At 36.4% G+C, this 144,179-nt stretch overlaps 1 protein-coding gene, 1 long non-coding RNA gene and 1 pseudogene across 4 annotated transcripts; 2 read left to right on the forward strand and 1 right to left on the reverse strand.

Moving 5' to 3' along the window:
* Positions 1–24,940: 24,940 nt before the first annotated feature.
* Positions 24,941–73,921, reverse strand: LOC125778940 (uncharacterized). 3 transcript variants are annotated; one of them, XR_007423040.1, is made up of 5 exons: positions 70,797–73,921; positions 69,847–70,505; positions 39,823–39,945; positions 30,544–39,704; positions 24,941–30,488 (listed from the first exon to the last, which is right to left on the reverse strand). It is a non-coding gene; the product is annotated as an uncharacterized LOC125778940 (long non-coding RNA). The 3 variants fall into 3 exon arrangements; XR_007423041.1 differs by having other exon boundaries at positions 24,941–39,704; positions 70,797–72,531; positions 73,179–73,836; XR_007423039.1 differs by having other exon boundaries at positions 24,941–39,704; positions 70,797–73,817.
* A 21,993-nt stretch (positions 73,922–95,914) lies between these two features.
* Positions 95,915–96,918, forward strand: LOC115066278 (uncharacterized). Its single transcript, XM_049458738.1, has 2 exons — positions 95,915–96,720; positions 96,780–96,918. Exons 1-2 carry the CDS (start codon positions 96,394–96,396, stop codon positions 96,825–96,827), a joined length of 375 nt encoding a protein of 124 aa, XP_049314695.1. The 5' UTR covers positions 95,915–96,393; the 3' UTR covers positions 96,828–96,918.
* Positions 96,919–138,936: 42,018 nt separating this feature from the next.
* On the forward strand, positions 138,937–139,893 carry LOC125778881 (uncharacterized; annotated as a pseudogene).
* The last annotated feature ends 4,286 nt before the right edge of the window (positions 139,894–144,179 follow it).

The raw sequence follows: 144,179 nt of genomic DNA on the forward strand, positions 1-144,179 counted from the left end.
CTAAAGTGCCGTCGGCTATTCCAGCAATTCACTGTCGACATGTATGTCAAAGTCGAGAATTTAGAAAATCATTGTTTTTCACATGGGCAGTTATACGATGCGTGTTCACGAGTTGGGAAACCATCCGCTTTGTTGTGTTAACGTCAGACCAAAACACAAAAAATATGGTTTACCAAAGAGCATTTCAAGGAAACGGATAATTTGGGGACACGTATAACGCTTCAATTCAGTATTTACTTTGGATTCCCTTTCATTTACTTAGAGAAGTTCAACTAAATAACACTTCATTTTTGTAATCGAAATGAATTCATTACTGTTGAGAAATGAAATATAATTTTTCCTTTTCAAATATAAAACAAAAAATGTTTCTTCATCTTTTAATCACCAAACGAAATGTTACATAAAACGAAGCCATTTGATGGCGAAACGGAGTTTGCCGGGTTTGCTAGTAAAATTATATGTATAGAAATCAATATGTAGCTTAAGTATTCTTAAGTTTTGAATTGAATAAACAGTTGCTAAACAGAAATCATTGAGTGAAGTAATTCTTTTGAGAGCATATAGCTTTAATAACATAACCCTTAATATTAGAATTAAGCGCACTAACAAATAATGCTAGTACAGCTAGCCATATGTTAGAAGTAAGAAAACTAACAAGCAATGTCAATTAGGTCAATCTTAAAATACAGTTTAAAAAGGCGGTTGTGAAAAAAGGCCGAAGCTCTTTTTTTATTCCTAAACCATAACTCAAGCGGTAAAAACAGGAAACTGCAGTGCAGCTGGCAGCGGATGGCTTCAGGGAATGTATTTTGCTGATTTTGAGGCTAGAATATAGTTAGTATTAAGCTGGTACTCATGAAAACAAGTCCATATCCATTTGAGATAAACTATTTGTAATAAACCCAAAAAAGAATTTACTTTTTTATAATTTATATTCGATTAAAACATTCGACGTGGTCACCACCCGGTCCGCCTCGCTACAACATACTTACATATATGTATGTACTATTTTATATAAGTTAAGGTAACTGGCGTTGCCAACATACGTATTAGATGAGACACGCGTTTTGATAGCGCTTGGCTTGGACGGCTGCATGCAGAGCAACAACAGTAGCGCCAAAGCACCAGGCACGCGAAAGCAACCACAAATCTCGCCTACCTTATATATACATATATACATATGCTTAGCAACAATTAGTAGAGGACCCCTCTGCTCAACGCACTAACTAACGCTGACAGAGGTTTAGTAAAGCGACATCGATGGACAATAGATTATTAAGTAATTAGCAAACAAGCGAGTAACATCGCCATAAAGTGTGAAAAATTGCATACATTTAAATAAATTAACAAAGGAAAGCACATTGTCCTTTAATTTATATATTATAGTATATTTGAATTGGACGACGATCCGCGTCAACTCGATCACCAGCACCGGCAATCGTCTTCGGCATTGAAGTCTCGCCAATATTTATAGTTAATAACTTAATAAAATATTTAATAACTTTATAAGATATCAATTTATTGTTTAAAATAAAATTCTAAAGTCTATGCAGACATTTTCAATTTAAGTAAAGCAGTGGTGTGTGCTCACCAATAAATTGGGTCTATAATTGAATAGCCATTATAAATACATTATATAATCAGGTGGCTAGTTTACTAGCCACTGTGTCTATAGTAGGTTTTGTTTTATTCATTTCGTCTATTACTTTTTCAGAATGCCGCGTGTGTGGCAACTCTTCTTCAACGATTTCCAGCACGCCGCCACCGCAGAGGGATTTCAATAAGCGTTAACGGCAGTGCATTTGGAAAATTCCACAATCTTATATTTAGGTTCAAAGTCGATTTTCTTGTAACTTGTATAAGTTAACACAATATAAATTCAAATAAATTCGCTGACAACAATGTCTGCACAATTAGGAGTCAACTTACAGTTGAGACTCCTATTGCAATCTTAACTCAATGGAATGCGCTACACGCGCATCCGTTCTCCCAATTATTAGGTAGGTGGAGCGAAACACGCGCAAACCTAATTTTGATGACTAGGCACTTATAGGGCTCGAGCTAAGCTTGATGGTGGCTTGCAATAGAATTAAGTTTTCAGTTTTGAAATAAAGGCTCAAAGTAAGCACATAGTGCTGCCAAGAAAAACTCATCGTTTTATTTTATGTGGCGCCTGAGCAGGGACCGCGAAAGTTCAAAATCGTTCACTGATTAATATTCGCGGCTTCTAAAAAAAAAAAAATCTGGTAGTTGGCCCCGTAGTAAGAGCACAACACGTGTTCACGAAAAGGATGGTCCGTACGGACCCGCCAGCCAGAAGATTAACATAATCAACAAGAATAGAAAAAAACCCTTTTTTACATTTTAAAAGAAAAAATAAAATAAAATTTTTAAAATTTTTTAAAGAATACTAAAATTAAACGAACTTAAAAGGCTAAAATCATCAAATAACGAAATCAACAAATAAAGCTAAGTGCAAAAGAGACAAAAAAAAGGTGCAACAACATTCATCAACTTACTATTAACCAGCAATCAACCATCTAAGGACATAATGCAGTGCCTAGGATTAATGTAAGTTAGTCTAAATAAAATATTTGTTACTAAATAGATAATATAAGGAAAAAATTATTAAAAATAAATTTTTTATATACTAGAAATATGTAATATTAATAAATTATAAAGAAAAGGTTCATATTTTTCATCTTTCAAACGTAAAAGAAAGGTAGTGAATCAAAATGAGTCAGAAAGAACAAATAACAATGTCGATTGTCGAGATTAAATCTCCACTTATCCAGCACTAACGTTTCCCCTCCTAACATCCCTTCCACTTCCACTCCTAATCAAAAAAGAGAACTCGTTTCGTTAATATCGGAAACAGTTTCGATCATACTACAAACCGTAGAAGAAGTTGAACATCCTGTAGATTTTAGTATTAACGTGGACGCATTCGAAAGAGTTCCGGATGTGGTAAAATGTTTAAGAGAATTTTCGGGTAAAAACGAAGAATTCAGTTCATGGCGGAAATCGGTAGATAGAATATTATTAATGTACGAACAGAATAAGAACACCCCAAAATATTTTGCTATCCTGCATGCAATAAGACACAAGATAGTTGGCGAAGCTGACACGGCCCTTGAGTCTTACCGCACCCCATTAAATTGGGGTAAGATAAAAAAATGTCTGATGCTACATTACTCAGACAAGAGAGACGTTAGTTGGAATATCAAATGAAAACACTTGCACAACGGGGTAGCACTGTTGAAGAATTTGATCAACAAGTTTATCAATATCTCTCGCTTATCCTAGACAAAGTCGATTGCATGGAGTTAGGTGAAGAAGCTTTGTATGCCATGACAACGACATATAGAGAAAAGGCACTTGACACATTTATAAGAGGTCTGAACGGTGCCTTATGCAGTCTGTTAAGTGTAGAAGAACCAACCAGTTTACTACTATTACTCTCAACATGTCAATATAAAAATATTCACTGCACCACCCTATAAAAGCGAGGTGAATGGACAAATAGAACGGTTTCATTCAACAATATCACGAATTATGAGATGCTTAAAACAGGAATACTCTGATAAAAATTTCGACGAATTAATGGAATGGTCTGTAAACGAATACAACCATTCTGTTCATTCTGTTGCAGAAAAAAAAACCGTTGACATATTCTTCGGTAGACCTACCTCAAATGCCACTAATAGAGAAGAAACTATGAAGAAGGTTCTAGAAAAATTAAAAGAGAAACAGGAAAAGGACCTGCAATATCATAACAAATATAGAAAGGAAACTATTGACTATAGAACAGGAGACAAAATTTTTGTTAAACAGAATAAAAGATTAGGAACAAAACTTTCAAAAAGGTACAAAGAGGAAATAGTTAAGGAAAACAGACATTTCACTGTAAAAACAGAATCAGGCAAAATAGAAACTAATATAATCATATCTCCTTTTACATCACTAACTTCCATAACCCTTCAAATCCTTTGCTACGCTTCGGTTGAAGTACTCGTTACTCTCGATCCAAAATTGTTACCATCGAAAATGGCATCGGGAAAGTGCAGTCTGGAACTTACAGGATACTTCACTTCACTTGTGGGAAGCGCAGCGTCAGCAAACTCCGTACCCGTTGCAGCGGCAAACATAGGTCTAGAGTTAAGTATAATTAATTGTAAATGTTAGTTCTTAAGTGGAATTCAATAAAGGAGCATAGCTCCCAAAACATATTTTTTTATTAAACATATCAAAACGTTTTTTAACTGGCGCCTGAGCAGGGACCAGCGCGCGTAAGTAGTAATTGCCTGAAAACCAAAAAGTAAGGCTCCGCGAGTGGCGAACGGTAGTGATTGTGAAAAAAAAGAAAAAAGCCTGAAAATAAAAAAGTAAGGCTCCGTGAGTTAAAAACAAAAAACAAGTGTGTGAAAAACAAAAAATACAATAAATACTTTGCAAACGAGCGGCTACAACGCACAACGTGGGATTTCTAAACGCCGAGGGACCTCAGTACTGTTAAAGAAAAGGGACAACCCCGGAGCGCAGCACAACATCCTATGGAAAGCTGGAAACACCTAATGTAAGATTTATAAAATATTATATTTTAAGACTATTATAAAGAATACGGAATTTGAATTGAAAGAAAATAATTATTCGACACAGAAAAGAAAAAAAAGAAATTATAAAGAATATTATTATTATTAATAAGGAACTTGAATTGAAAGAAATTAATTATCCGACACAAAAAAAAAGCCTTAAATTAACGTAAACTTTACGAAAAGATTCAAATATTGTCAAAGAAAGTACTATTGCAAAGGAAATTTAAAAAAAAAAAAACTAATTAACTTAAAAGAAAAGATTATTATAATGCCGGATACAGCCGAAGAGCTAATTGAGCAGCTAAATCAAATGAGGCTAGATTATGGGCAAACCACCCATCCTCCAAATCCTTCCACCTAAAGATTCAAACGAGGACGTTTGAATTTCAAGGGGGGACTAGTTAGCACCCCATACATTCAAAAGTATCATATGATGCAGTAATATCATATGATACAAAGTAAAATAATATGATACCACTAAATCGCTGAGACTGCGACACGTGTAGTGGCAACCTATGGGAAGCGCAACGTCAGCGAAGTGCCAACCTGTGGGAAGCGCAGCGTCAGCAAACTCCGTACCCGTTGCAGCGGCAAACATAGGTCTAGAGTTAAGTAAAATTAATTGTAAATGTTAGTTCTTAAGTGGAATTCAATAAAGGGGCATAGCTCCCAAAATATATTTTTTTATTAAACATATCAAAACGTTTTTTAACTTATATATATATATATATCGAATATCGATATTTATTTGTCATTTCTGGATTATACGGCCTTACTTTTTCCTTTCTACTTTTCGTTCTCTTTCTACTTGGTTCCTTGAACAATAAATACGTGTGTCTGCTATAAATTAAAATATCCTCAACAAAGTGTTTTCTTTATTTGTTCCTACTGGAAATATACAAAACGAGAAATCAAGACAAACCAAGAAGATATTAAGGATTAATATCGGTGTTCCACTACCTAAAGGCTCTGAGGATTGATCTGTTTTCTACAGATTTTCTACAGAAGCAGGATTAATTTTACTAAATAACTTTCAAGGAAATTTAACTATAAGTAATAATGTAACGAGACATTTAAATGGATCATTTATTGTAAAATTTTTTAATGAAACGATAAAAATTAACAATTTAAATTTTACTGCCATCGAAGCTCACAGCCTGAGGCCATTGCAGCCATTAATCCATAATTCAAATTCTCGATCTGAGTACGAAGAAGTACTATCTCTAAAGTTTATGAGAGAGCTTAATATTAAAAATATAAAAAAAAATTAGCTCTCTAAATTTACTAGTCAAGTCTAGTATGCTAACTCATTTCGGTATTTTGGTCGTTGTTATAATCATAATTATAACTCTTAAAATTCGGACACGGAAAATTGCCGAAAACACTATTCAAAACGCGGAAGCGATTCATATGCCGACAAGAAAAGTAGCAAAACATAAAAGTCTTAACAACATACCATACTTTTAAAGACCAATCGGGGACGATTGGAATTTCGGAGGGAGGAGTTAACACAATATAAATTCATATAAATTCGCTGACAACAATTGAATTCTTTTAAGATTTTTTCCAAATGTTCTTTTTGCACTTCTTCTTTTAAATTTTCATCTAATCTCTCTAAATCAATAATTATGTTGTGTAGAAGGCATATACATGTAGGAGACGTACACGGACGGACAACTCGAAGCGGACAGACATATTAATATTAAATAACTTTTACTTACATTCTTACTAAATAACTAACTAGCAATACATACTTACATTTTTTACTGAAGTACGAAAGAATACAACCATGCTAGAGTAGCAATAGTCAATACCAACTTGACGAATATACGAGACGCGTACCCGACAACGGACAAACGGGACAGTTGCTTTTTGAATGTTACATAATAAAGACGCATCTATTATATAATAAATCACGGATACTTTTCATTTCCTACAAATTTTGGGGACTCAACCGCGAATGAACATTTGAGCCAAGAAAGAGTGATGATTAAATTGAGACATTTGGGAGGTTTTAAAATGCGAAAGCTGCACATTGTGTAAGCTAATAAATTTTATGAAGTACATTAATAGTGTATGTGAATTTATTCCACATATTGTAGAGATACAGTGAAAATCGTGAGAAAATTGCGATATTTGAGTGCAAATTGATACCAATTATATGACATACATTTTGCAAATGGCCGACATAGTTCGAAAAATTTTCTTGAACTCCAATATTTGAAGTGACGGTTGAAATTTAAATTTCAAGAAGCCGAAGTGCATTTTCGACCAGAGAAAAAAAAAACACGAAGTTAAATCCTAAAAACGATGCAGTGTAAGCCGCACAGTATTATACTGCAAACGAAATAGAAATAGTGACAGAGTACTAAAAGCAGTGTGACAGTGGAAAGTACTAAAAGTTTAAAAGCGTGCTGCAAGATAGATTCGAAAGCTATCGAAGGTTGAATCAGTACATATATGCCGCACAGCAACGTATTGAGACAGCAGTAGTGATCGTAAGGCGTATAGGCTTTACTACCATAAGTGTTGAAAGGGATAAGCAGAAGTGAATTTTATTGAGACGAAGCAAAAGAAAGACAGCAGCAGTATTAGCAACACAGCAACTTACTGATAGCAGCAAAGTTCAGATAGAAAGAACAAAGAAAGACGAGCAATAACTATACCGAAAGTCAAATCGGTATAAGTCCAACAGCTTCACCAAGAAGAGCAGTAACATCGACAGCAGGAAAGTAGAAGAGCAAAGCTGTAAAAGTGTAAAAGGCAGCTAGAAAGGAGAGCTTTACAATTAATGCAAAACACAGAATACGAAGAGTATCGAAAGTCAAATCGGTATAAGTCGTACAACTTCACCGAGAAGAACAGCAACGGCGATAGCAGAGATCAGCAGAAAACGTAGATAAGTAATGCGTATAAGTATAAGAAGCAGGGAAGAGGCGAGTATTATAACATTTGAAGATAAAACATATCAATAGAGTATCGAATTAATAAAAATTATTAGAATTAAAGGAACAGAAAACTAGAGCGAAATAAATAGCTTGTTGCAATAACGAAAATAGATATAAGTTAATACAACAAATATTTATTTCAACAATATTCATTGCTACAATGTAATTGTTAAAGTTCAATAACTTGAAAGTTGACACAACAAATATTTATTTCAACATAACAACAATCATTGCAACAATGTTGTTGTTAAAGTTGAATAACATAAACAAACATCCGCTGCAACTCCCAAAATTGATCGACATTATTGCTGATCAATACAACAATAATCAACTTCAATTCTGCTGACTATTCAACATCCAAACTCTGCCGACGCCGCTGCCGTTGAACCACAGCTAGCTTAGGGTATTTTTAAGATTCTATGTATCAGTTTTCTTTCCAAAACTCAATAAAGTAAAACATTAACTGGCGCCCGAGCAGGGACCAACGAGGATAAAAACTTAAAAGTAGACCTTGTTGGACAACATCGGTGGATTGCAAGTCTTGTCAGGTCAGCCCGCAGGACACCCTCTACACTTGTGTAAGCTGCAGGATCCCTAGTAGGAAGCAAACGGGACAAAATCCGAGTTACCAGGAGGAGCGACCACATCAAATTCCCTAATGTATGTAAGTTAGAATTTAAGTAATTTTGAAACATAAGTGAATTAAAAAATTAAAGTTTGATATTTGAAAGTGAAAAGAAAAGAAATAAATAAAGTATGCCAGAAATTATACCTGAGATGTTGAAAATTTATGAAAAAAATATACAGATATTAAGTTTAATTGAAAATAAAAATTATATTAGAGAATTTTAAATTTTATACAAACAAATTGATATTAAATCTCAAAACATAATTATTAACTAGAAAACTCAAATTTTATATAAATATTTCATAAAATATTAAACCTAAGTGAAAGTGAAATTAACTAAATGAAATTGTGAAATTTAAGTGCATATAAAATTACAAATAATCAAAAGGGCGTAAAGCGATAAAAAAATAATAACTCCTACTTTTGCAAACAATTAACTTAACGAAGTTTTGTAAGCAAAAGTAGTATAATTAAACCCAATTCTGCGATTCCTACCCAAAGGACCCTCCAGGATAAAAGGGTAAAACCAGCTACTGGTTTTTAAAAACAATAATAATAAATTAAAATAATGTTATTGATTGATTAAGGCGAATCAAGAAAAACTTATGGTAGTAAAAATACTCCAATCAAGTTAATAATACAAAATTAAATTTTGATAAAACGGATGGCTAATCCAAATAATTTAGTTAGACTCCCATTAATTGATATTGAAGAAAATCCCCATCAACGACAAAGACAGTTACAAAGACAAGCGACATTTCAAAACAACAGAAATATGACCCAACCTAGCGACTTAACAAATGCCATTCGGCAAGTGTTATATGAACAATTACCGATTTTATTACAACAAACTCAAAATCAAACATTTGATTTTATCAATGTAGAGAGTCAAGGAATTGACCAAGAGCACCTAGGTAATTTAGGAGAACTAGACAAAGTGCCAGACATAGTAAAAAGTTTAAGAGAATTTTCCGGTGACCCAGCCGAGTTTGGTTCATGGAAAAAAAGTGTAGACAGAATTTTAAGAACTTACGAACACACAGTTGGTACGCCAAAATACTTTGGTATTTTGCACACCATTCGCAATAAAATAACTGGTAACGCAGACACTGCGTTAGAATCGTACAACGTACCTTTAAATTGGAGTGCCATCTCCAAATGCCTTACGCTACATTATGCAGATAAAAGGGACTTGGGTACATTAGAGTACCAAATGACCACCATAGCACAAGGTGCTAACCAGTCTGTTGAAGAATTCCATCAGGCCGTCTATAAACATTTATCGTTGATCCTTAATAAGATAGGGTGTATGGAATTAGGCAGAGAATCGGAACAATTAATGACCAAGCTGTACAGGGATAAGGCTCTTGATACCTTTATTCGCGGATTACGTGGAGACCTTTCACGTCTTCTCGGCATGAAGGAGCCTGCTGATTTACCAACTGCATTGCTTTTATGTTTGAAACTGGAAAATCAAGCATACCGTACCAATCATGCGTCAAATCGAGGACAACAAAACATATTTAGAAATCAACCCAATAGACCAACGTCAGTACCACGCCAAGTTCCGACACCTCATTTTTCATATTTTCAAGCTAGACCATTTATTCCATCTAGAATTAACACACCGCAAAACCCAACCATGAATCCCAGACAATTAAATAATTTTTTCGAACAACCACAACAAAGGCCATATTTTACTAATATAGATAACCAATTCGCACAGAACCATAACATACAACGACCATTATACCAACCACCTCGTCCTATGGTTGCCAAACCTCAACCACGACCAGAACCGATGGACATTGACAGAAGTATCCAAACTAAGCAGATTAACTACATGAACCGACCACAATTTGATTTAGGTGAAAGACCACCCATGCCCACTGCCGAGATAGCCAAACGACAAAGAAATTTTAATATTCAGACAGATACTTACCAACAAACAGGCACAGAAGAACCAGTACCAACTATGGCTGATTATCAGCAAACTATTTCACAACAAGAAGAACAGACAGATTACGATGAAACACTTAGCGACTATACCGAAGTTATTGAAAATAGTGACCAAGAACAGCAAACCGATTCTATTTACATTAATTTTTTAGAAATAACTGACTCCTCACTTCCATATTTCGAATATAAGGTGAGTAGCGGACAAATGCTTAAAATACTGATTGATACCGGATCCAATAGAAATTATATTCAGCCAAAATTTGTACAGAATCCACTACAGAATGAAACCCCATTTAATGTAGTATCCGTAGGAGGTAAAATAAAAATAACCCATTACAAAATGGCTAATTTGTTTAATGATCCAAAATCAATAGTTAAATTCTTTTTATTACCCACGCTCAGAACATTTGACGGAATATTAGGAAATGACAGTTTGAAGGAACTAGGTGCAAATATTGACACCAAAAGAGGTAAATTGTTCCTAAGAAACAGCATGAGTATTCCCATAAAAGAGAAAAATTTTGAATCAGTAAATGCAATTATACCCAAATTAGATCATCTCGCAAATTATCAACGAAAAGAAGTAAACCATTTGCTAAAAAAATGCCCAAATTTGTTTGCAAAACCCGATGACAAACTGACCTATACCACTAACGTTGAAGCCGAAATACGCACAAGTACAGATCACGAACCACTTACACATAATTGTAATTGGGAAAAAGGTGGAATAGCGATTAAAAGACTGAAGTCATACCTGGATGAGTACAATAAGGAATTACTCTATAAACCAGGAAAAGAAAATATTGTAGCCGATGCATTGTCTCGAGTACCAAAACAATATGAAATTAATTCAATAACAGAAATCCAACACACTGCTCAAAGCTCTTCTCATAATCTTATTCCCAGCATTGAGGTACCGATAAACGCTTTTGAAAACCAAATCTTTATTTACAAAGAACATCCTCCTGACTACAAGTTTACCGTTCCATTTCCTACATTCCATAGACACACTGTTTTTGAACTAACATATTCTGATGATGATCTAATGAAAATATTGAGAAAGTACTTAAACCCTTCAGTAATAAATGGAATCTACACGACAGAAGATATAATGGGACAGATTCAAAGACTGTATCCGGAAAATTTAAGATCCTTTAAAATCAGATTTACTCAAATGAAGGTAGAAATCCATAACAAGGACCGCAAAAAAATTAAAACTTAGACACTAGGGCAGACAATATTTGTTAAGCAAAATAGCAGATTAGGATCTAAACTTTTACCACGATATAAAAAGGAAATTGTAAAAGAAGACAAACACACAACAATTATTACAGCAAATGGGAGAGTTGTTCATAAAAGTAACATCAAAAATGTTTAGTTAGTCAAATGTCTAACTTACAGAAAAAAAAAAAAAAATTAATTATTTCTAACCTTTTATAATTCAGGATAGTTTCAGGATAATTTAACTCTTATTGTGGTTGCCAATGGCAAAGGCAAATCTCGACATTACGAACTATACAGACGCACATACCATTACCATCTATAAAGGAATAGGAAAGCTACAAACGTCATCCATAAAATTAATCCACTTAATAGATCTTCAGCAAATAGAAATTGAACTTCTAAAAATTCGTGAACATACCATTAAAGATCTTAAAACAAGTTATCTCTTTCATGCTCTAACTCACGAAATAGTACAATCACTCACTGCATTAAATACACTCACTTTGCAAGACCACCAAACTAGATCAATAAATTGGATTGGATCAGCCTGGAAATATGTTGCAGGAAATCCAGATCATGATGATCTATTAATAATACAAAATAATCTAAATAGCCTTAATACAAACAATAACAACCAGATCATTATAAATAAACAACTACAGAATAGAATTAATGACTTAACTACAATTTCAAATATGTTAAAAAATGCAATAAAGAAAGATAATTTGTTTAATAATGAAATAGCAATAAGTTTCCGAAATCAAGTAAGACTAATCAAAGAAGAAATAATAAATGTCAAATATGCAACTCAATGGGCAAAACAAAATATAATAAATACCTTACTTTTAAACGAAATAAAATTACAAGAAGTCCACAAAATATTTCAAATAAATAATACAACAACTTTATCAGTCGAAGAAATGTTAGAGTTCGCTGAAGTATCAGTCTTACATAATAAAACAGCTATTGTTTACATTGTAAAAATTCCAGAATTAGAAGCAACCAATTATCAAAATTTATTAATAAAACCAGTTGTAAAAAATAAACTAATAGTTCACTTAGAAACAGATGAAATATTTTTGTCCGAAAAATCTATGTTAAAAGTACCAAAAAATTGTAAAATATCCAACAATATAAAAATTTGTAAAAAATATACAACCATTAACTTAAGAGAATCCAAATGTATTTCTAAATTAGTTGAGGGCAAAGAATCGCTGTGTGATTTCAGTAATGCAGACCATATCCCAGAAATCGAAGAGATTGACAACAGCTTAATCCTACTTAACAACTTTAACGGCAGTCTAATACAGAGTAATATAACCCATCATCTGAAAGGAACATATCTCGTACACTATTGGAATGAGAACATAACCATAAATAATAAAGAATTCAGCAAAGGGGAGAAAACTATTTTGAAACCCGGAGCACCACTCATCCAAATGACCCCAATAGAATTGGAGCGTCTTCAAATATTATCATTGGAATCCCTACACGCACTCAACATAAAAAATAGGAAACAATTAGACCAAATAAATACAGATTCCTCCTCGAACCGAATAGCTATAATTTTTCTATCGGCCATTATTATAGCAATAGTTGTAATACAAAAATTTTGTATAAAACCAAAGGAAAACCTAATCCTACAAATTGGAAAAGTTCCGACAGAAATCATGAGTGAAGCGAACAATTTTCCTAGATCAGTCCAACCACAATTTAATAACATACCATACTTTTAAAGCTATGTACTTGAGGACAAGTAGGAATTTGAGGAGGGAGAGTTAATACAACAAATATTTATTTCAACAATATTCATTGCTACAATGTAATTGTTAAAGTTCAATAACTTAAAAGTTGACACAACAAATATTTATTTCAACATAAATATTTATTTCAACAGTATTCATTGCTACAATGTAATTGTTAAAGTTCAATAACTTAAAAGTTGACAAAACAAATATTTATTTCAACATAACAACAATCATTGCAACAATGTTGTTGTTAAAGTTGAATAACATAAACAAACATCCGCTGCAACTCCCAAAAGTGATCGACATTATTGCTGATCAATAAATAATAATATCAACAACAATAATCAACTTCAATTCTGCTGACCATTCAACATCCGTTAAACTCTGCCGACGCAACTCCCAAAAGTGATCGACATTATTGCTGATGAATACAACAATAATCAACTTCAATTCTGCTGACTATTCAACATCCAAACTCTGCCGACGCCGCAGCTAGCTTAGGGTATTTTTAAGATTCTATGTATCAGTTTCTTTCCAAAACTCAATAAAGTAAAACATTAACTTACATACTTACGTATAACACAATTCGACACCAAATTTATAAACAAATGCAAATAGCATTATAATGCGATACTAAATTGATAGGAGACGTATATACGTACATACATAACGTATTAGAAACAAAACATTGAATTTCAACATCTAATGTGGTAATGACATACGTATTCAAAACAATAGAACTTGATGTAAACAAACATCAAAGAAACTTGAATCCCATTTTGACACAATAATAAATAAGAACTCATGCCATCGTTATGATATTTGATGTTTTGCTTAGAGACTTAGAAATAATCTAATCTAGAAAGTATAAAAGGCAGAGTTCAATTGCAGTTCAGTTCAGTTCAAGTGAAGTTCAGTGCAGTTAAATTCAGTTTGTCTCGCAAATAGTAAATGTGTGTGACATCCAAGGACTAGATGACAGGAAGGAACTCAAGGACACAAGACATCGTGTAAACCAAGGATGATAAGTATCTTCTAAACTAAAACAACTTTATTCTTAGTTCCCTTGCAGCACTTCAATAAACCACGATTTGTTAACATAAAAGAATACAAAGTCTTTTATTCAAATTGGAAGATAGACTTACACGCTAAGTCTATAATTATATGTTAGCAGGACATTTCAAGGAAGACCAATGAAATTTTTAGTTGATACTGGTGCATCGAAAAATTATTTAAAAAATTAAAATTACAGAAAAATGCACTGTACACATTTTTAATTCGAATTTCAATTTTTTTGATGTGAAACACCTATAGGCGCGGGTAAACATGATTGTCGCCGTGGCTCTTCGACAAAACGTGAGCTTCAGCCATTGGTTGTCCGTAACAACGGTGATTTCGCAAGAAGCAAAAAGTGTACACATTTACACACAAAGTTGTGTGTAGACAAATTTACAAACATTATTCGTGTGGTTCTTTTTGTTTATATACGCATATAATTACATACATATGTACGTGAATATACGCGACCGCTTGGTCTTTTAATATGTCATCAAACATACATATGTATAATGCCCAGCAAATAAATATGTAAATATATAACTTATTACACCTACATTAATTAAATATTTAGGTAATAATGCATACATGACTTTATTACATACATATTTCCAAAGATTGAAGGAATTCATCATGAAATAGATCGATTTGTACGTACATGCTTGTGTGCTTTGATATAAAATATACAAGTTAACACATGACTCCCACGCCATGACTTCCACAATAAAAAAATCACATCACTACGCTAAATCCATTCGCAGGGCACATGCGACATCAGCAGTTTTGGATGATTCCCATCAACCTTGAAGTCATTATGCTCCCACGCCAGTTGGCAGCGCTCGCAATCAGATGCTAGCTGCCAATAGACTAAACAAACAAAGTCGGCAATAAAAGGAACCACAACGTATGAACAGCTGCGGTTCCAGTTTCCTACATGTTTTGTAATTCATAGAATTAAGTACATAAAATAAGGTATATGAACTAACACATACATAGGTAGCTGTTAGTTCAATTTTAAGTTAAGCCACAAAATTATATTCTCAATATAGCTAGTAAGTCTTTAGCAGCCAAGCAATCAAGTTTGATTTTATTCAAAGTATACTTTAATAAGTTTTCAACCAACAACAACCCACTTGGAACTGTTTGAGCTTGTTCACCAAGTCGAGCGAATAGCAAGTCCAAACGTAACTGGCACCAAAGGACTTATTCAACTTACATACATACATATAGTTACACCATCCACCTCACCACCCACCTCACCTCAGCACATTATCATACCCAGCCCTGCCAATTCCGGTACTATAAAATAATAATTACACAAATAAATGAAGACACCAAGCAATACGAGCACCTCAACTTAGGAACAGCGAACACACAACTAAATACAAAGAACACCCAAGCACACATGCGGGAGCAACGATCACGTAAGCATAAGAACATATCAAGCATACGAGTACTAATTGAAGTAATATTTATTCAACATGATACGGACAATAAATAATTAACTTGAGCAATAATTCGCACTGTTAATATTTTCGGTTCGTATCAATTATCAAAATCGTAAAATGATCAGTTTTACAGTTAAAAGAAATTAAAATGATCACATTTACGACCTGAAGAGATACGGCGCCAGACGAAATAAGATCGTCGACTTTGGATCACGCCACTGTTCAAATGCAGTATAAAAGAATCAGCACCACCAACGCATGAGTTCAGTCAGTTCGGTAAGTTCAGTTTGCAGTTCAATTCAGTTGGAGTATTAATCAATTAAAGAAAGAAAGGCGACATCACCGCTAATAAGAAATCATCAAGGAGACCTGAAGAACCAGCGTTACATATAGGCACACCCTATTGTTCACAAGCATGCATACGCAGCGGTAAAACCACGCCACCGCCAGCAACATACGCAGTCCCAGCAACACACGCCATCCCAACGCACCATGTTGCGAATGTGCTAGCACGCAGCACAGGCTTGGTGGGGAGTTAGATGGCGGATGATCAGAGAGTCAGCACGGGACTGTGACAGCGTACGCACGTTTGGCATCAGTATACTTATTTAATTTTATTTACTAATATTTTATTTCTTTATTTCGGTACAATAAACAATTATTGTAGAACACGAAACTGCATTGTTTTAATGAAAAATATATATTAAAGAGAGGAAGTTAACAACAAGCTCCCTTAATATATAATTGGTGCAGTCATAAACAAGCACATTTTTATAAAAGAGAGAAGTATAGGACGACAACTCGACCGAAGGAAGTCATACACAGAAAAAAGTGTAAGAAGACTCTTCGACTGAAAGAAGTCATACGGAAAACTCTTAGAAGGAAGACATATTAGGATACGTACTACATCCGATAAAAGCTACAATGGCAACAATCAACACCGAGTGGAATTCCGACACCAACACCAACACCAACGTTGAGTTTCGAAATCAAATTCGACCCGCTGAAGTACATCAATAAAATGGGTGAGTACACTGGTGATAGTAGCGCAGAATTAGTCCAATTTATAAGTAAGGTAGAAATTGTGGCAGTACTGCGCCGTGTTATGCGCCATTTACCGCTTAATGTCATGTAACCATATAATTGAATTGTCACTTCGTAACACTTACTTCTTTTCTGGTCTTCTGATGTCAGAGCTGGAAGGACTAAAAGTAGAGCTTCGTGAACTCCGGCGCGTACAAGAGGAACTTATGGCCCAACAGGTTTTATCCGTGCCAAACAGCAGTGTTCAACGCGTCCACATCTCTGCATTCAACAGGAGTCATCTAATTTGTGGTTTGCGCAAATTGAGCGTACATTTAGACTAAACAACATAGTAACGGATGCAGATCAATTAGATGTGGTGGCTACACACTTTACTCGCCGTAGAGAATCTCCTGCTTCATCCCCCAAACGACAATAAATACAAAGCTCTGAAATGCCGTATACTGGAAAAATTTGGCGATTCGAATCAAAGTAAATTACAACGATTGTTGAAAGGCGACGAATTTGTGGGTATGAAGCCATCTGATATATTAGCCAAATGCGTCGACTGGCACCAGATCAAGATGACTTCATCCGTCTGCTATTCCTTCAACGGCTGCCGCCAACAATACGGCCATGGTTGAGTGTAGCAACGGACAACCTAAGCAGCATCGCCTCAATGGCCGACAAAATGCTCGAGTCAATTGCAACGCCAGAAGTTCACTCTATTGGTAATGCTCAACAAGACGAAGTCCAAGCCATACAAGTTAACACAATATTTTATGAACTTCTACATAAATTCCATTCCCACATTATATGCTAGAAACATACAAACCGTTTGCATACTTTGGAGTCCTATTACAACCAAAGTGCAACAGCGCTAAACGCGCATCCGCTAAATTCTTAAGTGAGCGAAACACGCGCAACCATGTCTTCTCCCCCAAAACCAAATAGCTGCAGGTGAGCGCTACACGCGCAAACCCTTTTAGCTGACCAAGCATCTTTGGTCACGTAGGCCGGCTCAAGCATAGGTTAGATTATAAACTTTAAAGTTAAGTGTAGTCAGTTTTATAATAAAGCTCAAGAGAAGCACATAGTGCTGATTAATAAACGCATTGTTTTATTTTTTATGTTACATAAAGCCGATTGGCTTTATTGGATTGGATTCACTATCTGAACTGAGCGCAGCAATTGAGTCAATGAAAAACAAAATCGCATCCCTTGAAAAGAAGTCACAGTCCTGCAAATGCAGTGGACCTGTACACCCCCATAATGGTCAACTTTGTTATTTTCATAAACGCTTTGGCGATGCTGCCCGTAAGTGCCGTCCAGGCTGTTTACGCTCATCTTCGGAAAACTAAGTCGGCTGCCGTCAGCTTTGCTTGTTGACGGCAGCTCAGACGTAAAAAACTCAACTATGACTTCACAGCGGGCCCCATATTGTTTAAATCAAATTCCCGAAAGCAGGTTATTTGTCAACGATCTCCAATCTGGCCACCGTTTCCTCATCGACTCTGGCTCCTGTGTTTCGGTAATTCCTAGTTCTCTCGTGGACAAGAGACTCACTGTGGATGCATTACAACTAACAGCAGCTAACCATACGCAGATTATGACGGGTTGCAACGTAAATTTGAATGGACGTTTGTTATTGCCAACATACAGACACCATTAATTGGCGCAGATTTCCTTTCAGGTTTCAAACTGATGGTGGACCTTAATCGCAAGCAGCTAATAGACTTCACAACTGGGCTAACGATAACAGGCGTAAGCGTCAATACAATACAGCACAATATAACAGTTATCAGCTCAAAAATAGTAACAGAGCCAGCACCACTACCACGAAAGGCAACCTCGCTTCTTATGCAGTTGAACGACACCGAAAACACTTGCGCTTCACCAACGTCCATTGGGGACACAACTAAGTTGCAACCAGTACATCAGGTATGTCACCATATCGAAACTACAGGACCCCCAACCGCTGAACGGCCGCGTCGCTTATCAGGTGAGAAACTCAATGCGGCGCGTGCCGAATTCGACATGTTACTCAAAAACGGCATTTGTCGTCCATCGAAAAGTGCTTGGGCAAGCCCCTTACATATGGTGGCAAAAAAAAATGGTGGTTGGTGAGCATGTGGTGATTATAGGAAACTAAACGCGCAAACAATTCCGGATCGCTATCCTATAGGTCATATCCACGATTTTGCTGAGAGATTGTCTGGAAATTCGATATTTTCTACACTTGACTTAACTCGCGCTTATTACCAAATACCAATGGTTGCGAAGGATATTCAGAAGACCGCTGTATGTACGCCGTTTGGCTTATTTGAATACCTTAAAATGCCTTTTGGACTGCGGAACGCAACACAGACCTTTCAACGAGTTATGGATAACATATTTAGAGGCCTTGATTTCGTATACGTGTACATTGACGATGTACTTATTATGTCTAAGGATAGTGCAGAACATCGCGTTCACCTACGCACTGTACTCGACCTCTTAAGAGAGAACGGTTTCGAAATAAATACTAAAAAGTGTGCGTTTGAACAAAGTCAAGTGTAATTTTTGGGATACACAATAAACAGCTCCGGCTGCCAACCGCCACCAGAGCGAGTACAGACAATTTTGAATACCCCGCGACCAAAGACGGTCCTTGAATTGCGCAGGTTTCTGGGAATAATTAATTACTACAGGCGCTGCATACCACATGCAGCCGAGTTACAGGCACCGCTAAATAGCTACCTGCACGAGTCAAAGAAACACGATAAACGAATAATTGAGTGGACCGTCGCAAGTAATCAAGCTTTTGAAGACTGTAAAATTTCAATAAGCAAAGCAATATCACTGGCGCACCCTACTGTCGGCGCACCCCTAGCGCTTAGTTGTGACGTTTCAGATTTAGCTATTGGTGCGACTCTTGAACAACAAACAAACAGTATTTGGAGACCTCTCGGTTTCTTCTCGCGGAAGCTTGCCGCAACTGAAAAAAACTACAGTGCTTACGATCGTGAGTTGCTAGCAATTTATGAAGCAGTGAAACATTTTCAGTAGAGAAGATTCATTCAAGCTGCTGCAATTAATAAAAATAAAGAAAAAAATTGTTCTAAATGGGAGTCTGGATCTAATATTCACCAAAAGCGAAGTTTCCTTAAAGAAGGCGGCTCGGAAATAGACAGGATGTGTTTTCATCGGTTCGCTAAGGCTAGAAGTCAAAAAATTCCGATTTCTGGTCCCATTTTGAAAGCAAAGGCAATGGAAATTGCAGAAAAACTGGGTGTACCTAATTTTAAAGCTTCGGATAGATGGCTAAATAAATGGCGATTAAGGAATAATGTTTCCTTCAAATGCATATCTGGTGAAGCTGCAGATGTGAATCAGGATGATGTCGAACAGTTTCAGACAAAGCTGCAAACTCTGTTGAATGGGTACAAGCCTGAAGACATTTACAACGCCGATGAGAGTGGGCTTTTCTTTCGTGCTTTACCGGACAAAACCCTCGCTTTTAATGTATGGGAGGTAAGCTATCAAAGGAAAGACTCACAATTTTGTTCTGTGCTAATATGGCTGGAGATAAGGAGCCGCTTTTGGTTATAGGGAAAGCAGCCCGTCCTCGATCCTTTAAACATGTTCCAATTGCAAAACTTCTAGTGGATTGGAAGTCTAATAAAAAAGCATGGATGACTCGAAAAGTGATGAGCGAATGGCTGTAGCAGTTCAATCGAAGAATGAAAGCCCAGAATCGAAAAACTATCTTGTTTCTAGATAACGCGGCTTCTCATCCAAAGGAATTAGACTTGACCAACATAAAAATTTGTTTCTTGCCACCAAATACAACGACAGTTAGCCAACCCCTTGATCAAGGTATAATCCAAAATTTTAAAACTTTGTATAGAAGCTTAGTTTTAAAACACTTGATAACTAAAATTGGCGATACAAGTTCTGCCTCAGAGCTCTCAAAATCGGTTAATGTACTGGAAGCTGTGTATTTTATCAAAGCATCTTGGGATAAAGTGGAAGCCACAACAATCCGAAACTGTTTCCGTAAAGCAGGATTTTTAGAAACCTTAGAGCATCCTTCATATTTTGATCCCGAAGATGACATTCCACTGGCAGTCTATGCTAGGCTTCAGGAAGGACTAGATTTGGCAAATGATTTCGAAGGTTTTCTCCAAATAGATCAAAATGTTTTCACTGAGGACAACAATATAGAAATTCAATTTGACCAACCAGATGATACTATGGACTTAAGTGATTCAGAAGATGAACCTTCAGAAGAAATAAGTGACCCCATAACATCATATGATGAGGCTTTAAAACTTGTTGCGCGCTTGAAACAATTTGCAAAAAATGACTATGTAGTTTTTCAGCAGGTTAAAAATATCGAGAGTCACTTTGAAAATGAAAATTTCAAATCAAAGGAATCAATGTTAAAACAAACAAGCATCACACAATATTTTTTATCAAACTAGTCGATATTGAAATGTAAAGACTTGTACAATATATTTAATTGATATATTTATGTATGTATGTATATGTAATACTAAAGTATTTAAATATTCTTTACTTCGAAAAATTTCTTAAATAAACTACAATGAATTTTATATGTATAGCAGAGTGTGCCATTCTGAGGCAACCTTTTTTTTCAACTGAAAAACAGGCTCAAAACTTTCGAAAATGTGTAAAAAAAGTCACTCAAAAGATGAGCTCTTAATATTAATATTAAGAGGTGCCTCATTCAAATTTTCTGTTTTCCACATAAATTAAATGGAAAAAAAATCTTTTTTTTTGTGGTGGTTATTGTGCGGAGGTTTTATATGTGCCCCGATGGCTGCCAGTAGGGATGGTAAACTCGATTCCGATTCTACTCGATTATAATTTATTGTAATTAGTAGTAAGTTATGTTTAAGACAACCTAGATTAAGCTTGTAATATTTGTGCAATAAATAATAGTTGTAGTCTTTGGACTGACACCGAAGAAACGTGTTTCATTCAAGAATGTCATTATATGACATTTGGATTGAAAAATACTCCAGCAACTTTTCAAAGAATGATGAATCATGTCCTACAATCATTTGTAAATAAAATATGTGTTGCTTACTTAGACAACAGTTTCAGTACAAGTTTACAACAAAATGTGGAATCAATAAAAAAATTAAAGAAAAGTTAAAAGAGTTTGATCTAAAAATAAAAATCGACAAATGAAGGACAGTAGCCATATAACAATTTGTGAACAACTAGAAGATTACTTTCCTAAACTAAGAAAACCCAGAAAAATTACAGCAGACAATGTATTTAAAATCCTAAGAATAAAAGAATACTTAGATAACGCACACAGGTAATTCGGATATGGAAAGGTTTCATAATGCCACAGCAGAACAATTTCTGAATTTTTTATAAATTGAGCTGGTAGTTGCAGTAAAACAATTTGTATAAAAATGTATTTTAGAAATTATACATACTCCACTCATGTTACAATGCCTTTGCAAAATAATTGTCATAACATCTTGCTCAGCAAAAGAAGCCGCGCGAGTTACATACGTATGTAAATAACCCAACAACAAATAGTAAAACTGATAAATTTGCTGAATTACTTAATGAAATTAATAGAAAAACTGGAAGTCAATAAATTTGTAATATGAGACCACTTCTTTGCTGTTGCAAAAATCAACTTATATGATACAAAACAAAAACACTTTGTTTGCAATATTCCCGAGAATTTTAATAATCTATTAAGTCATGAGGTTACTACCTTAGTCAGCATTCAAGTAAATATTATTTATAAGCAAATGAATACTTTTTTGCAAAACATATGTAATAAGTATAATAAGTATTTATGATTTGTAAGCAATAACTCATTGCAATATTAAATTATTATAATTAATATAGTAAAAATTTAGCCTGATTCCAATATCCAAACCACCTGGTTTCGTTCTTTAGGGTTAATTCGGTATTATCTTTTTTAAAAACGTTTGAACGCGATCGTAAAACAAAATTGGCGTAGTCGGTAGGAACCTTAAAAAATGTTAAATTAAGGATTCAGTGAAACGAAACGTGTTCGAAAAAAAAAATCATCCGGAAATCATTATATCCTATATTTTATATAAATCTCAAAACTAATTCTGCGATTCTGTAGCCAATTCAGGAGTTGACCAGACCCTCCAGGATATAAATAATTATAAAACAACCCGGATAAACACAAAAATCGGCACCACCGAAGGTGCAGTGAACATTAATTGTGAAACGAAATATAAAGGAAAAGTTTAGAAGCGAAAACGGCCTAAAAAAATTAAAAGGCGTTAATTCACCAGAACAAATTTTAAAAACAAAAATTTTTGTGAAGTTTTTGCAATGAACACGGCTTAAAACAAAAAGATCGTGAATTCATCAAGACCGTTTATGCTCGAGTAGGCAAGACCAGGGGGATCCTCACGAATTGATATTACCAGAGAAAAAGTTAATAATAGATTTTTTTTATGAACCAGCCTCGGAGTCCTTACCTAAAATAAAATTTAAAATAAATAAAAAGAGTTAATTGATACAGGAGCTAGTTTAAGCCGAATTAATAGCGAGATTGATGATTTCCCAAAAACTAAATTGAAAAATTCATTAACGTTTAGCACAATAACAAGTGGATAGAATAAATTATGAGGTGCATACACTAACACCAGAAGAGTTCAATTTACCTAGTAATGCGAGAACAAGGTGGAAACTCACACGAGTTAAAGAAAACGAAATATTGTCCATTAATGAAATAACTTATAAGAAAACGAAATTTAACGAAGATTTACAACAATATGAAGACAATTGTATTGCAAATATTTTTAATGGAAAAATGCACTGTAACTATGTAAAAAACAATAAATCTAATATTATTGAATTAAATGCAAATCATATAGACATATAAGTATAATCAATGCCATAAATGAAACAGTTAATCAAAATTGTGATTCAAATAACTGCACCATGGTAATGGTAATTATTTTATTCGATTTGAAAATTTCGATGCAAGACAGAAGAGAACTATGCAGCGAATGAAGGGGAAATTCTAGCTATTATATGGGCATTAAATTCCCTTAGAAATAATTTACATATATGGCATGGCCAAGGCTAATGTATGTGGTGTCGAGTGTAGAGTACTGAACACGACTAGAGTACTGAACACGACTAAGGTACTTAACACGACTAGAGTACCGAACACGACTAGGGTACCGAACACGACTAGGGTACTGAACACGACTAAGTTACTGAACACGACTAGGTTACTGAACACGACTATGTTACTGAACACGACGAAGACAAAATGCAACTATGGACTAGAACAAGAACTCAGCGAAGCGTTAGGACGCTTGCGTTGAGTTCTTAGAAGCGTTGGGACGCTTGCGTTGAATTCTTGGAAGCGTTATAAAAGCTAGAAGACGAGAAAACGAAGCATTCTACACGGGACAGCCAAACGAACAACAAGTGTATTTTTCAAACAATTTTTTAAATTATAAATTTTAATTGTAAAGTTAATAAAAATAAAATAAGTCACATCCTACATGTATACACAGATCATCAACCCCTAACTTATGCTTTAAGTAATAAAACTTTTAATAGCAAAATGAAATGTTGGAAGGCTTTCTTAGAGGAATACAATTATGAATTGTACTACAAACCCGGAAAATCGAACGTCGTCGCAGATGCTTTATCGCGACCTTCTCAAATTAACTCCCTTAGTGTAACCCAGCACAACGGTTAAAGCTCCTCACATAATTTAATATATAGCGTTGATTGTCCAATCAATACATTTAGAAATCAAATTTTCTTCAGTGTAGGTGAAATATCTACCTACCAATTTAAAATTGTATTTTCAACCACTGACATTTGATTACTGAACCAAACTATGATCACGACAATTTACTTCAACTTCTCAAGCGTTATTTAAATCCGACAGTCATAAACTGTATAAAGGCTAATCAAAATACATAAGGTTCGATACAAGACCTGTGTCATCTTCATTTTAGTAATTATAAAATAAGTTTTTCTCAAATTCAAGTAGATGACATGACTAACGAAGAAAAACAGGAAGATATAATTATTAGAACGCACAATGGAGCTCATATGAATAGCATTGAAAATGAAAATAAACTTGAACGTTACTATATTCCGTCAATGACAAAGAATATTAAAGAAATACATAGTTGGAAAATGAGAAATTTGTAAAATAAACAAATACGACAGACATCCAGCAAGGCCACTAGTACAACCTACTTCAATTCAAATAATAGGACGAAATAGGACAGATATGGAAACATATTTCGATGGAGACATAATATACGTAAAATTGAATAGGAGAATTGGAAAAAAGTTGTCCCCAAGGTATAAAAAGGAAATAGCAGCAACTAACTTTAACACGACAGTTAAAACAAAAACAGGACGCATAGGGCATAAGAAAAACATTCCACAGTATTTTTTTTTTTTGTTTGGGATTTTCTTTGGGTAATCCCCTGCAAATCAGAAATTACAAAATTTCCGGAGTAAAAGGGCTATTAACTTGATCGAAACGGCATGGAATATATTGCCGGTAATCCGGATCATGAAGATTTTGAAATTATAAGTAAAAATATAAACGAATTAAACAGTAATAACAATAAACAAATGTTCTAAAACGAAGCATTTAATAAGCAACTTAATAGTTTAATAAATATTACAAACGAAATATCTTATTATATTAAAAAGTGTGGTCATATTGAAAACGAATTAGCATGAAGTATCGGAAATAGAATAAGAACTGTAAAAGAAAAATTAATCAACATTAAATATGCCATTCAAAGGGCATGAAATGGAATGGAATAAAAATCGCTATGGAAAGCTTCAAGAAGAAGATTGTAGCAATGTAAATGTGATTACTGTATTATGTTGTATCGTTACCTTATTTTGATGTTACTTGAATAAGCAATCCTGTTGTACTTTTAATTTGTATTATGCTTTATTTTAATATTACTTGTATAAGCAAGACGGTACTACTTTTGAATTTGTATCATACCTTATTTTAATGTTACTCGAATAAGCAACCCTGATGTAATTTTTAAACTTGTAACTGGCGACATGAAAGTGAGAAAAAATAAAGAAGAGTTAGTTCGGACGCAACCACGAAACGAATCGGTCTTCCTACAAAATCTCAGAAGTGGGATTCGGGCACAGTAGCAAAGTACAGTTTTAACAAAATTTTTGGAATTTTTTTTTATAAAATTGGAGTGCGTCTATACAAACATATATACGGCGGCCCAGTTGCGTGAGTGGTTGAAGCGGTTGGGGCTCCCGACTCATGGCAACAAAAGTGCCCTGGCAATAAGGTTGGGCGATGTGCCTGCAATTGAGCGTGGCGATTGTCGGTGGGCATTGATGAATCACCTTTGGAGGAGGCAGCGGAACGTGATTTAAAGACGCAGAATGAGCTCCTGACCAAAAAAGTCGAGCAGTTAAAGCTAATGATCGTGCAACTTAAATCAAGCAATGTGTAGGCGGGGCCACTGATGTGACAGAAAAAGACGATTCATCGAATAGCAGAGCTTCGAGTACTTTAAATAACGACGCAACGAATGTCAGCGCGACATACAACAAACAATCATACAACATGCAACAAATAATAGCGGCGGCGCATTGAATAACGGCAGTGGCGCTTTGAATAATGGCAGCGCTATGAACGACGGCGGCGCATTGAACAACGGCAGCGCTTTCAACGACAACAGCACTTTAAACGATAATGACGCTTTGAACAGCAACGGCGCAGTAGGTACAGTAACAAACGAACGTAATAAAGAGAGCGCTACGGTAAGGAATGTCGGTGCTATACTCGTACCTTTGGAGATGTTAAAAGATCTGTTACCAGAATACGAAGGTCGGCCGAATTTTAACGTTTGGATTCAACAATTAAGAAGTGCTGGGAAAGCTTTTAATCTCGATCATGGCGCGCTGTATTGCTAAGCAAACTAAAAGGTAGTGCAAGAGTGTGGTCGACTTCCTAAACGCAGGTTGCAATGCATATTTACAATGCATATAGTTCCTAAAGTCATACTTGAATTTTCTGGCAACGCCTAATGTTCCTAATTAGTTGGCAACTCAGTTTTAAACGCATCAGATGTTTAAGGCGTGCATCAATTTTATTTGGCATGCAGAACAGACAATGGCAGAGTAAATAATTTCTATTTATTGTAACTAATTTAAATTGTGTTATCATTTCGTTTTATCTTATATTATAGAGAAAAAAAGTGGACACACGAGCGGAAGAAATTATTAATAACAACAAGGCTTCGTCATGAAGCAGAATTTTTCGGCAAAAAAGAAAGAGAAATATAATTTGGGAGTCGATTTTAAGGGAAATGAGGGACGTTGAGAGCTCGTTTCCATTTTCAAGAGATGAAATAACGAGGTGTTTTCTCAACATAATGGGGACTTATAAGCGTATAAAGAAAAGAAACAGTACTTCTGGCGAAGCAGCATCAAATTGGGAATATTTTAGTGAAATCGATGAAGTGTTTGGGAGTCGTTCTAGTATTGAAGTGCCACTAGAAATGACCGAGTATTCTATAATTTCATTGGAAAGTCCTTCCATCACAGCAACAATTGACGGAATGGATGTAACACCTACAACATCAGTTAAAAGAAAGAGAAATGACGTAATCGAATTCTTAGAGAAAGAATCCGAAAAGGAAAACGAAGCTATAAATAAGCTTATAAAAATAGAAAGTGAAAGACTTGAAGTTGAAAAAGAAAAACTTAAAGAATTAAAGCAACTACGGGCTTTATTTGAAAACCCACTATTATATAATTATAAGAAATATCTTTATATATATAAATCTTCTGACCGTGTGTTTGCCTTGAGATTCCTCCTAAACGGATGGGCCGATTTTGATGAAATTTTGTCTGTACGTTCAAGGAGATTCGGGAAAGGTTTATGTTTACAATTTGGTCCACTGGAAAATGTTTTTTAAATTATTTTTTCATTTTTAATCAATTTTTAATTTTGTAATGTTTGATCGATAGATGGCGCTACCATCGCAGTATCCAATATTCAAACCTTAAATTGGCGTAAACGTGTATGAAACAAAACGATGCCAAAGTAAAAGGCGATATCGTTGGATATATATCATTATGAGGAAAAGTCGGAAAATTGGACATTTCTAAAAAGTAAATTTTTTCCATACACATTTTTTTTCAATTTTTGTTTATTTTGTTTTTCAATATTTTGATTTGTAAATTATTTGATTCGTTCAATTTCGGTCGCTTGCTTTTTTTTTCGTCTATTCAAAAGAAAAATTATTGAAAATTATTCAGTGAAAACTTTACGTGTGTTTCACACAAAGAGGTCAATTGCAGATTGAAATTTGTTACGAAGCCACCAAGAGGTCGACCTAATATCGGTCGGTGTTCTTTTTGCCAACAAAGTATGGCAGGCCAAGGCAAGGCAAGGCAAGAAGTACTCCCAGGATGCGGAGACATACGTTCGGAATTATAATTCGCGGTCAATCAGCAAGTGATCGTCACGATGTTACAGCACGACTTTTCCTACAACAGTTACGATGTTTGATTGTCTTTATCTTGAAGCAACGTATATGTGGTGCTGTTGGATGAGATGTACTTTGTTGAGTGGCAAAAACCTCTATTTTGCATGCACACATTCTTCTTTGGATGATGGTTACACCATAATATGATTCATGGACCTTGCGGACATTACAATCCCACTTCGGTTTGTATGTCTGACAATAAATGCACGAAACACTATTCACTCTGCTTTTCTTTCGGAAGCACAAACTAGAAATGGTAGATATCAACTCTATCGGCGTCGCTCACCAGATAACAGAACGTTCAGCATTCAACTTAGAAGAGTGAATATCGAAGTTGACAACACATGGATCGTACTGTATTCACCATTATTGTCTAATTCACATTCAAAACTCATATCAGTGTTTAGTATTGCAGTTTGGTGAAATCGATAAAATACGTTTGGAAATACGTGACCAAAGGAAGCACAACTTTCGTCAGTGATCCATTTGCAAGGACATTCGGAAATACTTTGATATTATAATTGGGATGCATCGTCGAAGAAATAGTTACGCAGAAAGCAAGGCCAACCAGTAGATTGACATCCAGGTGTCTTATTAACTAATGCATTAGGACGAATTTACACAATCCACCCGAAAAACAACGATGGTTTCTACCTTCGGTTGCTATTGATTAAGGTACGCGGTTCAACTTTATTTGAGTCATTGTTTACTGTGAATGGTATATGGGAATATGTGAAAGTTTTGGAGAAGTAAGCCAGCAATATTACAAATGCTGGAACACGTTAATCACTGGAATGAAAATGAAGTTCGCATACTTTTCGATATAAAGATTGTCAAAGACATTTTACATCGTCTTCGCTAAAAATTGGAAATGGTACAATAACGGTTGATACTTCCGGTGGTTCGATATCAATTCCATCTTCCCTTTATCAATTCACGAAAGATGAACTCATCACGAATGTTCGGACATTGGCCAAATTATCGTAACTACGATTCCTTAAGTGCACGCGCAATGTTAGCTGCCAAAAATACCGATGTTGATGACTTAAACTGGAAGATTCAAAGTCAAATTCCGGGAGACTTGCGTTCATACAAATCAATCGATCATCTTGACAATGACGACGACGCCGTCAATTATCCAGTGAAATTTATAAATTCTTTGGAGAGGCTTGGTATGCCACCGCATCCTGTGCGTCTCAAAGTTGGACCTGTCATTATTATGTTTCGCAATCTTCATGCACCGAAACTGTGTAATGAAACCCGACTGATTGTGAAGCACCCATCGAAAACAAGGGCGCAGAATGCTTGATTGTACGAATTCCTTTGAGTTCTAACGATTTGCCATTTCAGCTCAAATGTATTCCGTTTCCAGTGAAAATTGAATTTGAGATGACGATCAACAGGATAGTCGCATAGTGGGTGACATAAATTTGAAAATGCTATGTTTTTCACACGGCCAGATATAAGTGGCGTGCACACGAGTTGGAAAACCATCTTCTCTGTACATTAACGCACCGGGACAGAAACCAAAAAATGTTGTTTATCAAGCTGCGTTACATTGAAAAAAATGTAGAAAAATCTCAATTAAATGATATCAACACAATATGAATTTTCATTTCAAATTTCTTTTCATTTCAAAGCATATAATTTCACGTAGGACAACGGCTGCGGGGTCAGCTAGTATAGATATATATATGTTATAGTTTTGAAAGTTCCTATCTTATGAAATAAAATACATTTATGTTCATGTTATTCAAATTGTGTTTTTTTATTCTAGAATTGTCGTTTAATTCAACTTGAAAACAACACTGCCAGGGCATTTCGTTTTTATTGGGCTTCATCTCTTTGCAATGATGGAACACTAACTTCAGATGTTTGGGCCTCCTCTTCGTCCAATTCTATGCAATCAATGTTTTGCTGACCTTCATTGATTATAATCACGTTATGTATTATCATGCACGTTAATACAATAATTTTTGGAATATGAGCGAGCTGTACACCAATGAATTTTAAAATTCTGAACTTTTGTTTTAATATCCCGAACGCCTGTTCAACAAAAACTCGGTTAGTGCTTAAAATAGTGTTAAATTTGCTCTGCTGCGATGTTAAAAAACCATTATCCCGATATGGCACCATGAGAAACGTTTCTAGCGGATAAGCTGCGTCGCCTAAGAAGTGGTGATTTGGTGGAATTTTTAATTCACCGCTTACTAGTGCTCTACGAAATGGGCTCCTTTGCCACACTGATGCGTCATGACATCGTCCGGGACAGCCGACAAAGACGTCCAGAAATTTCATATCGCTGTCAACAATGGCCTATACAAACTGCTTATTATAATTTGACAAGAGATGAGTATACATGCGTAATTACCTGTGCAATGATGGAAAACGTCCTTTTTCTGTTATAGAAACTTATTGCATCATTTTTTGGTTGTGATATGGGAATGTGCGTTCCATCAATGCATCCTAATACAAAAGGAAATATATTGTGGCGACGTTGAGAAAACCCATCAGCGATCTTTTTTTGAGCTGCAGTAGTAAAGCTAATTCTTCAGCATTTGCTAATAAAAATAATGAATAATTTCTTCTCTCGTCCATATTAACTCAAAATTTCGTTATTTCTAATAACAGTCATTATTTGACATATGTTTTACTTATGTATGAGTTTCACGATGACGTTCCTAAACGTCATTTATATGCAAAGCATTTATTTGCAACGCAGAGTTGCGTTGAAAATCAGCTTTGCATTTCATACGCATTTTTTCGAGTTATGCATCGCAACTTGCGTTTAGGAAGTCGGCCTGTGGCTGCACGCGAGGCCTCTGTTTATAACAGAAAATATAGACAGCCTTGTTGCAGAAATGCAAGCGGTGTTTGCACCAACACACAACAAGTTGTTGCTGCGAAAACAGTTTGAAGCGCGCAAGTGGTCGATTGGTGAAGGCTTCCAAAAGTACTACAATGAAAAGGTTTCACTGTCAGGTCCGTTGAATATGGATGAATGCGAGTTGATTGACCATATTGTCGAGGGTATGCCGGACGAGCAGTTACGGACTCAGGTATATATCCAATACTACACTGCAAGAGTGCAGCTTCTGCAGGCGTTCTGGAGAGTTGAATTGCAACATGACTCAATGCAGATGCCTCGCACTAGTGTCAGATGTTTCAACTGCAACTCATTTCGGAAGCCGAAGCGAGAGGTTGGCGAGAACTAAGTGGCGAAGACGATGCTAACGAAGATGACGGTGGAATTATTGACAATGTGTGTCGAAATCAATTGAACGAAGGGTGTGAACTTGTGCTTAAAAATGGTGCGCATGTAGATTCTGCCTCAATGGTGGACTCATGTGACGTAGAGGGAAATATTGAAGCAGCTCTAGCGGATCTATTAGGTGATGGATCTTATAATGTAGAACAGCAGTTTTACGAGTATGTGAAATCAACCTGCCCACAGTCCATAAGCGCACAGACCACCAAGGAAAGTACAGAAGGAAGAAACAACGACAGCTATCAGATGAAAATATTCACATAGCGCCTGTATCCAGCAGGTTAAGAAGAGTAAAAGGTACCCCGTCTGAAAAACCTCTTCCGTTAGCAAATAAGGACACTGTGTTTAATTGGTCGAAGGATTGTAGAAATGATCCAATGCTTTTATTTCCGGAAGCAAACTACAATGATTGTCGTGGCTTGCAGCCTCACGAGTTGTTTGAATTTTTTTTTGATGACGCTTTATTAGAGCATATCGTGCAATGTTCATTATTGTATGCCACAAAGAAATTTGAAAAACCTGTGTTGAATATCAATATTCGTGGTGAGTTAGTAACTTTATACACTTTTTCCTCTTGACTTTTAATACGTATTTACATTTTTACAGAATTGCGTACATTCATTGGTATACTTTTAATATCCGGCTACAACACCGCTGCTAATGTGAAGATGTATTGGAACAGCTCAGAGAACTTACGCAACGAACTAATTGTACAAGCCATGCGTCGAGACCGTTTTAAAGAAATTAGTAGGTGCTTACATTTTGAACCTAACCTGGTTGCGCCTAATGATAATGAAGACAAATTTTGGAAGTTGAGACCTATGACAGACCATTTAAAGGCCAATATGTTGAAGCACTTCCATCCATGCCAACAACTGTCTTTCGATGAGAGTATGATTGCGTACCACGGTCGCCACGGATGCAAGCAGTTTCTAAAAGGCAAACCTATCCGTTTCGGCTACAAAGTTTGGTCTTTATGCACTCCGTCCGGATACCTATTCAATTTCGACAAATAGCAAGGAAGAAATCCACGTTCAAACACGGAATACGAACAGTGCTTTGGAAAGTGTGCAGCACCTCTCATAAACATGATAAATGAATTTGACGAAAACACAAGGAGTTTACCATTTTCTTTCTATTTCGACAACCTTTTTACAAGTTTTCCATTACTGACTTATCTGAAGACGATGGGGTACAATGGAACAGGAACGGTAAGAGAAAATCGTATTCCTTCCAGCTGCCCTTTGAAAACAAAAGTGGCAATGAAAAAGTTTAATAGAGGTTCATTCGAAACTGCTACAATAGAAAATATTGGAATAAAGCTGCCTAAGTGGGTTGATAACTCTGTTGTGTGTGCCGCTTCAACTTGTTACGGTAGCTCGCCAATTTCATCAGCTTCGCGATACTGCAAAAAAGCTGAGAAAAATATCGCCATTCCACGTCCATGCGTGATAACGGAGTATAATAAATACATGTGCGGTGTTGATAGGCTCGATCAAAACGTAAATATGTACCGAATAGCATAGCGGGGAAAAATGTGGTGGTCTTTAATATTTACTTGGCTTATTGACGTTGCAGTATCCAATGCTTGGCACCTTCTACAGAGTTCGAAGAAGCTTTCGCAATTAGAATTTAAACGTGAAATTGCAGTATTTTATTGCAAACATTACGGCGAACCGCCGGTTCAACCTGGCCCGAAACGACCCCGGCTGCACGATGGCGTATATGGAAACATCCGCTTTGATCACACTGATCATTTTATTGAACCAATCATAAATAGACGTCGCTGCTTAGATGAAACTTGTAAAAGTGTTGTGAGAACTCGATGCATTAAATGCAATGTAGGTTTATGCGTCAAGTGCTTCGCTCAGTACCATATTGACAACGAAAACCAAAAATAAATATGTTTTTTTAACTATTTAAATAAAGTTCATTATTTTATTCACATTACTTAATTAACTTATTTTCTTATAGCACATTACATTTTTAAGGTAAATGTAAACGTGTACCCTGTAGGTCCTAGCGCTACCATATGGTCACAGGTCATTGTACAGTTATCTGATAAAGTATGACCACAAAAATTAATTTTTTTAATACATTCTAACAACATTAACAAGCCCTCAAAATTTCATCTTCCTACTAAAAAAAATAGTTATCGTCCCTGCTGGGATAAATTAATAATGCGTAATAAGCAATGGTCATATTCCGATGATTGAAGAGTTGCAACCAAGCTTATTACTTTTAAACGATTTTAGTGGTATAATAAATACCGATAAGGAAACCACAGAATAGTTGGTACTTTCCTTATTAAGTTCCACAACACATCACTTAAAATAGGTAACAAATATTTTCCGAATATTGAAGCGCCTACATTAGAAGTAGTTCCATGGCAGCCAGCGCCATCAGAGAGTGAACGTTTAAATATACTCTCTGTGGAATCTTTAAACTAACTGCATATCAACAACACCAAAACTATCAATTACTTAAAAATGGATGCAATAATAAATAAATTCTCCTAACTTGGGATCGGCATAGCCTTGATACCAATCATGATCTTTTTCTTATTTTGGAAGAAAAGCACAGAAAATGTTGTTGTACACGAAATATCGCATAAAACAGAAACGCCCGTTAATATAAAATATTTGACGACAAATATATTGGAAACAGAAAATCCACTTCAAAAAGCCATCAGTTTCAACAACTTACCTTACTGTTAATCGACCGAGGACGATCGAACTTAAAAGGGGAGGACTTAACACCCTAAACTCAAAAATTTCATAAAATCAATTCCGTTTCCAAACTGACTTAAGCAAAAACATATAAATTAATAAGAATTGACTCTGCATGCGCGAGCATAACTTTTATTAAGAAATCGCCAATTTTACTTAAATTAGTACATTTGCGGAAATACACTTCCATTGACAGACTTTCGCTTATCAGCAAATTGACTCAGGTGACAAAATTGCAACAACAAGTAATATAGAATTAAGTTATAAATTTTGTATAAATAGAAGTAATGTTTAATTGTAAAAAGCTGTTTGTATTCGAGTTGCCTTCAATAGAGAAAGAAGCTTGAATCAAAGGAAAAAAAAAATTATTTGTTTTAATCTTCCCATTGCTTAGAGAGAAAACTTGCAAACGTTTCATGGAATAGCTGTAACAAGAGGCGCTAGCTTTAAGCTTAGAATTAAGTCATGTTATAATTAAGATTAGTAATAAAGACGACAAACCGCTCGGTACTGGAAATCGGGGTATTTTTGTATTCAACTAAAATACATTTTCTGTAAAATAACAGAAATCGTAACTGGCGCAATCGGCTTTCGCAAAAGAACCCAATTTTTGTTTCGGTTTTAAAATAGAACAATTTTTTATTTTTGTCAAAACATGTGTAAATATAACACTAAAACAGCGAATATCACACGAAGTTAATATGTGGCAGTCGATATTCTACAAGTTTATGAAAGATTATGCCTCCATAGTAAAGCCTCTCACAACATACTTAAGGGAAGAAAATGATCATGTGGGAACGAATCGATCAAAAAATGTTAGAATTGAGTTCGACAACGATGCGTTGATGGATTTCGAAAAAGTTGAAAGAATTTTATCTTCTGAGGACGTACTTCTGCTATATCCTGATCACAATAAACCCTTTGACTTAACAACTGACGCTTCAGCACACGCTATTGGGGTGGTATTATCTCAAGGCAATAGGCCGATAACCATGATTTCCAGAAAGTTATCGGCAGCAGAAGAGAATTATACTACCAATAAAAGAGAGCTTTTAGCAATAGTGTTGGCACTTCAGAAGCTGCGAAGCTATTTGCACGGAGTAAAACAGCTGAATATTTTTACCGATCATCAGCCTTTGACCTTCGCTGTCTTGGATAAGAAACGAAAATAGAACACTGCCGAGCATTTGTGGAAGAGTTTTCACCTCAATTTCATTATAAATCCGGTGAAGATAATCTTGTTGCCCATGCATTGTCACGACAGCACATTAATGCAATAGAGCGGGAATCCTCACCAGTTACTATGCATAGTGCAGAATTTCTAACATAAGTTATTCCAAAAGTAGAGAACCCTTTTAATTAATTTCGAATTTTAATTCTTGAAGAAGGAAATGTCACAACTAAGAAGACAAGAATTATTTACAAGTTAAGGATAAGGCATCAAATTACTATACATTTAAAAATTTGGAACATAGTAGAGCACATCGCTCTATCCGAGATAACATTAAACAGGTATTGAACGACTACTATTTTCCAATTATGCAGAAGAAATTAAAGGAAATTACTGCCAACTGCATAATTTGTAAAGAAGCCAAGTATGAACGGCATCCGACTAACCAGATTAGTGATACTGGCCGTTGCTATCATTATAGGTGCAGCATTAGTATTTTGGATACATAGAACGAAAAAACGCATAAAGGACACAAATTACAAGAAGGAAGCGGTAGCTAAGATCTTGAAAGCGGCCGCGGACGGCCGCGATTTAGAAGGGGGCAGTTAACACATTAGTCTGCTAGTCTGCCCACAGTAGCGTTCTTAGAACTACTCCACGCCAGTCAGTAAGCGTGGGAATAGTCCGCGTCACCATTTTCTCATCAACTGGCAAATTCTTCGCTACTAAAATATCAGCGCAGTAGCAGCGATTCACCTGTTGTCTAAACGACAGCAAGTGCAGGTAAACAACAACAACAGTATCAGGTACAGTAGCAGCAGAAATGCCGAAATTGTGCCAAGTGTAGGGAATCAGGCAGGGCTCATATTTTTAGGTTTTAGTCTTAAGCCAGATTTGAACAAAAGCATATAGTGCTTAATAAAAATTATTTGATTGGAAAAGTTAGCTGTGATTGTATTTCCTGGACAACAGCACATAGAGCTGAGGAATAATTTATATTTCAGCTAGCAATGAACAATATTCTACACGAATGTATCGGAATTTTTTCTTACGTCTATATTGACGATATTATAGTATACTCGGAAGCATAAAACTAACATATATGTCGGAGCGCTTATGCTTGTATTTTGTATGTCACTGTAGATGCGTATTTTGTAGTGCTAATATTTTGTAAGTAAGCGTATGTGCCAGAGCGTCAGGCTCGGCGCAGGCGACGCATAGGCGGCATATATTGCGGTACTTTGTCTTGCAAATGCGCAAATAAGCATAGTAACAGGATAGAGATACTGTTACTGAGTGAGGTCCGATCGTATTCCGCGAACTAAGAAAGAACACAACTGTTATGGAACCGTTATGTGTTTTAAGTATGAAAGGAATGCGTGGTCATTGAGCGCTGTGCTCGCTCAAGTAGAGTTCAGTTGAGAAAGCGGCATTGAGACGATCGGAACTCACTGTGCTTCTTTAAAATAAAAATAAACTACTAGTAGTAAAGTGAAGTGAAGTGAAGTGAATTAAAATAAAGGAGATGAATTCAAATGAGTCTCCTACATATATTTCATTTTAAATATTTAGTACGAACACTTTAAAAAGCTCATATGAAAATTTCCATGGAAAATTCAATGTTTATAGCAGCCGAAATTGAATTTTTTGGATATGCTGTACCCCATAAAGTAATAAAAAGGGGTCTTAAAAAAATAGAAAGGATAAAGAATTCTTCAAATTCCAAGACGCAACGGCAACTTAGAGGATTTTTTGGAACAATTGGGTACTACAGGAAGTTATTGAAAACTACGCCATAATTATTTATGCAAGTTAGCACATCACGCATTTAAAAAGTATCATATGATGCATTAATATCTTATGATACAAAGTAATAGAATACGACACTAACTAAATAGCTGAGAGTGCGACACGTGTAGTGGCAACCTATGGGAAGAGCAGCGTCAGCAAACTCCATACCCGTTTCAACGGCACCTACCTACGTTTAGAATTAAGTGTAATTAATAGCAAATTTTATTTCTAAGACAGAATTCAATAAAGAAGAATAGCTCCCAAAAATATTTCTTTATAAGAAATTAAATAAAAGTTTTTTAACAGGCGCCCGAGCCGGGACCAGCGCGCAAAAGTAATTAACAGCCTGAAAATCAAACAGTAAGACTACGGAAACACACAAACGCGAAAAAAGTCCTAAAAGAAAAAAATAAGGCTACGCGTGTGAGAAAGAAATAATAAATACTATGCTGACGAGCGGCTACAACGCAATACCACGTGGGATTTACCAGCGTCGGGGGACCCCAGTATCATCAGAGAAAAGGACAACCCCGGAACGTCATGAAATATCTTACGTAAAGCTGGAAACCACTACTGTAGATATTTTAATATTATTAAAGAAAATATTGTTATTACAAAGAAAAAGAAATTTAATTATTGAAAGATACTGTTGAAAAATTGATCGAACAATTAATCCAGATGAGGTTAGATTATGGGCAAACCACCCATCTTTCAAAACGTTCCACCCTTCCATAAACCCTCCCACCCCTAACCACACTCTAATAACGACAATTTCTCGAGAAGTGCTTGATTGAAAGGATAAGCAGACTATAACTGACTTTACTGAACCCGACCACAGCATTACACTGAACGCAAATAATATAAATGAATTAGACAGGATTCCGGACATGGTTAAATGGCTTAGAAAGTTTTTGGCACGACCAGAAGAATTTTAATCCTGGAGGAAAAGCGTTGACATAATTTTCAAAGCGTAATAGGGGGTCAAGAATACTCATAAGTACTTCGTGACATTCCATACGACCATGCATAAAATAATTGTCGTTGCCGACAACGCATTGGAGTCGTACAAAACTCCACTTGAATGGAGTCAAATCCGCAAATGCCTCATGATGCATTATTCGGATTAAAGGGACATAGGTACCCTCGAATTCTAGATGACAGCTCTGGTAGTTTCAGGGCAATATCGTCAACAACAAAATCAAAGTTTTACAGGACGATATCGTCCACAAGACGAAAATTCCTCTGGTCAAAAGTATCGTTCACAATCTGTATAACGTCAAATGAGCTCCCATGGACAATAATATAACCAAACAAGACAGCCAATGGGGCAAAGTCATCCAATTTATTCAAGACAAATTGAAGTAAGTCAAAACTTTTTTAATTGCTCGAGACAGCAAAGAAGCTCGGAAAATAGTAGTAAGACAACAAATGTGTGAATTAGAATAGCAAGAAATAATTAGAAAAGTCACAGTAGATAAAGCTTATAAATCTTAATAATACCATAAAAGATAGATAATTCAGGAATTGAGAAATTCAGGCTGGTAGTTGATTATAGGAAATTAAATAATATAACTGTAGACGATAAGTATCCTTTACCAAATATCGAAGGAATCTTGGATAAATTGGGCAAAGCACAGTACTTTATCACAAAAGATTTAGCAAAAGGTTACCACCAGATTTTAATGGCAGAAAGGGTTATCGAGAAAACAGCGTTTGTTACACCGGAAGGACTATATGAATACTTCCGAATGCCTTGGGGTTGAAAAATTTCAAAGACTTATAAACGACACATTGAAAGAATACATAAATAAATCTTGTATGTAGAATTAGGAAGCACTCATACCTAAATTTTGCGCTTCCTAGAATGCAAGCTGATTTTTTTTTATTTAGGCCTAAGCAAAATATTGTATAAAGGAATAAGAAATAAAAGAAAATTATACGTAGTAACTCACTAGAATTAAATAGCGTCCGTAGCAATTCTTAAAAAATAACCTTCTGCAAACCACGCAAAGTACGAGTATACTCGCTTTCATAAAAATTCTCCCAATGATATTCATACCAATTGGTATGATTGAATATAAACGTACAAAAATGTAAGCCAAAGGACACGGCTGTAATATCAAAGTAAGTTTCTGTGCACTATGCTCATTCATCAATGCTCATTTATGTTCGCGAGGCTGAAATATGCTCATCACATTTTCTTAACTTTTGAAAATTTATACGCTGGTCCGCAATAGAATCTTCTCTAATATAAATGTTCTCTGTTATATCTAATTTGCTACTGTTACATCATCTCTAATTTATACATTCTTTCTTATATCTACAACTGACCAGTTTAGCGCTCTTTTACAATTAATTTATGAAGAGTTGATTTCCTTTGATCTCCTGTCCAACGACTGTATATCGTTCAATGGATTCTTCAAGCAATTCATGTAATCCGTAATCTTCCTTGCTGATGTGCAGCGACTGGAAATCAAGTGATAGGCGAACGGAGAGATTCACAAGAAATTTTTGAATGGCATCTTCCGGAATGGCCACAGTTGATGCTGTTGCCGTGTCCATTTTCAAAATGCCTGTAAAGAGGCAACAAGAGAAGGTGGTTTATTATAGTGGGATTAAAAAAAGTGAGGATATGGGCGAATGAGAAAGGGAGCTAGATATAATTTGAATTTAAATACTAGTCTGACTTACATCATGTTTTCTGAATCGGCGGATCAATTCGCTCGGTTGTGATACCATGCCTCGATGCACTTATGTATGAAAAGACCGTCAGGGTATTATTTTCTGATTATTCCTTTAGCACTAGGAAATGTTCTGGAAAGAAAACAAAAAATAAGTCAACTAAATGTACATTTTCAGTATAATAAAATTTTTTATAAAACCTTAAATATAGATTATGCTTAATAAATGATTTTAATTTGTCTTGGATGCTAATCACATGTATGACACTTAGTTCATCTAAAATTATAGAAGAATTCGTAAAGTTTTCTGTCTATGTTTCTGAATTTTTACATTTTTTCTTCGATAAAGTCGAAAACCACAGCCAAGCGGCTGAACATGTGAATAGTGTTCATGGTACTGAAATTGTAGTGATCAATCAAACACAATTTTCTTGTCTTGCCTAGCACACACATCGGCAGTAACTTGTAATAAGCCTTAATTGTGTTGAAAAAAATTGTCATATATACTATATGACTATATGAAAAAGAAGGCTACTTTTTGGTATAAATTGTCAGCAAAAATTCAAAATTGATCAAAATGAATATATAACTTTATATACCTTATTTACTTTCAGCTTTTTCACAAATACAAAAGATTACTTACAGGAACTGATATAGTGATTCGATCTAACAAATTCTTGGGAGATTGCATTATTGTCTGATAAAATAATTCGTGCCAAATTTCGTGAAGATATCTATTCAAATGAAAAATGTTTCCATACAGGCCTTGTACAAGTATTCCGATTGTTCAGTTTGTATGTCAGCCATATTCTATATTATTGCGATATCGGCGGTTTCGACTAATAAGCAACTCCTTTGGGAGAAAAGATCGTGTGGAAAATTGCATATCGATATTTTAAGAACTAGCCCCCGGCGTATATATTGACAGAAGGGCAAGTAGGCGAAATTGGCTAAATCGACTCAGGTCGTGATGATGATAATTTATAAATATTTATATTTTGTAGATGAAATCATACTAAAAATTATCCTTAAGGTCTATGCAATAATGACCGTGATTGATCAACGTCTATTTTTGTCAATTTCAAATTTTCTGCGGAAAAATTAAGGGTAATTCTGGCAAAAAAATAGAAACTATATAGTGAGATGAGTATTCGAAGGAAAGAGCTGTATTTATGGTATTTTCATGTATCATATTCAATAAATTTGATATCATCGTTTGCTATTGAGGACTTTTAGAACATAAGTTTGCGTTTTCATTTCAATAATTTGTATGGAAACCTAAATAGAAGGCTTATGAACTAACTTGGCATATGATCCTCGTAATAACACAACCACAGGCATTTGCAGCATTTTTGCTTTATCAGCTTACACTTACATAGATTAATAAACAGATCACTCTAGAGCCCTATATGTATGCGCACGAAACAAAGAGGCATGCCTACAAATGGAGCCACCACATCGCCCGCTGGCGATATGCTCTACATCAGCTGTGTTGGTAAATGTGAAGTCAGTGTGATCGAACGCAGTCCGTTTCGTGTTTTTGTATATTTATAAAATATGCAGCCAGTTCATACCGCTTTGTAAGCTGAGCATCTGTTGATCGTCGCTGCTGATCGAGAGGCAACGGCTGCTGCGTTGCACGATTACTAAACCGGCGTATGTGTTAAGCGAATGTAAACATAATACAAATACAGTAGAAACTCGATTAACCGGACTAATTGTTGTCGATATGCATTCGGATAATCGAAAATCCGGATAATCGAATGTATGAAGAAAAACAAATAGATATTCATATCCTGCAACGAAAATCAATGTTTATTAAGAAATGAACACTTACTTATGTATGTATGCACATATTTTCTTAGATTACACTACCTACGTAATACTAAACTGCAGCATTAATCATGAAATACAATAAAATATTTAGGTACGTATGTACGAATAATTTGTCTACAATATGTATTTGGTAATTTGCATTTGGTAATCATGAAATAAGTAGGTAGGTAATAAGTTTAATTTGGTTGAAAATATTTGGTAATTGTCATTTGACGTAAGCAACTTTTTCTCTTCATTGCTGCTATATCACGAATTCGTTTCAGTTGTAGTAGACTCACAGTATCACTCTAGGGGTATTCTCTCGCTCTTGCAAGAATAGCATATATTTCCTCTCGGTGCACCGGCACAAGAACAAACACACGCAGAAAATTATTTGCAAGGGCTGTAAAATATGTCAGACCAAAAACCATGTATATTTGCGTGCAATGTCATGGAAAAATATAATTGCAACCCTGTTTTAGCTGACATTTTACATAAAGTCATATAGCGTCGTTAAATTGTCTCTTACGCTTTGGCAGGTTTAAATATGTAGACGTGACCCGCACGTCAGAGCGGAGTCACAATTGCAAATGAACTAAAACAATAATGAAACGCGCGGGGCAGCGGCAGCAACCCCACCTGCGCGAGCGGAATATGCAAGTTCCGACACGTTCATGATTCTATAATTTCTACGTAGGTACATATAAATTGGTCGCGATTGGTAGTCCGGATAATCGCGAAACCGTATAACTGAGGGCCGGATAAACGAGTTTCTACTGTACGTAAATGCATATATACACAGATACTTGAAAGGATTTATTCATGGCTTGTAGAATTTTTTGCAATGCAGTAAAGCCTTTGGATGCAAGTATGAATATATACATACATAAGCAAATATAAGTATATGGGCATTGAATTGGTCATTGTCGGCTTATATGTCTGTGGGTAAACAGTTTATGCTCTGAACACATAACGACGAAAGACGACAAACGACATCTGTCAAATATTACACACGTTCTTATGGACACTTATTTTGACGACGACACGAAAACACGACTGTAGGCCGACAGTTGTCATTCTCGCTAATTCCTATTTGCCAACGACAGTAGAATGGAAGAAGAGAGATGAGGAAGAGTGGTGATGCCACTAATATGTAAAATGTAGAATTATTCACTGCTCTTACAAACTTGACGTTATTTTACAAATAAAAGCATAAAATAGCTCTATTATATCATTTGTATTAACAATTGATAATTTAAAACAAAAATATATACCTATTTACTTATTTTTTGCATAAAAAATTTAACTTTGAACAAAATATTAAAATTTCATTGAAGTGCAAGGTATTAGTATGGCCACAACGAAATTGTGTACATGCAAAATGGACAGCTGCGTTGTTTTGTGTACATGCGTTGTTTTGTTTTCATTTCACTTTCGTACTCTCGTTTGTCGTCTGTCGTCGTTATGTGTTCAGTACATTACATGCAAAAATCATTGTTTTCGTTGCATTTACACTTGTTTTCTTTTTATTTTCACTTCTTTGACTTCTTGTTTTTGCTTGTTTTGGTGCTCGCTTGCCTGCAACATGCAGTTTTTATCGGCTGCAGATGTTATTTTTAACGATGACCTGTGTGCGCGCACCCATCAGCGCTTGAGCCAGTCTTGCTGTGGGGGACTCTGCTATTGCTATTGACAATTTGTACTGTTGTATGCTTTATAGGTTATGCCGAATATGGTTATTTATTAGTAATTTCGCTCGCCTATATACAGTTGCGGTCAAAATAATAGTAGTGCTACTACTGCACATAGTTAAATGTTTCTATTTTTTCGCGTTTTCTTCTTTGCCCTTTATTCTCCTTAGTATAATGTTTTATAGACAGAGTTCAATAAAAATAGTGCCGTTATAACTGTATACGTTAGCACGTGGAGTCCTTATTTCACTTACTTTCAAATATGTTGGCTATTGAGTCGGTCAAAATAATAGTAGTGCAAGGAGTGAGCTTCTGAAAAATTCATAAAAAAGATTTATTTGTGTCCAAGATTTACAAAAAGGTAAGTAATGCATTTTTTGATGTATTTTCATAAATTTTTGTGATAATCTGATAAAGATCGTTCAGCTATGGGACGAGAAAAGCACTGCACCGCTGAACAGCGCAACCTTATCAAAGAACTAATTACAAACGGGAAAACTTACAAAGAAGTTGAAGAAATTATCGGCTGTTCACCGATAATGATTTCAAACGCGTTAAAATATAAATCCCAACCTGAAACACGTGGACGGCCACCCGCAATGACCGCTAAATTAGTCAATCGTGTGGTTAAATACTCGAAAAGTAATCCTTTCGCACCTACAACTGATATCAAGAGTGACTTGCAGCTGGAAGCAAGCGTGGAAACTATCCGTAGGCGTTTGCGGGAACAGGACTTAGCAGCTCATAGCCCAAGAAAAGTGCCATTACTGACTAAGAAGCATGTAGCGCAAAGGCTTAAGTTTGCGAACGATCACTTGGAATGGCCCCTTAAGAAATGGAGAAATATTTTGTGGACAGATGAATCCAAAACTGCGCTGCATGGTGCAAGAGGATCTCGCCAATATGTCAGACGACCCGCTAGTTCCGAATACAACCCGAAATACACAACTAAAACTATTAAACATGGAGGGTCAAGTATTATGATTTGGGCATGTTTTTCATTTTATGGTGTTGGTCCGATATACTGGATAAAAGAAATCATGGATCGTACTGTGTATGTTCGAATTATGGAGGAAATCATGCTCCCTTTTGTCAGCGAAGAAATGCCACTACTTTGGGTCTTCCAGCAGGACAATGACCCATAGCACACAAGCAAGTTGGCGCAGCAGTGGTTTCAGAGGAACAGGGTTGAGGTCATGGAATGGCCTGCACAGTCTCCAGACCTCAATCCAATAGATAATTTGTGGCGCGATGTGAAAAAGGCAGTTTCTGTTGCTAATCCAACAAATAATAATCAGCTTTCGAAAACAGTAGAGCGGACATGGAAATCGATACCAAAGGAACGATGTGAACATCTCGTTAATTCAATGTATCGCCGATGTGTAGCTGTAATATCGAACAAAGGATACGCAACTAAGTACTAATTATTTTATAATTAATTTTCTTATTATTTTCAATTTAAATCAGATGAAAAGAAGAACTAATTGAAATATATTTTTGTTAAATAAAATCACACTACTATTTTTTTGACCGTCCATATGCATAAGGTCGTATGAAATAATTTTTTTATAACGTTGTAATGAATTTTTTCCTAAGTTTTGTTTTATGATTTTATTGTTAAGAGTGGTTGTTCCTTAAAATAAAAACAACGAAAGTATTTAAATGAAAACATTCTACTTCTTCTTCATTTCTTTTTCAATGTGTGGGCACTACTATTATTTTGACCGCAGCTGTTCATACATACTATCAAACAGCAGTGCAATAAGAATGTACATATGTTCCTCGGCCTTATGCATATTTAAAAAAGTCCCCTATGATAAAATCTACACTGCACATATTTTTCTGTTTTTAATATTAGAAAGCAAGAAATTTATCGCTCAGTTCAAAAATATATGTACATATATACTGTGAGGACATGTGATAACTACATAAGTAGGTACAGTGGCTAGAGAAATGAGTGATATATGTATGCTGAATATTAACAGGATAAATTAAAATTAATAATTTCTGTTTATGGAATGTGCCTGCAAATATTGACAATGTATTTTAATCAGTCGTTGAATATGGGTCCACATCTTAAAAATTCCACATCGGTCGCTTTATAAAGATGACATCATCTTAACACTACTGATCAGTCAAAAGTGTGCTAAATTGATTTGAAAATACAAAAGCAAAACCAAAGACGATTTCAAATGGCAGCTGCTGTGTCCATTTTATCTTGAAAGCGTGGATATCGCAGCTGCGGAATGATCATTCAGTGACAACTCCGGTTTGCCGAATGCAAGCACTCTGATCGAATTAGCGGAAGTGCAAGCTATTGCAGTTAGCTGTAGTTTTTTATTCCCTTTCTCCGCTTAAATTGTCGCTTTATAATTTCTATTTTATCGTTAAATTCCATTATATCAATTTACTTCCAACAGAGGCTACAAATAATTGTGTGCACATAGTTATATGATTATTATATTGTTGAGTTATTGTGGTGGACATTATTTAGTTGATTTATTAACATTTGGCGGAAGCGTTTAATTAGATGTGAGCAAGTTACACTACCATGTATAGCGAGAGGATGTGAGAAAACAGCATTTTCCATTCAGATGTTATATACATATGTACATATATACATATATATGTATATATATATATGACCTAGCCAGCGTAGCCGTTGTCTTTTAATTCGCTAAACTATGTCAATGCCGCCGTACAGCTCATCGTTCCATCGAATGCAATATTCGCCGTTGCAAAGGATCAAACATTTTCCATGTAATCTTTCTCTCGAACTCATCAGATATCATCGTCCATGCCTTTGCACCATATAGCAGGATGGGAATAATGAGTCAGTTATGGAGTTTAGGCGTTGTTCGTCGAGAGAGAAGGATGGAGCCATGTGTAGAAGTTTACGTAAGTGAGGAAAGTTCTCTGAGTGTTGTAATCCATTAGGTAAGCATAAGTGTAATTTCAAAACTAATTTGTATATACATATTTTATAAATATATAATATCTTTATATTGCACGTTATTTACTTGCCTGACTTTTGGTCATTCATGGTAGAACCATAAATAAAATTGTGTAAGTTTATAAATATATTTACTATTCAGATAAAATATTTCTTCCATTCCTCGTCTTTATTTCAAAAGTTGCGCATATAATCACTTATATAAAGATAAATAATTCATATATCAATAGGCTTAAAGATATTTTTCTGATTAGAAAGCAAAAATGGAAGTAAAAATCTCAAGAGTATTCGGCATAAAGGTTTATGAAATGGAGCCACTTATGAAAATATTCATTTGCGAAAATTACCAACTAAGGTCTATAATTTTCGCAAGCATATTTCTAAATAACGGGTGATTTTTTTGAGGTTAGGATTTTCATGCATTAGTATTTGACAGATCACGTGGGATTTCAGACATGGTGTCAAAGAGAAAGATGCTCAGTATGCTTTGACATTTCATCATGAATAGACTTACTAACGAGCAACGCTTGCAAATCATTGAATTTTATTACCAAAATCAGTGTTCGGTTCGAAATGTGTTTCGCGCGCGTGTTTTGTTCAGCGATGAGGCTCATTTCTGGTTGAATGGCTACGTAAATAAGCAAAATTGCCGCATTTGGGGTGAAGAGCAACCAGAAGCCGTTCAAGAACTGCCCATGCATCCCGAAAAATGCACTGTTTGGTGTGGTTTGTACGCTGGTGGAATCATTGGACCGTATTTTTTCAAAGATGCTGTTGGACGCAACGTTACGGTGAATGGCGATCGCTATCGTTCGATGCTAACAAACTTTTTGTTGCCAAAAATGGAAGAACTGAACTTGGTTGACATGTGGTTTCAACAAGATGGCGCTACATGCCACACAGCTCGCGATTCTATGGCCATTTTGAGGGAAAACTTCGGACAACAATTCATCTCAAGAAATGGACCCGTAAGTTGGCCACCAAGATCATGCGATTTAACGCCTTTAGACTATTTTTTGTGGGGCTACGTCAAGTCTAAAGTCTACAGAAATAAGCCAGCAACTATTCCAGCTTTGGAAGACAACATTTCCGAAGAAATTCGGGCTATTCCGGCCGAAATGCTCGAAAAAGTTGCCCAAAATTGGACTTTCCGAATGGACCACCTAAGACGCAGCCGCGGTCAACATTTAAATGAAATTATCTTCAAAAAGTAAATGTCATGAACCAATCTAACGTTTCAAATAAAGAACCGATGAGATTTTGCAAATTTTATGCGTTTTTTTTAAAAAAAAGTTATCAAGCTCTTAAAAAATCACCCTTTATATACACATAATCCAATATAAATATTTAAAGGCTTTTAATAAGCACCGAAAGCTCTTCGCCATCAAGTGCGCTCCGCTGCTTCCACCAACAAAGCGCTGTGAAGCATTCGAGAGCCAAATCTGGCAAGAACATTTGTTCGTAATTTCATAATGGCTCGTAAGTAAAATTATATTAAAATATAGATTTTATTACAATAATTAGAGCAAGTGATCGAGAAAAAGCAATGTGCGCCTGTGTTAGTGTGCTGTAAGGGTGATTGTGTTAGCGCAATTTTCTATGGAAATCGCATCGCCTTGGACTGCAAATTAAATGCAAATTCAAATTGCCAATGATTATGAGGCCAACGAATGTATAGAGCGCACTTGGAACTTGGTGTTCTACTCACACCATCAGCGAAGCACAGTAAAATAGGCGGACAAGCAGTGAAACATATTACAAAGAGATGAGATGGACTCTTGACTCATGAAGAAGCTAAGCGAGAAGTTCGGTTGCTAATGAGTCAGTACATAAACAGAAATATCTGTGCAGATGTGCGTTTATGCAAGCGATATTACCAGTTGGCAGCATTGTTTGCATCTGCGCTTCGTCCGACAGCATGCCGAATGCATCTGCCTTAGAGCATGCCAAGAAAAAACCATCAAACTGGTCGACGGATTAAGATTTCGTGTAATAGAAAAAATAGTTCCGCTTTTAAGATTCGCTTGAAAAGTTTGTGCAATAGAGTTAAAAGAATTAAAATACATATATAATACGTTAAGATAGCAAGCGCAACAAAAATAATATAAGTTTTAACATCTTCGCTTACATAAGCACCCTGTCGGAACTACATTACTATTAAGGGAGTAGAAAATCGAGTATTTTTATTGTCTTATTAAATTCTACAATACCTATGGAATATTGTCCTAAATCTTCAAGTTGATCCGAGTAATAATTTCGGAGATACAGCTTTGAGAACTTGTGCGTTGTAGGCTAGCTAGACTAAGTGCGCTTTCTTTAAACACGTTTTTCTCGAAACTGTGTTTTTGAAGTCGGTTAGCAAGATTTCACGACAACTACTGAGTCGCGTAATTTTCACTAAAATTTTAATTTTTTTGTAAAAATGTCTAGCAAAAATTTTTCAGTTTTTTTCCTTCGTCCAAGTTCTAAGTTAAGGTTTTATTTAAAACACGTAAATTTCAATTAAGAAGGTCCTGTAAGGAGTTATCCTGCCAACGTGGGCGCCTTTTTAAAATTAAAATTTTTTTCTCCAAAAATTTCAGATTTTCTTCGCTAATAGTGTAACAATAAAAAATTCTAATAAAATATTTAAATTTTTATATGAGAAAAAAGATGTTGAAAAAATTCTGTTTTTTACCCCAAGAAACACCATGTAACCCCTTAAATCTTTTCAGGCTTTTAACCCCATCGCAACTTTCATCCCACATTGACACTTTTTCAAATAAGAAGTCGTTGAAATATTATTATGCATAGGCTTTTGAAAAATTTCTGAGTTATTTCCTAAATCTTCAATAATCACAACAAACATCGTTTAGAATACTAACTCTTAAGCAAAAAACAAAACAGAATTGGAGCAAGCGATCGTCTAATATCATGAGAACCGGTTGCTTTTTTGCTTGTAAATAGTTTTCATTCTCGACGCTATTTTTCCAGAGACCATTTTCGTGAGTCGTGAGTTCAGGAAAAGTCGCGACAGGCATAGCAAGAAAATACAATGGGACTAATATAAAGCTCATTCTATCACTTTTTTTCATTTATAACCTGGTAAATTGGTGGATAGTGAACTCGCTTGTTGGACGTTATGGTCTTTGCTGCCTTTAGCATATGAGCTTTTTTTTCTCATGCACCTTATTTTCCAGGCCTCCTTAATACATTTTCCGATTTTTTAATATTTCCAAAGATAAATGTCTCTTTTAGACCCTCGTTCTTTTCCTCACGTTTGACTTGTACGATCGCAGATTAACAACTTCTGTTATCAGTATTTAGTTTTTCATAAAACATAGCGTTTTATTAGTACATAAAATTCCTCTTTTATCCTTTTTTTCACAATAGCAGAACTTGGAACGATCACTCAAAATCCTGTATCTTACGAACCAATTATCCAACAGCTGTGAAAATTAAACACTTGCCTTTTGAAAGTTAGCTCTTACTACTAAACAATTGCATTATTTTCCTTACTGGGCCTACAAATTCATTAGTATACATAGATATATTTATTATTAACACTGCTTAATTCCATTTTATTTTTTACTTTGCTATATTCTCACTTTGTTACTTCCTTTTTAAAATCCACTTCTTTCATTACAGTGAAAATGCAATGAAATCGTGTGGTGCTGTTTGACCATTGTCGGCATGTGTCGCTGTTTGTTCACTTGCTGCCTCGTATAGTCTAATACCTGTCTGGACCTTTTTTATAGCAAATAAAAGTTTGTTGTGCACGTGTTTTCTATAACTCCTGTCATTTAAGAGATATATACAAAAAAATGCGAAATTCTTGGAAAAATCGGGTTCAGAGCCCCGTACTACCTCCCCGGTGTGAGTTACGACTTTGTTGCACTGGGCACTTTTGTAGAGTGAAGAATTCTGAGAAATACGCGTCTTAAGTCAAAGTGATGCCATAAAATACTTCCGATCTGTAGGAATTTAACGGTAAAAACCCACGGTTGTAGTGTATCTTCTATGGAAAATTTTTACAGGCCTTGGTCCAGTTCTTAATATTAATATTAAGGGCTAAAATTTTCAGGGAATTTTTTTTAAGGTATTTCCAAGGAAATTTCCTGACGGGACGGAAAAAAATTAGTAGTTCAACTAAAAAAAAACACCCTAGTGTATGTATACGGGTACACATTAAGGTAGGACTACACTACGAATCTGAATATTAATATTGGCTAATTTTCAGGAATAATATGATGCATTCAGATAGTACTTATTCGAAAATAAGCAACTGATGTCAGTACAATCCAATTTTCAATTGGAAGATTGTGGGTTCCCGTCCGAGCCAAAACTTATGATTGTCAAAAAAGGCTAATAAAAAAGGGTTTAATGTATTTCTAAGGTGAAATTTTTAGTATAAGTGTTATTAACAGACTTGGTAAAGGACATTAGCAGAGAAGGTACAGCTTCTTCATTGAAAATTTTAAACCCACAATCTAAAACTTTAAAAATCTTATATTAAACGTTATATTGGGAAAGCGGGAAAGCTCTATGAAAGGCTACTTAAATCTTGGCTGGAAGCGGCTATCAATGATGCTGGCGTACTCTCGCCCCTTCTTTAGACCCAAAAGATCAACTCTAGGCCCTGCCCGAAGAGTCATTAAGAGTATAGAAGTCGCACAGCGTAGATGCCTGAAATACAAGCGAGTTGTTCTGTTGGTGACTTTAGACGTTCGAAACGCCTTCAATAGTGCGAAATGGGCGGACACGATCGATGCTTTGGCAAAAAAAAAAATTTAGAATCCCCTACTACCTCAATGCTGTGGTCCAGAGCGATCTTAGTAACAGAAAACTGCTGCAACAGACTAGAAAGGGACCACGACAAATAGTATTTACGTTAGATCTGTACAACATTAGTTATGACGGAATACTAAAATTCGACAGACCAGGCGATTTATATTTTATCGGCTAGGCGAAAGACATAGAAGCAGTAATCACAGCCCGTGATACAGAGGAAGCCGAAAGAAAGCTGAATCAGGTCATGATTCGAACTCCAAAATGGATTGACTCGTTACAGAAAAAACAGAGCTACTTCCGCTGACGAACAAGCACATTCCTCTCGTAATAACCAAGCAAGCGACTAAGGATGTTCTAGGAACACAAAACGATAGGAATTACCTTGGTGTAAGACTGGATTCAAGATTAACCTTTTGGGTATAAATCCTGCAGGCTGATGGAAAAATTAATAACCAACATAGAAGGGCTCACAGAAGAAAAGAGATAGCTCTTAACGTCAACAACCGCCAGCGTCTTACTAAATATACGCAGCAGAGATTTGGGTAGATGCCGCCGTGTTTGAATAGCTCGGCCGGCAATCCATCGGCCCCTGCCGCTTTGTTGTTTTTCAGGCGGGCAATTGCTATTCGATCTTCTTCATGGTCGGGCAATGGAACGTCTGCTCCATCATCATTGATTGGGGTATCGGGTTCGTCTTCTCCTGGTGTTGTGTGTTCACTGCCATTCAGCAGGCTTGAGAAGTGTTCCCTCCATAATTTAAGTATGCTCTGGGCATCGATGGCTAGATCACCTTGGGTATGGGATCTACAAGAGTATGCTCCGGTCTTGAAACCTTCTGTAAGCCGCCGCATCTTTTCGTAGAATTTTCGAGCATTACCCCTGTCGGCCAGCTTATCAAGCTCTTCGTACTCACGCATTTCGGCCTCTTTCTTTTTCTGTCTGCAAATGCGTCTCGCTTCCCTCTTCAACTCTCGGTATCTATCCCATCCCGCACGTGTTGTGGTTGATCGCAACGTTGCGAGGTAGGCAGCCTGTACGAAATCACTTTGATTGACAATCACTATTTTGCACATTTAGGCTGTGTCAAAGTGATTAGCCGTTAAGCTGCCACCGCTGTGAGACACGGGAGGCAACTCCCACGCTTGCGACATCACATGCAAGAAGGTGTTACACATTTGCGCAGTTCAGCTGCAAGAATTTACAATTTAGCGACGCACAGTGACTTGTCAACTGACCAATCAACTAAGCGGCGATTAAAGCCGCACATACACTCACACGAGGTGGATAATAAAAGCGTTGGAACGAATAAAAATGAAAAGACACAAGTGACAGCTCGTAAAGAAGTCAATAGCAACTGGTCGACAATTCCGTCAGCGCGCCACCAAAGCAACTCTGCACAAAGGTAAGAAAATCTGAGGCGGAGTGAAGTCAATCTAACTGCAGCAAAGTGACCGTAGTGAAAAAGTGCCGCCATAGAAGGCAACAACAGCAGATACAATAAAACCACAACCACAACCGCGACTGTGATGACTTCAAGGTGACAATTGTTGTTAACAACAACCTACCAGCAACAATTCGCGCCCATATCCGCCTTCGGTGCCTCTTTGATGTCTTGCTGCAAAAATGCATGTGAACAGCAGCCGGTGTGGCAAGATACAGAAAGTAGTTCGACACAAAGTGTTTTACCGACCAGGGTTATTTTTTTGAAGTGCGGCCGAATAAGATCATCGTCCTATGTATAAATATTTTGATAAGTTCGTGCCTGTGCATTTAGGGCCTTGATCGACTAGGCGCTTAGAGAGCTCAAGCTGCGTGACACAACCAGGCGCGCTCTTGCGTTGAAGCACTGATTGCAACACCTGTTGTAATTAAGATGTGGCAGAACAATGTAGCTCAACTTAAAATGCCGCACGTGCTTCAAAGCGCGTCTCAGCAATAGGAAAAAAACAAAAGGTCGTTTGAATTTTAGCTTTACTGGCGTTAGGTTGGTATCTGCCACGACTTCGTTACGCTAAAGACGAACAACTTTTAATTGCACTTAATTGGCTTAAGTATTTAGCTAAGTTGGTGATAACATTGATGAGAAGAAGTGAGAAAAAGCTTTTTCGGTAAAAGTAAATTTATTTTTCGTTTCAATTAACAATATTTAGAGACTGAAAATTTGAAACAATAACTAATATAAAGCCATTAAACTAGTGCAAGTTAAATATATATCTTTCTATCTTGGTATTTTCTATTATCGGAATGGATAACTTTAATGTTACTTTTAAATATGTAAATTTTTGGCCGAGAAATCAGAGCTCAATCATACTGAGCAGAGAAGTGTCGAAACGAAGGAGCGACTGGTATGAGTCACATGACATTGGATAATTTTATGGAGATGACAACCGCTCTCTTGCTTAAAATCCAAGTGGATAACGGTAGTGTTGCTTTTTTAATATTTATAAATATTTTGATAAAAGAGCAGGGATCGGAAATATTGAGCAAAAAAGAACAGACCATCAAGTTCATCCTCATGGCTGAATAATGAGAGCCCTCTTGTTCATTTTGTTATATTATATCGGCTTTGTGGTCCCAAATGTCAACGTCACCTACTTACGTTCTGGCTACTTAGTGATTGACTGACAAATACATTTAAAAGTATCCAAATTTTTATATTCACTGCATTAATATAAATTGTTGCCCTCTTCACCAGAACAAATTTTTATTTATACATTTTTGATTTTGTACTCTTAATTAAGTTATTTGTGCGCTTCATTGTTGTTGTTGGAACTGTAATTGATGACTGCCGAATGAAATTTGAGTTTTGCAAATTTACAGATTTTTTTGCTTCTTTTTGTTGCAGAATTAATTGAAATTTGGCGAATATTCGTTAAAAACAATTTTCTTAAATTAGAAGGCGGAAAATGTTAATTCATGATTGATTTAAAAATTATTTGGCAGTGCATGTGAATAACTTAATAATATAGAAAAATTGTTTTATATATGAAGCGAAGAGATAGCCGGAAAAGTAACATTTTTGAAGTATAGCAGATGTTTGAAGTGGTAGATGAAATATAACCAAAATGGAGTTATGGAAGATTTTAATTTGTTTTAATAAAATTTTTAATTTTACTTATTGTTAAAACCAAATTTGAAAGCTTTTTGTGACGAAAACAAGAATTGTAACTAATTAATTTCAGAAAAAATTATGGAATAAAAAAATTACGGGTTTTTAATATTTTCCCAAAGATTAGGAAACTCCCGTTATTAATTTAGCCTTGAAAATATTAAAAGCGGGTATACTAAACAAACAAATTATCAACCACACTAATGGTAATTCCTTCTAAGAAATATGTGAAACCATCTTACCAACATACAAATGAACTATGAAATACGCTCTAAGTGACAGGTACCGCTCCGAACCGCTCCAACATTTGTTGTAGTGAAAAGAAAGGCGGAAAAACTTGACTCGAGTTACAGGAGCCAAAAGAGAATTTGCCGCCAATAACGGCAAAATATTTCCGTCGTTCCCACGACAGTCGGGTCTACGTAAGTGGAACGGACCCAGACTTTTATTCGGCCAAACAGTGTCAAATTGGCAGAATCTGCCGCTACAACAACAACAACGACGTTTGAACGTCGACTTAGTTGCAATATCGAAAAATCACAATATCGCTCATCTCTACTGGAAAATCAGTTCAAAAGCTATCAAAGTGGCTCAACTTTGCTAATATATAAATTATTGTTTATTTTAGTGTATTCACAATTTTTTTTGTCAAAAGCCTAACCTTTTTTTCAACTGTAGTTAACCCACTTCATACTCATATCTCTCAAAGTTTGCTCCTTGTCAAAATCGCGACCTCAGCGACGCACAGCTGACAGTTACAAATTTTCCATAGCAAGAAATTACTGAAAAGAATATAATAAAGTTTTCGGGCAGCCAGAGTATCTAAAAAAATGTCGAAATAAATTTAAGTCAGGCGCAACACAATGAATGGGGCAAGGGCAAAGCGCAAATATTAAATATCTTCCACATAAACTGCAATGAGATGTGAATGAGTGATTACACAAACAAGTGCCAAACGGGCTGACAAAGAGATCGACAGGGGAAACGAATGCTGGCGAGAGAGGAATAACGAAATTTAAATGGAAAGTGGAAGTTCAATTGGGGACACTCTCACAAACATAACAGAAATTTGGCGGCTTAGCAACAAGGCCGCGTGAATGGAACTCAAAAAGCTGCCGCTTTACTTAGACTGCGTGAAATGGTCGGTAATATTTTTTTGGTGTGCGTGGCTTGTGTCAGCTTGAAGTGTAGCTGACATAGTGTTGGCTTTGTGGCATGCCCAAAAAAACGCATGGTGCACTTCATTGTAGCAAAAACCATTGGCACTCGGTCAATCACATGTTGTGCGTCACGTGCAAACAAAAAGTTACAAAACTGAATAGATTTGTATTCAGATAGTCATCCACTTACAGTCTTACTCTTCCCCAAAATGAGCCCTTATTACCGTTAACAAAGCACACACATGTGAACTTGAAATTCTCCATTCCGTTTAACAAACCCCAGCTTTGTTGGTCGGGTAGCCTAACTTCGGCTAATCGTTCACAATCAATTTCACCACACCCCTCAACCCCTTGACATCTCGTGGCGCTACTTTTGCTTCCCATTTCAACCTTAGTTGTCGGTAACAGTACGCTTTCAATTGTTGTTAAAATTTTTATCCGAAAAAGTTTTTGTTGCCTTTATTATTATTGTTATTGTTGTTGTAATACAGTGATCCGTGCATATAAAATAATTGGGTGTAAAGTCAACTTTACCTTTGTTTTATGCTCCACAAATGCTTTGTTGTTGCTTTATTTTAATTTCCGCTCTTTATTGCGCACCCACCGCTGCACTAGCAGAAAGCCGGAAATCTCAGCGGCCGTGGATTGTGTGCAGGGCCAACAACGCCACGCGCTACTCAACGACAATATAATCCACTTCGACTTGTTATAATCGCTTTTGCAGTGACAATCTTTGCACTATTTGTTGCTGTTGTTGCTTTTGCTATTGCGGATGCTCGACATCACCTTCTTGTTGTTGTTATTGGTTACATCGTAATTTTATTTCCGAAATTGCGTACGCTGTAAGCGCCTTTTGCTGTTGTAGCATATTGGTACTGTAGTTGTTTTTGTTGCTGGCAATATAATAAATAAATTGTAGATTCCAGGTGCTCTTCTGTTCACCTCGCGTCGCTCAGCAGCGCATTTTTGTCTTATTACGCTTTATATCAAGCCCATCCGCTGGTGGCTCGGTAACGGAACAAATATTTCCGTAACTAATTTAATACTATGTTCCGACCGAAAATTTCAAAGATTAGATTACATTTAATCATTTCATAACCCAACAGTATTCTCACTGCCGTTAGAAAGATCAAAAAACAGCTGTTATTGTCATTCAAGAATTCACATCGCTTAATATTTATCAAAAGGAAAGATTGTCAGATAGTATTTTCAAATAAAAGCCGTCTTTTTTTAATATTTTCCATATAATAGAAATAATGGATGCATTTTTTCATTTGCTAAGTCGATTTTCAGGTGAAATTAGATTCATTGCTTTAAAAAAAATTTGTTTGTTTACATTTTTTCCCCCTTTGTAGTGTCTACATCAGCTGTGATAATGTAAAAGATTTCCAGTGCTGACAAGTAGATTGCGCAAAATCAGAGTCGCACGGACAGATTTAGCGTGGATCAGTTTCAAATCATTTCAATGAAGTGATTTGGAACTGTCATTTTTGTATGGCGAAATCTTGATAAATTTTTAAGATTAGTGGGATAATCCATTCAACAGCCGAAATCGTGTGATTAAGTGTCGGTCTGAACATAGTATAACAATGTAGCACGCAACGCACACAAACAAAGCGGCAAATGGGAGATATTTGTATTAACAGAAAGGCCCAGTCGGCGCCAGTATTGGGTAAGTTGATAGGTGCACGACGCACATTGGGATATCTGTGGCCGAAATTCAAAAATTTCATGTTTTCTGATTTGAATGAAAATTTCACAGTTTGTTACCAACTATCTATACATTATTTTCCCAAAGTATTAGGATTCTATCTGCATTAGTTTTTTGTCCAGAAATACCCAAAGTTGGTGAATTTAGAGAGCATCAAAATTAGCAAAAAATTTACTCAAAAGTCAAATTATTGATACAATAAAACAACTATTGAAATTCAACTTCGTTATTATTTTTCATTTATAATATGTATCAAAGAAAAAATTTGCATCAAAATCCATTGAAAAAAATAATGCATAAAAAATTTTGTGGAACAACATAATTTGGACGACAAAATTTCAATGTTCTTCAAATTCAAAGTGGTGCATCTTTTTAGCGCTGTCTACCGCTGTCGACATACATATACCGAATTAAAGCCTGAAGTCTCAGCTAAACGATAAAAAAAAATTCAGCTGCCCCAAATTGCCCCCCTTGAAAAAAACAATGTCAGAATGTCACGAAGATGTACAAAATTTGCTAAAAGAGACTTAATAAAAGAGAATTTAGTTGTATGGGAGGTGGGCGTAAAAGTGGGCGGATATTATTGAAATTTAACACCAACACATATAATGTCATAAAAATGCTATGTACCAAAAATCAGTGCTGTAGGTCAAAAATTAAGTTTCAGCTTATATGGGAGGTGGGCGTAAAATAAAATTTTTTAAAAAAATTTTTTCATTTTTTTCTTGATTGGAATCCAAAACAATGATGTACCAAATGTCATTGTCCTGCGACAACTCGTTATATTTTTAGCCGCAGTATGCACTAGCAGAAACCAATGTGCGACGCCTTAACAGGGTCAGCATGTGTATTAATTGCTTTGGCGTAACGACGCAATGGCTGACTGTGGCTAAGTGGTCATTAAATGTGAAAAATACACAGAAAAGAAATGTGGCATACAGCAACAAAAACAAAAGCCTGAAATTAAAGTGAAGTCGTTGCAACTTCATTGTGGCTCACGGATTTTGTCACAAATTGCAGTATAATGTGGCCAGCATTGGGGCGGGCGAGTTTAGAAATGCCATGCAAAAACTCGTTTCTGTTTTAAAGACAACAACGCCATCCCACACACACAAGAACTAAGCGCCTCTCAAGCGGAACTGTCTGACAACTACATACATTAGCAATGAAGGCTAGCTGGAACCGTAAACGATTACTTTCTGGGTGCTGGGAGAAGGTAAGCATGAGGAGAAGACACAGAAAGCGAGAGCATAAAGTGAGGTAAGTTACTGTCGGCGCAGACGCGGCTAATCAACAAGTGTGTAAAGTACGGTTAGGAATGCTCAGTCGGGTATGTCTGTATAGCTGTCAGCGCACCTAATATTAGTTGCTTGCTGGATAATTACTGAGGAAGTGACTGCGAGTTATTAGACAAAGCTGAAAAGTGTGAGAGCTTAGAGGAATTTAGCAAAAAAAAAATCTAATTAATACAATTGCGTGCCGCATGTGTTCGTTATGCTCTCAGCAATTAATTTGTTTTGCAATTAAATTAAAACTTTAATTGTGATAAATTAACGGTTTGTTGCAAAGACAGATGGGGCTGAGAAAGTTCTTTCAACTGGAGGTGATTGTTTCAAATTTCAAAAGCTGCGAGCATTCAGCAGAAGACATAAACAAATAAAGATGCTGCCGTGTTGTGCCATGTACCGATACGTAGGTTCCCCTTTGCATTTGGCAAAACTATTGTTGCAATTTGGCAACGGACAACTTTGGCATTTTCATGTTACACTTACTCAGAACGTTTGACATGCCAACGCTTACAGTAACATAAAATATTCATCTCGGTGAAAAAATGGAATTAAATCGCTAACGTTTTCGACCGATTATTTTTTACAACTTTCGAATTGGATTAACTCAGCAACAGTGCCTGAACAGAACAGATGAATCTTCATTAAGAAACAGTGTTTGTCAATGGTATGGAATCTTTAATCGAGGTAATAGATCACTTTGTTGCGGAAACTATTGTTGCTGTTGCCCACAGAAATTCAAACAACAAAGGACATTAATGGGTCCAGCATGCATTCAATACTGCATGAAAATTTTCTTGTAAAATATGTGGATCACTGACCTAACATCATTAAAAAAGTTTCGTTTTTCATTTACCTAGCAGTAACAACGGCGCTATAGACTCTCTTTCTATAAAGAAAATAAGACAAATCCATAAAACAGCACTTCCAAAATATTAGTTCCTTTTTTTATGTCAGACCATTGATTAATTTTGAAACCTAAGATATTTGACTACGAAACTTTGTTACAAAGCAACAATTTCTAAACCACATAATTTGGTGAATTAAATGCACACGAAACCAACACCAATTAATTTACATTTGTAAATTATAAACTTCTTACAAGATTTATGTACAAATATATAATATGTATGTATGTGTGCTATACAGTTATAAACTTCAAACCGATTCAAAAATAAATTTCTGTTCACACTTTTGCTTGGCCAAACCCAACCGAAACTTATGCTGGTGAAAAGACAGATCATACACCGGGGAAGGTTGTGGCCATAAATCAAAGTGGGTGGTATACAATTCACCTGAATTTTATTGCTAGTGTGGGCAATCAGTTTTCTTGTTACTGAAATTTGTTCGGTTGACTTTAGATAACATGTCGGATTAACGTGGACTATACTAAAACTTTAACTTTGTTAACATTAACATGTTCAAATGGATAACTCAAGAGTTTTTGGGTATTCATAGTATGTACATAAATGATTATACGCCATATTGGAGGCAGAGAAGTCGTGATGATTTATGTCGTTCACGCCCGTAAATACTATTATAGAAAATTCTATTTTTGGCAATTTCGTATCGTGGTCATATTCAGTACTCATGTTGCATTATGTTATCATATGTTATGTTATGTTATGTTACGTTATGTTACGTTATGTTATGTGTATGTATGCACGTCATAATAAACAATATCGTTAAAAAATTTCCACTACCTTGCCTTGAATTAGTAAGATTACAGTTTTGCTGCAATTAGGTCACACTGTGGCATAACCAACAGTAAACATAAAATAGAGATCTTTTGGGAGAAACCATTCAGTTTGTTCCCAAATTACTATATATATATATTATTTTCGATATATATATATGTATATATTATTTTCAATATTTTGAACTTATTTTGAACTAGTTCAAAAATAGAACAATATTTTTATATAGTACCACGCACTATTACTTGAAAATTGGTCCGCATTTATTACATGAAATTTAAAAAATTTCCAGAATTTGACTACAGTCAATTCACTTCCAATGTAAGGCTAATTTCAACCCTTCCAAAACGTTGGAGTTTTAGGTGTGGAACACTTATTTGTTCTTTAATTCCTTACTGGATGAGGGTTAAAGTTTATAAATACCTATGTATATATACATAAATCATTATTATACTCACAAAAAGCCTATTTCCAATATTAAAATTTCTTTTTAGAATTCCATCAGTCTTACCTGGAAAGAAACAAAAACAGAAAAATTTGTATTCATAATGAGCAAAAAAAACTTGTAGCAAATAAATCTAATAAAGCTTAGACATTTGACTTCGGCTTGTTTAAAACGAGTTAAGTAAAATATACAAATAGTTTTTGTAGTGTAGTAAGGAAAACTTTCCTATTGATCTGTTGTCATTTCCAGTTTTGCCAGATCCTCAAGAAACGGATTTTATTTAGGAATTTTTTGAGGTTTTCGAAACGGTTTTGGTTATTTTTTTGCTTTGTATTATTTCTATTGGACTTTTTGTAAACATTTAAAGAATTGTTGACCACTGAGATGCAAATATAAGATACAAAAGCATGGAAGTTGAAGGTTGCCTTAATTACACCATTGCCTCATTGCGAAATGTGGGGGAAAAAAAAATGGCCGTTGTACTCGTATTAGTATCTCTACCACATGTGAATGTTTTTTGTTATTGCCTTTTCATTCACTAAAATTTCTTAAAATAGTTATACAAAATGTTAATGTCTACATGTTATACATATTTATTACTGTATATAATGACCTGTGCTAATTGCCGCATGTATAGGCACAAGCACACATGCTGACACAAAAGAGAAACAAAGACAAGACGACGAAAAATTTGAAAAGAAAACGAAAAAATATTGCTTACTGTATTTAATTTGCAAAAAGCCAGTACTTTTTATACTTAGATAAATATAAGAGAATTAGTATAAGTTATGTATGTATTCATAGAAAGGTGTATGTTTTGTATGTGTATGTCTGTAAGTTCGATGACTGACTGACAACATCAGGTCAATAGCTTAACTGTAGCATAATTAGTGAGTCGAGTCAGTCAACTAGCGCAGATTAGCGAGATCACCGAGTTCCGGCGCTGCAGCGACGCATTGCGTGATAAAAAGCGCACATATACATACATACATATGTGTTTAGATCAGTGTTGTCCAACGTGACTGTGTGCACGTTATGTTTGTGTTGGTTATTCTAGCGTCAACTGATCGCAAAATTCTACTTTGATTGCCTACGAAGTTGAATACAGTAGCACAATCGTGCTTTCACAGACACTTGTCGCGACATGTTGGTGTGAGGTGTCTGGCACTGTCCGTGCGCTATTGTGCGCATAGGCCGTGGACAACGCTGGTTTAGATTTATGCCGGTATTCTGCTTGTCACGATTGTCTCATGTCTCTAATTGAGACAATTGTAATTTAGTGACTCTGTTAGTCAGGATGTCTCATTTTGGTATTCTGGCAGATACAGTCTCAAAAATATTCACCGAATTGTATGGTGAAAAGAAGGGCAGCAATCAACTGTTTAGTTTAGCTGATTAGAGATGAGTGCAAGTGTACAATCGTAATGTACATATGAAACGATTGCATGCATTTAGGTTTTTTTAAATAAATTTCAGCATTAAAACTTCTTCTTAATATTTGCACAGTACAATTATTGAAAAATAATACTGAAATAGTTTATAATAAATGCTTAACATATGCATTTTATCTGAATCAATTGTTAAGTAAATATGGAAAAATGTAACAACACAGTTATCGATTAACACATGTGTTCATCCTTATATTTGATAATGATGAAAAAGGAAGGTAAGTAATTGTAAACAATATAAATTTCATTATTTTGTGATAATTATAGTATATGTTAATATATGTATCTTTTTTACAGATCATAATAAAGTGTTGCACACCTCAAAGGAGCAGATACGTAGAGTGCTATCTCAACTTTTTGCGGGTTCACCCGGAGATAAAGCTGCATAAAAATGACCCATCGCGGCCGAAAAGAATGGACGAGCTTTTGGCAGAACTCTCCGTGCAATTAAATGCCCTAAAAGGGCCCACTCTGAACCCCATCAAATGGAGAGAGGTAATTTTTAACCATAGATATTGGCATATATATGTATTTATATTCTTTTTTTACAGAATCTAAGCCATTGGAAAAACCAAATAAGATCACGTGCGAGGAAAGCCAAGGCGCACAAGCTGGTGACAGGTGGCAGTCCCAGCTCAACAATTGAGCTCTCCGAAACGGAGCAGAGAGCTTTGGATACGTTGGGGTCAATCGCGGTTGATGGGTTGGCTGATGTACCAGCCATTGGCACAGAGGTAAGAATAACAAGAAAGACCAATACGAGTGTGCAGAATTTATAATTGCTTTTTCTTTTTCTAATTTAGGAAAAAGTAGTATTCACAGCTGCACCATCGCCCCTGAATACGACGTCGGATGCGTCCAATGACTGCACTCCGTCATCGTCCCTTAGCAAAAAATTGACGACGGACGAAATGTTTCGAAATTATATGGATTTAATGAAAGGGAAAGACGAGGAGGAAAGAGAGTTCCGGATTAAAAATTTAGATTCCATAAACAAACACACAGAGTCTATTAATAATGTAGCGGCAGCGATGGTGTCGCTTGCACAGACTATTGTGAAAAACACAGAATATTGTACAAAAAAGTGAAAAATGTGCCTTTTTATATATAAGTATATGAATTATTTATTGTTATGTTTTTTGTACGAAAAGTGAAAGTGAAAAGTGTTCCTTTTTATGTATAAGTATATGCATTATTTTATTATGTTTATTTATTTTATAAATGAAATAAATGAATTTTGAATTGAAATATATGTTGTTAGAATTTTAATTATCTAATGTGTTAATGCACCTTTGACGTACTCCCCTGAATGGATTTCAGAGATTGCTCCCACATTTTCAGAAGGTGATCGATCTGGCAATATTTCGGTTTCATTTAGAAAAATGCCACGTTTTTGCAAAATATTGTGAAATATTGTACAAGTATAAACAAATAATGCAGCTTTGGAATGTTTGTACCGCAATGTACGTTCTCTTGAAATGCAACGAAAGCGTGATTTTAAAACTCCAAATGCTCTTTCAATCGTGTTTCTTGCTCTTATGTGCCTTGTATTGAAATTTTGTTCATTTGGTGTTTCAGAGTTTGCCACTGGTGTAAGAAGCCATGGCTCCAATGATTATCCCGAATAACCCAAAAGCCATTTAAAAGCTCTATCAGAGTGTTCTCTTATTAGCTTTATCCTTGCTGGCGAAGTAGTCCATATACCGGAATCATGACATGAGCCGGGAAATTTTGCATTCATGTGCCGGAAAATTAGTTCATCGCCACAAACCTATTGAGAAAATTAGTTATTAATTAGTTATTGTACGAGTATATAAACTTCGCAAAAAAAATCTGGTCACTTTCATATCATATTTTCATAGAATACAGCTAGAAACAACTTTTTTTTTCTTCAAGTACTGGAACTCGCACAATCTGGGTGTCAAATATAGACCGCGAAAACCCGTCAACTAACGCTTCATATTCAAATATCTTAAATTTTACTAGAGCCTTTTCAGCAAGGGTTACATATTATTGATATATCACTGAAAAAGGCGTTTTACTTTATCCTTTGCTGGTGCTCATACGAGTATTTTGAAAGTTTATTTGTAAGCGATAAACTCAACATACATATCAGAGATAATTGTCTAAATTTGGCTCAACAATTATTTTTAAACATTAATAATTATATATTTATATTTATTTTGTTATAAGGTGGACAACGAAATTCACATATGTTTTTGATCAGTTACCTTGAATACTTTTTAGTTATTCAACACCTTTCTCAGCGAGCCAGCATCAATGTGTGCGAGCACATAACAGATATATGTACATATATCCAGCAGTTCGTACCGCTGTCGAGTGAGTGCTGCACCTTGCCCGTCAGTCAGCCGCATTGGATATGAATTACTTAAGTGTAAGCACAAAATTGTTCATTAATCTCAAATATTTGACAACTTTAGCCAGATGAATGAAATATAACACTGACACGACAGCCAAATCACGACTGAATGTATTTAAATATGCGCATATGGTCAGTAGTGGTCCTGTAGGAAAAATTAGCTTAAAAGCTTGGAAGGATTTTTTTAATTATTTCAATATATGAAGGGGTAGTTAGTGATAAATTGACAGAATTTTACAATATTATAGGAAGCTAAAGACTAAAAAATAGTGTATTGCCAATAGTCATTGTACATTATATTATACATAACAGATTTATGCTCATAAAATTTTAGTTAAATATTGGCCATATTCGACTCCTCAAAGCTTGAAAAGGGTAAAATCAAACAAACAACTTGGTGCAGACCACTCTATTGTGGTATGCCTACGTCCTTTTTTAAAAAATTTTTTGCAATAACTTTCTCGTTGCTTCCTCATACAAGTTTTGGCAGGGGAGAGATCTTTCTCTTAGCAAGCAGAATCGAAGACGGCTTTTAGCATCATGCGTAGCAGGAATCGTTTTCATAAATACTCTATGGAGTAATTGGTCGCAAGTGCGAGGATTGAAGAAGAAATTTTTTTCAGGTCTTTCTCTGAACATATTTCTTTGAGTATAAAAGTTCACAAATGTTTTCATTCCACTTTACTGTGGACTCGGATGCCACAAAACCCATCATTCATGCCACAATTAATAAATTTCGCAAACTGACAACAACAAAAAGATTTAAGTTTCTTATTTTTTTTTGTCCCAGAGAGTATTAAGTTGTTATCGATGCTTTTCAACTCGATTGGGCTTGGGACTTTTGCTGACTTGCACTATCATATCACGACGCGTCGAGACAAAACCGGCGACAAAAAATGATTTTAAATTATGGATGAAAAAATATTAACTATTTTTCTTTTTAAAAAAACTTGTTTAATAAAAATTTAATTCCACTACTAAATTATTAATTAAAATTATTTTAAGTATTTTCAACAAATCGCTTAGCAACTCTGTCTAATTTTTTAAAAAACTGATTTAATTAATCAATTCTATCGCATCTTTTGTTCCTTGCAAGTAATTTTGTGCCATAAATCATGAGCTAACTGCATTTAATCGGTTTAGTCATGACGCCACCATATATAATTTATGCATATTCTATAGGGGCTGTCACAAAGTTACCTGTCTGTTCTATGAATTTTTTCTTTAATAAATTTAGCTGTGTATACATATATTTTCCTTTTTTTATTTATTCTTAATTTTTGTTTTATTTTATGTTTTGTCTCGTTGAGCTATTGTTTTACTTGCTATTTAACAATGCTGTTCGTCCATACGTCTGTCTGTATCACCTGCTACATAGGCTACTATATATTTTTCTGGACTAGGCAACACTAAGTGTTGCCAGGTGCAATCTGACATTTCCATTGGAAAGTTTGACATTCTTTAGCATAACATCACTCAGAACGTTTTGTCATTTAATCGTGAATTGTTTTATTTACAGGGAATTAAAAAATTCATCTCGGCCACAAAATGGAATTAACTCGTGAACATTTTCGTGCGATCATTTTTCACAACTTTCGACGTGGGTTATCACGACAAGAGTGCAGCGATAAACTAAAATCTTTGTATGGCTATGAAGCACCATCCTAGAGCACTGTGAAAAACTAGTACAACGAATTCAATCGTGGCCGACGCTCACTCAAAGACGAATTCCATGAAGGTCGTCCAAAAACAGCCGTTGTGCCAGAAAACATCGATGCCGTACGTGAACTGATAATGCAAGACCGTCATGTAACATACCTTCAGATAGAGGTATGCCTATGCATTTCTCCCACCAGCATACATTCGATATTGCATTAACACCTGGCCGTAAAAAAGGTTTGTTCTTGTTGGATCCCGCACAATTTGACAATCGCTCAAAAAAAGGCTCGTGTGGATTGGTGTAAAGAAATGCTGAAAAAATACGATCGCGGTGCTTCAAAAGACGTTTATAAGATCGTCACAGGTGACGAATCATGGATCTATGCGTATGAGCCCGAAACAAAACAGCAATCGACCGTGTGGGTCTTCCAAGACGAGCCAAATCCAACGAAAAAAAAACATTTTCATTGATAAATATGCCTATTTTCATTATTAGGCCAGACATATATATATGGTTTTTCGCACACGTTTTCGTCCAGCCATCGTCACGGTATCAATAGCGATGGCGTTAATTGACGCTTTTTCGAGACACTGGGTGCCACTCGGGTTGTGAATAATTCAATAGTTCACGGAAAAATAGTTGCAAATAACATTTTTCAGGTGAAACATCCGCTCGTCAAGGGGATTTCATTAACTGCTTTCCGGTTTAATTGTAGATGCAACAGTTTACATTAGTTTGAAGGTGGTGGGTGTGACTTTGAACACTGTTCGAAAAATGAATATTTATATTTAATTAAATACTACTGAAAAGTCAGTATTCAGTTTTTCCAGCGCAGAAGATAACATTACCATAAAATTAATAAAAGTAGCGGAGGAGAGTTGTTTGACATACTTTCCTATAGAGTTATTATATGGGGAAAAGTATTCATTATATTGTCGTCTTTTGAAAGTTCGTGTCCATCCTTTTTCCACAAAAAATCAATATCACATAAAAAGATGAATGGAGTACACAACCGAGAAGATTATGTATTTATTTATTTATACAATAGATGATTCTACTACCCAACAGCTAACCATCATACTAACTGAATTGGAAGAATGTATCAATTTTCATATATTCAGTGGCGGTTCCTATGATGAACTGGTCAATATGCAATATTAATATTGATAAAAATCTCAGTACATTCAAAAAATTAAATTAGAATAACTCGTAGAAAGAATCGTAGATAAATAATGGTATTATCGCTACGGCAACCTGATACTAGTAAGTTGATTCTATATTAGAGTATATCAGTCACTACCGCTTTTTTAAACACTAAATGCAAAAAACTCTCAATTAATTTGTTCTACAACTCACAAATGGGTGTTAATTTTTCTCAAATTACAAACGTCAAACTTTATTCAATATAAATAGAAAAAAACTTTCATAAAATGAAATGACGCACGCAGAACTTTGTGAAAACCACAATATCCAACAGCCGTGAGATATTCGTTCTACCGTTTTCGCTTCCACTAAGCTTTCGCCTAGCAAGGCAAAACTTCTCGAGCAAAATTCACTAGTTTGTATAATATTCACTACCGAGTTCAACGAAGTTTTTATTTCATAATGTTGTTGTTTTCGATTTACCGAAGTTATTGCTAGTGATTTACGCATCTACGATTGACTCGACCTGACCTTGGCAATGAAAGTGTCGTTTGTTTGGCAATGTGTGTGGGTGTTTGTTTGAATGGCGCAACAACAACCACAGAGCAAAGACTAACAATTGACATCAATAGCAAATTTTATCGAAGTTTAACAACTTTTACTCATTGTTACGAATTATCGACGCTTTTGGTTATTCCTCTTTCACTACATTTTCTCATTCAGTTGTTATTTACCTCACCCATTCCTGAGCCATACCAAAACGCACATTGGCATTACTGATCCGATGAGGACATTTTCGTATCCTTGTTGAAAGTTTTAAGTACGTAGAATTTGTTGTTTGGCACAGTTGATGCAAATGTATGTTTGTATGTATGTAGTAGTGGATTCTCGTGTTTCGACGGTGTCCTTGTCAATGAAGGTTTAGGAAAATTTAAGTAAGGAAAAATTCCAAAATGAAGTACCACTGTAGCTAAGAAGTCTAAGTAAGTCATTGCTTAAGTGGCAACAAGAATTCTGTATGCCACGAGCTGAAACTAATTTTTAGGTGAGACGATAAGCGAAGAATCAGTGCGAAGGTCGTGCAAAGAGCAATATAATAACATCTTTGGAGCTTTAATGCAATTTGTTACACATTAGATAATATAAAAGCTTTTCAGCATTTCTAAACTAACTAGCTTAAGGAGCTTTCAGCATAAAATTTGTCACGAGATATTGCTTCAAAAACTTTCATCACATTTACCGTTTCTAGAGCTTTCAATGTGTTTACGTGGTTTGCATTACTTAATACTAAATATTATTGCAACCAATATAGTTTTTCGCTTTCTAAGCTTTCGATTGTTTCTCATATTCCCGAATGAAAGCAGTTTAAATCTTTTGATATTTAGAACTTTGTATGCAGCTTTTGATAAGACCGGAATGATTACATAAGCACTAGCGGATAAAGCTTTCGGAAAACAATTTTTCTCTAATATTGTCTTTAGAGCTTACGAAATATTTTTAGTTTTCTGAGCTTTTCAATCCCCTAAAACATTCAGTGCAAAATATTATTTTAAATATATTTTGTAAATTTTCTTGAAATACTTCATCTCACTTGCCATATCGCCGCTTTTAAGTTTTCTGGCAACCCATATGGAACATAATTTTATTTGAAAAACTGGAGCATTTACTCTTAAACTTTTATTCCTGAAATCTGAACAACGATTTTATTGAATAAAACTTAAAAAATAGCATTTCTATCCAATCGAAATATTCTTATTGACTTCATTGCCTCACTCTATCTTCACCCTTAGGTTTCTTAGTACATATATAGTATATACATACATATGTATGTATATAATAAAAATAGGTTGACTATATTTGTCGTTACGTCAAAGGAAAAATTCTCAAATCGTCTTAAAGCAACTCAAAGCAAGCGGAGCTTTTATTTATTTACTTAACCTTTGTGGACGCTTTGTTGTTGCTACACAAGTTTTTACTTCCCACTAACTGTCGCCAGCGCGCTACAGCAGTCGTGGGTCACCAACACGCAAACATTATTGCCCGCTCACTTACTTTTTTGCGTGAAATTGGTTAAACACACAAAGCTGCCTTCGCATATCGACTTGCCACAAAACCAGCGAGTTTGCTATGCTTTCGCGCCAGGCTTTGAACTGCATGCGCTGAAGCGCAACCTGTTTTGCGTTTAAAAATTATTTTTTATTTTTATCTCTCTTTTTTCTCTTATTTCTTTTCTTCTTGCCATTTGTTGCCGGCAACTTGCTTCTGTTGTATGTTGTATTTTTGACTGTACTCCTAGCTTTGAATAATTTTAATTTAAAGATTTTTTGCTTGTTTTACCTGGTTTCATAATTATTTATGTTTTATTTGAGCTACTTTGTATAATTAATTATTTTAGGAAACTTGCTCGACTTTGTGAATACTGGCTTAGCTAAAGTAGCATGCCACATTTGCTTTCTTGTCACTTTATCTCCGCAAACAAAAAGTCAACTCAACTTTCAAAGTGAAAACTTGCCATTGACATTACATTAAATGATCTTTAACGGTACACCCACATAAATTTCACACACTTAAACTACAATGGACACACTTGCCGCATTTTATTTAAAGTCCTTAGCTAAAGTTTTTAGATACGGCGCTAATAAGCCCTGGTTGCCACACACACTAGCTGTCTGTCTGACTTACTTAGTGAGTTGGGAAGTTTAGTTAACTTACAAAAGCAACAACTTACAAAACAACAACAAAAAAGTTTTTTCTTTTCTCACTCACCTTTTCCTCAAAGTTGCCACTCAGCTTAATGTTGATCGTCTCGAAGTAATCCTGGTACACTGTTCGCAAGTGTTCAAAATTTTACTGGTCGAATCGCGCTGCAGGCGGCGCCTGTGATGTGCATGCTGTTGTTGTTGTTGCTCATGATGAACATAAAAATGATGACCATCGAGATGTTTGGCGTCGGCCGCCGAGGGCAATGCCAAACAACTGCTGGCCACTAAAACAGCAATGCAAACTTGCAACAGCAGAAATAGTCGACGTAGTTGTTGTTTTTTATGCGCTGCTGCCGCTGTTATTGGCTTTGTGGCATTCCGTTTGCCGGCCATTTCGACGGCGTGAGCCATAATAGAGCGTGTAAGTGTGTATGTGTAGGATAAAAACAAATTTGGTACGCACACTTTTTGATTCCTTATTGTTGTTGTTTTTGTATGGCTTTAGAGCGCTTAATATGGCTTAATGCGTGTTATAAACGCCTGACAGGCGATATTTAAGTGTTTTTAATGCGCTTTAATTATTATGTTTGTTGCTGTAATTTTTTTTTATTTTTGGTTGTTGTTATTAATTATGTATATTGTTGTTATAATGTCGTCGGCAACTTCGCTTTGATATAACACTATGCAAATAATTACACCGATTATTGAAAACATAGCACAAAACTGCAAAAAACAATAACAACAAGAAAAATAAAATAACCGATTTTAGAAAATGTTTGCGTAAAAAAACATTTTGGCCAATTAATAGATTTAATTAGAGTTTAATTTTACAATAAAACACATTAATTTTGCACGAAAGCCGATTAAATGGCCATATACATATGTGCTAAATATATATTTTATGATTTATTCTAATAACAAAAATATTTTCACAACAAAAATTATCGTTACAACAATAAGTATCACTTTTTATTGAATAACAATGCGCGTATTCTTTATATCACAACTTGTTACCTGGGGTTGCACGTCTCACAAATGTGTTTAAGCGTTGTGTTATTGTCAACACTTTTTATACATATAAGCCGGCGCAGTTCGCCACTAATTGTGGCATAAATCAGGGCCAAGTATTTTTTTTTTCACTTCGCCTCACTTTCTTTCGATTATCTATTTTCTTTTGGTTTATTTTTAGTCGCCACACACTTTGTTGCTCTCCTCTTTATATAAGCATAGGTACGTGTGTCTTTACCTAAACAGCTGACTGCCTCTTAATGCAAGCGCTTGGCTAAGAATGAAAGTCACGCTGCTGACAGGTTGTCGCGTTGTGTGATACATTCGAAACGCTTCCGCACACACTTGTCAATAGTGAAGATAAATTTAGCTGAAACGGTCACTGTGCGGCAATGCGCCTAGTGTACGTGTGAGAGCCAAAGCGTTATCTGCTCGGGAAAAATCACAATTTTCACCGCCTTGGAAAATTAAGAGTAATTTTTTACATAGAAAATCATATTCGAAGCTATCGTCTTTAATTTGCTTGTCCTTATAATCGCGTCTCACACAACTGCGCGTAAATCGTGCACGTCCAATTGACCAAGCGCTCAAGCTTTTAGGAAGGCGCCTGTCGCGCTGCGCTCTTAACACTTTCTGTCTTTCTACCGTGTTATCTTACCGCACGCACACACGAGTTTATTTATTACGTATGCGTCTACTTCCATTTGAGCAAAGCGTTCGACGACTAAAACAAGACTAATACAAGCGATAAACCGGGCAGAAGATACAAAAGCGAAGAACGCGCGTTACCAGGTTACCAATTCGTTCATATGTTTATTTTCTTGAATGATTGTTAGTAGGCGACACAGGTAAACGATGCAGCGGAACGCGTTGCGGCGCGTCTGCAGACGGCGTAATCAGCGCTCAAGCGTACGAACGGTAAACAAACAGCGCGGTCACCTTTCTTTCTATTTATTGGCACTTGATCGTAGCGCTGTTGACTGATTGCTCTTTTACGAGAGTTTTGCTATTATTTTAGCAGTTTGTTTGGCACGTTTCTTTGGCTAACCGCGCGACGTGTTAGATATTTTGAACTGTATATGAACGCGCGTCGTTGCTTGTGTGCTCTCGCGTTTAATGTGCGAAATGACACATTAAGCGAAACGCTTACAAAATCTTAATAGAATGCTTAATTTTGCCGGCCTTCCTGACCAACGCTATAAATAGCGCGCGACGATATACCTGATGTCTTTATTGATCAGCAGCTGATTTTTGTTGTGATTCACTTGTTCCCACTTTGCGCATAGACATTCAATCACTTTTACAAACACACAAAATTTATACGACTACTTGCAGCTAATAAACGCTTGTTAGCAACAACGCTTGTGTGTTTTCATTGATTTTGTTATTGTTTTCACTTTTCTTACAACGCGCAATCATTAATCGCTTGCTATATCTTTAGTATTTTATTTGTATTCTCTTGCCTGCTTTGATTATTATTAGGCGCTCGCTCGTAAGAACACTGCAAACGCTTAAGAAAAAAGTGACATAATCGTACACTAGACCGCAACAACACAACGCGCTAACAAAAACACAAAAGGTTTAGGGCCAAAGAAGCTGGTCAAACCGCTGCCAACACTGAGCACACTGCTGCAATTTGCAAAAAAATGTGAACTACAGCCACAAAAAATTTTACAAAATACCGTGCTGTAACATGAAATTATTAATTCACACAAAATTTCATTTGCGCTGAACTCTGCACCTTTAATAGCAACACACTTTAAATCAATAATAAATATAAAACACATAATTTTTTTCTCAATGGCTTCTGAACTTTTATTTTTCTCTCGCCTTCAAACACAAAACACAATCTTCAAGCTGTAAACACAAAACGACGACAGGTCGACAAACGACATCTGTCAAATATTACACACGTTCTTATGGACACTTATTTTGACAACGACACGAAAACACGACTGTAGGCCGACAGTTGTCAAGAAGAGAGATGAGGAAGAGTGGTGATGCCACTAATATGTAAAATATAAAATTATTCACAGCTCTTACAAACTTTGACGTTATTTTACAAATAAAAGCATAAAATAGCTCTATTTTATCATTTGTAATAACAATTGATAATTTAAAACAAAAATGTATACCTATTTACTTATTTTTTGCATAAAAAATTTAACTTTTAACAAAATATTAAAATTTCATTGAAGTGCAAGGTATTAGTATGGCCACAACGAAATTGTGTACATGCAAAATGGACAGCTGCGTTGTTTTGTGTACATGCGTTGTTTTGTTTTCATTTCACTTTCGTACTCTCGTTTGTCGTCTGGTCGTCGTTTTGTGTTTAGTACTTCACTAGCAAACGCACGTCGCTGCGCTTCTTTGATTTTATTTACTCACTTCGTGTTTCCTCGCTTATATTCCATGCATTGATTCTGTTGTTGCTTATTTCATTTATTTTTCTTTTCTTAACACTAATATTTTTCTTTGCTTCTCCACTTGCGTTTAATTATGAACTTTGCGCGTCTCACAGCGCTTGCGGCTCTTCATTTGCTTGCTATGACTATTGCACGGTATTTCTTTTTTTATTTTGTTAGCTCTATTTCTTTTTTCTCCACTGTATTTATTCGGTTAACTCGCGTTAAACACCCCCTTAACTACTGCGCACGTCCGAACAGTCCGACAACCCGGGTACGTATAGCGTTTGAATGGCGAGAATTTTGAGAAATGTTCGTTGCAGATGGGATCCAACAATGAGTTCGATGTTCGCTTAGCACAAGTTCGTTGTTAGATGTTGCGTTGCAATGTTCGGCCGAAATGCTCGTGTCCGATGTTTGAGTTCGAACGGAATGCCGGTAGAACTGATTTTTGTTGGCTAATACAGTGGTGGCGACGAGAATGTAGTGAAACATAAGTATTTGTATGACAGAAGCTCAATAAATTGAATATTTCAATTAGAAAATTAAAGTAAGCCATAATAATACTTTAAAACTTGCTAACCATTAAATAAATATATTGCACACAATTACCATAATATGCTTATAAATTATCACACTGAAGAAACTTATCGAATATAAACAAAAAATTCCAATTCCAGTTATTGTCTTTTAATATATGAACACCTTAAATATTCCTACCATATAACAATATTTTTACCCTGAACAGGGTATACCTGTATACTTTTATATAGTATATTAAGTCTGCCACGGAGCTTGTTTCACCCAAAAGGAGCGTCGGAAACCTCATAAATTATATATATACATGATCAGCATGATAAGCTGAGCCGATTTTACCATGTCCATGTCTATCTGTATATATATGTATATGAGCTAGTCCCTCAATTTTTGAGATATCGATCAGAAATTTTGTCATGCCTTTTTCTTATCAAGAAGCTGCTCATTTGTTGGAACGGCCGATATCGGACCAATATAGCAAATAGCTCTCATTCAAAGTGAAAATAATCTTTCTGATGTTTTCAATCTGCTCACATTTATCTTTTTCTTCGAATTTAACGGGTGATTTTTTTGAGGTTAGGATTTTCATGCATTAGTATTTGACAGATCACGTGGGATTTCAGACATGGTGTCAAAGAGAAAGATGCTCAGTATGCTTTGACATTTCATTATGAATAGACTTACTAACGAGCAACGCTTGCAAATCATTGAATTTTATTACCAAAATCAGTGTTCGGTTCGAAATGTGTTTCGCGCGCGTGTTTTGTTCAGCGATGAGGCTCATTTCTGGTTGAATGGCTACGTAAATAAGCAAAATTGCCGCATTTGGGGTGAAGAGCAACCAGAAGCCGTTCAAGAACTGCCCATGCATCCCGAAAAATGCACTGTTTGGTGTGGTTTGTACGCTGGTGGAATCATTGGACCGTATTTTTTCAAAGATGCTGTTGGACGCAACGTTACGGTGAATGGCGATCGCTATCGTTCGATGCTAACAAACTTTTTGTTGCCAAAAATGGAAGAACTGAACTTGGTTGACATGTGGTTTCAACAAGATGGCGCTACATGCCACACAGCTCGCGATTCTATGGCCATTTTGAGGGAAAACTTCGGACAACAATTCATCTCAAGAAATGGACCCGTAAGTTGGCCACCAAGATCATGCGATTTAACGCCTTTAGACTATTTTTTGTGGGGCTACGTCAAGTCTAAAGTCTACAGAAATAAGCCAGCAACTATTCCAGCTTTGGAAGACAACATTTCCGAAGAAATTCGGGCTATTCCGGCCGAAATGCTCGAAAAAGTTGCCCAAAATTGGACTTTCCGAATGGACCACCTAAGACGCAGCCGCGGTCAACATTTAAATGAAATTATCTTCAAAAAGTAAATGTCATGAACCAATCTAACGTTTCAAATAAAGAACCGATGAGATTTTGCAAATTTTATGCGTTTTTTTTTTAAAAAAAAGTTATCAAGCTCTTAAAAAATCACCCTTTATGTACCTTATAATACATTTTAAATAACGGGTAGGCCATCTAACGTTTTAAATTTGAATTATCTATATTTCGACATTGGAAACGTCAAATACCATTCGGAAAGTGACAGATATTCAGTAAAAAGTCTAAAATTTACGAAATGGGTTCACTATTTTACAGTTCGCAGATTGGGCAGAAGATCGTTTGACCGAGGATGGTCAATTTTACCGAAAAATCATCTTTTCGGACGAGGCTCATTTCCACCTCGATGGCTACGTTAACAAGCAGAATTGTCGCATTTGGGGCACAGAAAACCCGCACGTAATCGTCGAGAAGCCAATGCACCCATTACGAATCACTGTATGGTGCGGATTTTGGTCTGGTGGAATCGTCGGCCCATTTTTCTTCGAAAATGAAGAAGGAACCGTAACCATCAATGGTGAGCGATATCGCGCAATGTTAACCGAATTTTTCTTCAAGCAAATTGAAAAGGAAGACTTGGACAACATTTGGTTCCAGCAGGATGGCGCTACGTGCCATACAGCAAACGCTACACTCAATCTTTTACGCCCTATCTTCGAAATTTAAATTTTATATGGCCCACCCTATACTTAACGGACCGCCCATGCAAACTCAATTGCCGATTCTCTGCCGGAAAAAATTTTCCAAATTTCAATCACGATTTGTTCTGACAAATTTAATCCAAAATGGATGTGAATAATCTTACACCAAAACGACTTTGGAAGAATGAAATTTTTACTCGCTGAATTCGGACATATTTATCACAACATGTATGGGATCAGAATGAGACTCTTAGCGGAACACCATTTTTCGGTATCAGTGAAACGGAAGGATATTATTCCATTCGGACATACAGAGCTTGTAGAAGAGGTTAGGAATTAGGTATAGAATACATTAAGTATTTCAAGATTTTTTGTGATTACTGTGGAGGCCACATGTGGTAGGCGTATTTATTATTTTATTTTTATACCTTTAGGTGTCCACTTCTAGAACCAAGGGACGAGCTTTTTTGAATTGGTTGGATCTAAGAAATTGATGGGTTAGTTGTGGGGTTTTGGATCGCATACTAATAAGCAAAGACCTATACATTTCCCGGAATGAAAATCGGTCTGGTGTTGACTCACTCTGTGGTTTGAGTTATTTTAAGCGCATATTCAAGGCTTTAAGCAAGAAATCAATCTGCGGGTATTCCCTACAAATGAAATATTTTGTGCAATCGCAGGCATTATCCTTGATTACTGAAAGTTGATAATGGTTTTTACTGTATTAGGTTCACTGAGGTGTTGAGCCTCTTAAAGACATCGCGGTAGTATTTCCTTCGGCAAACCGGCAGACATACTTGTAGCCATAACTGACATTAACCGTTTCAACAAAATGGTGCTTCGTCGATTTGTAACGGAGTTTTTTAAGTAAAGAAGTTTTTTAAGTACCACAACAAATCAGCGTTCTTAGATGTCCAAGTGAGTTACTGTCAGAATCGACCACTTAACCTAACCTGACCTACTGTGCTTCTAAGCTGTTTAAATGACTGCAGACATAATCGGCCTCATGTCGTTATTTTTTTATCTTACACACTAATTATGATCTATACACATGTTCCTACAGTCCTATGAATTATCATAAAAATATTTAAATATATTTCTCAGTCCGAAACAAGGTAATGAAAGCAAAGAAGAGTTCTAGTACAGACGAGGAATGCTGAAAAAAAGCTGTGAGATTCGTGTTTTATCTTTCCATTGTTCTTTCGTCGAACTTCTTTTTCAAACTCATTTCGTCGTTTTTTACGCGATTCGCATTACAAGTATGCGCCTCGTTGCCTTGTGCATGGACTCTTACATAAAACCAACAATACCTCCATACAAAAAACATCATATGCACCGAGTTCTGACCCCGGCGTACTAAGCAGCGCTCCTTCTGTTTACCCTTGAGGTATGTATATCACCAACTCGTGTGTGTGTGTTTCTTTGTTTGTGTTTGCCTTCATGGCTGTATGTTTGAGTGCAATGTTTTCTTGTCTAGCAGGTTCCAGTTTGGCTGCAGATTCTCAGCGCGCAGACATTCCTGACTCAGCTGGGCTGAAGAAGCGCAGAAGAACAAGAAGATGAGGCGAAGGCTGTTGCGGCCGCGGCAAAGGAAGCGGCGCATTCGCTGCCAGTGTAGTCAGTTTCATTTTATTAGCGTCGCATTTTTGTACGTGTTTGCATATGTATGTACATCGGTCTTCCTTCCTTTCTTCACTGCGCTTAAGTTTCTTCTTTCGCCTTTATTGGAGTTTCGCTTTGCAGTTGACTAACTATTGGCTGCCAGAGTGGCTGCTCACTGTCTTCTTTATTGAAATTAAAGGAGTTACTGCCAGGTTAGGTGTGCGTCGGTTCATGAGTGAGAGGGGTGGTGGCAGGTGGCGGTAAGGATGTTTCACATACTTTTCGTTTGCAATAAAACGTGTTGTTGCACTCATCCTGCATGTGGTTGTTGTTGCTAGTTTGGCTTTGGTAGCGTATGACTGTATGTGTGTGCTGGTATGTACGCTATCGGAATGTGTGGAATTAACGCTTCATTTGCAAGTTCAATCAAAGCATGCAGAAAATGTGAAATTGAAGCTTACAGTCAAGACAATATGTTTTCGTGTTTTCGTCGGGAACTTTCGTATTATGTATTGTGGTGTGCATTAGTGATATGAAGACAAGGCTTAAGAGAGTCAGGGCGTTTTTAACTCCAACGGCATTTTTGACAATCATAACATTCATGTGTTTTCATTACTTGGAAATTCGACAGAATATCATCTCAGAGTTTGTATTGAAACATTTTTAAAGGAACCCATGCCAGACTGTGTCATTGAGTCTCCGAAAAATTAAGTTTGATACCTACTTGTTAGTAAACAAGATATATTCGAACTTCCCAAGACCGTATGTCTTGAGTCCGGGTCCGAATCAATAATGCCGAGACAAGATAGAGTTCTCTGGCATCGTCTTCAAAACTAGTAGTCACAACGTTCTCTTTGCTGAAATTAGGTAAGAGGGACAGCATTTAGTTCATTTCGGAACAGCAAACAAGCTCTGATTTTACCTTTACTGTTGGCGTTTAGCATCTTATCACTCCTCGTCTTTAGTCCAAAGATGCTGCTATGGCTCCGTCACGGCTCTTGGATTAGACCAACATCGTCTGACGAAGCAAAAGATTGTCGGATGCCACATTCGCGTGTTAAAGATTAATATGAAGGCGAGTTCCGCACTAGTAAGACTGTCGATACGAATCTCCTCGAATAACCGCTTTAAGTTGAATTCAAAATCGTCAGCCAGCGCTCGCTGTGTCCCAAACGGATGAGTCTACTCCCATGCTTTTGAGTTTCTTTTCCTTTCCTTGCTTTCTCTCTTGGAGAATCTTAAGAACCAGACTTTCAAAGCCACAGCTGATGACACCCCTTACGTTGGTTGAGAGGTACATTCGTGTTGGGAGAGACGGATTGCAGTAAATCTCGATCTCCACTACCTCCACAGGTGTGAACAGTTCTGAAAGAAGCCAGACGCGAGCGTGAGGATGCAGTGGAAGATCGACCTGGTCAAAGCATCTAATATAATCCTAGCAACCACTTCCTTATACAAAGAAGCCGACTGTTTGTTGGCTCAGCTTGGCCGTGGTGCCAACCCACACTCTTATTCCTTGGAGGTGATCTGGACTTTCTCTTGGTCACCTTAATAAAAACCGCATATACAGCCGCCGCGACCCTCTTCACTTCTCGTTAAAGATGGTTTCATCTTCCATGCTACTATCGTACAAACCCAGTTTTTCCAGTCAGCGCGTTTAGGGACTTCGCTGAAAATTGTTGCTGCTCCTTTGCGAAAGAGGGGGAGGATTAACTATCTTCTGAGCTTTGTCATACAACCGTAGGTTAAGACTTCCTAGAAGCTAGTGCTTCGGCGTTCCCGACCCTAAGTACCCTTCTAGCTCAATCAAGTCTGCTGCATTGTTGTTCATATTCCTAAAAAGTATGCTTTCCATGGTAGTGAGCTTTACCTTCTTCTTATGCTCGGTGGCGATTCTACCGTGTACCTCACATACATATCCAGCAGACAAGCTCCTGCTGACTGGCTTTCCACATCTGCAATATCACACCCATTTCATGGCGGGAGCGGAACGTTATTCGAGGCATGTCAGGTAATTAAAGGAACGGATAAAATCTCGGTATCCACTCGCAAACCATTTCTTATTATACTATATAACGGGTGATTTTTTTGAGGTTAGGATTTTCATGCATTAGTATTTGACAGATCACGTGGGATTTCAGACATGGTGTCAAAGAGAAAGATGCTCAGTATGCTTTGACATTTCATCATGAATAGACTTACTAACGAGCAACGCTTGCAAATCATTGAATTTTATTACCAAAATCAGTGTTCGGTTCGAAATGTGTTTTATCGACAAATTTTGTTCAGCGATGAGGCTCATTTCTGGTTGAATGGCTACGTAAATAAGCAAAATTGCCGCATTTGGGGTGAAGAGCAACCAGAAGCCGTTCAAGAACTGCCCATGCATCCCGAAAAATGCACTGTTTGGTGTGGTTTGTACGCTGGTGGAATCATTGGACCGTATTTTTTCAAAGATGCTGTTGGACGCAACGTTACGGTGAATGGCGATCGCTATCGTTCGATGCTAACAAACTTTTTGTTGCCAAAAATGGAAGAACTGAACTTGGTTGACATGTGGTTTCAACAAGATGGCGCTACATGCCACACAGCTCGCGATTCTATGGCCATTTTGAGGGAAAACTTCGGACAACAATTCATCTCAAGAAATGGACCCGTAAGTTGGCCACCAAGATCATGCGATTTAACGCCTTTAGACTATTTTTTGTGGGGCTACGTCAAGTCTAAAGTCTACAGAAATAAGCCAGCAACTATTCCAGCTTTGGAAGACAACATTTCCGAAGAAATTCGGGCTATTCCGACCGAAATGCTCGAAAAAGTTGCCCAAAATTGGACTTTCCGAAAGGACCACCTAAGACGCAGCCGTGGTCAACATTTAAATGAAATTATCTTCAAAAAGTAAATGTCATGAACCAATCTAACGTTTCAAATAAAGAACCGATGAGATTTTGCAAATTTTATGCGTTTTTTTTTTAAAAAAAGTTATCAAGCTCTTAAAAAATCAGCTCAACATGCTTAACATTAACTGAGAGACTTTGGTATCTTCTCTTTTCCAAATCTTACTACGTCTTAATGACTCTTCAAGCAAAATTCGTCAAAGTGTTTCCATTCGCTCATTTATAATTATGTAACTCGCCGGTAGAATATATAAAATTCCTTTCAGCTAGGTTATCAATGGCTTATTAATTATCCAAAAAAAAGGAAGTAATCATATACCACAAATATATACACATTCACCTATAGCTGCCAAGTCATCATCGAATTACCCCAGAATCATCGGCTGACCGCTTCTGAAACAGAACAACGAAACCAAAAACAAGAAAAGCGTATCTATTCGATGAACCGACCAAGCCATGATGCACCCATTATATTGTCTGCAACGTAACACCAACAAATAGTTGCATGCAATAGTACAGAACCCACACTTCAGTTCCTGTGCAAACGGTAACAAAATCGGAAAAATCAGTTAACCCATCAGAGTCTAGCGGAAAATCAACTTATCAGTCCTTCCACCCTTCCGTCGGACGACAGACTGGACACAAGTAAATTAAAAACAATTGCACTTTTGAAATGTGGGCTCGCGAACAGATGCCACTTGTATCTGTGCTTGTGTGTGTGAGAGATATAGGAGATTGTGTTTTCATGCTTGAATCGACATCGGTGTCAATACATCAGCACACTTTGCTTTCATTTGCGGGTTCTTGTTTTTCGTACATCTCTGTGCGTACATATGTATCATTATTGGCCATGACGAGTTGCGTGCTCCTGGCCATGACATACGAGTAGTCGAAAGAGTGATTCTTAATGAAATCGATTTCCCGTGTAACTCGTGAGATTTCATAGCTTGTTTTATAACAACGCTGTATGGGTTACTTGTTTGGATAATGAATTGATTTTAAATTTGCTTGTGAATCAGTATACAAGTTGGATAAGATGAGTCTCCTTTCGTGTCCATATTTCATGTTATATGAAAAATTTAGCGCAGTCGGTAATACCGTCTCTTTTGAAGTTCTTAGATTGAAAAGGATATGGAACTCGCGATACTTTAGGATACTCTTATCACAAAAGATTATGTTAGATTAGCTAATCTTGTATGCCATTAAGCCACGCACAGACCTATTTTGGTCCTTTTCGAGATCAAATGGAGTTCATTTTCTGCGACCATGAGGTGTGGTCATTTATTATGACTGTGCTTGACGCAAGTTTTAACATACTCTTCGACCTCACTACTAGTTCCTCCAGTGTATCACTGTGGGACCCAAGATGCTTACACCGTACTGTTACCAAAGCGGGAGCAGTGCACAAGGATGCTCCATTGGTTCCCTGGTTCTAGACATTTCTTGCATTCTTCTCGATCTGTCAGCCCCATCTTGCGGTGAGTGTCGTCACCAGACAGTGGCTAGTTAATATTCCGAACTTGTTCCTACAGTCTCTACTATAGAGAGTCTATAGGTATTTTGCATACTTTTTTTGTACACAGGCAGCTCGTTCCCTCGTGTTTTGATTTTCTTTACCATGGTCTGTCCATGCTGATCACGTTTTCAGGTGTTAATCGTACACCACTCGTGGCAACCTACTCCACCATTTCATTGCTCTCGATGAATTTATGGCCTGGCATCCCGCGGAAGTGAAGTTGCCTGCTTTTGGTAAAACTTTTCACTGATGCCCTGCTTCTCCGCTTCCCAAGACATTTTTGGCCTATATCCGATATGAGGTTACTGCTTTGATTGCTGATTGGTTCTATACATAGATGTTGACTCTGGAATTGCTTGCAAGTGCATCAGAGGCCATCTCGCGGCTTTCACTATAGCAAAGGCATCAGTTTGAAATATACTGCAGCGGCCCGGCAACTTAAAACGGCCCATGCCTTACTCTGGATCTCATCCAAAAAGATGAAGAAACTTTTTTTAACCAAAATATTTCATATGTTTTCACGAACGACCCTAAGTATTTAATCTTATATTCTTAAGGTACTTTCCATAGTTACAAATCAACAAAACGTCTGCTACTGTAGACCTAAAATAAAGGCTTACTTGTCTAGTCAGCGGTAAACAGACGTTCTGCTGTCTTTCCTTCTTCGGTACCATAGACATTTGGTAGCGGAAAGACAAGAAAATAGATTCATTAAACACCCTAAACTGTTTTGGGTTCTTATGTATCTAGTGAGCTACATAATGTCTTACTTGCTATATACAGGATTGACCGGAAAGTAATAAGACTGATTTTCTTCCGCCGCGACTGTACTGCGGAGCGTGCGCGCACCGACTTGATTCGGTAGACGGCATTCCATAGAATGCCTTCCGTGACGCCTTCACTGCTTGGAAATCGCACTGGCAGTATTTTTAAAGAATTGAAACGATTGGTTAAATAATTTTTTTTTTTAATAGACCCAGTCCTATTAAGTACTTTCCGGACTCACTTAAATAAATGTCTTTCCTGCGAATGAAAAGAGGTTTAAGCATTTTTTGGCAATGTATGAATTCAAAGATATCAGTTGTGTTATCTACCATCTATGTGTGTAGAACTTAAGTATCTTTACATAAGTAGTCAAGGTTTTCAAAACGTGTGTTGACATGTGTTGAGGTAAATAAATTTTTGGAGAAAAGTCAAATCTCCATTGGATGTCCAAAGATGAAGGAAGCTCTAAAACCTGTCACCAGGTTGATTCTGATACTGCCCACAGCTACCTATAATAGCAAATTGATGAGAGCAGATATTTGCAGCTGAAGTCTCACGAGCCTGCAGATTCATTATGTTGGTTAATAGGAGAAAAGGTAATGTTGGCACCAAATTTCAATATGCTGAAGCTAAGATACCCAACAGAGGGAGATATAAAAGTCCACCTGGAATATATGGGGCTTGAGAAAGGACAAATTTTTTACCATTGAGCGGCATTATCACACAATATATCGTCACCTGAAATGCAAAATAACGTAACAACATTTTCAGAAATTTACAGTGGCATGAATGAAACACGAAATAAAATCGAACAAGAGTGAAACAAAATATTAATATTGGTTAAGACTGGTTTATATATGACCGCAGAACCAGAAAATGTTGAACATATGTAACATTATGTATATAATTTGAAGTAGTGAAGCGTAATCAATAAGACACTCAATTTCGATTTTTTTGATGATACGTTATTTTGCATTTCAGGTGACGATATGTAGTACTAATGTATGAGTAACATGTACTAATGTGATCAGAGCATTGGTCTCTACGTAAATCTTTATTAAACCCCAATACACTCCTTCATTACGATATTTCAAATATTGGTCTATATCTTCGATATAAATATACTATACCTATATATATAAATTATTCTTTTTGTTAGATTTATTATACGTGTGTTAAAAATGGGCGTCCGTTTATATAGGGCCTAGTTAATGACTGAATTGTAATAGCAGGTGTTTTTCTGAATAAAACCAACTCATGCTGGCATACAAGATCTTCTTTGAGAAAAATTTTAGAAAATTACTCTTTCCATTAGTTATTTCAAGGCCACATTTACTCAGCGAGCGATTTGTGTGACGTCACCAACCGGATGCAGCAATTCACTTAACATTCTAACACAAGTTAAGATTTTCTCATAACATTTCAAGAATGTCTAAAAAAATTAGCATATTCCGCAGCTATTTAGTATTTCCCAGAAATATCGCTGAATCTTGTTGTCAAGTTCCTGGCCACAAAGGTGAAGAAAAATAACAAAATCAAACAAAAAAAAAAAAACCGAAACAAAAGCACTGAAGCGCTTCGAGCAATAAATAATCACTTTGGTCGGCTTTCAAATGTAAAACTTGTCAGCAAACGAAATGCCAACAAAAGCGAGATTTTTTTAAAGGACGAAAAAAGCCAGGAACGGAGCTGAAAATCGAAACAAAAACGAAATTTAAATGAAAAATAAAAAAAGAAAAATCTTAACCCTTACATGGCATTGCATTTAGTATTTACAAAACCAAAAAAGTACAACAATAACAATAGCGCAATAGTGACGAAGAAAAATTCCACAACTTTGTTGCATGACAACAACGCGGTTAAGAACGACGCGCGATCACAGCTACAATGTGCAGCCCAATGTGCAACCCTTCCTTACCAACAGCATCCGCCGCGCAACGTATAGTGCATATAAGAAAATAAAATAAAATATGTAAAATAAATCATTAAATTTGGCACGATTGGGGCCGCACGGTTCGCTTTGTAAGGTAATACGCGGCGAGTTGAAGTCCGTGGCGTCAACGTTATGCTTATTGTGTCAGTTGCCATATGAAATTCAGTTGTTGTTATTATTGCTATTTTTATTATATTTTATTGTATGTTTTTTGATAACCGCCTCTTCGCCGCAGTCATCGGCAATGTCTTTTCGCATGTGCAAATAATCGGATTCATGAAGAAACCTTCAAATGGATTTTGCATTCGCAACCACGGGCCAGGCGAGCAAAAGACATTCATCCATATGGCTAATAAGTTACTAAGATGGATCCCGTTTAGAATAGCCACTGACAAAGCAATTAAGCTTCTAAAGACTATTTTTTCTTATAATAGTCTACGATGGTTTTGCTTCTTATCGGTCGGACTGAATAAGCCTACTCTGAAAATGGCACCGGGTAACTCCTTACTGAAATATCTCAACGAAATATGAAAAGAAGGTCATATTTATAGAAATATGGTTCAAACATCGTCGAAGACTTTGGAAACTTCGTTTTTTAACCATTGCATTTTTTGTGTATTCAAGGGAGTGATCAGAGCTTCTTTACCCAATTGTTATTTAATTCAGATGATAAATACAGGAAGCGTTCCAAAGTAAACAGGACTTTTCGAATCTAGCGCCCCCTTGTGGCGCCATCTATATGTCGACTGGTGCGTTAGAATCTGGTATCTTTATCGATTGTCCAGTAAGAATTTCATGACATTTCATTTATTGGAAGTGAAGTTATTAAGTGGCAGTATGTTTGTGTTATCGGTGCGATAATGAGTTTCGAACAAAGAGCCAACATTAAATTTTGTTTTAAAATTGGTAAAACTTTTATCGAAACATTTCAATTGATGAAACAAAATTATGGCGATGATTGCCTATCCCGTAGCAGAGTGCACGAGTGATTGCAACGTTTTCAAAGTGGTCGTGAGGACATAAATGACGATCAACATGTGGGCCAATCAAAATCCGTGGCAACTGTGCGTGAGTTCATGAAAAATCAGCCGAAATTATCATTAAGATTCGTGGAAATGGAATTGAACATCTCCAAAACATCGATCTCGCATTACGACCGAACATTTAGGCTTACGAAAGGTGTGTGCACGTTTTGTTCCACACAAATTGACTGACGACCAAAAATTGATCAGAATTCAACATTCGAAGGACGATTATTTGACCAAAAATCACATTTTAACCATTAATCACTCCCCGTATTTACCTGATATGCTACTTCTTTCTTTTCGGAAAATGCTTTTGCCCATGAAAGGAAAGCGTTATGCAGACGTAGAGGCCATTCAAAAGGCTTGCACCGGCATACTGGCAGCCATACCGGCCAAAGAGCTAAAACACTGGTTCGACATGCTTTTGGACCGTGCAAAAAGCTGTATTGAAGCAGAGGGAGACTATTTTGAATAAAATAAATTGATTTTGCCAAAAAAAATGTGTTCCGTTTTTTTCAAGTCCTTTTTACTTTGGAAAGCACCTTGTATTTCTCTATTTGGTTTCAGAATTGGAATTGGAAGAACTCCTCTATCTCTTTACTCCTTTCTTCCACTCCTGTTACTTGATTAACATTCAGGCTATTTTGCTATTCACAATAAGCAACCCCCTCTTGAACAACGTTTGAAAATAATGCTTCGGTTCCTGCGATCCGCCCAATATTTCGTCGATATAATCATTCAGCAAAGTCGTTAACTCGAGCCATAATAGGTTTGGCACCACCTTTACTCTAGTGAATAATGCGCATTCTCAAAGATGCCGTATGCTGCAAACTGAAATAGCATGCGTTTATTTCTTCTGGTAAGCCACATATCTAAAGAAACGCTCGTAGAACAAGGACCGCACTACTATTGTCATCTTCGAGCATTTTAAAGAAAGATGTTCGTAAAGCTTTTAAAATTAAAACGAAATCTGGGATGGAGAACTTTGAAGTACTTATACAAAGATCATCCTGGCTTATACGATTTTTTAGTTATGTCCAAAAATACGTAAAGCTTGGGAAACTTTCGGACAAGGCGAGGGAGAAGAACTTCCATTCACTTTGGATGAATAAAAAAAATTTAAAGGATTTATACGTAAATATATTTGCAACATCAAATCATTCACCTCCGTCTCACAGGCCAATTTTATTTTTAGAATTTGCAAAAACCCAACTAAGACTAGCCACCTTGAACCGCGGAGTGCAGCACGTCTCTGCAAAGGAGCATTTTAGACAGACAACAATCGACAACCGACAAGCAGACTAGCAGACTAGCACCCAACATAACTGGAATATGTGCACATCCGCACGCTCATTGCTACAAAGTTGCCGACAAGCCTATGACAATTGCATGGGTTTTTTTTTTTTTTTTTTTTTTTTTTTGTTTCGAAGGGGGAATCTTTCATAGATACCGTCAGTCCTAGACGGCATGCACGATTCATACTGTACGCTAAGGGTACACCTCTTTCGGGACCACGCTCAGTATGGATGTCCATGTTGAACTTGCGTAACAGTACGCCTACGTACTAAACCCTAACTCCGACTGCATTTCACTGATCCGACGGGACTGCCGTTAAGCATTTCTTCGCAGGACCAGGCTCAGCCAAAATTGGCTCTTCGTGAACGCCTTTATGGACTACTCTTCTCTAACTCTTCTGCTATGGCTACTTCGTTGTCTTTCCTTTTTTCTTAGTTCTTGCAGGGCAATTGCGGACCAGTTCTTCACTTTACTCCACACGATTTTGCTTTTTATCATGTGGTGCACGATATTCTCTGGAGTCACACGTTCGTTGATAGTAATTTCTAAGTCTTTTCTTTCTGCTTCGAATTTCGGGCAGTGAAAGAAAATATGCTCTGCGTTTTCGCTGCCATTGCCGCAAAATGAACATTCTGTTCCGTTATCGTGGCCGTATTTGTACAGGTACTCTCGGTAGCATCCGTGTCCGGTCAGGAATTGCGTCAGGTAGTAATCAGAATCGCCGTTCTTCCTCTCCACCCATGTTTTCACGTTTCTGATTAGCTTATATGTCCACCTTCCGTTTTCTGCTATGTCCCAGCGCCTCTGCCACTCACATAAGCTTTCCTCCCTTTCCTTATTTCGCTCCCCTGTTGTAAGACGCCTCCTTGCACTTCTTGACTTTTCGTAGACTCTTTTAAGCTCTAACGCCATTATGTCCGGTGGTATGATGCCCGATATGACCCCGGCCGCCTCATGTGACACTGTGCGGAATCCACAAATAACCCTTATTGCATTAAGCCGAGTCAGAGATCTTGCTTTCTTCGCGTATGTTTTATTATGCATTGCTGGTCCCCATATTGGCGCCGCATACATTAGCACTGATTGACTCACTTTAGCCAAGAGTGCTCGCTTGCCCTGGCTTGGTCCTCCAATATTAGCCATCATCCTGGATAGGGCCACCGTTATTCGCGTCGCTTTTGTACTTGCTTTTTCAATGTGCGTGTAATAATTAAGCCGCGTGTCTATTACAACGCCTAGGTATTTTAACGACTGCTGAGTCGTTATGCTATGACCATCAATATTAAAAGTAGCATTTTCTATTTTTTTTCTGCTGGTAATTAGCACTGCTTCCGTTTTTTGGGCTGCTAGTTGGAGCTTTTTTGTCGTGAGCCAGCTCTTTATTCTTAAGGCGGTGTCTTCACATAAGCTTTCTACTTGACTGATTTCTTTCCCGACCACCGTTACCGCAATGTCATCGGCGTACCCGATAATTTGGACCCCTCTTTCTAATGGTAGTCGAAGCACTCCGTCATATAACACGTTCCACAGCAGTGGACCTAGCACTGAGCCTTGTGGTACCCCTCCCGTCACCCTGTACTGCTTTGGTCCCTCATCGGTATCGTAGAGTAGCAGCCTATTCGACAGGTATTTGGAGATAATGCTCAACAGGTACTTCGGTGTTCCTTTGCATTCAAGAGCGCTCATTATGTATGGCCAATACGCAGAATTAAACGCATTTTTAACATCAAACGTTACGACTGCGCAGTATTCTTTCGTACCATACATCCACCTTGTTCCTTCGATGGCCTTGCTTGCCACATTTGTCACTTTTGTGATCGCATCGATGGTTGACCGGTGCTTACGAAAACCAAATTGGTTTTCGGCGAGTCCTGGATATTCTTGCTCCAGATGCTTCTCCAGACGTACGCATATTATTCTCTCCAGGATCTTTCCAAGCGTGTCTAGCATGCAGAGAGGGCGGTACGAGCTTGGTTCACCAGCCGGTTTGTTTGGTTTCTGCAAAAGCACTAGGCGCTGTTTCTTCCATATTTTTGGAAAGACACCTTCTTGCAAACAGCGGGTAAAGAGCTGTGAGAAGGGGCTCGCTTTGTGTGTTATAGCCGTTTTTAGTGCCTTGTTGGGGATTCCGTCTAGACCCGGTGTTTTGGTATTTCCAAACCTTTTGGCTGCATCTATCAACCTTTTGGGTAAATTCATGTGTGTGTGTAAGTGCGTTTTGTTTTTTCTTTTGTTTGCGCAGGGAATGGGTTCTTGGCCTTATCATTTTCAAGATCTCACCTGAGCAATGCCATTCGGCTTCATTTGCTTTGCACTCGCCGTGGTCTGTTTGATGTCACCACATCCAGCGGAGAACAGGCACACCGATCACCAGGGAATTTTTAATGCTATGCAAAATACGATGAATGCGAATGAAATGGAACGATTCGATCACAGACCAATGGACGACAGTGGACAACGGCAGGGATAAATGTATGTATGTGTAGGCAAAAAGTAACAACAACAGCAACTACTTTAGAAAAGAAGCATTGCAGTTGTGGCAATGAAGCGTTGCATTAACAAGTAACTATGTGTGATTGTATATTTGTATGGATGTGAGTAGGTATTGGAGGCGCAATGAATGGGCGGACAGTCGACTAGGCGAGTCAATAAATGAATAAGAGCGCACTTTAATGTATGCATATACAGCTTTGTTGTTGTTTTTACTTCATTGTTGTTGTAATAATTTTTTAAGGATATTTCTGTTCTTTTTGTTGTTGTTGGTTGACTGTTCCTTTTCATGTTGTTGTTCTTGAAACACGCCGGCCGGTAATCACAATTAAATCAAGCACCTCAATGTAAAACCAGTTCTGATTGCTTATTCTTCTTTTTGATTGGCAATGAACCTTTACACATACATGCATACTCTCCCTCATCCATAAGTACTTGCATATCAGTAGATGTATACCCATAACCACATGCTTTGCGGCACATGTACTCGTCCACATGTGATCGTACAAGAATTTGCAATTATTTCTTATTGAAGTCACAAAGTTGCATTTGCACTCGAGCAGGCAAATTCATCATCAAAGGAATATCTAACTTGGCCTCAACTGCTGCAGCTCGAAACCCCATTTTATTTCATTGCATTATCGCTACTCCTTCATAGGTAGATGCGTGCTTGTCTCTTGTCGCACCAGTATTGCATTATAGGAAGTCATTCCTCTGCTTCTTCTTATTCCTAACGTTCTTGTTGCGCTTCTTATATTTGCCATTAGCGGCAGGAGCACGGAGCAGTTTCAGTTTGAAGGGTTTTTGCTTTTGCCAACTCCAAAGTGTTCCTTTGGGTAAATTAACGGTGCGTGGTTAATGCGTCATAGGGTTTTATCAGCTCTTTCGCTACAAGTAATGCTTTGAGTTTAGCTGGAAGTAGCTGTTACAAAACCTCCATTTCCAACGGAAGTCTCGAAATAAGGCTAGTGTCAGCAGTGTGAATTCAGTAATATTGCATACTCCTTGAATTACTGAGGAAATGCATTTTTAATTTGTGGGTTATCCTAAAGAATCAATGCGTGGAAATGGAAGTCATAATTGAATAAAATAAGGAGGAAAAGTACATATCTTAGTCTCCTTTTTACTTGAAAATGTGGTTGGAAACGTAATTTCGACAATCAACCAAGTTAGTGAGGAGAAGAGAATTTGGACGACCTTTGGTTTTCCACGCAATACAAAAATAATAATAATGGTATTGCCAATAGTCTTGGCCATGTCAATTGAACAACTCGGAATCCCGTTTTAAATCCATGGACATGGATCAAATATTTTCCATAATCGAGCCAGAAATTGACTGAATAGAGAGTGTGTATGATCATTGAAATAAACTAATAACCTTAACTCCTTCGATTTTATAGTTTTTAATTTTTTTTTTTAATGAAAGGACTAATATACTTTGAAAGTAAGATTGGAAGCTCCACGCTGACCATTTACATTACTTAAGAAGTCCACTACTTAGTTTATTCATTAAGTTCTTGTGAATTAGGATGAATCCAGTTCATAGGGAACTACAAAAGATCATCAAAAATTCCAGGAGATTATTCTTTCTTTGTCCGAACATGTTAATAAAATTCAATGTATTTACTTACCTGGGAAGCAGTCAGCCTCATTCAATGCTTACACATTCATACTGTGATCATATATCTTCAAGATTTATCCAGGCTCATTAAAAAAAATTCTTATTGTAGATTAGATATATACCTCAAGTTTTAGAGATTTAGTTCCCAATACTTAAGTTTTATGAAAAATTATATAACTTAGTTTTATCATGCTCCCTTATATATACGCGGTTTGTCCGGAAAGTAATAAGACTGAGTCGATTTAAAAATTTTTAGTTAACCAATCGTTACAATTCTTTAAAAACTTTTAAAATAGGCTCCTTCAGCGTCGATGTAGCGCTGCCAGCGTGTATTCCAAGCATTGAAGGCGTCCCGGAAGGCATTCTCCGGAATAGCCTTGAAAGCCGAAGTGTTTGCTGCTTGGCGAGGAGACAGCGGCGTGTGCCGCTCAGAAGATTGCCTCTTTGTTTCGGGATCATACTCAAATAACCATGACTCGTCACCTGTGATTACCTTATTCAAAAATTGGGGGTCACTTTCACACATGTTCCAATTTTCTTTCACTTCCGCTCGCCGCAATTTCTGGCCGTCAGTGAGCACTTTTGGGACCATCTTCGCGCACACCTTGCACGTCACAATGTCATGAACCACAGATTTTGATAAATTTAACATCTTGGCAATTAAATGAGTGCTTAGTCGACGGTCTGAGTTCAAAACAAATCACATTGTCGGTGTTCTCGAAGTCGAAGGTCTCCTAGCACGGTCAACGACCTCTTCCCGGCTCACCAAAAAGGCCTGGTGTTACCGAAACACATCACTTCTTGCTAAAGCAACATCGGGGTAAGCCTGCTTGATCATATCAAACGTCTCTATCACAGATTTAAAGAGTTTCACACAGAATTTAATCCCGTACCTCTGCTCTAACGAAATCTGCATTTTCGGCTTGCACCACTCACAGAAACACGCCGCAGGAAAATGTTTGTTCTGACTCTCCAGGTGGTCGGAGATAACTGACCAGCCGCTGTTTCGTTAGCTAGGGACGCCCTCTACCGAATCCAGTGAGTGCGCGCATGCTCCGAAGTACAGTCGCGGCGGAAGAAAATCAGTCGTATTACTTTCCGGACAAACCCTGTATATATATTTATTCACCGAATTATGTTACAAAATTTCCATTTACTACCGTGATCAAAAAGTGAGGTATATATCCTTATACAAATTAAGTTCTTTATTAATTTTTCTAATAATTCACATACGTCGGTCAGAAATATTCCAGTCTCATATCTGTCCAGTACCAGTTCAATTAAAAATACTGTTGGAACATAATAACCATTAAATTGCCACTGATCTTTTCCATCCTCTGAGATGAGACTACCTTGCCTTTTCCACACCCCTCTGTCGTTATTTGCAGAAGGGTGTGTTTGGCTACCTGACCGATGACGAAATGAAGCGGAGTAAGTTCAAGATGAACCTCCAGTGCTGCTGTTGGACAGGTGCGCATTGCGTCCGTCATCAAGACACAGGCCAGCCGCTTAGCTTCAGTAGCTTAGCCTTAACCGATGTTTGCGACGCTACTGAGGCCCAGACTACCGCCCCATATGTGATTATCGGTCTCACTATCAACCACCTAACTATCCTTGGATTACAACCCCAGGACCTTCCTGCCAGCCGATTGCACATCATTTGGGCTTTCGTCACCTTGACCAAGGTCAGGTTTACGTGCTGCTTCCACCTCATAGTGGAGTCTAGCATCAACCCGAGATATTTGACACTGTTGGTCATCCCTATCTCACTGCCCCCCAGTGAGAGATTCCTAAGACCGGGTAGGGTCCTGCGTCTCGTAAACGGGATCACGGACATCTTGGAGGGGTTGATTTTCAGTTAAACCTCCCTGCACCACCCCTTCGCTAGGATTAAGTCACAAAGAGTGTCTTCATATTTACCTTTTTCCATAATTACAATGTGGTCCGAATACCCTTGGCAGCGGATCCCATTGTCTGTTAGCAGTGTTAGCAGGTCGTCTACGACTAGACTCCATAGCAAGGGTGATAACCCACCCCCTGTGGGCAGCCTCTTGTTGTGCCGAGACGAAGCCTACTATCACCTATTGTGGTATGTATCTGCGCACTGGTGCTGGCACATTATTTTTCTCCAGTGCCTTGGCTACACTTTTGTGAGACGTGTTATCAAAGGCATCCGCTCCCGGAGACCTGAAACTCTCGAACGAGGCCATTGCCCATCGGATCGAGTCCGCCGTAAACAGCTGTTTGGCGATACTCCAATCCTCGCGGGATGGCCTGTGTTCGATCACGGGTGGACATTGGTCCTCTCGAACTGTCTCTGGGATGTGCGCCCGTTGAAGCTCCATGGCTCTGTCCTCCGCACTGGTCATGAATGTCCCGTCGCCGCGTTTAATTGCTATTCCTACGTCCATTGTACCCCTGGCCAGAGTTTTGTGCAGGTCTCTCGCTAGAGAGATCCCAGACTACCTTGTTTGACTCCGTCTTGAGGCCTTTGACCTCTCCTCTGTGGATCTAAGGCTCTTGGATCAGTAGTATGCCCATTTTCTCCGCTGTGAACCTGCTTGATATGACAGCTGAGGGCAGGCGCGTGATGCAGGTTCACTTGGGCAATTTCCGTATTGACGGCCATTATAAAATGGGTTCGAGGAAGGGCAGATCTTCTTCACCGCTGTCCATTGTACTGCTATACATTGGGTCTCCTAACCCGTCGAGGAGCTCCTGCGTGGAGGGTAGCTCTGCTGTCTGACCAACTTCGGGGACGCCGGTAGTCGCCGTTGGCATTGCCTTCTCAGTCCTGCTTCCGCAGGGCTGCTCCGACACCTCGTCCACCTGCATTTCAGCTACCTCCGGGGCTGCCACAGACACTGCCTGTTTATCAGAGCCTTTATTTTAGACGGTCGCAGGCGTTGCAGCTCCCTTGCTCCCGATGGCTGCAGGCTTGTGGGGCCGCATGACCACCGTGCTAAACCTGTAGTACAGGCGGAAGCTCACTGCCCGGACGTACCTTTACGACTCGTCGTCGATGTACAGGTACAACCTCCAACCCTTCAGGTCCCGATCTCCTCCATCTTGCTGCTTACGACGCGCCAGGACAAGATGCTGAGTCCCCGGTTCTGGTTTTTCACCAGACCCAAGGCGAACTCGTAGGAGGAACCTCCGCACCGAGGGAGGAACATCGTCATGCTATGCATGATTGGCCCTCTTCGCGCAAAAGACACGGCCCATCCACGCTCCCAGCTTTGCAGCGTACTTCCTCAGCCAATCAGCGGACGCCTCATCCATGCAATCCACTTGCAGCATACCTCCTCTGAATTCCATTCCCAGGAAGGACGCCGTGTAGTCCTCCCTTCTGAACACCTCCTTCATGAGGAGGTCCTGGAGCACGGTGAGTTCCATCGGTTTCAACGACTCCGCCGGGTAGTTAAGAGGCAGCACAGCCATGCGAATGACTTTGACAGCGTCCGCATATCTGAGCCGCCCCTCCTCCAGCCGGTGGGGAGCCGGTTCAGATGGTTGGTCTCCGGCTGCCTTTGAATTTATGCCCCTCAGCATTTTGGAGCTGGGGGGCTCCTGTGGCGTAATCTGGCCGCTCTTCCGCTTTGCGGCTTGGGCATACATACGTGTTTGCGGGCTGTGCCCTACTATTGCCACGCCTTGCGGTCAGGGTGGTGCTGACTGGGCCAAGGTTGCTGATTCCGCTGCCCTGTGCGCAAGCCGACGTATTTTTGCCGTACTCTTTTGCCGGGGATACGTTGCTCCCTTTGCCTCTGTTCCTGGCTAGAGCCTCCGCTACCTCCGAAGTCTTCCCATCACCGCTTCATGATGGAACCGCTCATTTCCTTCCTGTGTGGATCATCGCATCCGCCGGGTTGACCAGCTTCTGGGAGGGGGCGTTGCCCACCTCTTCTGCGCTTCCTCCTTCTCCTTCTAGGAGCACCGTCAGGCCCTGCCTGATGTGACTCACCCGAGTCCGACCCACTGCGCCTTTCGGCGAGGGTCTTGGCGCCGCTCGTTGCTGTTACAGCGGCACCAGGCGTTTTCGCCAGGTGAGCGCCGCTGCATGAGGGCACATCGTCATCATCCTCCTTGGCATGCTCCTCAAACAGCGCCCGCTCCTCTGGCGAAAGAGCGTCAAGGAAGTTAAACTTCCGCCTAGCTCCTTGACTCCCTTTGGCTGCCGCTGCACCGATGTCCTTCCCTTTGTCCGTGTCTGTTTTCCTTAGTAGTTGCCCTTTTTTTCGATTCGTCCGTTGTTTGATTTTTTGTTTTTATGGTACTCATCCTGTTCTTACGACCCTTGGCTCAACAGAGTGAGCTATCGGGTCTATTATTTTGATGGGGAACTAGGAGGTCCGCCACAGCAGAGCCCCTTTACGCGGTAAGGCCAATTCGGCCCGGTGTTAGTGAGGCTCTGTTAGAATACAGCCGAATTTACCTCCTGACTGCAAATCATCCAATGGGTATGGGAGCCACAGTTTTTGCCTAATTTAGCTCTCTGTAACTTCTGCCTATTCAGAAAACTCAAACGACTGGATCGAGGATTGAAAAAAATTTGCTTTAACAACTGTTTCGAGGTTTGAAAAAAATCTTGAAACAAGTATATTGGGGCCGAAGGGGTTATTTTGTGAGGTACCACGATTTTAAACAATAAATTAAGAAATTTTAAATCTTACTATTTCTGCTCATAGTATAATTGGTTTTAAAAGATTGAAGAGCAAGGTTACAAGGTTACTACAAAAGTGTGATAGCTTTTATTATCTTTGCATTGACAGTTGGAGCATTTTCTTGGATACGAATAGAAGGCCTGATATTTAGATATATTCTCAAACGAAACTCCTCTCTTTTGGATATCCGCCTTAGTATTCTAGTTGTTTTGTTGTGATCGAAGTGAAACCGATATTTCTAACAACTGACATATCTAATCGGCTGGTTGCTATAATTCACTGAGATCATGATAAATGAACAAATATTTTCATTGTAGTTAAATTCCCCAATAAAAAGCTATTGTTAATGTAAAACCACCGTGTTGTAAAACCACACCTCTGAATAAGGCAACTAAATAAAATTTATAAATATTTATCTAGTTTTAACACTTTGTGGACTCGGACAGACTAATAAAATTTCTTTTAATGACCCGATAAGATAATCCAGAGTGAGAGACAAACGATTTAAATTGCGGCATTAAAAACTATGTTCCAGTTGCTTTGCGATTGGCAGAGGATTTGCATTACGGCAGTTTAAAATTTAAGGAAAAAACATAAATAACAAATAAATATTTAATAGCCTAAGTTGGGTTAAAAAATATTTCATTTCGGAAAGTTTAAGTAAGAGGAATTCTGAGTGCATTCGATATCACTAGTCTAGTCTTGCCCTCATATATTCCTCATTTTATTTAAATAGTATGTGCTCACCGGTGTCCTCCTTCTTTTGTTCTCCAAATCGTGGAATATCGTCTCCGCTGCCTGCAATTCATGTTCTGTCATGACCAATTTAGCCTGCACATTGCAAACGCAGTTCCAAGTATGCGTCGATGGCTTACCAACAGGAACACCGTTGAGTTGCCCGTCCGGATACATTTACTCAACAACTGCTGCAAACATCTGTATACCGAGAGATAATACGAGTGTAGTTGGCGATTGCGTCGAATGCCATATTTGTGATGCTTCCCAAACCTTTGCCTGCACTGGTGTTCGTACTTTCGCCCTATGTCTAGGCACAAAAGCCATTAGTAATATAGTTGGCAGCTACGCGCCCTATCTTGTGTGTAGTATCGACTATCCGCACATATGCGGCAAGGAATCCTTAGGAGTGAGTATATAGTTATGAGATAGTGATTTGATTATTTAACTTGCGATTTGCACCCACAGATTCCACCAACTTGTCCGATAGCTGATGAACTCGCTACCACAGACTAAGGAAGGTCTTAAATATTGCCAATTTTATGGTTTTTTTATGTTCAGTTTCATGCATTGAAATAAATTATCTAGAACGAAGTGAAATAGTTGACTTAAGAACTGAAGTCGCTTGACCACCAGAATCGTCGTATGTTCGTGAATTGGGCTGACCACAACTTGAAAATTATCTGGATTTTCATTGAAAAATCATCTTCAGCTAAGGGGCTCATTTCCTACTGAAAGGTTTCGTCAATAAGCAAAATATACGTTATTGGTCAGATACCAATTGTTTAAATGAGTTAAGCATCCACCCCCTCTACTCGGTAAAACTGGCGCATCCTAATGCTACATCACAATTCCCACAGCTGATGACACTACAGCACGACTCAACTCACCACACCTGTACAACCCACTCAACAAAAAGGATGGGCAACAGGAAAGAAGACACAATTCGTTTACGCAACTCGTTGAGTACTCATCGCTGACACACATCCGCTTTCAATATTCGTCCATCAACATTCGTTTTTGAGAAATTCGCTAAAACACTGCGCCGGGTCAACATCTACACTCCTCTACCGCGATTATAACGGGTGATTTTTTTGAGGTTAGGATTTTCATGCATTAGTATTTGACAGATCACGTGGGATTTCAGACATGGTGTCAAAGAGAAAGATGCTCAGTATGCTTTGACATTTCATCATGAATAGACTTACTAACGAGCAACGCTTGCAAATCATTGAATTTTATTACCAAAATCAGTGTTCGGTTCGAAATGTGAAAATCCGCTTTTTTATCGACAAATTTTGTTCAGCGATGAGGCTCATTTCTGGTTGAATGGCTACGTAAATAAGCAAAATTGCCGCATTTGGGGTGAAGAGCAACCAGAAGCCGTTCAAGAACTGCCCATGCATCCCGAAAAATGCACTGTTTGGTGTGGTTTGTACGCTGGTGGAATCATTGGACCGTATTTTTTCAAAGATGCTGTTGGACGCAACGTTACGGTGAATGGCGATCGCTATCGTTCGATGCTAACAAACTTTTTGTTGCCAAAAATGGAAGAACTGAACTTGGTTGACATGTGGTTTCAACAAGATGGCGCTACATGCCACACAGCTCGCGATTCTATGGCCATTTTGAGGGAAAACTTCGGACAACAATTCATCTCAAGAAATGGACCCGTAAGTTGGCCACCAAGATCATGCGATTTAACGCCTTTAGACTATTTTTTGTGGGGCTACGTCAAGTCTAAAGTCTACAGAAATAAGCCAGCAACTATTCCAGCTTTGGAAGACAACATTTCCGAAGAAATTCGGGCTATTCCGGCCGAAATGCTCGAAAAAGTTGCCCAAAATTGGACTTTCCGAATGGACCACCTAAGACGCAGCCGCGGTCAACATTTAAATGAAATTATCTTCAAAAAGTAAATGTCATGAACCAATCTAACGTTTCAAATAAAGAACCGATGAGATTTTGCAAATTTTATGCGTTTTTTTTTAAAAAAAAGTTATCAAGCTCTTAAAAAATCACCCTTTACATTCGACCACGATCCTGCGGAAAATAGATCGCCAGTGCGGACCACCGTATTGTTTTCACGCCGCCCACATTTAATGTAATCAACGTGATCATTTATTATTTCGCTTATTAAATGATATTGTGAAAAAGCAAAGAAAATTGACTTTTATTTTAAATATGACATACTGGCTACAAAAGTAAACACCAATCTACACGTACTCCATAAGTCACCATTGTATTCCGAAAAACGACGTGATGGTCAAGACCGGCACGTTACTGTAAATGGGTATCGCTACTGCTCAATGATAACCGAATATTTTTGGCCCGAAATGGATGATATGGACTTGAACAATTTGTGGTTCTAACAGGACGCCAAACAGATAATGTCACAATAGATTTATTAAAAACCAATTTAACTCACGAACTCAATTGGCCGCTTCGGTCGAGCGATTTGACGCCGTTAGATTATTTCCTGTGAGCCTACGTCAAATCTATGGTCTATGCAAACAAGCCAGCGGCGACTAATGAACTTCGTACGAATATCGAATCTGAAATTTGGTTCCGCGGCTGGACTTCTGTTAGCGTGCCCGTGCTGGCCACGCAAAAGAAATCGAGTTCTATACTTAATGGCATCGAATTTCATTAATGTCCCAAACCCGTTTTGAAGCGCTCTTATAGAAAATCACTGCATATTCCTTGTGCATATGAGGTCCCTCCAACTGTGTTACAATGCGGTGCGCCGTTGGCAATAGGCATGTTAATCTCCTAATACGTTCTCCCTCTTTATTCTTCCATTTATGATGTGTAGACCTATTTATTTTCAACGCGAAGAGCCTAATGGCGTAAAAACTCTGCTGGGCTTAGGGATGTGGATTAATCTAACGCAGTTCGTGCAGATGACAGGGCGACGATAGTTCGAATATATTGCATATGCTGTGGACATCGAACCACTTTAGATTATAGCTACCATAGTCCTTGTATGAGACGCTTTTTAATTGATGAGATATTTTTACGAAATTTGGCATTAACTACTGTCGAGAAAACGCTGCGAACAAATTATTAAGGGTTCCTACAGCATATTATATCTGCCATTCGTCGATCCGATCGAAATCGATTTAAAGATTTTTATAAAAGATCTCCTTACCTTATTAAGAAAATTTAATTCGTCTTGTAGGTTGTTTCTATCAATCAGCGTGTGAAGAAAGAATTAGCAAAACGTTTTCCGTTGAATGCAAAAGGATGGCCTAACATATTAGGTTGTCAAAAAAGTCTTGCGGTATTTTCGCTAGTTGACGCTGAAAGCGCGTAGTTATAGTTTTATTCGTCGCATCGAGTCATGCTATACGTTTTTGGTCACGTTTGGCCACGCTCCGGAAGGTCTGTCGTCGAAAATTGCGATAAAATCGCTGAATTGGTCGAAAGAGGCCGACATAGTAGTCATCAAACCGTTATTAACCATTTGAAGGAGCTTGGAGTCACTAAGAAGCTCGATGTGTGGGTGCCACACGAATTGATTCAATAAAAATACCTCAAGACTTTTTTGACAACCAATAATATGTTTTCAGATTTAGTTGTAAATACATTTGCTATAAGAAATGTATCTAAAAATGGTGCTACGGAGTTGTTGTTTTTTCTCGTTTGTATTTTTCTCGATTCCATCGGATTTTCTGGGTGAATCGACCCACCGAAATCTGCATTGCTGAACGCAGTATAGCGTTTATCAATTCGCCATAATACATATTTAAAATTTCCGGGTACTGTTTTGTCTCACTATATGCCCACAGACCCTTTCAACATGATTATCTAAAATGGCTCTAACAATTTCTGAAATCTGATACATTAAATCCTCTAGTTTTATAAGTAGAAATAAGCTTGATGTATACCTATAACAATAAAGTCTGCACCTTCCATGTTCTTAACTTATGGGTTTTGATTAATGACTTTTCCTTGTAATTTAGCGTAAAATCCTCTCAAATTCAGTCTAGGGACTTAAGAGGTGCGCGTCATTTTGCAAACTTAAATAAAAAAAAAAACTATCCAGCAAAACTTACCAAAGTATCCGATACAAAACATTAATATAATTTTTTATTTTATTTTGTTTTTTTTTTTTACTTTTATTATGCGCTTAACTTGATAGCTTATAAATGTCTTAAAAATGTATATAGTAGGTACTTTTGTATATAAAGAAAAAATATTAACAAACAATTTGAAAGCTTAATGTCAATTAAATGCTTGCTTTTGCTGCTATTCTTATCTAGTTAACACAGAAAAATAAACAGCAGCATTTAGCATGGATTAATATATTTCCACAACTTATAACAACTTGATTAGCAGTTCATTCAGAGAACGTTTAATATATAGAAGGTTCGTGGTGTGATTGTCAAAATAGCACACTTTTCGCAGGACTACACGTTACGATGAGCGTATTTCACGGATTTTTGATATTTTTTTTTTAAATTTTATAAACATAATTAAAGTGTGACATTTATGACGTAAAACACATTTTTTTTTCTAAATTCCGTAAATTGGAAAATTTTTCGAAATTAAAAAATTCGGCTCGACAGACTATAGAGAAAACATTTTCGAATATTTAAAAAAAACCGCATCAAAAAATGTTAAAAACTGTATGAGTTATCTTGCAGACCGTGGAGCAACTTTTTTTTACTGTACTTTGTGGCACGTGATATTTTATGTACTAATTTTTGTAAAGAAAAATTAAAAAATATTTTTTTTTTAACTTTAAGTACGAATAAACATTGTATAAAACTTTTTTATATTCATTTCTATTGTTATCCTTTCTCAAAATAATTTTTCTTTTAGCGCATTTTTGGTGCTGCTGGACGTATGTAACCCCTTAATACGGTAAGACACTGTATTACTTTTGGAAGGAAATATAGAATTAAACGATGATAAGCGGTGTTTAAAAGGTATTAGCGGTAGTATACTTCACACATTGGGTAGTTTTAGTATTCCTGTCAAAGTTGACGAGTTGAAGGTCGATGTTATGTTCCACGTTGTTCGAGAACGAGATATGGTGTACGCTGCCATCATTGGCAATAATATCCTCAAACAGGTAGATTTGATTGTTTCAGAAGATTTGGTAGAATTTAAACAGAAGAACAAAATGAATAAAAATATATTAGTACGAAAGAACCGATACAAAATTAGAAGATGTTGTAGAGAGAAAAAATGAAAAAGAAGAGTTATTGGAAGAGTTTAAAAATTTTTGTATAGTCGCAAATCATAAAACAACAGAACCGGATGTAGATTTGTCTCATTTAAACGAAGTCGATGTCAAACCAGTAAAACATTTAATTACCAGTTATAAACCAAGTGAGGCATGCGAGTTATATGTACATATATGTATATACATATATTAGTTAGCACGAACCAAGCATAAAGTGCAACTATGTCAACAACCCCGAAATTACAGCGCAAGCGACAACTGGTAAATTCTGCCGATGCAACCTCAGCACATCCGGCACATGCCAATCGAACATGCAATCGAATTGCTTATACTAATTCTAGGAAATAGATCACGCCACTTAATAATTCCGTGGCTTAGAATAAGTATAAATTAACCAGGGTATCATTCAGAAGTGACATTGTGTGACAAGGGGCAGGGGGGGGTCAAAAGCTTTGTGACATCACATTTCAAAATTTGTGATGTACAAATGTAAAATTTATAGGTAAACAAAAAATATTAAACATTTGTAAACACAATCTTTGTTTTTAATACTTAAGTTGTAACGAAGCTTTGGTATTAACATTGGGGCTCTTCTGCGAATCGTACTTTATTTTATATTATAATTTTAATCAAACTTACAAAATTGTCTCCCACGTTATAGTTTCAGCTTTACAACATTTCAAAGATTTTCATTTAGATGCAATTTATATATGTAGCTACAAATGCCCCACGACACATGGCACCTCTCAGTCGCAAACGTACTGGTGTACTATTAAATCATGATGATTTTGGGTCACATCTTGATTCAAATAATCGAACTGCTGACTTAGATCTAGAAAAACGAAACTTCGAAAGTGCGGGCAATGTGTTGGCTGACATTTGGAGCAAGTTAGTCATTGATAATTTTCCAGTCGTTGCTGAATGTGTTGCAGCAACTGTTACTGGACTGGATGTTGAACAGGCTATGATGTTGAAAAATAATGCTACTTGGTACGCTAATCATGTACGTGAGTCACAATATTTTTTACAAATAGTTAAATGTGAAACTATTACATGTTTCGGTGTAAGACGTTCTAGTCTTTGGAAATTATTAAAAGAAGGATTTTTACCACGGCGCTAAGTTTGCTCCATTATTACTACAGATATTATTAAATCTCCAAGCATCATCCCATCTGAAACAAGTTCCATATGATAGTTATTGCCTTAGTGTCGAGTCATACTTATTTAAAAGATCGTGTAGCATATGTGGCCTATATTTTTCTTCATATAAAGCCACCAATCAACACAAACGATCACATAAAAAACAAGAGCTGTTACCTATTGCGAAAATTTGTCCTCAAAGAATTGCGGCTAGACGTGCCCGAGATGGATGGAAGAAGACGATGTTGATACGAAAGATGTTCCTGACATCCAACTTCAGAACGAAAATGAAGTGCCTGATTTACCAGTAATAAAAGATATAAAGGAAGTGGGTCAAAAGTCCATGGACACAAGATGATTAAGTTTTGTATTTTTAATTAGCATAATTAAGTATCTATTATTGCTTGACTAGCCATTCGTTGTGTCTGTACTTTAACATTTAACTAAATGTTGATTCTATTAAAGATTATTCAATAAATATAAGAATAAATAGAATAACCTTTTTTTATTTTTTGATAAATCCATAAAATTGGAAAATGTGTGACGTCACGAAAGGGGGAGGGCTAGTTCAAAATGTGACAACTTGTGACAAGGACGGGGGGAGGGGTTAAAAAGTCCTTAAATTCGTGTGATGTAATTTATGGATGGCCCCTAAAGCGGACACGCTGTCCGATTAAAAAATAATTTTTTTGGTATTCCCAACGCGGGAATAAATAATTGGCGCCCGAACAAATTCAGTCGGTCCGGTAGGAAAACCGGCGCCCGGTTGAAAAAGTATTTTCGATAGCGGTCCCTGAGTAACAAAAGTAAAAAGGAGGCATTGACTTACATAGCTTTTACAAATAACCAACCACTAAAAGCTTACGTAAGCATGCGACTTGGACAGCGGTCGCTATCCCACGGTTAAACGACACCACACGCGCATCCGGAGTAAATGACGATACAGCACCGCCGCTACTTGAGAACGTCAGTGCTGTTTTTCAACAACAACAACGACTTCAATGCACCTGTACGTGCAACGTGACTTGCTAGCATAAATTAGGCGTAAGAAGATTTTTGTAATTAATTCTAAGTTTGGTTTTCAACAATAAACACACGGCTCGCTGCCAAATAATAATCGTGTTTTAAATGTGAACAAATAAATAAATAACTGGCGCCCAACGTGCTAGTCGCGACTGAATAAGTTAATCGAGTAAAGGCCCTCAAGAAGTGCCTCGCGCTGCGGCTCAAACTTCTAAACAGGACGTGACAGCAGAATCAAAAAGGGATAACTTCGGTGGAAGAAAGCCCGCACCCAACGAAGAGTGCGCAACGTTGGACCCCAAGTAGCCCCGGCAAAAAGGAAAAATCCAATGCGCCGTTGGACTTTAATGTAAGAACGTAAATTAAGAATTTAAGTGAATAGAAATAAGAGTTTAATTCAATAAAAATAAATGAAACAGTAAATTTTTTAGTGAAATTTAGTTGAGAGAAACTTATAATAAATTAAGCAACTTATTACACAGAAGTGCATTGTTAGCGTAGATCTAGGAAAAAAATACAAAACAGAATTTTTTCAATTTAAACTATAACAAAAAGCTTGTACAGCTTATAATAAAATAAAATAAAATAAAATAAAGAACCTGGATCAGTTCCAGTTCTTATAACACTAAAAACAACTCTGCGATTCACCACAAAAAGGACCCTCCAGAGATTGATAAATCCAATAAAAACAAAACGTAGTTACAAATTGGTAACATAAGAATAAAACATAATTTCAATTTTAATTTTTATGTAAATTTTTTGATCATTCTCAGGCCTTCATCAAATTTTTCGAGTTAAAAAACTTCAAAATGAGCAATCCCGAATCCATTATCAGACCCCCCATTCTTAATACCAATGTACCACCACCATCCACTAACCCCCAGGTAACCCCAGAATTAGCCAATATAATTCGCAATATAGTATACCAGGTGGTTTCGGCAGAAGCACCATCATTGATTCAGAATATTATCCACCCAACAAGCACAATAGTAACGGATCAAACAATAGACCCCAGACACGCAGGAAACTTGATAGGATACCAGACGTTGTAAGGTGCTTAAGAGACTTTTCTGGTGATCCAAGAGAGTTCGCTTCTTGGAAAAAAAGTGTTGAGAGAATCCTGAAAATATACAATAGCGAAAAAGGTACTCCACGTTATTTCGGCATTTTAAATGTCATACGAAATAAAATCACGGGGAATGCCGACGTCGCTTTGGAGTCCTACAACACTCCTCTAGACTGGGAGGCCATTTCGAAATGTCTCAACACACACTACGCCGACAAACGCGACATCAGCTCTTTAGAATACCAAATGTCATCTTTATATCAAGGCAATAAAACAATAAACGAATTTTACCAAAATGTGTTCTCACATCTTTCCTTAATTTTAAACAAAATTGCTTGCCTCGAAATAGGACCAGAGTCCGTAAACATACTGACGAAAACCTGCCGCGATAAAGCATTAGATACATTTGTTAGGGGATTAAACGGCGAACTTCCAAAATTACTTGGAATTAAAGAGCCGACTGATCTACCCCAAGCACTCCAGTTGTGTATGAGATTGGAGAACCAAAGCTTCAGAACTCAGCACGCCTTCGGGAACCAACCCACATCCCGGAAATCACACCCACCACCACTTCCACCAAGGAAGCAACAGCACTTAACGCAAGCCTTTTACCCAAGCCTTGCCCACATACCACATCCAATGCCTCTCATGCAACAAACAGCATATAAAACTTTACAGCCCCAATATCAACAGTATCCTCAATACCAACGATACCTAACCTACCCGCAAAATCAACCACCAAGATCCAATCAATACCAAAACCCACCAGCTAGACCCAATCAATACCAAAATCCGCCACCTAGACCCAATTACCAACAGAACCTACCACCAAGACCAATTCAACCCAAACCCCCAATTCCAATGGAAATAGATGATTCGCAAAGGACAAAACAAGTAAATTACATGAACAGACCGAACAATAACGGCTTCGCCGGAAAGCGACCAAACACGATTTCAAACCAAGTACATCAACCATACAAACAGCACGGAATTAACCATATTGAACCCGTTGACAATACTATTAATGATCCAGAACAGCAGAACGAAGAGCAAGACGGACAACCATGGGAAGATTACTATAATCAGTACACTTCACACGACAATACCCCGGCAGAAGATTCTAGCGAATTCTCCGACATTCATTTTTTAGGTTAACAAATTCAACGTTACCCTACTTTCAATGTAAAGATGGTAACGGAGAAATCCTGAAATTCTAAATAGACACAGGTTCTAACAAGAACTATATTCAACCCCAACTTGCCAAAATCCCCATTTCAAACAACGAAAATTTCTATGCCAGCTCAGTAGGAGGGAACATCGAAATCACGCATCACACTTTTCTTAACCTTTTTGGACTTAACGACGAAAATCTAAAATTTTTCATTCTACCTACCCTTAAATCCTTTCATGGAATTCTAGGTAATGACAGCCTTAAGCAGTTAGAAGCAATAATTTTCACTTCAAAAAATTATATGCTATTAAAAGATAACATAAAAGTCGTAATTAAACAGCAAACAGCAAAATCAATAAATAATAACGAAATTAGAACGGAACATCTCACACTTGGACAGACAGAAAAACTTCGAAATTCATGTAATAGATACCCGCAACTTTTTTCCGACCCAGACGAAAAATTAACGTACACTACCGTTGTAAGGGCCGAAATTAAGACGACCACTCAAGATCCAGTATATTCCTGATTTTACCCTTATCCCATGTCCCTTAAGGATGAAGTCGAAAAACAATTGACAAAATTACTCGAGGATGGTATAATAAGGCCTTCTCGATCCCCCTATAACTCCCCAATTTGGATAGTACCGAAAAAAGTTGATGCATCTGGCACAAAGAAGTACAGAATAGCAATTGACTACCGCAAATTTAATACAGTTACGATAGCCGATCGCTATCCTATCCCAGATACAAATGCGGTACTCTCTCAACTCGGACAAAACAAATTCTTTACAGTTCTTGACCTGAAAAGTGGCTTCCATCAGATTCCACTAGTTGAATCGGATATTGCGAAGACAGCTTTCTCAGTCAACAATGGTAAATATGAATTTACCAGACTTCCCTTCGGCCTAAAAAACGCACCCTCAAATTTTCAAAGAGCATTAGACGATATACTCAGAGAATATATCGGCAAAATATGCTTCGTTTACATAGACGACATAATCATTTTTGGCAAAGATGAAGACTCCCATCTAAAAAATGTTGAAACAATTTTCCGAACTCTACAAAAAGCTAACATGAAAATCCAGATTGACAAATGCGAATTTTTAAAGACGGAAGTTGAGTTTTTAGGATTTGTCATTTCTCAAAACGAAATAAAAACAAATCCAACAAAATTAAAAGCAATTTTAGACTTCCCACCCCCACAAACTTTAAAAGAACTCCGATCTTTTCTAGGACTATCTGGTTATTACCGCCGTTTTATTAAAGATTATGCAAAACTTGCCATACTTTTGAGAGGGGAAGAGGGACGTATGTCCAAAAATCTTTCATCCAAAATTAAAATTACTCTCGATAATAAAGCAATAGAAGCATTTAATAAATTAAAAAAATCACTAGTATCTTCTGACGTCATGTTACAATACCCAGACTTCGAAAAAGAATTTCACTTGACAACCGACGCATCAAACCACGCAATAGGAGCAGTCCTAGAGCAGGACGGCAAACCCATAACGTTCATTTCCAGAACACTGACAAAGACTGAAGAAAACTACGCGACTAACGAAAAAGAACTTTTAGCCATAATATGGGCTTTAAAAACTTTTAGGAATTACATTTATGGATCAACCACGGTAAAAATTTTCACAGATCATCAACCGTTAACAATAAGCTAAAAAGATGGAAATCGATATTAGAAGAGTATAATTATGAGATTAAATACAAACCTGGCAGTAACAATATTGTGGCAGATGCACTTTCTAGACCACCACAGCAAATAAATTCCATGTCAGCAACACAACACCGTACAAAAGTTCAATAAACGGACAGATAGAGCGATTCCATTCAACACTCTCCGAAGTACTGAGATGTACTAAGGCAGAGAAAATCCATACCGACTTTGAAGATCTTCTTAATAGGTCTTTGTATAAATATAATTATTCCTTTCATTCCACCACAAAAAGAAAGCCTGTAGAAGTATTTTTTGGAAGAACAGTCGGACCTAATCCTTTCGAATTAGACAGACAAGAAAATATTAAAAATCTCAAAAACAAACAAGAAAAAGACCTAGAATTTCATAATAAGAATAGAACTGATTTTAAAACATACAATAACGAAGACACTATTTACGTTCAAATAAATAAAAGACTAGGCAATAAATTAACGCCCCGTTATAAAAAAGAAATAGTTCAAGAAGACAAAGGCAACACGATTGTAACAAAATCAGGTCGCACCGTTCACAAAAGTTTCATAAAAAAGTAATAATAATACACTCAATTTTTCAGGATCTTGCTTGCCTTGTGCAATGCAGAAGTTAATATTTTGGACTATACGAACAGCCACTTAGTAACGATAGAAATAGGAACCGCAAAGGTCCAGACCGGAACATTCAGATTGATACACACCATTAACCTCGACCTATATGACTCCGTGCTCAACGAAATACATTCCTCAAAAGCTATTCATTCTTATCCCAAAAAGAAAAATCCATCCGATCCCTATTATCCCAGCTCAAACCCAAAAGAACCAAGCGAGCAATAGATTCTCTTGGCACAGCCTGGAAATGGTTGGCCGGATCCCCAGACCATGAAGATTTGAGAATATTAAACAATAAAATAAATAACCTGTTAGTTAATAATAACCAACAAGTAATAATTAATAAGTCTATTCTAGAAAGAATAAACAATCTGACGTACATTTCTAATGTAATATTAAATGGAATTAAGTCAAATGACATTGTCAAATTAGAAGTAGAAAAAGGTATTGAGAGAAAATTAAATTCAATAACCACCACATACCAACAATAGAAGAGGTAACACCTGGTTTATTGCTTATCAACGGCTATAATGGGTCTCTGAAGATAGACAACGAGGTTATCAGTCTACAAGGAACCTTCCTGATAAAATACGATAACGCAAGTTTAACTATTGAAAACAAGAATTATACAAATAGAAATCAAGTTCTTGTACAACCCCTACCAGCTATCATCAAATCAGCAGACGTTACAGCACATCTCGAAGAAGTCCTCTCTCTGCAATATTTGAAGGACCTTAACCTAGCAAATATCCAACAAATCAATGCCATCAACACTAAATACAAAATCAGCCTATTCACTGGATCCACAGCAATAATACTATTACTTTTTGCCCTGTTTGTAATGATAGCAAGGAAGATCCTCCTCAAACGAAAAACAAAGTTTCGTATTCAGGTCAATAATAATCTTACACCAACGAAAGGACGACGCTGCATGTTCTAAAGGGGGAGGAGTTAACGCAACATACGCCGAAATTGGCTTACATAGCTTTTACAAATAACCAACCACTAAAAGCTTACGTAAGCATGCGACTTGGACAGCGGTCGCTATCCCACGGTTAAACGACACCACACGCGCATCCGGAGTAAATGATGATACAGCACCGCCGCTACTTGAGAACGTCAGTGCTGCTTTTCAACAACAACAACGACTTCAATGCACCTGTACGTGCAACGTGACTTGCTAGCATTAATTAGGCGTAAGAAGATTTTTGTAATTAATTCTAAGTTTGGTTTTCAACAATAAACACACGGCTCGCTGCCAAATAATAATCGTGTTTTAAATGTGAACAAATAAATAAATAACTAATATAAACATACATATATGTACATGCACCGCTAGACGAAAACCAATAACATGTAATACAAAATAATGCAACAACAAATAATAAAGACAGTTGCTTGACAACAACATGTGCAGCAACAATGCATTCATCGGCGATCAGGACAACCGCCAAATCACCTGACAAATGTTTGTAGGTAATGTTGTCATAGCAGTGACGAACAAACTAAAGAGCGACCGTTAAATGGTCCGATTAAGCAAACAACAAATTGTAAGGATAGCGGATATAAAATATTTGTTTACTCACGACTATAAATAGGCTAAGCAGTTAGAAATAATTGGGATTTGTAGTTTCGGATGTCGATGAATAAAGACATATTAGTCTTACTCGCAGTTCGTGGATTTTTATTTTTCTTTAACTGGCGCAGTCGGTTACTGCTATAGTCTAAAAGTGTTGAAAACGAAGGTGTTTAAAATTTATACCGCAGAAACAACGCAGGCAATAAAATGTTAATTTTATAAAAAATTTAAACAATTAAACAAATAAAAAGTGTTGAAAACAAAGGCATATTTTTGCTGCAGAAACAACACAGACAGTGAACATTTATTAAATAAAAAAAAGAAAAATATAAGAAACTGTGCGAGTGCAAAAACTGTGAACAAATTAAATTCACATTATAAAGTTTATAAAACTAGTGAATCAACCGAAATACTTTTTACCACGGTGAACCTTAAACAAAGTGAAGGCAAAAAGTTTTTGAGCAATTATATTGCTCTTGAGAGTATTGTGAACTCTGAAAGTAGTGACTTCTTGGTTTTTGAATCAAATAAAAAAGTTTAAAAAAAAAAAAAAAAAAAAAAAACTTTAAAATCTACAAAAACTTTTTACGACGTAGTACAAAAATAAATAATTTAACAATGGCTGATGAAAATTTGTCAGATAACGCTACCATGGCTCAATGCCTTAGTGCGATCACAAGGCTTTTGGCCCAATCAGCGGCGCAGCAATCAACGTCCTTAAGAAATAAAATTGAAAGGGATTTAAAATATTTACCCCTTTCAATGGTGAATCGAAAATGCTACCTGCATTTATTAACTCAGTTGATCGAGTTATGGTGGATTATGAGTCGCAGAAAGAATTAACTTTTCAAATTGTGTTCGACTTGAAAATACAAGGAGATGCCAAAAATTATTTGCAACTGGACAGACCAGCAGACTGGGATACTTGCAAGAAGAAGTTGAAGCAGCACTTCAAATCATCAAAGGACCAGATACAGTTAACTAGGGATATAACGTTACTTAGAGTAAGTTCTATTTTAGATTTAAGTAAAAAAGTGAAAGCCATTATAAATGATATAACTGAATTTTGTGCATTTGATGATAATGGTGTAACGATGAGGGAGATTTTTTCCGGAATGTTAATCCAAAGGATTAAACAGTTAGCTTCTGGAACTTTTGCATATGCAATTAGAAATATGATTAGTTTAGCCAGTGCTGAGGCTACCATTCATGAATTCATAGGAATGGATGAAGGAAATTTAAATACTTTTTTTTTTAATAAAGAATAATTCAAAAAACTATTCAAGCAATAAATTTCAAAATCAATTTAACAGCGAACCAAGCTATCAACAAAATAATACAAGTAGTTTTAGGGATCAAAATAGTATCAGCAGACCTTCTAGCCAAAATGTAGTTACTAATAATAATCTTCGTAGGGGTAATAGCGGAAATTTTACCAATCAAGCTTCATTTTCATTTTCTTATCAATTAAATAGTCAAAGGCCAAATCCTGGCAGTTCCAATAGACGTAATAATAATAGCTATAATAATACACAGCAAACCAGGCAATCAGTTATTCCAATGGAAGTAGATACAGTAAGTCATACTGAAGAAGAAAGAAACGATACAGAAGAAATTTTTTTTTTAAATTAGCCGGATTTTACAAAAATATATATAAAAATTACTTTATTTAATAAACAATGGATAGCACTAGTAGACACAGGATCAACTTTAAGCATACTTAAGGAAAGCAGTTTTAATAAATTTGATTTACCTAAAATTAATGAAAAAGAAAAAACTATATTAAATACAATTAATGGCGTGGTCAGTAATCCTAGTAAAAAGGTAATTACACCATGTCCAAATGAGTTTAGTGCTCCACAAAATGCTAGAATGAAATGGATAATGTTGCAATTTAATAAACCATTTGATTTAATACTAGGTATGGATTGGATAGTAAAAAATGTGAAAAGTATAGATGTAGAAAATTTCGAAATTAAGTTAGGTAATAATATATGTCTTCCTTTTTTATCAAAAATAATGCAAAATTATGGAGAAGTTATGGAAATTAGTGAAGACCCAACTATAGATTTAAGTCACTTGAATAACCAAGAAAAACAAGTAATTAATAAACTTTTGAAAAAATTTAGTAAATTAATATATAGAGAAGGTGATAGTTTAACTAATACAAATTCAATTGTTCATGAAATAAGGACTATTAGTAATCAACAAATTAACTCAAGAGTTTATAGATTACCACCAAAACACGAAGAGGAAGTTAGGAAACAAATTAATGAAATGGAAACACAAGGGATCATAAGGAAGAACAGAAGCAAGTACAGCTCTCCTATTATAGTTGTACCAAAAAAGAAAGATAAGTCTGGTATTCAAAAGTATAGAATTGTAGTGGATTATAGGAGGCTAAATCAACTTACTATTGATGATAAGTATCCTTTGCCTAATATCGACAGTATTTTAGATCATCGCGCGATCACACATGATAGTTAAAATCAAGCGAGTGAATGGCTAAAAATGTTTAGCCGAGCAGCACAAGCAACAACAACTATTGCTCACATAATCAACGACGGCTACTAAAATTTAAAGTTTACCGAGAAATTGAAAACAAAAGCAAAACAACAAAAACGAGTGTAGTGTTTGATAGTGGGGCTGTACGATTTGCCAACGTTAACAACGAAGTAAACCAACAGCAGCAGCATCCAGAAACATCAGGATCAGAGAAAATTGAATACGGGGGAAATCATGACAATCATGCTGGTATTAGCATTGACGGTAGACGCACAACAAATCGACATACAGGATTTAACGAATAATAACGGATATTTCCCCATCAAAACTAACGAACTGAAAATAATTAATCATTATGACAAAACACTTCATTTTATCAACTTAACAGCCTACGAGGAAACAGTAGCCTTAATATCAAATAACATTAACATGCTAAAAACCACAACTTTTGAAGATAAACAAATTTTGGACACTTTAAATTTTGGACATTTTAAATCAAAACGAGGACTTGTAAATATTCTAGAGAAAGGATTAAAATATATAGCAGGATCCATGGACAGTGATGACGAGACGGAAATCCATAACGCACTCACAGAAATAACCGAAAATGAATTATCCACAACAGCTAGTATGACGAATATAGTACGCGTTAATAACTTCATATCCGAGGAAATAAACAATATAACAAAACATATTAACCAACAGAAAATCTCAATAAGTCATTACATTAATACATTTAAGGACACCATACAAAATAAAATAAAGTCATTAGAGGACAAGGTTCAATTTTTAGAGCACACATACCAAATAGAAAACGATATATCCTTTTTACGAAACCACATAGACGACATAGGACAAATTATATTTTCCAGCAAAATAGGTATAATTCCTACGGACATCCTCACCAAATTAGAACTCGAATTAATTACAGATTTCGACAGTTACCAAAATATCAAGACAGCAGTAATATTTCAAAACAACAACATAATCATAATCCTCCTAATACCCCAATATTCACCAAATAACCTTTCACAAATCAGATTTGAACCACTTCCTAATATAGCTAACAAATCAATAGCCTTAGATACTTACGAAGTATTAATAGATTCAGAAAACAATATGTATGAAACATATGTAAAAAACAATTTGGGGAAAAATTTAATAAAAATTCACAATAAATGTTTAGAAATATATTGAAATTCGAAGAAGCAAATTGTAATTTAGAAACTATAGATAAAATAAATGTCACTGAAATAGTCCCTGGTATTCTAGTATTTAAGTATTTTGATGTAGAAATAGAACACAATTGCAATAAGCAAAAAATAAAACAGAAAGGCAAATTTCTTATCAAATTTGAAAATTGTTATATCAGTACGCTTAGTAAGACGTATTCGAACATTAACATTAAAATATATAAAACATTTATTTTGCCAAATTGAATCACAAAAATTAAAAAGAAAAAGAATGTAACTGAACTTGTTCTTAAATTAGAAAATCTTTATGTAAAGCAAATAAATCACGAAAATAGTATCGAATTACTAATGAATAAAAATAAAAAGAGGAATTTAATCAGCATAGGCACTGATGTCATAATTATAACTATAATTTTAATAACAATTGTATACATCATTATAAAAAGTAAGCAAAAGCTAAATATTTCAATTGAGCCACCGCAAGCAACTTCAGCAAAAAGGGGACCATTTCTACAAATTTCAACACCACAAATGAATTAATCCCGATTGAGGACAATCGACTTAAGAGGGGAAGAGTTAGCACGAACCAAGCATAAAGTGCAATTATGTCAACAACCCCGAAATTACAGCGCAAGCGACAACTGATAAATTCTGCCGACGCAACCTCAGCACATCCGGCACATGCCAATCGAACATGCAATCGAATTGCTTATACTAATTGCTTATACTGATTCTTAATAGATCACGCCACTTAATAATTCCGTGGCTTAGAATAAGTATAAATTAACCAAATTGTTAAATTTAAGTTTGAGTCGTTTTTGGTCAATAAAGCGGACACGCTGTCCGATTAAAAAATAATTATTATGTATTCCCAACGCGGGAATACATAATTTATATAAACAATAATTTACAACAACGTTGTCCACGGCCTATGCGCACAATAGCGCACGGACAGTTGTACAGCAAGCCAGACACCTCACACCAACATGTCGCGACAAGTGCCTGTGAAAGCACGATTGTGCTACTGTATTCAACTGCGTAGGCAAGCAAAGCAGAATTTTGCGATCAGTTGACGCTAGAATTTCAAGCAAGCAACACCATTCAAGTTTTACGCTTTAAAAACAGAACGCACTATAAATGTTCCAAAAAATTTGGGAAATATGTTTTATTTATTGAGAACAATGAAAAGCATGCAGAATGCTTAATTTGTTATAAAAAAAAGCAAAGCGTTGTAGCAAACATGATATAAAAAGACATTATGAACGTTGTCACAAAAATCTTGTAAATATCGAGGGAGACGTCCGAAAAAGTCTTCTTGATAATTACAAAAGAAAATTTTATTTACAATTAAATTCTCAGCCTATGGCAAACAAAAAAGTATGCCCACGTGAAAAATCATCTTTTGTAGTAGCACTTGCATTAGCAAAGCAAGGCAGACCTTTCACCGATGGCGATTTTTTCAGAAACTTATGCGACAATGTTTTGCATTGCTTTGATGAAGGTAAAGAAATGCAGGAAATTTTGAATACTATAGCACGTAGAACTGAGGTTCTCAGTGCATATAAGTTAACACAATATTTTATGAACTACTACATAAATTCCATTCCCACATTATATGCTAGAAACATACAAACCGTTTGCATACTTTGGAGTCCTATTACAACCAAAAGTGCAACTGCGCTAAACGCGCATGCGCTAAATTCTTAAGTGAGCGAAACACGCGCAACCATGTCTTCTCCCCCAAAACCAAATAGCTGCAGGTGAGCGCTACACGCGCAAACCCTTTTAGCTAACCAAGCATCTTTGGTCACGTAGGCCGGCTCAAGCATAGGTTAGATTATAAACTTTAAAGTTAAGTGTAGTTAGTCTTTTTAAGTTACTAGACTCGACAGGCACATAGTGCCGCTAAAAAACATAAATAATTTTAAGATAATAAAATAGGCACATAGTGCCGACTTAATAAAATTAATTAATAAATAAACCTCCGTCTCGTTAATTTATATACAGTCCTGTACCAAACAAAGATTGTTAAACTGTAGATATTATTCAATATGCTTAGATGAAAGCACAGATAGTAACAACATATGCCAATTAGTTAGTTGTGCAAAAACTGTCAATGATAGATTTGAGACTTTTAAAGAAATTGTTACTACTGTTGCTTTCTTTGGTAACGTCACCGGGAAAACTCTATTTGATACTTTACAAGAGCATGTTTTCTCTATAGCGAACACCAGTAAATTGAGTGCAATATGAACAGATAGTGCGAAGGTCATGGTGGGCAAAAAAATTGGTTTGGTTGGGCAGTTATCTATGAATAACATTAAGGTTTCCGCATTTCATTGTTGCATTCACCAACAAGTGCTTTTTTCAAAAGAACTGGGTTGTGTACAAGCAATGGAAACAGCAATTAAAATCATAAATAGAATCAAGGGGGGTCATAATGCGCTTAGCCATCGAAAATTTAAAACTTTCTTAGAAGAAATCGACGCTGAAAATAACGATTTACTTTTACACACCGAAGTTCGTTGGCTAAGTAGAGGCAAATGTTTGCAAAGGCTTTCCGAACTAAGAACAGAGGTCAAAATATTTCCAGAAGATGATAATTCAGAGTTAGGAAAATCGTTGGTTTCATCATTGAATAATGAAGAATTTATAACGGATCTAGGTTTTCTATGCGACATCAAAAAAATACTTAATCAATTAAATTTGACATTGCAGGGCAACAATAAACTAATTTTCAATTTACATAAAACAATAACAACATTTCAAGAAATATCAAAGAATTTAACCCATCAAATCAACAATAACAATTTAATAAGTATGCCAAACCTATCATCACTTGCAGAGGAATTTTCAATCACAAATAAATTAGAATACTATAGCCAAATTATATCCCCCATTTTAGAAAATTACAACAAAAGATTTAAAGATCTAGCTCAAATACAACCAATTATAAACCTATATGATAATCCATTGACGTGTGATGTTGCTACCTTTGATCTGTTACTTCAAAAAGAAATCAGAGAAATGCGATCAGATTTTTCGTTACTTATTGACTCCGGTATTGATTTTTGGAAAATGATTGATGAAAAAAAGTATCCACTAGCGAAAGATGAAATTTTAAAAATATTTTCAATGTTCGGATCAACATATAGTTGCGAAGTGGCATTTTCCACTTTAACCCTTCTGCACAAATTGGGTCAAAATGACCCAAATTTAAGAAACAAATGCGTATTAACATGCCTTAGGATGGCTAATTGCTTATGAAACCATTTTGATATTCTCAGTCTGAGTCTTATGATGAGTTGTACGTACACATTTTTTTTTCCAGGACGAGCCAGTTTTTTACATAATTTTTTAAAAACTTTTCGTACGCGTATACTGTTTGTGGGTCATTTTGACCACCAAGAAAATTTATGCTCAAATGTGACTAAACAGAAAAAGCGTGCTAGTGCTCATTTGTGAATTTTGCGGTGCCTAGTGATAACGGTATTGAACTTTATTTTCTGAGTTTTTTTGATGCTATGTATGTACATATGTATGTAGTTGGTGAATTTTGCTTTGCTCTGGGATAACTGTATTCTACTACATACAGCAAACATACGTCCAAGCTTATGAAAATGTTGTCAGTTGTGTGATTTATTTCGACTGTGAAGACGCTCGGGTAGACAATTCTTTTGCTCAGTGATATGCGAATGTAAAAATTCGCGCAATTAAAATGCAGCGAAGAAACCAGGTAATAATTTAACTTTTTTATAATATTGCGATTCTTTTATTATATGTAGGTATATATTCATATTTGTACAGATTCTATCACGTCAAAGAATTGAAGAAATTGTCAATGATGATGACGAGTCACTTGATGAAGCGTCTGATGAAGATCAAGATTTTCAATGTGATGAATCTGAAATAAATGAGTCTGATATATCTACAGATTCTTTTGATAGCATTGAAAGTCTTAGCAGAGAAACACAAGGAAATAACGAATGTTTTCCTGCAAAAGATTGTACGATTGTTTGGTACAAAGATCCTCAACAAATGCAATGCAGCAGAATGCGACAAAAATGCATTCTTTCAAATAAACCAGGCCCTTCACAACACGCACGTTCCTTGGTTGCTAGCATAAAAGGTGCTTTTGATTTATTCATTTCACTAGAACTGAAACAAATTATTGTTGAAATGACCAACCTCAAGGGCGTGCAGTTATATGAAAGTAAGTGGGAGATCATTGATATAATGTAACTGGAAACATACTTTGGTCTGCAGATCATGGCTGATGTTTCCAAGTCTAACGGGGAAAGCTTGAGATGTTTATGGGATGAAACAAATGGAAGACCCATATTCCGCGCTGTTATGCATATTGAACGATTTAAGTCCAACTACGCATGGAATATGGATGTCTATCTAGGAAGGGCCAGAAATACTCAGCCAGAAAAGAACCAAGGTAAAAGCTATCAACATGTGAAAAATAGCAGTGAAACAAACAATACAAAAATATTTTCTTTAGGTGAAAATGTAGTTATAAATCTCACACGCAATTTGGGGAGAGGTTATACCGTCACGTGTGACAACTTTTTTACAACCTACAATTTGGCTGTCGAATTGCTACGACGTAAAATAACGGTAGTAGGAACAGTTAGAAAGTACAAGAAGATTCTTCCCCTCCAAGCTATTGACGTCAGGAAAAAACCGGAGCATTATTCGGAATTCTTTTTCACACAAAATGTGACTGTTGTGACCTACATGACAAAGAAATACAAATTCGTTGTTGTAATGAGTACTCTTCATCATTCGGCAGAGACTGGGGATGATCAGAAAAAGAAACCAGAAATAATACATCACTATAATGCGACTAAAGCAGGTGTTGATGCGCTGGACCAATTAGTAGCAACGTACACATGTAAACGACGAACGAAACGATGGCCAGTTGCACTCTATTCCAATATGGTCGATGTTTCGGGATATAACGCATATGTTATATGGACCGAACTTAATCCCGAATGGAACAGAACTAAAAACTTTAAGCGGCGATTATTTTTAGTAGACTAGGCCACATCTTTGGTAACCCCGCACATTGCACGCCGAAAGCGAATGCCCTATGGTCTTTCTGCAAAAAGAGTTGTGGAAAACATCCAGGAAGCATTCGCAGCAGACACTCCCAGTTTATCCACGGTCGTGTCGCCTCAAGATTTTCCTTTATGCTTCTTGGGTAATAGACAAAGGTGTTTTTATTGTCCACATACTAAAAACTCCAACAAGCATTCAGTTCGTAGCGATAAATGCTTGAAATTTATATGCAAACAACATAGTGTAAAGGCAGTTATGTGTATAAATTGTCAGAATTGATGTATTTTTTTACTGACTCCTATTGAAAACAATTTTGATTTATTAATTCTATGTTTGAATATTAAAAAAAAAATGAGTTTGCCATTATAATTTTACCATACTGACGTGTTTTTGCTATTGGGTCATATTGACCCACAAATTGTTTATGAGGGGTACAATCTCAATTTGTGCAGAAGGGTTAAAGTATATTCAAAGCAAATATAGAAATCTACTATCAAACAATCACATTTCTGATCTCATTAGAATTAAGCAATATAATAAAGAAATAAATATAGTGACATATTCACTCTCACATCCATCTACTAATATCCAATTACTGCAGCATCAATATTTTGGTGACACTTTCATTCTCACACCCATCCATTAAAGTCAAGTAAACAAATAACAAGAGCTGCGCATCATTTTTGCTGTGCAGAGAATTTAATGTAAACAAATGACCGATATTCAGTAGCGATCGCGCCTTAAGCGTCTTCGCTTATACAAACCAAATAATCTATAAGCTCTCATCCAATGAATCAAGCGACCAACTGCACACTCATTTTAATGTAAACAATAGCCAATAGCCAAAACCAAGATTTTCGTTCTCTTTGTAAATTAGTCTTAAGCTGAAATCCAATTGACACACACGAAACCTTTCTTTCGTCGCGTACAATTTTAATAAATAATAAATAATAAAACATTTTAAACATTTGTATTTAATTTATTAAAAAAACGGATCTTAGCGTTGTCCTTAGTCTTTCGACGGGACATTTATTTGACTCAACTATTTCAGTATATAGATAATTTAGTTGACCGTAATTTTTAAAAAGTACGTTTACTTATTTGTACGCACTATTCCGTATTCGTGTTGTCTGCTTGTAGCTTTCCGAATGTACGCTAATAACCAACACAAGCATAACGTGCACACAGTCACGTTGGACAACACTGATTTACAAACATACTTGTCATATAAGTTAACACAAGCGGTGTTACAAATGTTACAAACACGCGCACTTTATTTCACCAATGTTAATAACCCTTAGCCAACATCCGGCACGAGCCTTCACCTCAATGTTAATTTGCTTAGAATCAAAAATATTAAACTTTTTATTTAATTGTGCCAATTCAGATTCTATGTAATTTGCTGGTGCAATTGTTACAATACAGATCGCACGTAATTCACTAATGCAATAATGTTGACACAGCTGTTTGAGCGATTTCCGATCAGTACGTAAATTCAATAACCTCTTCTCAGAATTTAGCCAGCAAACTTTCAGGTGCGTTAGCATAAATTTAGCATATAAAAGAACTAGCTATTAAGATGTAAGTCAGTTGTGAATTGACTCGGAATAAAGATGGACATACTGTCCAAATAAAATAACAATAAAAAAATAATAAATAATTTTTTTTATATGTTTTCGCACCAGAAAACATAACTGGCGCCCGAGCAGATTACAAACGAGCGTAAAGCTGTTTGTACGTAAAAACCACGTAAAGTAAGATACAAAGGAGCGTAAAGCCATCCGTATCACGCGCCGCGCAAAAGTACACCAAAAACCACATAAAGTGTAAAAAAGGATACAAAGGAGCGTAAAGCCGTCTGTATCACGCGCCGCGTAAAAATATATCAAAAATCACGTAAAGTGTAAGAAAGGATACAAAGAAGCGTAAAGCCACCTGTATCACGCACCGTGTAAAAGTATAAAAAAAAGCTTAGAAAAAAAAGCTTAGGAAAAAAAAAGCTTCTTCGCTAAATATAAACATTAGCAACCGCGGCTCTAAAGACTTTTAATTCGACAAAGGCCCCTTAGTAACCTCGGTAAAAAGGAGGTACTACGTACCAGCCTACGCGATAGAAACTCATGCTGCCTAACGAGCAACATCCAGAGGAAGACATCACTAGCCCCATATCCTCGTCACGGAAGAAGACGCAAAAGGACAAATATACGGAGAAGACGAAGACACCGCCGATTTCCAGGAGACCATCAGGGAACTAAAATACAGACAACTCTACAAAAAAGAAAATACATCAAGAACGTAAGCTTAAGTACCTTAAGTATTTTTATAAGAGAGATTCCTAGGGATAGATAAAGAAAACCATGTCTAATCCTAATAACCTAATCCGTCCCTCTTCCCTTGCACCGGCTGCATCTGCAGCACCGGCGGCTCCAAATGCACCACAAAACAACCAATTAATTATGGACGACTTAACTGCCCTAATATCGAATATAGCTTCAGACATTCTTAAGCGACAAGGACCACTAGTAGTTGAAGCAACACTGAATCCTAACAGTAGCCTATCTTCCGCAGTAGATCAGACAATTGAAGAAAGGCATCTAACAAATCTTGGGGATTTAGATAGAATACCCGACGTAGTAAAATATTTAAAAGAATTTTCCGGTTGTCCAGGTGAATTTAACTCTTGGAAAAAGAGTGTAGACCGCATTCTCAATATCTATGAGAACCAAAAAGGAACACCAAAATATTACGGTATACTTAGTGTAGTCAGAAATAAAATAGTAGGCAATGCTGATCTGGCATTAGAATCATACAACACGCCTCTTGACTGGTCAGCTATATCTAAGTGCTTAACTATACATTATGCAGACAAACGCGATCTTTCCACTTTGTAATATCAAATGACAACCTTAATACAGGGTAACAAGACAATTTCTGAGTTTTATGAGCAAGTCTACAAACACCTTTCATTAATTTTGGACAAATTAGGATGCCTTGAAATGGGTAATGAATCCCTACGCATGATGACCCAGTCCTATAGAGATAAGGCATTAGGTACCTTCATTAGAGGACTAAACGGAGACCTACCAAGACTGTTAGGCATAAAGGAACCTCGTGACCTACCACAAGCCCTTCATCTATGCTTAAGATTAGGTAACCAGAACTTTCGCACAAACCATGCAAACCACGCCAAGCAGATGTACCACAATAATCGATTCTTTCCTAAAAATTATCCATCTCAAGGTCAACGCCAAAATTTTTACCCTCAATTGGCACATGTGCCACAACCATAGCTATTAGGCAAGCAGGGTAGACAACAGATGCATTTCCAAAATACAAATGCTCCTCCTAGACCACCAAAACCCCAACCAAAACCTGAACCAATGGATATTGACCAAAGTATCCACTCAAGGCGAATTAATTATATGAATAGATCACCTCAAAATCACTTTCAAGGCAAGAGACCGCCTTCGCCCAATAATTTCCAACATAACAAACATCAGAGAACCTTCCACATTGATACAATTGAAGAAGAAAATGAAAAAATTGAATATGGAGAGCCTAGCGATATCCATTTTTTAGCATGATTAGCTCTTCTCTTCCTTATTTCGAAGTGAAGACGGAGAGCGGTAATATTTTAAAGTTTCTGGTAGATACTGGATCAAGTAAAAATTATGTTAAACCTGAATTAGTTGTAAAAAGAATACAAAATGAAAACCCATTTTTTGCAAGATCAATAATCGGCGATGTAAAAATTAGTGAGCATACTTACGTACAACTCTTTAATATCCCAAATAAAATAAGACTTTACCTAATGCCGTACTTGAAGACTTTTGATGGAATATTAGGAAATGACACACTAAAAGCACTTAATGCAATAATCTATACCAATAATAACTATATGAAGCTAGGAAACGGTTTCACTGTTTACCTTAAGCAGCTTCCTTCGCCAAGCGTAAATACAATAAATATTAAAATGGAAAACCTATCCTCCAAACAAAGTAAAGAAATGGAAAAGATTGTAAATGTTAATTCAAAATTGTTCTCGGAACCAGACGAAAAACATACTTACACAACAAAGGTCGTGGGACAGATCAGAACGACGACTGACTCTCCCGTTTACACACGATTCTATCCTTACCCCGCATCCCTTAGGAGCGAGGTAGAGTCACAAGTAAAAAAACTTTTAAACGATGGTATCATAAGGCCATCCAGATCACCATACAATTCACCAGTATGGATCGTACCAAAAAAGGCAGATTCAGCCGGTAACAAACATTACCGTATGGTAATTGACTATAGGAAACTAAATGCTGTCACAACCGCAGACAGATATCCTATACCCGAGATATCAGAAGTAATATCTCAGCTCGGAAATAGCAATTTCTTTTCCGTTCTTGATTTAAAAAGTGGTTTTCACCAAATTCCACTAAAAAAATCTGACATCGAAAAAACCGCGTTCTCTATTAACAACGGTAAATACGAATTTACAAGTTTACCATTTGGATTAAAAAATACCCCATCTATCTTCCAACGAGCATTGGATGATATACTCCGAGAGCACATTGGAAAATGTTGTTATGTTTATATCGATGACATTATTATTTTCAGCAAAACTGAAGAAGAACACTTTAACCACATAAAAAGAATATTCAAAACTCTGGAAGAAGCCAATATGAAGGTTCAATTAGACAAATGTAATTTTTTTAAAAAAGAAATAGAATTTCTCGGCTTCGTTATCACCCCGGATGGTGTAAAAACAAATCCAATAAAAGTGGATGCAATTGCCGAATTTTCACAACCAGCAACCCTAAAGGAACTCCGAAGCTTCCTGGGAATGTCTGGATACTATCGAAAATTTATAAAAGACTATGCAAAATTAGCTAAACCCTTGACATCACTCTTAAGAGGGGAAGAAGGGAGAATTTCCAAAAATAAATCTCAACATGTGAAAATCACTTTGAATAAAGAAGCAGTTCAAGACTTTCACAATATAAAAATTCACTTATTTCTAGAGATGTTGTACTAGCATACCCTGATTACAGAAAGAAATTCGAGTTAGTAACAGACGCCTCCAACTATGCTATTGGAGCCGTCCTATCTCAAGATTCGGAACCTTTAGCGTTCATCTCCAGAACACTAAATAAAACTGAAGAGCATTATGCAGCTAACGAGAAAGAGATGTTAGCCATAATATGGGCTCTAAACACATTTCGAAACTATCTATACGGATCAGCTAAGGTACAAATTTTTACTGACCACCAGCCGCTTACATATGCGCTGAGTAACAAAAACAGTAATACAAAAATGAAAAGATGGAAAGCAGCTTTAGAAGAATATTCCTATGAATTGTTTTATAAACCAGGCAAACAGAATGTCGTTGCCGATGCATTGTCAAGAATACCAATAAAAGAGTCAATACCTTGTCGATAGCAACAAACTCGGACGAGAGCTCGTCACATAATTTAATATACAGCATCGAAGTACCTATTAATGTCTTCAAAAATCAAATTTTTCTGAAGCAAGATGAAGTCTCTAGTTATCAATTCAAAATAATATTTCCCACATACCATCGTCATATTGTAACAGAACCAGACTACTCCCAACAAACTTTAATTTCGATTCTCAAAAGATATCTCAACCCGTCGGTGATAAATTGCATAACAACTAACGAACCTGTAATGAGCAAGATTCAGCAACTGTATCCCTTACATTTTAGTAAATATCGGATCAGGTTCACACAAGTAGAAGTTAAAGATATAACTAGTGAACAAGAACAAGAAGAACTCATAATTAAAACACACAATCGTGCTCATAGAAATAGCAAGGAGAACAGGACACAAATTTTAGAAAAATATTTTCCCGGAATGGCAAATAAAATCAAGAAAATTATAAAGCTATGTACTACATGTAAAGAAAATAAATACGATCGTCATCCGTCAAAGCCCGAAATACAGGCTACACCTATTCCAGAATTTCCAGGTCAGATCGTTCACATAGACATATTCCTAACCAGCAAGCAATTAGTTCTCACCGCTGTAGATAAATTTTCAAAATACGCTATTGCAAAAATAATACAATCAAAAGCAGCAGAAGACATTAGGCAACCATTAAGAGACATTCTTTTCTCTTTTGTGCCACAAACCATAGTAATGGACAATGAGAAATCCTTTAACTCCGAATCAATAAATTTTATGATAGAAAATGAATTTGGGATAGAAATATATAGAACTCCTCCATATACAAGCTGTTCAAACGGACAAGTAGAACGTTTTCATTCCACGCTTCAAGAAATAATGCGTTGTCTACAAGTAGAAAAACTCATAGATCATTTGGCGGGGTGCAATAGCGCCTTGTGAAATAAGGCCTTTAAGGCCCTATTTCACTATTGAAAGCGAAATAAGGCCTTTATTTCAAAAAAGGCTTTATTACACTTCGAAAGAGAAATAAAGCCTTTACAAAAATTTATCCAATTGTGCAATAAAGCCTTATGTTTTTTTATTAAACATAAATGACAAACAAACTACCGATATGATTGGGGTTATCACGAAGATTTGATTTCCAGCTGTGCGTCCGCCCCCGCTCCCATCCGCGTCCTCCGGTTCGTGCGTCCGCGCACATCTGCGCCGCCGGCCGCGTCCGCGCACATCCGCGCCGCCGGCCGCGTCCGCGCACATCTGCTCCGCCGCCCGAGTTACATTCCGTACCCAAATAAACACATTGTAAACACACTATAATAATAGAATAATAAACATACATATTAAACATATCCCAATTTCCATATCCACACTTTCCTCTCCATTCCTATACATATTAAACGTATCCCAATTTCCATATCCACACTTTCCTATACATTCCTATACATATTAAACGTATCCCAATTTCCATATCCACACTTTCCTATCCATGCCTATACATATTAAACGTATCCCAATTTCCATATCCATACTTTCCTATCCATTCCTACCTAACCCAAGTTGAGTACGAAAGCATTAGTCCCGCGCCCACGGCCATCCACCGGACCATTTTCAAGATTTTAAACCAACTCATACATGAACCAATTTCTGCCTTGCACCATTGAAAATACTTTGACATGTATTATTTGTTATGAAAAACAAAGAAATATACTGTTATTGCCATGTAGTCATTTTAAGATTTGCAGTGATTGTTATGAAAAATTGGACGCGGAAAAAAAAAGGAATTCTCTGTCAACTTTATGTCCAGTGTGTCGGTCCATTGTTCAAGAAGCCAAAAACATTTTTGTCTAATTTTCTTTCGTTTATTTTGATTTGGGGTTCTCTTTTTGAATTATTAATATTCCATTAATTTTTCTTAATACGAAAATTTTTTGTTGAATTATTAATGTTCTATTAATTTTTGTTAATATGAAATTCTTTTTCTGAATTATTTATGTTCTATTAACTTTGGTTAGCGTGAAATTTGTGTGTAACTATTCAATAAAATTCACAAGGCGCTATTGCACCCTGCCAGATCATTTCAGGAACTTTTAGAAAAATCTGTTAAGGAATATAACTATTCAGTTCATTCCACCACTGGAAAAAAACCAATAGAAACTTTCTTTGGAAGAAGAGTTAGTTCCGATCCAAAATTATTACTTGCTGATAGGCAAGAGACAATAAAGAAACTTCAGGATAAACAAATCGCTGACCTATGCTACCACAATAAAAATTGTTCACAACCAAAGCAATATTTAAAAGGAGACATAATATTCGTAAAAATTAATCGTAGATTAGGCAATAAATTATCACCTAGGTATAGAAAAGAGATTGTAGCACAAAACTATAACTCAACAATCAAAACAGAATCTGCAAAAATAGTTCATAAGAATGATATTAAGCAGTAAGCGATAAATACACGTTTTCTTATTTTTGTTTTCCCCAAGGATCATGGAAAAAATAGCATTTTATTTGTTACTGACAACGACGATTATGGCTCAACAAATTGACATTCAAGACTTGACCAATAATAACGGGTATATTCCCATCAAGACGGACGAATTAAGGGTAATCGACCATTACGACAAGATCCTTCACTTCGTCAATCTGACAGCATACGACGAAACGACTGTTTTAATTTCACGTAACATCGAAGCATTAACAGCAATAACTTTCGAAGACAAACAATTATTGGATACTTTACGTAAAAACTTCATTTTACTAAGAGCTAAAATAGATAATTTGCACCCACATCTTAAGACGAAACGAGGCTTAGTAAATATATTAGGTAAAGGACTGAAATTTATAGCAGGCACTATGGACAGTGAGGACGAAGAACAGGTCAATGACGCCCTTAGTAAAATTCACCAAAATAACCAGATTATGGAAAACAACATAGGTAATCTAACTCACTTTAACAACATCTTAGCAAATCAAATTAGTAACATTACGAGTCACTTAAATGAGCAGCAGAGCCTTATTCAGGACTACATAAATTTATTTCAAGAAAACACACAGAATAGGATAAAAACATTAGAAGACGAAGTGCAATTTATAGAACAGGTGTACCGAATAGACAATGACATATCTCTTTTGCGAGATCACATTAACGGCATTGGACAAATAATTTTTCAAGTAAGCTCGGTATAATCCCTTCGGACATTTTAACAAAAACAGAACTAGACATAATAACTGACTTTGACAGCTACACAAATATAAAGATAGCAGTCGGCACGCAAGATCAAAACATTATAATAATCCTCCAAATTCCCCAATATTCTCCTAATATCCTTTCAAGAATAATTTTCGAACCTATTCCTAATATGAACAATAAATCTATAAAATTAAGCACTTACGAATATTTTACGGACTCGAACAACAATGTATATGACATAAATATCAAAAATAATCTTAAGAAAAACATAAAAAGGAATTCTGATATATGTATATCGAAAATATTGAACTTTGAAGAAGCATACTGCGCTATGCAAACGTTAACAAACACTGATATAATCGAAATATTACCTGGTATATTAATTTTCAAAAATTTTTTCTCCCAATTATCTCATAATTGTAATAAAGTAGATTTAAAAATAAAAGGAACATTCCTACTTAAATTTGAAAATTGTGAAATCTTTGCTAAAAACAAAACATACTCAAACGTTAAAATAAAAATATACGACAAAATTATATTGCCAAACCTAATCACAAAAATTAGAGAAAATACGAATATAACAACTACGGAATTAAAACTAAAGAATCTGCACCTAAAGCAACTAAAACATGATGATTATATTAAGATATTATTAAATGAAAATAGAAGCACTCATGTAATTAGTTTGAGCATAGACATAGCACTTGCAATTTTTATTATTATTGTAGCAATTATTCTTATTTGCATTTTTAAATATAAGCAAAAATTTAATGTTACATCTGAAACGCTAAAAACCAATGAAAGTGAGCTAAATGGTCCATTCCTACAAATTAAAAATTCAGCACCCTAGTAATAATACCGATTGAGGACAATCGATTTAAGAGGGGAAGAGTTAACACAAGCGGTGTTACAAATGTTACAAACACGCGCACTTTATTTCACCAATGTTAATAACCCTTAGCCAACATCCGGCACGAGCTTTCACCTCAATGTTAATTTGCTTAGAATCAAAAATATTAAACTTTCTATTTAATTGTGCCAATTCTGATTCTATGTAATTTGCTGGTGCAATTGTTACAATACAGATCAAACGTAATTCACTAATGCAATAATGTTGACACAGCTGTTTGAGCGATTTCCGATCAGTACGTAAATTCAATAACCTCTTCTCAGAATTTAGCCAGCAAACTTTCAGGTGCGTTAGCATAAATTTAGCATATAAAAGAACTAGCTATTAAGATGTAAGTCAGTTGTGAATTGACTCGGAATAAAGATGGACATACTGTCCAAATAAAATAAAATAAAAATAAAAAAAAATAAATAATTTTTTTTATATGTTTTCGCACCAGAAAACATAACTTATACTTACACATAATTACTTAAATATAAACATACATACATATATGTACATGCACAGCTAGACGAAAACTAATAACCTGTAAACAAATGATATGTTAAACATGTAATACAAAATAATGCAACAACAAACAATGAAGACACTTGTTTGTCAACAACATGTGCGCAACAATGCTGTGAAAAAATAACATTCATCGGCGATCAGGACAACCGCCATATCACCTGACAAATGTCTGTAGCTAATGTTGTTGTTGCGACAGTTCTACAAAATATATGTTTAATGCAATTCCGTATCTTGGAAAAACATCGACAACCAACAATCTTCCTTTAGGCGAGTACTATGTAAAAGAACTTTCACGGCCTATACATGGTACATGCAGATGTATTACCTGCGATAATTGGTTCACATCGATTCCACTTGCTAAAGATTTGTTAAAAGAGCCCCACAAATTGACTCTTGTCGGCACCGTTAGATCAAACAAATGTGAAATACCCGAAGAAATGAAAAATTCACGAGCCCGGCCTGTTGGAACTTCGAAGTTTTGCTATGATGGCCCCTTAACCCTAGTTTCATACAAGCCAAAGCCATTGAAAATGGTATACTTGCTGTCATCTAATAATGAAAAGGGTACTATTGATAACACAAGTGGAAAACCAGATATGATATTGTACTACAACCAAACGAAAGGGGGGGTAGACACTCTAGATCAAATGTGTTCCATAATGTCGTGTTCGCGAAAAACTAATAGGTGCCCGATGGCAGTTTTTTATGGCATGCTAAATATAGCATTCGTTAACTCATATGTAATATATTGCCATAGCATGATAAGTTTTAACCAGAAACCTTTAACACGTAAGGATTATATGAAAAAGCTCTGTGCTTCGCTAATAAGTCAATGGATGAAAAAAAGAATTGAAGTACCCACATTGTCAAGAACTTTGCGCACACTATTGAAGTCGCTTTAGAAAATTCCGGCGACGGAGTCAGTGCTACGCAACAAGAAGACCCAATTGATATTGGGAATGATCCCGAAGGTAGTAGCAATCCGAAAAAAAGAAAATACTGCGGTTTTTGTCCTTCCAAAATAAGACGCATGTCGAAAAAAGAATGTGTTAAGTGCAAAAAGCCCGTGTGTGGGGAGCACCAGAATCAAGTTTGCAAGGCGTGCATATAATATTGCTTGACTTTATTTTTTTTTTGTTCTAAACCAATATACAAAGAGTTATTTTGTAAAAAAATAAAAAAAATTTGTTAACCTAGATTTAAGAACGAAAATTGTACCTTTTTCTGAAGACTGCCTTATTTGTGCTACTTTTTATGAAAAAAATGAATTGCTTTATAAATTTTATATTATCTTTAATTTTATGATTACATGTTTCAAAATGAACTGAAAATGAATGAAATAAATGATCTCAGTTAAAAAACAAACAGTTTTTATATTTTTAGGAAGCTCAAAATCCATTAAAAGGAGATACGTCATTATGACGTATCGTTATCTTTCCAGGGGTAAAAAATAACGTTATCTTTCTAGGGTTAAGCAAACAACAAATTGTAAGGATAGCGGATATAAAATATTTGTTTACTCACTACTATAAATAGGCTAAGCAGTTAGAAATAATTTGAATTTAAGTTTCGGATGTTAATGAATAAAGTCATATTATTCTGACTCGCAGTTCGTGGACTTATTTTTCTTTAACTCGCGCGAGTTACATGTACGAGTACGTATGTAAAAACACCTGATAATGCATTTGACAAATACGATGAACTGTTAAAGCAAATTGCAACATAACACCATTTCCGGCTTTTGCAATTTGCTTAAACAAATAAAGTAACCAAAATATAATTTAACAAGCGAAATTAATAAGAATTATTGGAATTAATAAAATTATACTTATTCAGCAATAATATGTTAAAAGTAAGTTAATATTATTAATAAGCAAGTTGTAATTAGAATAAGCCATTTTAAGTAAATTTTATGAAATAAAGTAGTCTGCTCTTGATCGCCAACAACGTCACCTCGTTGCAATTCACTTTGATTTTTTTTGACTTTTTTTAAAAACCCGTTCACCGCGACTCAACACGTAATTGGCGCAGTCGGTAATCCTTCGAAAAAAATTACAAGGATAGTGATAAACGTAACTATAACACCCAAACAAATCCTGCGAATCTGTAGCCAACTCAGGAAGTTGACCAGACTCCAGGATATAACAGGATATTAAAGGCGTTAACCCACTGAAAATAACCGAAAAAAAAAAAATTTTTGTTTTTCGCAGTGAAAACGACCTTAATTAAAGGCGTTAATCAACCGAGAATAACCGAAAAAAAAACAAACTTTGCAGTGAACAAGAAGAAACAAAAAAACAAAGCGTGGAATCATCATCATCGAGGCGGCAAAAAATATTCAATAACAACAGAATAATGGAAGAGGAACAGATTCAGATACCCAACGTAGAGCTCATCGAGCAACTGAGTAGAAGAGAGCAACAGTTGGAGCAACTTCGACAAGCGTATGTCGAACTCCAACATCGTCAAACAACCAAGGAAAATGAACTACAACGGATTATAAAAAATATTCAGCATATACCCACATTCACGGGAAAAGGTGAAGGATAAATATTTTTATGAGCAGCATTGAATATATGTATGCTGTCAAATATAAGAGAAGAAGAAGTCAAAAAGGAAGCCACCAGGGCAATATATTATAGGACGACAAGGGGAGGCAAAGGACGTTATAATAAATCTTCCGCACCCGGACAACTGGACGGAAATCAAGAAAGCGCTAAAGTTAAGATATAAACCCGATCTGGAACCCCATGAAGTCTACAGAAGAATATGCAGTATAAAGGCAAACCCGGTGAGTGAGTTAGCAATACTTATACAAAATATCAAATTCAAAGCTGATGAACTTAGAATATATTATAAGGACGATGTAGGGATAGACATGAGCAACGTGGACAGTCTTTTAGTGAACACAATTAAAGAAATGACACAGGGGACATTATTAGACGAAATTTACGAGGAACATGACCTTTAAATATTATAGAGATAATGACAAAAAGAAGATATGAGGATACAAGTATTAGGCCAGAATTTAAAAAAACCAAACTAGCATATGGACAATACAACAATAATAAGAAATACTATAATAATAGTAATGAGAAATATATAGGCAAAGATGATAGACCAGGTCAAGTTAGGCTAAATGTTCCAAAATTTTTACAAAATAAGGGAAATGTTGATAACAATTCTAATCAATTTAGGCAGAATTTCCAACAGAGACGAACTCGAGATAATAATTCTCACCAATATGGGCAAAGATTCCCAACATATAAAGAGAATAATTCAGGTAGAGAGAGGAGAAATATAAACTCACACCAATTAAGGCTAGATAGAGGAGAGCCTATGGAAGTAGATAGTATAGAATTCGATCAAGAGATATCTCAAATGGCAGGACACCCTACACTGAGAAAAAAAGTGCGCTGTAAAATTAAATGTGAACACTTTTAAATTTTATTTAAAGTGTCTCAGTCTATAGGTTCTTTATGGGGAACACAAAAAAAAAATATTTTGTAAAAGTGCTAATTTTAAGTTTTTTAATTGTTTACTTTTAATTTAAAAGTTAAAATTTTTGTTTTTAATGTAAATTTAAAAATGATAACTTTATTTTATAATGACAAACTTTATATTTTAAAGTAAAATATATTATTTATAATGTAATCACTTTTAAAATTGTATTAAAAGTGAATCCATTTAATTTAAAATTTTTAAAAGTTTAAAAATAAAATTATAACGTTTATTTTGAAAGTGTTAAATTTAAAATGTAAAGTGATCAATTTGCAGAAAAGTGTTAACGTTTACATTTAAAGTGTTCACTTTATAAATCAAAGTGGCACTTTCTATTTAAACGTGTTCACTTTGCCATTTAAGAATTTAGAAGTGTAAACAAGATACAAGAATGACCAGCCAGGGTAAAATTATACCGGAAAACGACTTCCTGCGAATTTTTGGCAACGATATCCAAATTAATGAGCAGGGTGATTTAACGTACACGTGTATTGAGGAAGATACGGATCTCCTTAATCTGCTAAAGGAGTTTGATCTGGAAACATTTTTTCTTGGCCTAAAAAGTAAGTAAAAATTCTTCGGCAATATTAACACTTATGCATTATTATTAATGTTCCTTAGATGCTGGAATAACTTTTCGAAGCTTGAAATACTTGTCGAAAGAAGACATTGCGAAAGCAGTAAAAAATATTGGTCTTCGAGCAGAGTTTAGAGAAAAATTGTTTTTCTGGCGCAAGTCAAAGGTAAATATAATATTAATTTTGAAGCTTATTTGCGACGTTAAGCACGTACATAGATACAATTACCATTTCAATATTACTACGTTTATAATTTAGCAAACTTATTTTTTCAGTTTGGAATAGAAGACGAGACGTTGAGCCACACTTCAAAAGTTTTTGGTTGGCTAGAAAAAAACCGTCACAAAGATTCACCTTGTTCTTCAAATAATTCAATAAGAAACGCATTTGGATCACAGGTAAGAATATACAGTAAAAGGTTTTGTATTAAATTTTATGATAAATTTCATTGCAGCCCCTTTCAACATTTTTAAACGATAACTCAGCCGGAAAACAACTTATTCAATATTATGAAGAATGGGCATGTTTTAGGAATAAGCAACGCGATGCCCTCATTAAAATAATTTTAGAAGATGTCATGTTAACAAAGACAAAGCTTAGACCAGAACACTTTGCTAGTATTGTGGAAGAAATAATTGGTTTATTTCCCAATGAAAAAGAGTCCCAGGTATTATTAAAAACGGTATATTTAAAAGAACATATTGTAAACTGATTTCTTTCAGGATTATTACTACATTCTTCGTCAAAGAAAAAAAAACACATCAGGCAAGCTCTGTTCCAAATATTTTAATTTAAAGACAAAGATTAGAAAGAGTAGTCCATCTGCGGAAAGATCTCTTTCGAGTGAAGTACGTGATCCATTAGTAGACGAAAATGTTGAAGTTGACGCTGTCGTTATGTTTAAAAACTTCGCTTCAAAAAGATGTCAATAATTGGGATGAGGTTATTGACAAATGGCAAAAAATATTTACATTTCGGAAGAAGGATTTGGCAAAGCTTTCGAATTCTGATTTTTTGCAGGAGTGGCCAATTTTAAAAGACTCCAGAGCACCATTTCTGGTATTTAAAAAGAACTTTAACACAAAATTCAAGGATATAAAAATTTTTATTTTTTTTTTAGATTAATCTAGATTTCAATTTGATTTATCCACCAAAAGATAATCTTTTACAAACAAAGTGGGATAATTTTAAAACCAAGATAGTGAACTACCACTATGCCAACATACGGAATCAGCAATCAATAGATCTTTTGAACCAAGCAAAAACGACGAAAAAATTGGTAAGTTGTTGTTAAATTAATAAAATAACACTAAATAATTTTTTTTTTTAGATTTTCAAGACTAAATTTTTACAATTCTTCTCAATTCAGTTCTGCTGCCTTCAGCAAGATTTAGTGTGGATGGAAATACAAAAAAGAAAGCCACCATTAAAGATGTTAATGAAAGCTTCGTATTGCAGTTAACAACAATTAGCGATTACTCAATACGAATAAAAGAAATTATCGGTAAATATTTTTATAATAAATTGACTGTACAGCCGTTTATAATTGTGGTAGGAGACTCTGAGGACGATCTTAAAACCTTTTACATTTACTTTGACAAAACTTTGTACAAACTAAATTCTTTTATTGAAAGTTTGGATATATGCTTTAAAATATTTCACGTGCTTAATCTTAAATATCCTAAGATCTGCGAAATCCATGGATGTTTATCCAAAAGTATTTTTATGAATTAGATTCAAAATTTGATTTAAAAAGTTCAAATCTTACTTCATTGTTAACACACATGAATGAAAAAAATTAAATTTTGTAAATTTTTCGATTGTAATAATGTATAAATGTTTCAGATGTTTTTAGTTATTTAAAAGTGTTGATGTGCTAATAAGATATTTAAAACACATGCATTTATTGTCAAATAGAGATAAACTTCAATGCGAACAAAATAAATGTAAGCAAATTTTTTCTAACTTTAGTTCTCTAAAGCGACATGTGTTAACACATAAGAATACAATTTACACTTTACAAACACCAACAGAGTTACCCGCCACATCCTCCGGAATTAGGTTAGATGAACCCATTTTATCAGATGAACATATCATAGTAACAATGCCAGACACAAGTTCACAATTTCATATAAATAGAGAACAAACCATAACGGATTTAAAAAATAAGTCTTTAGCTTTATGTCTGCAACTATATTCAAAAAGTACCATGCCAAGAAAAGATGTTTTAAATACACAAAGCATGGTATCAGATTTACTAGGAACAGTTTCTGCTACAATCAGAAATGTTATTTCAAATTCAAACAGTAACTTATTACCCGAACTACAAAACGATATTCGACTTTTGCCGTCTATAGAGCTATTCAGCTTATAAGCAAAGAGGTAGTGTCGATCTCTGAACTCAGAGATGGTAACCTCCTCCTACTGGTAAAAGACAAAAAAATAGCACACAAATTCTTGACCACCACGCATTTGCTTGGAGTGTGCCGTGTCACATGTGCACTTCATTCCTCACTTAACACCACCAAAGGAACAATATATGCACCTTATCTTAATAATGTGTCTGATGAAGAAATAGTTAGGGAACTCAGCAGTCAAGGTGTTACTTCTATTTACAAATTTAATAAAATGGTCAACGGTAAGCAATCCCCCAATGGGGTTATTCTATTGTCTTTCGATGCCTACAAATTACCTACTAAAATTGATGTGTCATGGCACTCCGTAAAAGTGAGGGAGTACATCCCAAACCCCATGCGATGCAAGTGTGTCAACTACTGGGTCACACCGGGAAATGGTGTAAGAATCAGCCAATATGTGTTAGGTGTTCACTGCCTCCACACCAACAGGAATGCACTCGCATTATGTGTGCCAACTGTTCGGAACAACATCCTTCATTCTCCATTAAGTGCAAAAAATTTAAACAAGCTAAAGATATTTTAGCTATAAAAACAAAAAACAAATGCTCCATGATGGAGGCTAGAAATATCTATCGCACGCAAATAACAATACCCCCAGTTAATTCTCCAATATCCTACGCCGCTGCCCTTTCATCAACAGAATCTTCCCACGTTAGTACTACACAAAGTACCTCTACTCTAATAACAATATTAAATAAAGAAAACGACAATCATAATTCATTTAATAAGAAACAAACGACCTCTCACATTACACAAAGTACCTCTGCTTCAAAAACAATAGTAAACACAGATAACAACAACACCAAATCATTAAATACTACACGAAATAACTTTACAAACCTAAAAGTCTCCAATGATCAAACATCACTTTTTCCAAGCAACAGCTTAGCTAATCAACAATATAATGAAGAGAGTATTTCTCTTGAAAAATCAAAAAGCATCAATGGCACATCTCTAGCCGATATGGATGATTATAATTCATGTGACTCTCTTATAATTCCAAAGCAATCACTGACTACAGTTTCACAAATATTAATTACTCTCCACTGCCATCTCTTAACAAAGTTCTTTCCCTCACTCAATTATCTATCATGTCAAACTCTTCTGATGAATGATTCAGAATCTCAGTACACTTAGTAAAAATTTCAATTACATAGTCTCTCTTTCTTTATTATAAATTTAGGTTCAATTTTCTACAATGGAATATGAACGGCTTTTTTAATAATTATCATAAGCTTCTACTGCTTATCTCAGATTTTACGCCCGACCTTATAGCTTTACAAGAAACCCACCTGGGCTTACATAATAATCCCTTCGCCTTACGTAGCTTACTTCCACAACTTAAGTAACACAAATATACACGGGACTGGTGTGCTTATCAAAAAAGGCATTTGGCATAGAAGAATCGACATCAAAACAAACTTAACCATTGTTGCCCTTGAAATTAAATCCAGTAGCATTACATTAACGGTGGTATGCGTATATTTTCCACCTGGTAAGGATTTCGATATACGAGGGTTTAAATCTATTCTAACTTTAATGCCTCAACCAATTATTATCTACGGAGATGTCAATGCTCAGAGCCCACTTTGGGGATCCTCCAAACAAAGCAAGAGGGGTAAAGCAATTGAAGAACTAATTTCTTCCCAAGACTTAACTGTCTTAAACGACAAATCTCCGACACACTTTTCCACACATCAGTCATTCACGCATGTTGATATCACGATATCTACCACCAGCATTTTCCCACTCCTTTCTTGGAGAATTTTAGATAATCTCTGTGGCAATGACCACTACCCGATAATTTCCCACCTAAATGGTAAAATAAAAACTAAGACTGTTCACATACCAAGATTTAAAACTGATAAAGCAGATTGGGAAAAATACAAATTGCTGTGTGACGAGCAAAATCAAATCCATCCCGTTAGTAACAATATTAATAAGGAAGCCAAGTCTATTAAAAAGATTATACTTAGTGCAGCCACTTCATCTATTCCACAAACTCATCCGTATTCGCATAAAAAATTTGTCCCCTGGTGGAGCAAGGAGCTTGCCGAGCTGCGTACAATAAAACAAAATGCATGGTATGATTTTAAACGCAACCTGTCTAACCAAAACCTCATGGTATATAAGGCAGCAAACGCCAAATTTAAACTTTCTGCAAAAAGAGCGAAAAAAGAATGCTTTATAAACATCACTAGTAACATCAATCCATCATCTTCTCCTAAAGAAATATGGAAAAGTATAAAAAAGCTGTCGGGCTCTTACAATAATTTTACGGCTCCACATCTTATAATAAACAATAATCTCATTTCTTGTGCAAAAGAAATTGCTAACTCATTTGCAAATCACTGGTCTAGTTATTCCGATAATAAAAATTTCCCTCACAACTTTGTTGTCCAAAAATCCAGAATTTTAAATGAAATATATCGCTCCCCACAAAATATTATTCGCTCAGCTAAAGAGATTGACAAGCCTATCACCATCCAAGAGGTCAATAATTTTTTGAACAAGGCCAAAGGCTCCGCTCCTGGCTACGACAGGATTAGCTATGTAATGATTAAAAATATAACTGATTCTATTCTTTCTCTTTTGGCATAATTCCTCAAAGTTGGAAATGTGGGTGTATAATCCCTATTCGAAAGCCTAACAAACCAGCAGATCAGCTGCCCAGCTTCCGCCCGGTTTCCTTATTGCCTTTCAACAGCAAAGTTCTCGAGAAAATAGTTGCTAACCGACTAATGTGGTTTACTTCTAAACATAAATTGCTAAACCCTAATCAGGCTGCCTTTAAAAAAGGCCATAGCACAATCGACGCTCTATTATCTTTCGCCCATTTCTCTTCATGTGCCCTGTCTAGTAAGAAACATATTACAGCACTTTCCCTAGACTTCGAAAAGGCCTTCGATCGTATCGGGTCACACATTGTTCTAAGGGAATTAAGGAAATGGGCAGTTGGCTCTAAAATCTACAATTTTGTTAAAAGTTTTTTAATTAACCGAAGATTTATGGTCAAGATAAACGGCGCTTTTTCCGACAAATACGAATTAGAAAATGGGATTCCGCAAGGTTCGCCTCTCTCTGTGGTTTTATTTGTTATCGCGTTTGAAGAAATTAGCAAAATAATACATAAGTACAATATAAATCACAATATTTACGCAGATGATGTTCTGATATTTACTAAACTTGATAATTTAGTATCGGTGAGAACCATTTTCAGTAAAATCATTGATGGTATTTCTGTATGGTCGCTTGAATCAGGAGCGATTATATCATATGAGAAATGCAATGTCCTGCATATTTGTCCAAAGAAGCGCTGTTCAGATGTAAGATTATCTTATAAAAATGTACCTATAAATAATGTTAATGAATATCTTATTGGGAGTTTTCTTTGATAGTAAATATACTTTTAAGTTCCATTGCAATTATATTAGAAAAAAACTATTAAACCGCCTTAGCATTGTAAAATACTTTTCCTCAAAAAAGTCCTTTGTACATACTTCTACTCTTTCTAATATTGTTAAATCGTTATTTTTGTCGGTAATTGATTACGCTCTACCAATTTATGGAAGCTGTGCCAAAAGCAACTTGAATCTTCTTTGTGCTCCATATCACGCAGCTGTGCGGAAAAGCCTACGTGCCTTCACCACTACACCAGTTTGTAACATTTTGGCTGAATCCGGACTTCCTGACCTCACGGAACGGGTGGAATATATGACCGCTGGACTTATATACAAAGTTTTATCCTGCAACAACTCCAACCTGTATAAAAATATACTCAATGCTATAAATAGGAAACGCTTCCCAAAGAGGCTCTCGGCACTACATCGCGTAGTTGCTCTGTCTAGAGAAATGTATATACCGGTTAAACCCACTCGGCAAGCTCACAGTACATACCCACCTTGGAATCTTTCGGACTCGTCATTTATTAATTGCCTTCAGGATTATCAAAAGCAAAATAATTGTGCCCCTATCTACCAGCAAGTTTTCCTCGAGACCAAACTAGAGTTATACTTAAAATCCTTCAAATTTATATTTACGGATGGCTCAAAAACTAACTACTCAACGGATTTACGGGTTTTGAAAAAAGGTTTGCTGCACAATCACTGCTCTATATTCACCAGTGAAATCTTTGCTATCTATCAAGCTGCTCTAATAGCATCCAAAACCAAGGGTAAATTCGGCATTTGTACAGACAGTCAATCTGCTATCGATGCCGTCAAAAATTTTACCAATAACAGTGTCTTAGTAACTTACGTTCGTGATCTGCTCACCAAGCACGCAAATAAAATGAAATTGACGTGGATACCTGGCCACTGTGGAATTCAGGGCAATGAACTCGCCGATTCTGTGGCGAAAAGTATTCATGAAGAACCGGTTCTGTGATTTGACGCTCTTGAAAAAGCTGACTTAAAACGTCTAATAAAGCAGTACGTACATAACAAGTCCCTGTTGAAATTGAATGAATACGTTCATCATTATGCGGCAATTAATCCTACCAGAGCAAAGCCTATATACCCCACGAACTCCAAACATTCAGACATTTTGTTATTCACAAGGCTTCGTCTAGGTCATACGCAGATCACGCACGATTACCTGTTAAATAATGGAAACGGATCCTGCTGCTTTTGTAGGTCCTCTAGGACATCAGTAAAACATATACTAGATGCATGCCCCCAATTTACCAATACAAGGCGAAGGATGTTTGGCACAGCTCTCCCATCGAAACTGCTAACTAATATAACATCGTCGAATATAAGAACTATATCTAACTTTCTTATAACATGTAACATAGCACATTTAATTTAATATAAACTGTACAATTTATATATTAATGACAACATTTATGTATATCCGTTATTTAGACATAACATCCAATTATTACTATCATATTAAATTGTAAAGACCAGCTGATGGCCTCGAGCTAGTGCTGCTAATTTTGCTATTTTCTGTATATTTATATGCTTAAAATAAATATGAATCTGAATCTGAATCAAAAATATGTTTACGCCAAGCAACTTATGAAAGGGGCAGCCAAGTTGTTTTTGCGCAGCCAAGCCATTGTTAGGGACTGGGATACCTTGAAAGCCACTTTAATAGACGAGTTTGGTACTAAATTATCTTCTTTAGATATCCATCGCATGTTGCAAAATAGGCGTAAAAAGAACAATGAGTCATTTAAGGAATATTTGTACACGCTTATAGAAATTGCGAAGCCAGTTAAAATGGACGAGGTTAGTTTAATAGGGTATTTTGTCGAGCGGATTCCAGATTCCAGATTCCAGATTGAATAAAACCATTTTATACCAGACACAAACAATAAAAGAATTAAAAGTGAATTTGCAGGTTTACGAAAAGGTGCATTGTTCGCGACAGTCGCTAAACAGGTCGCAGTATGCAAGTCATCGCGAGAAAACGACACACCCTAATTCCCGTCGTAATAAGAGCCTACCACTCTGCACATGTCGCTAAGTAAGCACATTTTGCGTGAGAACATTGGCCAGACATCAAAGTAAACTAACACCATGCACGAGGCGCAAGGTCAGCAAAACGTCAGCAGAGGAGCCACAACGCGATGCGGGTTGGTGGCTTGAGCTAAGTTAGGGATAATTATAAGTTTCACTTTATACTTGACAACTAAGCCGAGATGACGGCAAATAAAGTAATTTTGAATTAAACATCATAATTGAATAATTTGCACAAGGTACTTCAAAGGGTTTAAATTTTCAAAGTGGTGACGACAAGAAGAAATGCTATAAATGCTCATCAAGGACACATCTCGCAAAAAATTGTCATGGTACTAATAAGCAATATAAGTGTTTTAAATGTGGAGAGAGAGGGCACAAGTTTTGAGTGCAAGATAGGTGCAGGCAAGCAAATAAAAAAGAGAAAAGTGTAGTTAACGCTATGTTTAATTCACCTTGGAGACAGACCAGTGGTTTGATTTTTAAACGTATCCAGATAGACAGTGTTATAGTCAACGCCATGGTTGACACAGGATCCGATTTAAGCTTACTGAGGTATGACATTTTAAAAAAATGGGGTATTCGCAATTAAGCAACGACAAACGTAGATTACTCGGTATTAAAGAAAGTGAGCTAAACACAATAGGCAGTATAACTAAGGAAATAGAAATAGACAATATCACAATCGAGGTTACTTTTCATGTTACCAAAAGCATTGACTTACGCTATGAGGCAGTTATCGGTAATGATATCCTAAAAGTAGCAAATATTGCGTTTGAAGAAGGCTCCGCCGAGTTTACTAGCAAAATTCAGAAAGATTTTGGGGTAAAAACTACTACCAATATTGAGGGCGCGAAATCCGTTTCTTATGATAGGGAAGAATGTAATAGTGTTAATCTTCTTGCACGGGAGTTCACGTCTCTTTGTTTACAAAATAATTTAGATGACGATGAGACTGTTTCCTCCTTGAACTTAACGCATTTGTCGGCTAGCAAGCGGTCTATTTTATATTCCATGGTTAAACAGTGTGATCCAAAACCTAAATCTAAATCCGAGGTACAAATAAAAATTATTGTATCTGACGACGTTCCTATTTATCAAACTCCGCGCAGAGTTTCGTACATTGATCAAAAGGCAATAGATGACCAAGTCAGCACTTGGCTGAAAGATGGCATAGTCCAGCCGAGCACTTCTGGATACGCTTCACCAGTAGTCCTAGTCTCAAAAAAGGATGGTACAAAACGATTATGTTGCGATTTCAGAAAGTTAAATGAAAAAATTGTTCGGGACAATTTTCCCATGCCTCTTATTGATGATGTGCTAGAAAGACTTCAAGGGGCAAAAATTTTACCAACGCTTGACTTAGCTAATGGTTTTTTCCACGTCCCAATGGAACTTAGTTCCAAACGGTACACATCTTTCGTAACACAGAGTGGACAATTTGAGTTCAAATTCGTACCTTTTGGAATCTCCAATTCGCCCGCTGTTTTTTGCCGATTTATTTCCGCAATTTTTCGTGATTTAGTCCAAGAGGGAATAATCGTTGTTTACATGGATGACATAATCATTCCGGCGCAAGATGAGGATGACGGGGTGGAAAAGTTGAAAATTGTTTTAAAGAGAGCAGAGAGTTTTGGATTAAAGATAAAGTGGCAAAAGTGCCAATTTCTATTGAAAAGAATACAGTTCCTAGGGTACGTAATTGAGAATGGAGGTATACAACCCTCAGTAGATAAAGTAAAGGCTGTAAACTCATATCCAATACCTCGTGATAAGAAATCATTGCAAAGGTTTTTAGGCTTAACGTCTTATTTTAGAAGGTTTGTCGAAGGATACTCGGTAATTGCAAAGCCTTTAAGCGACTTACTAGGGAAAGACAGCGAATATAAGTTCAATGAAGCACAGCTTCTAGCATTTGAGCAGCTCAAATTAGCGCTAGTTAAAGCTCCGGTTTTGAAAATCTACAACCAAAACGCGGAAACTGAGATACATACAGATGCCTGCATGCACGGATATGGTGGTGTTCTTTTACAAAAAGATGTTGATGACCAGCAGTTGCACCCCATTCAGTATATGAGTCGGAAAACCAGACCAGAAGAACAAAAGTACCACTCATACGAACTGGAGGTACTCGCGATAATAGAGGCGTTGAAGAAATGGCGAATTTATGTTATGGGAAAGAAAATCAAGATCGTTACTGATTGTAATGCTTTCGCGCTAAGCATAAAAAAGAAAGACGTTCCTCTTAGAATAGCACGTTGGGCCATGTACCTTCAAGATTTTGATTATGTTATTGAACACAGATCCGCGTCAAAAATGAAACATGTTGATGCGCTCAGCAGAATGTCGACTATCAACGCTTAATTAATAATTCACCTTCAAGGAGCACGAGCTTCACACCATTCAAGAAACTGACAGGGTTAGACATGCGAACAGCTGCTGATGTACAGCTACAAGAACTATTAGATAGGTCGATAGTTGAGGAGTTAGAAACTGAACGTAACCATATTAGAAAACATGCATTAGAAAACATCTCCAAGATACAAGAGGAGAATAAGAAAACGTTTAACTCCAAAAGAAGACAGGAAACCTCGTATAATATAGGTGACCTAGTAGCAATTAAGAGGACTCAATATGGTTCGGGTTTAAAACTAAAAGCTAAATTCCTTGGACCGTATAAAATACAACAACGTTTACTACACGGGAGATACACTGTTGAGAAAGTAGGCGATCACGAAGGACCGCATAAAACGACAACGGTAGCTGAATTTATGAAGGCTTGGAACCCATCGTTCGGGTCGAACGGTAGTTCAGGATGGCCGAATGTAGGAGTGACATATTAACAACATTATAATTACGCTAAAATGCAGCCCTACATACTTAACGCTCGCATACATATGTACGTGAATATGCGCGACCGCTTGGTCTTTTAATATGACATCAAACATATGTATAATGCCCAGCAATTAAATATTTATGTAAATATATAACTTATTAAACCTACATTAATTAAATATTTAGGTAATAATGCATGCAAGTTAATGACAGCCTCCACACAGCCATAACCATAAATGTAAACAATATTGAATCTTTACAATCTACAGTTGTGCGGCCACATAATTAAAGAATTTGATATACTTTTTCCGTTCACATACACAATATTTGTAGCCCTCACAAGAAGGCATAATAAATCAAAGCAGAACACTTAACGTTCTGCCTAAAAATGCTGATATTAATGTAAATTGACACTCTCTTATAACTTTAAGTAAATAATAAGGAAATGTATAAATATAAGTAACTTATAAATAAAGATTAGATTTTGTATCTGGCGATTCAGTCGACACGACGCGTTTTATTTTCTCTGCGCGTTAGCCGAAAGGAAAATTATTTTTTTATAAATTCCCGCGATACGGGAATTAATTTGCAAGTTATGTTCCGTACCCAAATATAAATATTGTAAACACACTATAATAATAAACATACTTTAATCCCACATTCCAAAACTTCCCACATTCCTATACATATTACACATATCCTAATTTCCATATCCACACTTTTCCCAGGCACTCACTTCCCACAATCCACATAGCATTTTTTGAAGTTACCGACTTACTATGATTCATTCATTCA

This window comes from Bactrocera dorsalis, chromosome 5, assembly GCF_023373825.1.
Source record: "Bactrocera dorsalis isolate Fly_Bdor chromosome 5, ASM2337382v1, whole genome shotgun sequence".
In the NCBI taxonomy this organism is placed as follows: Eukaryota; Metazoa; Arthropoda; class Insecta; order Diptera; family Tephritidae; genus Bactrocera; species Bactrocera dorsalis.

Excerpts from the sequence above, each read along its gene's own strand:
- LOC115066278 (XM_049458738.1), top strand. The coding sequence starts at position 96,394 with ATGACCAATTTAGCCTGCACATTGCAAACGCAGTTCCAAGTATGCGTC. Across the intron at positions 96,721-96,779 it reads GCGGCAAGGAATCCTTAGGA|ATTCCACCAACTTGTCCGAT; the intron begins GTGAGTATATAG and ends TTGCACCCACAG.